The sequence below is a fragment of the Salvelinus alpinus genome, chromosome 9 (assembly GCF_045679555.1).
Source record: "Salvelinus alpinus chromosome 9, SLU_Salpinus.1, whole genome shotgun sequence".
Taxonomy (NCBI): Eukaryota; Metazoa; Chordata; class Actinopteri; order Salmoniformes; family Salmonidae; genus Salvelinus; species Salvelinus alpinus.
The window spans coordinates 42,618,689-42,755,364 of NC_092094.1; the positions used below are offsets into that span (position 1 = coordinate 42,618,689).

The window sequence follows — 136,676 nt, forward strand, 5'->3', positions numbered from 1 at the left end:
TGGGCTAATATAGTCAAAACGCTTGCCTTGGGGTAAGTTGAGCTAATAGCAATGGGGTAGGTTGAGCCTATGGCCACAATACCCCATACAAATGATTATTACATTTTGTCAGTTTTATGCATAATATTTTTACAATGTGTCATGCATATGAACTCAAGATATTGAATTGTTATTGTTACAGAGCCGACACCATCATGCCAGTGTATACAAATGTAAAACAAGCAGGGTTCCAGCCCCCTTGAGGCAGTGGCGTACCCACGGGTAGGCCTGTAATAATAAAAAGTTATTATTATTCAATATACAAATAAAAATGTATTTATTTTATTACATTTTTAAAAGAAATGCATGTGAGATGTATTTTCTATGGGTAATTTTAATATAATGTAATAAAGAAATAGTCCACGACAATCAAGTTGGCTTCCAACTATTGGTTACATTTAAAAAAAAATCATACGGTGGTTTACCTGAACAACCTGGCAACGTCACGTGGATAAACTTTGTAGCGCATAAGCTAGCAAGCTCTACCACGCTAGCTTACTCGAAATGACTCACCAGCTAAGGTAATTTAGTAGTTCTAGCAATGGCAAACCAAATGACGATCTCTAGGTTTTTCAAAAAAAGACGTCTGGAGGAAAAAGAGTGGGTGCCAGAAAATTATTTGGATAAATCTACCGATATCTTCCAGAATGAGACATTTAACAGGTGGCGCCAGGATAGAAACAACCGCAATTGCCATCACAACCACCAATACCATGTTGAGCCAGGCATGCTTGCCTACCCCACCGTCTCCTCTCGTTCTTGATGCTGCGGGCGGGGGTGAACCTGCAGTAGGTCCACCGACAGATTTCTCTGCCATTGATGAGCCAGCCTGTCAACCAAAGCTAGCAAAGTTCCCTTCAAGTATGATAAATGGCAAATCACGCTGCTTCTCTTCAAGGTGGTATGACCAGTTCGTGTGGATTGAGGTCAAGAAAAGCAAAAGATGCAATTCATTGTAAGTTTTGTAGGCCCTTTCTTGGGGCAAATGTCGAATTCAGATTTGTACGAGATGGATTTAAGAACTGGACACTCACAAGAAATGCTTGCTGCAAACACAAGAATAGCAAATTACATGCTAGCTAACTAGAAATCTTCAATCTCAAAGCATGACTCAGAAATACAAAACAGGCTTAATGAGCTACCTCGCAATGGCACGCTTATGAGCCCTGAAATTCAGAACGAGTTGCTGGAGTGTGCAGCGTCATTGTTACTGTGCAGGATAAAAGATGAAGTTCATTCTGCTCCTTCCACTTATTTCTCCATACTAGCAGATGAATATAAAGATCAATCTAAACGAGAAGTTATTGCTGTGTGCATCCGATACATTCATGCTAAAATGATTAAAGAAATAGATGTTGGGTTTATGGAAACTGCTGATTTGTCTGCACAATGAATTTCTGGAGAAATACTTAAAGTGTTGCAACCCCTGGAGTTGGATCCCACTCTGTGTGTGGGTTTTTGTTTCGATGGCGCTTCCGTCATGTCAGGGAACAGAGGGGTACATGTCCTACTAAAGCAAACATTTAAGCAAGCGGTATATGTGCATTGCAACTCCCACCGTTTGAATTTGGTTCTGTGCATCGCGGCAAAAGTATCGGGAGACGTCAGTACTTTTTTTTGACACAGTAAACCAGCTGCACACATTTATGAGTGGATCCCACAGACATGCTGGATTCATAGAAGTACAGAAAGAGTTGCATCCAGATAGACCATGTATCGAGCTAGAAAGATCCACAGATGTACGTTGGAGTTCAAAATCAGGGTCAGTGAGTAAAGGGCTGTTACTGCTAGATGTCATTTTAGAGGTTCTTGCAGATTTTTCAGAGGATTGTGGACAAACCAAATTAGAAGCTGATGCCCTCTTACAACAAATCCAGAACAATACGTTTTTATTCCTGTTAGTCACCTTTAGTAAATTGTTTGACACTAGTGATTTTTCTACGAAGGGATTACAAAGCTCTACATTATCTGTGACGGACTGTATTGGTTTAATTGAAATCCTCAAAAGCAGCTTTTCTACGTTCAGAGAACTCAGGGGGAGACTTTGATAAAGTTCTCAAGCTAACTGAAGAGATGATGCTTAAGCGTGATATTAGTAATTGGGATGTGAGCGCATCACGGCAGCGAAAACTGCCTGTAAAATTGTCAGACGGTGTAGTCACAACTTCATTAGGGAAAACATCCAGCATCAAGAGTGACTGTGACCTGAGGCAACTTTGGAACAATATTCTAGACAGACAGATTACTGAGTTAAACTCAAGATTTCAACAAGACACATATTGGATAATGCAAGTGGCAGCCTCCTTTTTCCAAAGAATTCCAAACCTGTGGCCTTAAAGAGCAGCTGAAGACCACATGCGATCATTATGCAATATCAATTGAGGATGCTGAATTCACTGTTTTTACTCAGCAGTTGAGTCGCAAAATGAACATGGGAAAGAGTGACGTATCCTCCATAATGAGTGTACTTGACAGCTGCCCTGATGATATTTTCCCTAATATAAACTCTGTTAAGGATCACTGTCACACTTCCAATGACATCATGCAGTGTGGAGAGACTTTTCTCAACACCAACTAGGATAAAAATCGTCTTCGCACATCAATGACAAGCGCCCGGCTGAACCACTTCAGTTTGCTGTCTTTTGAGCGTGGACTGACAGATACATTGGATTATGATGAAATCATCACCATATTCAACTCAAAGCCTCGCCGTCTGCGCCTTGTGATGTAGGTCACGCCTTATGACACGTCTACTAAAGGTAAGGTACCTTTTTATAGTACTACTGCCCGCCGTGGTATACAGTTGAAGTCGGAAGTTTACATACACTTAAGTTGGAGTCATTAAAACTTGTTTTTCAACCACTCCACAAAGTTCTTGTTAACTAACTATAGTTTTGGAAAGTCGGTTAGGACATCTACTTTGTGCATGACACAAGTCATTTTTCCAGCAATTGTTTACAGACATATTATTTCACTTATAATTCACTGTATCACAATTCCAGTGGGTCAGAAGTTTACATACACTAAGTTGACTGTGCCTTTAAACAGCTTGGAAAATTCCAGAAAATGATTTCATGGCTTTAGAAGCTTCTGATAGGCTAATTGACATAATTTGAGTCAATTGGAGGTGTACCTGTGGATGTATTTCAAGGCCTACCTTCAAACTCAGTGCCTCTTTGCTTGACATCATGGGAAAATCTAAAGAAATCAGCCAAGACCTCAGGAAAAAGAATTGTAGACCTCCACAAGTCTGGTTCATCCTTGGGAGCAATTTCCAAACACCTGAAGGTACCACGTTCATCTGTTCAAATAATAGTAAGCAAGTATAAACACCATGGGACCACGCAGCCGTCATACCGCTCAGGAAGGAGACGCGTTCTGTCTCCTAGAGATGAACGTACTTTGGTGCGAAAAGTGCAAATCAATCCCAAAACAACAGAAAAGGACCTTGTGAAGATGCTGGAGGAAACAGGTACAAAAGTATCTATATCCACAGTAAAACGAGTCCTATATCAAAATAACCTGAAAGGCCCCTCAGCAAGGAAGAAGCCAACTGCACATGGGGACAAAGATCGTACTTTTTTGGACAAATGTCCTCTGGTCTGATGAAACAAAAATAGAACTGTTTGGCCATAATGACCATCCTTATGTTTGGGGGAAAAAGGGGACGCTTGCAAGCAGAGGAACACCATCCCAACCGTGAAGCACGGGGGTGTCAGCATCATGTTGTGGGGGTGCTTTGCTGCAGGAGGGACTGGTGCACTTCACAAAATAGATGGCATCATGAGGCAGGAAAATGATGTGGATATATTGAAGCAACATCTCAAGACACCAGTCAGGAAGTTAAAGCTTGGTCGCAAACGGGTCTTCCAAATGGACAATGACCCCAAGCATACTTCCAAAGTTGTGGCAAAATGGCCTAAGGACAACAAAGTCAAGGTATTGGGAGTGGCCATCACAAAGCCCTGACCTAGATCATACAGAAAATTTGTAGGCAGAACTGAAAAAGTGTGTGCGAGCAAGGAGTCCTACCAACCTGACTCAGTTACACCAGCTCTGTCAGGAGGAATGGGCCAAAATTCACCCAACTTATTGTGGGACGCTTGGGGAAGGCTACCCGAAACGTTTGACCCAAGTTAAACAATTTAAAGGCAATGCTGCCAAATACTAATTGAGTGTATGCAAACTTCTGACCCACTGGGAATGTGATGAAAGAAATAAAAGCTGAAATAAATATTTCTCTCTACTATTATTCTGACATTTCACATTCTTAAAATAAAGTGGTGATCCTAACTGACCTAACACAGGGAATTTTTACTCTGATTAAATGTCAGGAATTGTGAAACTGAGTTTAAATGTATTTGGCTAAGGTGTATGTAAACTTCCGACTTCAACTGTACATGGTAACATCAAATATAGGCTTATTTGCCCATCGAGATTAAAATGCGCCTGAAGATGAGTGTTATGTTGTTGGCAACTGGTCTAAAGTTACTGTCTTATTTTAATATGCTGGGATATGTAATTATTTGTATATGTAACGAGGTTGCTCCATGTACTATGCACTAGTATAAAACAATTGTATTACGAAATAATATACTGTGCACATCGCAAAATAAATGTAATAAACAAGTAGAAAAAATGTCTATCTGAATTTTTCTAGGCCTATCAAAAAAAAGGATTCTGGCTATGCCCCGCCTTGAGGTTCTTGAAAGAGCAGCCAAGGAAGTGAGAGAAGGGAAGGAAACCATTAGAGCAGCAGCAAGGGAGGAACAAATAGACAATGACACTGAAGAGGTATATTGACAAAAGATGTAATGGAACTGTGCGAAAGAGAGGCTATGGTAGAGTAGCAGAGGCACACACGGTCTTATCTGATGACATGGAGTCTAGCTTGCTAAACATATTAACAATCTTGCACACCAGTTTCATGGGCTTAGTAGTCTCAACTGCAAATAAATACGAATTGGCACGTTGACACAATATCCCTGTCCCAGTCAACTGGTCAAGAAATGGAAGGGTAAGTGATATTGAACAGAGTTGTCTAGATCTGAATGTAGGCATACATTTAAGATGTAAAATATACCACACCCCCATTCCATGAATTAAACTTTGACCTACCAGCACCATCACCCACTTACCCCAAGGTGGCTCAACTTACCCTGTCCCTATGCTCAACTTACCCTAACCCTGGCTAAGTTGTGCCAAGAGACCACTTTTTTAGGACAAGCTATGTTTTCAAAACTGTTATGTTTACATGCATTCTGATCCAGGGATACACAACATCCTGAATGTGGATATCTTTGTTAGAAAGAATACTATATTTCCCTTGATGTAGTGATGCTGAATGTAAAAAAATAACTCAACATACCCCACTCTCCCCTACTCTGTGGTTTGGCTTCAATGGCACCAACAATCTTTTAATATCACAGAAACACCTACCAACCGATACAACATACTATACTGTAACAGGCATGAGCACTTCCTCAAAATACTGTATATTTACATACAGACAGACACAGAGGGCTGTAGTAATTGGATAGAGGACACTCAGTGGGCTGTGTGGTGCAGCGACCCCAGGAGGCCCAGTCAGATCAATAAACGGTCCGTTTGGTCTGTCCAGAGCAGAGCATGGTGGAGCCCCAAGCCCGATGGTCGGCATGCGATGAAGTCATCCTCTCTCTCTCACAGAGCAAGTAAAGCATGAGCCCATTGGACTCTCACATTTTCACCCGGCCTGGCGGACCCTTTGATCTATTGTTCTGCCAGAGCGATTTCCTGCCTGCTCACCACTAGCTGGCTGCTGGGCCTGGTCAGCCTAGTGCTAATGAAAGCACACACAATCAGCCCAGAACCTTCCACTAGTCTAGCGCCAACGGCCGCGTGAGCGCTAAGCTCCCAGTGAACGGGCACATTAAAAGACACTTGTTGACATCCATAATGGAGCAAAAAGGATTTAATTGCGTCAGCTGCGGCTACAACCCATAGGTCCTATAGTGGCCTGTGTCTGTGAATCTTGCGTAATATTCCCAGCCTCCAATTTTGGGGAGGGTGAAGAAGATGCTCTTTTAATTTCACTCCCCTCCCCCACCATGTTCTCCCTCTCTCCCTTTGTAGTTGCCGCCTCAAAGCTAGGCGATGTTGGAGGAGAATTAGGAGAGAGCCTAGTCGTGGTAGGCTGGTGAGTAGAAGGCAGTGGTGGAGAAAATAACAGCCAAATGACAGAGCATGCTGTGAGGGGCAGCATTTACTGGAGCACAGAAGATGATGACCGCACCCCCCAAATGCATGCCTGCCCAACCTAGTCTCAGAGCATTTCGTACTTTTCTATACAAAAATTTGACACTCCATTTAATATTATATGTTACGTTCTCCATTTAATATTATATGTTACGTTTCGTATGGTATGTATCAATTTGAGGATTTACATCATCCATTTCATATGATATGTTTACGAATTAGAATTTGTATGATACAGTGCATTCAGAAAGAATTTAGACCCATTGACTTTTTCCACATTTTGTTACGTTACAGCCTTATTCTAAAATGGATCCTCATCAATCTACACATACAACCCCATAACGACAAAGAGAAAACAGGTTTTTCAAAATCTTTGCACATTTATTACAAATAAAAAACTGATATTCCTTATTTACGTATGTATTCAGACCGTTTGCTATGAGACACAAAATTGAGCTCAGGTACATCCTGTTTCCATTGATCAACCTTGAGATGTTTCTACAACTTGATTCGAGTCCACCTGGGGTAAATTCAATTGATTGGACATGATCTGGATAGGCACACATATATCTACATAAGGTCCCATAGTTGACAGTGCATGTCAGAGCAAAACCCAAGCCATGAGGTCGAAGGAATTCTCTCAATTTGATTTGATTTGATTTAGAGCTCCGAGACAGCAATGTGTCGAGGCACAGACCTGCGGAAGGGTACCAAAAAATTTATGCAGCATTGAAGGTCCCCAAGAACACAGTGGCCTCCATCATTCTTAAATGGAAGGAAGTTTGGAACCATCAAGACTCTTCCTAGAGCTGGCCGCCTGGCCAAACTGAGCAAGGGCCTTGGTCGGGGAGGTGACCAAGTACACAATGGTCACGCTGACAGAGCTCCAGAGTTCCTCTGTGGAGATGGGAGAACATTCCAGAAGGACAACCATCTCTGCAGCACTCCACCAATCAGGCCTTTATGGTAGAGTGGCCAGACGAAAGCCACTCCTCAGTAAAAGGCACATGACAGCCCTGGAGTTTGCCAAAAGGAACCTAAAGACACTGAGACCATGAGAAACAAGATTCTCTGGTCTGATGAAACCAAGATTGAACTCTTTGGCCTGAATGACAAGCGTCACGTCTGGTGGAAACCTGGCACCATCACTACGGTGAAGTATGGTGGTGGCAATATCATGCTGTGGGTATGTTTTTCAGTGGCAGGGACTGGGAGACTAGTCAGGATCGAGGGAAAGAGGAATGGTGCAAAGTACAGACAGATCCTTGATGATAACATGCTCCAGAGCCCTCAGGATCTCAGACTGGGGTGAAGGTTCACCTTCCAACAGGACCCTAAGCACACAGCTAAGACAATGCATGAGTGGCTTCGGGACAAGTCTCTGAATGTCCTTGAGTGGCCCAGCCAGAGCCCGGACATGAACCCGATCGAACATCTCTGGAGAGACCTGAAAATAGCTGTGCAGTGACGCTCCCCATCCAACCTGACAGAGGTTTTGAGGATCTGCAGAGAAGAATGTGAAAAACTCCCCAAATACAGGTGTGCCAAGCTTGTAATGTCATACCCAAGAAGACTCGAAGATTTAATTTCTACCAAAGGTGCTTCAACAAAGTACTTAGTAAAGGGTCTGAATACTTAGCTAAATGTGATATTTCAGTGTTTTTTTTAATGTACATTTGTAAAAAATTCTAAACTGTTTTTGCTTTGTCATTATGGGGTATTGTGTGTAGATTGATGAGGGGGAAAAAACGATTTAATCCATTTTAGAATAAGGCTGTAACTTAACAAAATGTAGAAAAAGTCAAGGGGTCTGAATATTTTCGTAATGCACTATATGAATTTGAAAAACGTACAATATGTTATGAATTTGCAAACATATGATATGTTACGAATTCAAATGTTTTGTTGCAAACGTTAGCTAGGTGGCTAACGTTAGTTAGGCTAGGAGTTAGGGTTAAGTTAGGTTAAATGGTTAGGGGAAGGGTTAGCTAAAAGGGGTAAGGTTAGCGTTAGGGTTACGGGAAGGTTTAGCTAACATGCTAAGTAGTTGAAAAGTTGCTAATTAGCTAAAATACTAAAGTTGTCCGTGATGAGATTCAAACACAACCTTTGGGTTGTTAGACGTTTACGTTATACGCCCACCCACCTTACTTATAACTTATACGCCCACCCACCTTATAACTGATTTTATGTTCCTTTTGATGGCATAGAAGCCCCTTCTTGCCTTGTCTCTCAGATCGTTCACAGCTTCGTGGAAGTTACCTGTGGCGCTGATGTTTAGGCTGAGATATGTATAGTTTTTTGTGTGCTCTACGGAAACGGTGTCTAGATTGAATTTGTATTTGTGGTCCTGGCGACTGGACCTTCTTTTGGAACACCATTATATTATTTTTGTCTTACTGAGATTTACTCTCAGGGCCCATGTCTGACATTTATCTGTGTAGGAGATCTAGGTATATATATTTTATAATAGAGAGTCTTAAAAGTAGCCACCCTTTGCCTTGATGACGGCTTTGCACACTCTTGGCATTCTCTCAACCAGCTTCAAGAGGAATGCTTTTCTTCACTCTGCGGTCCAACTCATCCCAAAACCATCTCAATTGGGTTGAGGTCGGGTGATTGTGGATGCCAGGTCAACTGATGCAGCACTCCATCACTCTCCTTCTTGGTCAAATGGCCCTTACACAGCCTGGAGGTGTGTTGGGCCATTGTCCTGTTGAAAAACAAATGATAGTCCCACTAAGCGTAAACCAGATGGGATGGCGTATCGCTGCAGAATGCTGTGGTAGCCATGCTGGTTAAGTGTGCCTTGAATTGTAAATACATCACAGACAGTGTCACCAGCAAAGCACCCCCACACCATCACACCTCCTCCATGCCACACATGCGGAGATCATCCGTTCACCTACTCCACGTCTCACAAAGACACGGTTGGAACCAAAAATGTCAAATTTGGACTCATCAGACCAAAGGACAGATTTCCACCAGTCTAATGCCCATTGCTCGTGTTTCTTGGCCCAAGCAAGTCTCTTCTTATTATTGGTGTCCTTTAGTAGTGATTTCTCTGCAGCAATTCGACCATGAAGGCCTGATTCACGCAGTCTCCTCTGAACAGTTGATGTTGAAATGTGCCTGTTACTTGAACTCTGTGAAGCATTTATTTGGGCTGCAATCTGAGGTGCAGTTAACTCTAATGAACTTATCTGCAGCAGAGGTAACTCTGGGACTTCCTTTCCTGTGGCGGTCCTCATGAGAGCCAGTTTCATCATAGCGCTTGATGGTTTTTGCTACTGCACTTGAAGAAACTTTGAAAGTTCGTGAAAATTTATGGATTGACTGTCCTTCTTGTCTTGAAGTAATGATGGACTGTTGTTTCTCTTTCGTTATTTGAGCTGTTTTTGCCATAATATGGACTTGGTATTTTACCAAATAGGGCTATCTCTGTATACCTCCCCTACCATGTCACAATTTACCTGATTGGCTCAAACGCATTAAGAAGGAAAGAAATTCCACAAATTAACTTTTAACAAGGCACACCTGTTAATTGAAATGCATTCCAGGTGACTACCTCATGAAGCTGGTTGAGAGAATGCCAAGAGTGCGCAAACCTGTCATCAAGGCAAAGGGTGGCTACTTTGAAGAATCTCAAATATAAAATATATTTTGATTTAACACTTTTTTGCTTACTACATTATTCCATATGTGTTATTTCATAGTTTTGATGTCTTCATTATTATTCTACAATGTAAAACATAGTAAAAATAAAGAAAAACCCTGGAATGAGTATGTGTCCAAACTTTTGACTGGTACTGTATATGTTTTTGCTGTTTGTTCTTTGTTATAGAGCCAGAAAAGATTGGAGAAGTGGTTTATCCATACATCTCCGTTTTGGATAGATAACTTTTCGTGTAGTTTGTTTAGTGTGTTCCAATTCTATGGATTCTTCCATTCCATTGAGCTGATTTCTGACCTGCTGTTCCTTCTTTTTCCGTAGTGTATTGTTTTATTGATTCACCATAGTGAAGGAGTAGACTTAGGTTTTCTGGGTCTCTGCCTCTACTGGGATCAATACAGCCCTAATGCCATAATTTACGAGTAATGTAAAAGGCTCGAAAAAATGGCCTATTCAGCACATCAGGGATAGAGAATCAATTAGCAGAAATGGAGATTGAAAAAGCGGAGGGAGGAATGGTGGGGAAGGGAGAAAAAGAGGGAGAAGGAGAAAAAGAGGGAGAAAAACAAGAAGAGAAGGAGAGAGAGTGCTGCAGAGCGGAAGCAGCCTAGTTCTGAACCTTTAAGAGTCCAGGTGAAATATGATTTGCCAATGATGGGAACCACTGACGGGGTAAATTATGAACCACAGCGCAGCCCCCTCATCATACCCACCCCCAGGGAGAGGAGGTCCTGAGATTGATGGAAATGGCTTCAGTCCCTCTGCCTGCCATTTCCATCAGACAGTGACTGAGTTCAATATTAACCCATAGGCAGGGTGCTGCCTGCGTGGTGCGTGGGGGGGAGGGGAGAGGCAGGGTGCTGCCTGCGTGGTGCGTGGGGGGGAGGGGAGAGGCAGGGTGCTGCCTGCGTGGTGCGTGGGGGGGAGGGGAGAGGCAGGGTGCTGCCTGCGTGGTGCGTGAGGGGGAGGGGAGAGGCAGGGTGCTGCCTGCGTGGTGCGTGGGGGGGAGGGGAGAGGCAGGGTGCTGCCTGCGTGGTGCGTGAGGGGGAGGGGAGAGGCAGGGAGGTAGTGTGAGCCACTGAACTGTGGTGCTTCCAAGGTGAAATATACAGAATGAAAAAAAGAACGTGAGACCTGTGAGCGGCACAGGCTTGTATAAACCCAGGCTGGCCAGTTCTACAGCTTTCATCATAAAACAGACATCAGGCAGCCATCCATCTGAGGACTGCCCGTCTCATCAATGTTGTCATCAGCAGACTCTATACCAGACAGGCTGGCCTCTTACTGTCTACGTATGATATATCTTAATATTTGATAGTCTTTCATTGATGATGCCTCTACATTTTCTAATAGCAGGAGGATATGCTTTATCCGGTATCAAGGTGTTTCCCAAGTCATGTAGGCTATAGGCCTATACTCTACTGAGGCAAATCATAAAACACTGTAGGGGAGAGTGGGGTAAGTTGAGCCACCCTTGTTTCTAGGGAACCATACACAAAATTAATAATTTGACCAAATATTAAGGAACAGTTCATCATTTCATGAGTCCGTGAAGAAAGAAACCACATAGAAAATGATTTTCACAAAGTCAAATTAATTTGTGTTTGAGGTTTCATGATGCTTGTATCTAAACCAATTGTTTTATACATCAGTTGGGTTCTCTAAGTTTCAATATGAGGTTAGCATGAAAGTGCATCCTTGTAGCTGTATGGGCATGGAAAAGTCAAAATGTTTACCTTGGGGTAAGTTGAGCCAATGGTTGAGACAATGGAAAGTTGAGCAAAATGACATGTTTTCTTCCCAGGCGTAATGCAAGGCATTATCACTGGGATATGAGGCAACAACTGTGTTAAAAGTGTAATTAAAAAAGTACTACGTTTTTGTTAGGTGTGAAGCATGTGTTAAAAGATGCTGAAAATGATTAAAAGACAAAAAAGTGATTGTGATTGTGTTGAATTGTGTTTGGGAACTAGACATGGTGTTAAAAAGGTAGTGGTAATATTTCATTCAGTACAGAAATTTGTAGATGGCTCAACTTACCCCATACCTTAAGTTGATAAGTGGATAAGTTGTGCCAAAATACCACTTTTTTTGGACAAGCTACGTTTGTAATGTTGTAAAGGAATGTAATGTTTACATGAATGCTGATTATTTCCAGGGATATACAACATCCTGAAATAGATGTAGATGTCTTTATTAGAAATAATACTATATTTCCCTTGACGGAGTGATGCTGAATGCAAAAAATTATCTCCAGCTCTCCACTATGTTTACTATCACACAGAGCAGCTCATTGAGGTTTGTCCTATAATACTGTATGTAAAAGGAGAATAATGACTCATATCACCAGGCTGCCACTATTGTTCTAGCGAACATACGGACAATATGTATGTTCCCATCGTCACGCAACACAACAAAGGCTCAGGTTTCTTTTGATTGTTTGTCCCTTTCCTTTCTTCCCCCAGATGGAGCAGAATGGCTTGGCTCTTTCACATTACACACCAATCTGCACCAGGAGCTGGAGAAAGGTCACTACTGACTGTGAGCAATGCATGATAATATCATCCTTCACAAGCCAAATCTTTGCTGATCTGCTCTGCTCACATTCTAATGGTGTGACAGGTCGCCCAGTCATTCTTCCACTGCAGTGGAGGGAGAGAGAGAGGGAGGGAGGTAGGGCCAGGGGATTTGGAAACACTTTGAAAAGGTCATACTAGCAAAGATGAATATGTGGTTAGGTGAAGTTATAATGGCAGACATCTTGTAGGCTGGAGCTCGGGGAGCTTTCGGAATTAAATAGATCTGGACCCGTGTGTGACATTTCAGAGAATCTGCCAGAGAATGCTCATTACAGCCAAAGACAGCGGTCTGTAATCCTTATCCAAATACCATTATCAATCTGACTTTAAAAGTCAAATATGGATACTAATTTGGACAACATACAATTCAGTAACACAGAAACTAAGGGTGGTTAATGGGTTAGTTATACCACTGGTATTTTCATGAGTTTAAAAACATATTTGGATGAACTGTTCTTTTTATGACAAACTTGAGAAAAATGAGTGCACATTCTTCTGTCAAGACTTGGGATAAGATGAAGATTGGATCTGATTACAAACCATTTTCTTATCTTCTTCCCCTCCTCTAACCTTAAAGTCCTGTGTTCCTCCTCTGCGCAGTGCGGTATGGTGCAGGCCAACTGGGCAGGGTCACTTGTCACGGACAAAGGCAGAGCTAGTCACGTCCAGAAGTGGGCTCCGCCACATCCTCTCCCACAGAATCCCTGCTGAAGCCACTCTCAGCCCAAAGAGCTAGCAGTGAGCTGGATGAAGAAGCATGCTACAGTGAGAAAAAACAGCATATTTCTATCATGTCAATGGAGTGGAACCCACCAGCTCAAAGACAGACAACGTCCCCTGCAAAGAAGAACGGCAGAGAGAGAGAGTAACAACAGGTGGCTAAATCAAACATACCCTCCGTACAGTTGGCATCAGTCAGTCAATTAAGGCATACATTCACCCAATAACTGTGAAACACAATCCTGTCCTGACTGACTGGCCATTATGTGTGGTCCAGAGGTACACCAAAGCCATTCTATTCTAGTACAAGCTATTAACACACGAAGACAAGGGTAGAAAATAGACACACACACATCTCAGTTGACAAACAATAATAGTTATTTATTAAGGGGAAAATGAATGTACATTTTATGCCTCCAAAACAGGGAGGACACTGATAAATAAAGCCTCATTATAAAAAGCTTAAATTGATCCAAAAATCCACAATCAATACTTTAAAAGTTTAATTTGTACATGACACATATTTACATAATTGTTGCTTTGCCCTTTTTTTTATTTTATTTTTTACATGGAATTCAGCAAGAAAATAAAAATTGTACCTTTTTAGTACAAACAACATATTACCTTAAAAGCACTGGTTTACAGTATCACTGTCAAACACACTCCAACCCCTCACAGATGCTGGTTAATAGTGCATTTCAATTTGAGCATAATATCATTGCATTTGCGTCATGTACACAATGCGTCATGTACAACATTTCAGAGCTACTGTAGCACTGCTCAACTTCTATACCATAGACGGCCATGACAGTTCATGTTGACGGGATAATTAGCATGTATTCCTGGAGGAATATAAAGTGGTAGGGTAGGATCTACTGTCGGTGCGTTCACACCTGTCAAAAGTGGAATCTGTCTATTAATGCAAGTCAGTGTGTGAATGAACCAATCAATCAAAATGCCAATGATCCCTTCCTATGCTTTCACTTTTCTAAAATCACTAAGCAAGGCCATAATACACCATGTTAACGTGGTGATTCACGTTTTATATATATGCCCAGGGGGCATTGTTGTGAGATATCAAGATGACAAATGCCACAGAGTGAATAGTGGTGGGAAAATTGACAAAGCTCTATGTGATGGTCAAAAAAAGGCAAGATTAGCCAAGGCAGAAAAAAGTAAGCAGAACAGTTATGAGTTAGTGATCAGCACCATATTTCAGTTTTACAGTCAGGAGAGGATGGTCTTTCTGTGCTTTCGCTTTCAATTCTGCTCATCGGCAGAAAAGAGAAAGAACATATCTCTGCTGAAATATTAGACTTTATGCAGCTCTGGTTATACGAATCAAAACCCGAAACTGGAACGTGGATGGGGAAAAATCCATGAATAAAATCCAGGGACATTAATTATTCTGGACCATTTGAGAGGCACAAGAGAGTTTATGGCACCACAGTCCATCAATACAAGAGCAGACTGCAGGGGAAATATGGGGTTGTGTCCAGAGTAAAGGTTTGGTTTTAATAAAAGAACAGCCTGTCCTGCAGGCTGATATATCAGTGTAATTCCAATGGGATTAACAAAGGGAATGGTTGGTCAGGTCTAGATTAATATATTCCAATATCAGCATTCAAATATTACTAGGGGAAGAAAATCATTATTTCGGTCCATTCTTGTAAGATAGCTATTCCTTAGTTTCGACTCAGTCTGGGTCATTTGAATGATTGTCACTCAATGTCAGGGAGAAAGTCTCTTCTCTTGTAACAGAGTGAATATAATCTAAAGTGCTCATCACCTTCAAACCGTGTGTGCCAGTATTGCATTGCAGTGATTGACAAATAAAATGGTTCACAAATTCAACTGTGCAGTGGAGGAATACAACAAGTACCGCAAATGTTTCTTCTACCCATTCAGTCTGCTGGAACCGTAACAAACAGTTTTCATCATTACATTCAATTGCAAAGTGGACAATTATCTCCCTTACACAGACTCTCTTCCTCATTTGGCTCTCTATCTCTCTGAGACATGCTCATCTTTCTCTCCTCTCCTCCAAGCTATTCTTTCTCTTTGCTTGTCTTCCATTTCTCCCAGACTCATTCATCCTCCTCTCATAACTCTGAGTCAGTCATGTTTCCTCTGCCCTGACCTTGAGTCGCTTTTCTTTAGAACTTCTAAAATGTTACCTTCTAGTCATTTAGCAGACGCTCTTATCCAGAGCAACTTACAGGAGCAATTAGGGTTAAGTGCCTTGCTCAAGGGCAAAAAGAACAGATTTTCACCTAGGCAGCTCAGGGATTCAAACCAGCAACTTTTCGGTTACTGGCCCAATGCTCTTAACCACTAGGCTACCTGCCACCCATTTGAGTGATTACATTGCATAACTTCTGATGTAGAGTTGATGGGAGAAATTAGCCTCTAATTCCTTACAGGCGGGAATGAAGCATTATGGGGCCCAGTGTTAAGCAATACCTTGACAAGTATGACAAGAAACACCATTGTATAAGCTTGACTCACTCAACTGGAGTTGTTAAATAGTGTGTATGCTCTCTTTTGTCATTTTGGCTATTAGGGTATACTTAAATTTGCAAAATGCAGAACATTCTATAACAGGTCCCACGGCACCAGCAGGTCTTCCCTTCAGATAGAAAATGAATGTTAGCTACTGTATACTTCATGAATGATAAAACTTCCTCTAGCCATGGTATAACTCCTGAAACTGTCCAAATCATATCTGAACACTATCAAAGCCAAGGCAACCAACCCATGCAAGCCAATCCATGCCACATCAGACTTGCAGAATCCTAATTCTGTTCATCCAAAAGTCACACCTCGACACTTCAGAATTGCAACTGGGAAGTGTCTGCATGTTTCCCTATAAAGGTCACAGGAAATGCTCTTGTCGTACTTCCTGTCCACGCCCATCCCCTTCAGGTCATTCGGTAGGGTACAGGATGTCAATGGGGTGCATATCTATCTTCCCACGCTAGTACAGCGTCTGGGCAGTCAGCTGATGCAGTCACTGTGATGCTGTGAGTGTGGGGCATTGTGGGATAGTGGAGGACCAAGAAATCAGCAGAAGAAGATCTCTCCATCGGCCTGAAGCTCTGTGACCCCAGTGTTCTGGGGATCTGTGGAGAAGAAAGATGGAGGTATAATTGAGTTTAAGACTACACTGTAACAACATCCCTCAGTGTCACAGGTAAGTAGACTTTTACCATGGCTCTATTTTCCTTACAAAGATGTGTGCTGCTAGTTGTACCTGGCTGTGATTGCTGTCCCTTCCCCTTCTTCTTCTTCTTCTCCTTCTTGTCCTTGGTCTTGGCCAGCTGCATCAGGCGGTTGGGGATTTGGTTCTGGCCCTCTGTGCTGCTCTGGGCCTTAGAGCTGGCGTTGGAGGAAGAGGAGAAGGGGTTCAGGTTCTTCCCTTTCCTCTTGGAGCCCATCCTGAGGAAGGGGTCTTTGGTGGCGGAGGAGGAGGGCAGCTCTGCCTCCCCTCCTCCAGGCTCTTTATCCAGAGAGGTGGAACTCTGGAACTTCATGGACTCCTCTGAGGTGGAGGAGGGCGTCCGCTGGGTCCTGTGTGCCTGCTCTGCCTACCGATCAAATCAAACACCACGCAACGAGAAAAATAGTTTGCTTTAGGATTAGAAGCTCAGGCTTGAGCCCAGGTGGAGGTTAGGGTAAGCAGTAAAAGGGTTATTCATTCTAAGGGCATCACTAAATAATGTATGTGTAGTCATTTGTGGTAAAACGCTGTTACATAATAGCAGTTACGTCCTTTCTGGGGCGCAGTAGCATAAGGTAGCAGACAGAGAGCAATGAGCAGCACGGTGGGATTGCAGAACCAACTGTTCTAGCTCACCTCAGCCTTTTTCATCTGCTCCACCATCTCAGCCTCCCGCCGCAGCGTCTCCCTGTCTCTGTCCAGCTTCCTCTGGGCGTCCCTCAGCCTCTCCAGATCCTTCTGGTACTCCTCCTTCCTCTTCTGCAGCTCCTGCCTCTCCTCCTCCAGCTGCCCGCGCCTCCTCAACGTCTCCTCGTCCTGCTCTTTCACCTGCGCCTCCCTGTCGCTCAGCCCCGACTCCCTCACCTCCCACTCCCTCTCCCTCCTCCTCCTCTCGTCGGCGTGGGCTGCCTGCTGGCGCTGCAGGTTGGCCACCTCCTGCCTCTGCTTCTCCAGACTGCGCTGCTTCTCCTGCTCGATCAGGGAGTTGGGCCGCGAGGAGGAGGAGGACAGGGAGGAGGTGGAGGAGTGGCGGGAGGCTGGCCGCTCAGCCAGAGCATGACGCTGGTCCTCGATGAAGGTGTCCTGCTGAACCACCACTGCCTGCAGAGCACACACGGATGTAAACAGTTTTATCCCCTATACTAATGGATCGCGTGTGTGTCTGTGTGCTTGGTTAGCAGCTCTTTGTGTTCTAACCAGAGAGGAGATGTGAGGAAGAGTGTCTGTACCTGCAGCGTGTTGAGGAGATCATGGAGATGTGTGACACTATGGAGGACCTGCTATTAGTCAGGAAGAGAGATGATAAAACACTTAACTTCTGCATATGGTTACACAGTAGGTACATATACAATAAAATACTTCCTATGAAATAACCTACTGCATAGCACTGTCCAGCAGAGACTAGAGAGGCGTGGGAGCAAGTAGTGATGCCTCTCTCACACAGCCAGTTAGTCAGTCAGGGATGTACAGTATGCTGGACGCCTAACATAGCGTGGGAGCCAGACCTACCTCACTGTTCCTCTTGAGCAGCAGCAGTAGGTTGTTGTTGCCCCCCTGTGGATGAAGACAAGCACAGCTGCAGTTAGTTACTGAGATATTAACAGCGCTACTGAGGCGAGGGGCCATGTTAATCACCTCCTTGGAGGAAGCGCTTGATCCCACCTGCCTGCCGGAGAGGCCTGGGCCTGAGCAGAGGAGATTATAGGCATTCAAAGCACAGGGCTGCTCCCACACAGCCCAGCCCAGGGGCATCACCTAGCCTAATGGAGCCGTAACGATATGGACTTCCTCAGCTTAGCTCAGACCTCAGTCCAGGGCCCAGGGCTGGGCTAATGTCTGTCTGTTAATGTCAGTGGTGGTGATGGGCAGAAGCAGGTCTACTGAGACACAGCTCAGTTTAAATCCCTCCTGATGTCATGGGTTAGGAGAGTTAAAAATAATGTAAAGTTCATGCACAAAGTGCACTGTGTGTGTGCGTGGTGTGTGTGTATGTGTATGGTGTGGTGTGTGTGCATGTGCATTGTGGTGGGTGTGTGTGTGCGTGCGTGCATCCTTTGCTGTGGCTCACACACACACATCTCTGAGCTTAGTTACTGTAAGTACCTTCTTCAACACACTGTCTGACTCAGTCCTCCGAAGGTCTAATGAGTCCTCCCCCTCTTCTTTCTCTCCGTCTGGAATGAAAAATGGAATGAAAAAGAGGACACCTTTAGCCCACAGCTAGAGTTAATGACAGTCAGCTGCAGTACGACAGCCAGTCAGGGTACATCGGGAGAGAGGGATGTGTTCTTACTCTTGGAGATGTTCATCTGGTGGCTGTCGAAGCCTCCGAAGGTCTCAGCGCGACGAGGCAGACACACCGGCCCCACACTGCCCCCTGATGCATCCTGGGTACTGGACACTTGCTGCCCCACGGCCCCGCCCAGACTGCCATTCACCAGCACATGGAGAGTCTCCACTGAAACGAAACAAACAAACCACACCCGTGAAGATAGGTCCTGCGCTCTGGTGTAGAGGGCTACAGAGATCATTGCGGCGTGGTTTGCATTTTTCATGCTGAGGGCGGGAGAGGGCAGGCGGTCAGACAACTAATTAAAAAAATTGGTGCAGAATATTTGGAAACGATAGTCTTTCTGCCTTGTATGCGTTAGCCTACATATTGTATTAAAATCAAAAATTTCACATTCATACACTCAGAATTCGCTGCTTCAACTTCAGTAGCCTACCTCTCCTCTCCTAGCGTGGCATGTGAGATCAAGTGTGCCTAGTATATGTGTGGTCTCAATGAAATAGAGTAGGCTGCCTATGTGTGGCCGATGTGAAATGGCTAGCTAGTTAGCGGTGGTGCGCGCTAATAGTTTTTCAATCGGTGACATCACTCACTCTGAGACCTAGAAGTAGTTGTTCCCCTTGCTCTGCAAGGGCCGCGGCTTTGGTGGCGCGATGGGTAACGATGCTTCGTGAGTGACTGTGGTTGATGTGTGCAGAGGGTCCCTGGTTCGAGGCGAGGAGAGGGACGGAAGCTATACTGTTACATATGCATGGGCTGAGAATCATGTGGCGGTTATCTTTCCAAGGATATGAACTTAACTATGATTAGGCTATAGTTTACTACAGTGTCTGTAAATAAATATTGATAACGGAAAGAAGTGGACGGCGCTCAACCAAAGTGAGTCGAGCTGCAGTCAGAACATTTGATCATCCAATTCATGTGGTTTGTCTGCAAGTGGGAGAACCATGTTAGGATTTTTGAAAGATGTTCTCAAGACATTTGTTTTACCAGTCGTCAGGACGTCATAAGTAAAGTAATGGTATGGTGGTTTTAAAGTAAGTAGTAGGCTGTTCATCTGAAATATGGGGAAATCCGTTAATCTGACTAATCTCTCATCATTGATTTCATTGACTTATTTCAGCAATTTGAGTTTTTCTTGAGTGTATTTTGGTATTTTATTAGGATCTCCATTAGCTGTTGCGAAAACAGTAGCTACTCCTCCTGGGGTTCACAGAAAACATGAACTAATACAGAACATTAATAGACAAGAACAGCTCAGGAGGAGCTGTGCGCAAAGCATGCATATGGGCTACCATGGTGAATGAGCATTGAGCCTTTTCAATAAATATTGGTTACTCATTTATTTGTCTCTGTCTGCAAATCGGTAGGCTATATCCAAATATGCAAAACGTAGCTCAAGACAAAGCGCAAGTGTCCCGCCCTTATCAGTCTTGCTGCTTCAAGTTCAGTAGCCGTACAGTACACGAGATCTGGTGCGCGTGTGGTCTCAATTAAATAGCCTAGAGTAGGCTATAGCCTATGCATGCGTGGAGAAGCACCGGGCAGTTATCTTTCCAATGACATTAACTTCCTAAATATGATTTGCCTATAGTTTACTACATTGCCTAGACATACATATTAATAACCCATATTTGTTCCCGTCTGGAAATCACTCCGCTCCTAAAAGGTAGGCTATAAGACGTAGCTCAAGAGAAAGTGCAAGTTTCCACTCTCTCTCCAAATCTATGCCTAGCATATTGGCTGATATAGCCCAGTAATACCGATAGCCTAATATAATAGAATACGTGAGAATCTCTGGTAATTTAACCTATTTCTTTGGTTATTTTTCCACTTTTTGTTTTTGCATATTTTGTATATATTTTATATATAAGTGAGCTGCGTCACATACGCCAAAAATAACATTGCGAGACAGCGGTTGGGTTCGCGACAAGTTCTTGCGGGAGCGGATGGGAGTTGGACAGCCAGCAGGAGGGAGCGGGCGGGTGCGGTATGAAAAGCTGTGGGTGCGGGAGGAAGAAATCAGTCCAGCGCAGACCTCTACTCTGGTGCTGTATTCTTGCAGTGCCGTGACATAAAATCATTCACAGTTGTGTGTTGTTTATCATTGCTATTTGCCAGGCATCGTGACCATTGCCTGGTTACATGTAAGCACACACATACACACGCACACACATACACACGCACACACATACACACGCACACACATCGTACTGTACGATTTCAGTAAAGACTACTACACACACTACTCTATCAGCTGAAGCAACCCGGTCAGACCTACATAAACTGGGTTACTAAGGGAGGAGAAAAGGAGGAAAATATCAATATCTGGCCCATTACTCAACCTGCAGCATTAAAGCAATCCATTTGTTTTCTTTCTACACAGCTGAATCAGATTACACTTATGCATTGATTCCATCCCTGTCTACAGAGGAAAAACAAGGATATAAATAACTATGACAAGTAACCATATATCACTCTGACTTAGGTCAAAAACGTGTTTTCAGCAGTATTCTGTAATCTCTCTGCCCTGGTCTTTCAGCTGCTACTGGCATTATATTATATAAAGGGGATTTTCAGGTAATTCCCTGATTACTTCTGATTGGTTCTGTGTGTCTTCAGGGGGAAATCACTGGTTGGGCCATGTGACCAAGTAATTCAATAGGTCACCAGTGATTGGATAAAGGGTCACCTGTGTTGTGTGTGTGGTCTCTGGGCCGCAGACCGTCCACTCTTGACTCACCTTCCCTCAGGGCATCCTTCATGATGGGCTCTCCCTTGGTGACGTAGTCTGGGGTGGCTCTGAACAGCATCTTGGCCCTGATGGACTGGGCTGGGCTGGTCTCCGCCGAGCCGCTGCCTCCCTCACACATGTCCCTGAACACCTTCACCTTCTCCTCCAACAGACACACGATCTGCTCGTCCTTCTTCCTCAGCAGCTCTGAGAGGAACAGACAGAGAGTGTTGTGTGGTTATTACCCATCTTTCACACCACCGACCACCGCTTTGGGACAAATGGTTAGCAGAACAAAAGAGAACAGGTTTTACCTCTCATCTCCCGCGCTTTGGTCTCCAGCAGTCTCTTGTCTTCCTCTGTCTCACTGGGGATTCCCTCATCGTCATCCTTCTCTCTGTTCACATACACAGTTATCAATCAAACCATTTACACTGCATGGGGAAAAAACGATGTAAAAAAACTCATTTTTTGTGAACTAACACTCACGTCTTTACTTTTTTCCCTACTAGCACTGTGACTTTGCTGATAGTTTCTTTATTGAGGAGAAATGTACTTACTATGACTGTGATATGTGGTTCTGCCACCTAGCTATCTTAAGATGAATGCACTAACTGTAATTCACTCTGGATAAGAGCATCTGCTAAATGACTAAAATGTCAACGTAAATGTAATGTCAAGCTAATATGCTCTATACTGTATCTGTGGATATACAATGTGTGTGTCCCCATATACATAGAATGACATATTCAAAAATAATAGAATTGCTGTGGTCTGAGGGGCTTCTCCCATTCAAGTATTTCTATATCTATGTGTGTTCCTGTCTAACTGACTCACATGGAGTGCATGGCGTCCTGTATGAGCTGCATCCAGGTGTTGCGTTCCTCCTTGGTGCTGGCCAATACCTCCACCATCTCTGGCTTCTCTATGCCCGCTGTGATCAGGAAGAGACCCCTCTCCTCGTTAGCCACCTCACGCACAATCAGCTTCTGCAGGGAGATCACCGTCGACCGCTGGTCCTGAGGGATGGGAGAGAGGGGGTGGAGGGGAAAGACAGAGGGAGGAATGGAGGGAGAGGCGGGAAGGAGAGGGAGGAAGGAGGTGAAAGGATGTTTAGACCAGATTTCTATTGAAGGATGTATAGACCAGTGGGAGGTTTCTATGGAAGATACTTTGGGGAAATGCAATGTTTAGCCCAAGGAAAAGGGAACTGAATGAAAACTCCAATCTCCACTGAATGATAAAAAAAAATGCAGGATAGCAAAATTCTGCCAAGAGTGTAACTATGCCAATGTCACTGGTTCATTAAAACGTAATGTTTTAATGAAAATCTACCATACAATAGCCTTACACAATTTAGCTGGAAAAACATAGATATACCTGTATTGTAACAGCAGAGCAAGCTAATCTTGCAGTAAACTAATACTTGATAGCTCTGTATTGTAAAAAAAAACATGTTTTTTTAATGAATTCTTAGAGGTAGGAATACTACAGTGTGGCATCATAGGGAACAATGTGCTGGGAATAACAAAACATACCAGTGAGGCAAAGACATATTTCTGGTCTTTCTCCTGGAGGAACACAAACACGTCAGACAGCAGCATGGCCTGGACATCTGTGGAAAATAACAGAGTCAGGATCAGTGGAGGAGAGAAGGGGGAGATGGAGGGGAAGTAGAGAGAGAAAGAGAGGGAGAGAAGGGCAGGAAAAATATAGAAATAGAGGGGGAGAGAGGAGAGGATGCGAAAGAGAGGAGATGGAGAAAGAGAAACAGATTGAGAGGATAGACAGGAGAGAGCAAGAAAGAGAGTGAGACAGTGATAAATGAGGCTGGTGCCGTACCCTTTAGCCTGCCTGCAGAGTTCTTGAGCTGCAGCGGTCCATCATGCAGCAGCCGCCGGCCTCGCACCAGGTCCTCCCGTGCAAACATCTGGCCGCTCTTCATCCTCTGAATGGACTTGCTGTCCGTACGACTGTACACCTCTTTCAACCGTTTCTTCTTGTCGTGTTCGTTCACCTTGCTGTCCACTGCATTTAGAATCTCCTTCACCAGCCTCAGAGCCTGGGTTATATCGTCATGGTCCTCCTCGTTCTCTGCACATGTCAAAGATCAGCATGTCACTTCAACACATATTGTACAGAGGTCAAGACTTCCCAACAATCTCCATCGCGGTTCTTTCTGCTACCAAGTGCCATTCAAAGCATACAGAATAAGACTATATAACAGTACTCAGTAGAGGTGCAGTTATAAGTCTCACAGGAGGTGTCTCTCACCTTTTGTGTGCTGCAGTATCCTCTGTAGTAACACAGGGTACTTGGTTATTCGCTGTGTCACTAACAAGATGCACTCTGGGATGCCTAGTCTTCGGACGATTGTGCTGCTCATCTTTTTCTGAAAAACAAATAAAATAGAGATACTCATATAGTGCTTCATACAATGTCTTAATGACGACTTTAGCAGATGTCAATGTGTGTTTAAATGCGACAACAACAAAAAAAAATCACACCAGAGTGTTGGCACCCCCTGGTGGAGAGAGGGATTATTTTCCATACTTTATAATGGTGAGACTAGGATGGGTAAACAAACATCATGCTGACACCATACCTTGATAAAGGCTTGGAAGCGTTTGTCTTTGGTGTGAAGCTCCTTATAGAAGTTGACCGCCTCGTTGTGGCGGCTGCAGAATTTCCCGTAGACTTTCTTCATGCGGTCGGCATTGGGACCTGAGAACTGAACACCACACAAGAAAATCCCGTGAGATTACTACCAACAAACCGATTTGCCTAATAATCAACATTTCTACAACATTTCCACAACGTTCTCTAAACCCCGAGTCTCCCCCATGCTGACCTGTGAGACGAGCACGTCTCCTATCTTGCGGATGAGGAAGCTACCGTCGTCCCGGCCCTCGATGGAGGATTCCCGCTTGAGTTCCAGGAGGTGTGCGAAGAAGTGTGTGTGTAGTTCCAGGAGCTCGTCCAGCATGGGGAACACTCGCTCCACCACCTGGGTATCCAGTTGCACCTCCTTCTGCAGGCCCTTACTGTACACCTCAGACATGATCCTCAGCGTTCGCACGTGGTGCATCTCTGTCTGGACCAGCTCTGGAGAGAGGCATGGGGAATGGTTATAGTGTTATAAAAAGGATATATGGTTACAGATGAGGGGTTATAAAGTGAATTCCCATTAAACAGCACCCTACTATTGTGTTTGTACTGAGTAACCGATATCCTAACCCGCAATACTGATGATATGATAACATCTCAAATAAATTGCTCGAACGAAACCAAGTATATCCCAGTGTAATGGCATGAGTGGTAGCGCGACAGTGTCCTCCTACCGTAGATAACGTCCTGTCTCTTGACCACCTCCTTCTTGAGCCCCTTCACATACTTCTTGTCCACAGTGAAGGTCCAGGAGTCCGCCTCCAGATCCTTAGACTCCGCCTCAAACTCCCCCATCAGCTGGCTGTCCATCATTTCAGTCCCTACGGCAACAGACAGGAGCATGAGGGCTTGCTGTACCGTATACACCGTGAGCAGACGAGCACGCTCCTACACATACACTGTTCATTATTGAGCGAGGATCAATACAATACATTAAAACATTGAAATAAAACAGCTGAAAACATCGGAGGCAATCTGAACATGTTGAATGGGTTTTACATTTGCTCACTCATTTGAAGCAAGCCCTACAATGATGGGGGAACATGATTAGACAATACAGGCAATGATGGGGGAACATGATTAGACAATACAGGCAATGATGGGGGAACATGATTAGACAATACAGGCAATGATGGGGGAATATGATTAGACAATACAGGCTCTGTGACTTGAGGTCTCTCAGGGTAACTCACCTTCATCGGTGAGAGACTCAGTGGACTCGTTGACCTTGGAGATCTTGTGTAGTGAGTCTGTGGACTGGGACAGGTACTTCAGGCCCTTCAGAGGCATCTCGTCCATCAATGGCCTGCACGGACAGACAGACAGGGTGAGAGAGAAACAGAGTTAGTGAAGGAGGGGCTATTAGAGTGAAAACATAAGTCCCGTACACACTCCGGCTGCACAATTGCGGTACAATGCATTAGACACGACACTTGTGATACAACAGGTCCAGTAGTGTTGATGAGCGCGTCGGCATGAGAATGTACAAGCTGAGTATGTGAAGGGGGCGATGGTGAGCTGGTTGCTGGTTGAGTGGTGTTGTGTCTCACCCTGCGATGTTGCTGATGGAGATGCTCTTGGACAGGTTGCTGGAGAGGATGCTGGTATTCCTGCGAGGCACCACCGGCGCCACCATGACCATGGCCTGGTCGTCAGGGGGCGAGATGGCAGACCACGGACGCTCCCGAGACGCCGCCGACGTGGCTGATCACAAACACAGAAATTAGTATATAGTATATTTTGTAGAGGTGTTGGTGCACATAAATGCACAGGCAGCCTACTGCACATGGACACAAACGTACTGTACTTACAAATATACATGCAGTAGTTGAGAATACATACATGCAGTACTTGAGAATACATACATGCAGTACTTGAGAATCAGTGGAGGCTGCTGAAGGGAGGACGGCTCGTAATGGACTGAATGGAATGGTATCAAACACATGAAAACCACACGTTTCATACCATTCCATTAACCGCATTCCGGCCATTATTGTGAGCCGTCCTCCCCTCAGCAGCCAGATCACATTTGCATAGATAGAAACAGACAGACACAGGTTTGCTCAGAATGACAGACATGGAATTAGTGGACAGAGAAGAATGTATTACATTTACTTCTCAACATGACTCCGGACACGGACGCAGAATCTACCACGGTCTGCTGCTTCTGCTGCTGAAAAACACAACGGAAATGCAGTATCACGTATTACGCTAAATCAATGCCAATAACAAGCCTGTTACCCATTCATTCACACTTTAGACAGAGACCGATCAAATCAAATCAAATTGTATTGGTCACATGCGCATGTTTAGCAGATGTTATTGCGGGTGTAGCGAAATGCTTGTGTTTCTAGCTCCAACAGGGCAGGCACATTCTGTTCCTGTGTGTGTGAGTGAAGACGCATTGTAGATGTGAGTGAAGATGCATTGTAGACAGCGGACAGACAGAGCAGAACCAAACGTTACCTTCATTTTGACCTGGACACACACAGGAAGACTGTCTCTGCAGCCCTTATGGACCTGTGCATTGCAGTCTGAAACGATCAGAAGAAAAACAACATTAGGACAAAGAGTTGGTCGAACAATCGGTCAAACACTGCAGAAAACGCTTCCACTCCTCTCACAGGACAGAATACTGTGATTCTAATGTAAGTAGAAAAAATACAACCTTATACCTGCATCACGTGACTCATACCAAGTCAACACAGCTTAGTTCACCTGCATCACGTGACTCATACCAAGTCAACACAGCTTCGTTCACCTGCATCACGTGACTCATACCAAGTCAACACAGCTTCGTTTACCTGCATCACGTGACTCATACCAAGTCAACACAGCTTCGTTCACCTGCATCACGTGACTCATACCAAATCAACACAGCTTCGTTCACCTGCATCACGTGACTCATACCAAATCAACACTGCTTCGTTTACCTGCATCACATGACTCATACCAAATCAACACTGCTTCTTTGAACCACCCTAAACTATAGAAACAGGAAACTCTAATCTGAAAACGCGGAGAAAATGCAGGCGCCATCAAAAAACTGCTCATCTAACCACATAAAAGCAACACAATGACTAACAGAAGAATCAGGGATTAATGTGGAGTATGAAAAGGCCATTGAGTTCAAAGAGTTCCTCTGCACCTCCAGTCAAGCCCATCCAACAAACACAACAACACTTCAGGGAGGGAACAGAAGGGAAGGAAGACAACAATGAACAGGCTGTTGCGCTCTCCCAGATGGAGGTTTTAAACAGGGAGAGGGGATTGTGTTGTGCAACAGGGTGTGTGCCCTTCAATTTTTCCGTGGCCAGCTTGTGGGAGTTGTTTTGATTGTGTGTCAAACACAGATCCTGACAGACCGAATCTCTCAAAGTTAAGCTGAGAGAACAGAGAGAGGAGGCAGGTGTCCATTAGAATAAACGCTATTCGTTTATATTTCAGACAAAACTGCCTCACTCTCCACAAAGCCCTATTTGACTTTCTAGCTAGGAGATAGAGATAAGGATCAGTCACTGATCAAGGTACCTCTGAATAACTAGGTCAATTGTCAAAACTAAGGGCTTGTTTCAAATCTAGGTCCGTGCTCGTCAAACCCTATGTGGGCCGCAATGCTGTGAAACACTGCGTGTCTATAACTACGTCACTTCTAAGAAATGTGCCACGGAAACCTAACTTAGGGCTTACAGTACAAGATCCTCCGCTAGTGTGTGTGAGACAGACAGACAGACAGACAGACAGACCGAGAGACAGACAGACAGACAGACAGACAGAGGCAGGATGTTCGTCTCCACACAGCAAAGTGCAGAGAGACAGAACCGAGCTGTAAGAGCAGAGCTGACGTCTCCCAGCTGTGTCAGGGGCAGGGTGATGCAACTCAGTGAAAGACTGAGGGGACTGAGTGGACTGGCTGGGCCGGGGGCCACATCCGTCCCGTCCCTGGTTCCATCTAACCACCCACCCCCTCTTCACTGGGACAGACCCACCCAGTCCATTACGCTTCAGACAGACTGACAACAAACAAAAGAGTTTGAGAACTAGGCTTGGGAGTAGGCTACTCTGCTGTTCTAATGCAAGCTGCTGTCCATACAAAGATGGTGGGAGGAATGTACATACTGCCGTGACAGAGAGGTTCTATACGTCCACTTCTGTTGGCCCCAAAATAAACAACATCCTCTTAAGTTCTCCTCAGACAGACCCTCGCCATGTAGGATTTCCTGTGTTTTGCTTAGTATGGACTTTCTCAACTAGACAAGCTGACTAGGCCGTTTCAGGGAACTGAATATAGTAAGTAGTCACCATTTTGTCACATGGCTTGGAACCAAAGTAAGACGTTCCATCACCAGACATTACACAATGACTGCAAACACAGCTTGGGCCCCTGAAAACCTACAGGTAGAAACCCAAAGTAATTGTCCAGAGCAGCACCAATCATAGGCCTATATAACCACCATGTAAAGAAATAGGGGTTTTGAGGGGTTAATAAAACTAGAGCACTGTCTCCTACCCTGGAACAAAAATGAATAGTTGTGTACTGTGGAATCTGCTCTCTCATAACACCTGACGTGGGCTGGTTGACAGAGGAGGAGGAAGAAGAGGAGGAGGAGGAAGTGGTTTACAGAAGAGGAGGGGGTGTCTTACTGGTACAGAGGAACGCTTCTTTAGTGTTGATGGGTTTGTTGCACTGGTGGCAGGTTGTGGAGGGGGCTGGGTTCACAGAGCTGAAGAGATGGCCGTTTAGGGTCTTCTTCTCCTTGGTGTCTTTCTCCTTACCCTGACCCTTATCTTTGTCTTTCTCCTGCAAGGGGTTAGAGACACAAAGAAAAACCGCCATCAATTATCTGAGTCAAAGCACAGTGATGCTTTCGGTAGTTAAGCAATCAAGGTCTTACAAATAGATCTCACGCTTGGATAATAGTTAGCCAAAGACGAGATGCATGAGTCACTTGCACAAAGATATACTGAGGAAGTATGCCGACATCATTGACCACTAGTCAAAAACCCCTTCCTAATACTTCCGATCTAGAAGTCTCATTCACAAACAGAAACTTAATTCAGACAAAAGGTTACAGTATATCAACGTAACCACAGACAATACACCGGGCTGACAGAAAACACACAATCAGGTGTATTGTACAGAGACACTAATTGTTGATGGGTACAGGAAACAACCAATATCCTACAATTCTGACTCAACCTAAATACGATGCTAAAATTAATTCTCCTGAAAGAGGGAAGAATGTGTGGTGAGAAGAGTATCATGGTGTGTTCCCATCTGAGCGCTGTGCCGTGAACCAGGCACTAGTCAACTCTAAACAACGAAGCTGGAGACACTTCTTCACTTCTCATCAAAACACAAGTCACAGGCTGCCAACGAAGACTCCACACCGTTCGACGTCATAGAAATAAACTAGTAGATATGATAAACAAATACAGTACAAAGTTACATTGGGAAAGTGCGAGGCACACCTTCGACATGCAGTAGTTAGTGACTAAGTACATTATGGTGACTAACAACTCCCAGTTTCTTCCCAGAATTCCCAAATGACCAATATCCCCTACCTCATCCTGTCCTGCCTCAGCCCTCAGCTTCAGGGAGCGACCGTGTGCCAGGAGACGTCTACACAACATTACAGTAACAGTATGTTCGCTGGTCTGGAACAACAGGCGCTACAGCCTCTACAGACAGAACACTGGCGTTCCCATGACGCCAGCCATCAGCTCAACAGGAGGAAGTGAGATACCATGTGTAGGATGAGGGGGGTGGTGGAGGGAGGATCTGTGCCTCTGCACTGCTGTAGTCTGCCGTCTCTGTTACACACCCGCCCCACTGCAGCTTCCGGCCTCTAGCTCGCAATCTCAGCAAATTTTTCTACAGTATGTACACTGTACATACTTCAAGTATGAACATGTCTTAATGAAAATAAAATATATTTTTGGGGATACAATCACAGGGAAATAAATTCACATGAGAACTGTGCTGATGCATGGTCTGGGCGTTACTGTTTTTTACTGTAATGTTATCAGGAAACATGGGAGAACAACTACTGTGATGTTTATTATTTGACCATGCTGGTCATTTATGAACATTTGAACATCTTGGCCATGTTCTGTTATAATCTCCACCCGGCACAGCCAGAAGAGGACTGGCCACCCCTCATAGTCTGGTTCCTCTCTAGGTTTCTTCCTAGGTTTTGGCCTTTCTAGGGAGTTTTTCCTAGCCACCGTGCTTCTACACCTGCATTGATTGCTGTTTGGGGTTTTAGGCTGGGTTTCTGTACGGCACTTTGAGATATCAGCTGATGTACGAAGGGCTATATAAATAAATTTGATTTGGATTTTTTTGTTGTTGAATTAAACCTAAGAGAGTGGTTTGTTTTCGCAGAAGCAGTGATGCCATACAGAAGGCTTTTTGAGAAAGACCACAGCATGCCTCTGTTTCCTGTTTGACTTCCCTACTGCGTGCAGAACAGGCGCCTCGCTCTGCTACTCACAACTCACAGACGGATACACTTACCTAACAGAAAGATACTCTAAATCCCTTCTGAATACATGTACTCTGTATAAATGTATCCATAGAACTGTATGTATTGAGAAGCCTTTGAACACCTAATAATCCATTTGATTTAACGTCAGAAAGACCAAGAGGGAACAATAGCGCTAGGGTCAGAGTGAAAATGTACTACTGGGGCTTCTTCAATTCAATTAACCAATACAACTTGATTTATCCTCTCACATACAATTCTGAGCCAGGCCCTGTGCTCTGCTAGTGCAGGAAGTGGAGGAGAGGAGGAAATGGAGTCGGAGGAGGAGGAAAGGAAGAGAAGCAGGAGGAGGAGAGGAGGAAATGGAGGAAGAAAGGAAGAGAAGCAGGAGGAGGAGAGGAGGAAATGGAGGAAGAAAGGAAGAGAAGCAGGAGGAGGAGGAGAGGAGGAAATGGAGGAGGAAAGGAAGAGAAGCAGGAGGAGGAGAGGTGGAAATGCTGAATGGACAGACTCACCTTGTTCTTCTTAGTACTCATTTTGCTCTTGAGGTAACTGAAAGTGCGGCTGACCTTGGTCCCTTGTCTCCCCTCAGTGTAACTCCGCAGGGGACCCGGGTCCTCCTCAGAGATGCTGAACCAGACAAGGAAAAATGCACTGAACATACGGCCATTTACACTTGTTCTGCTGGAGAAATAGCAATCATAGTACACATTGTAAGAACAGCCCCATTGAAAAGAAAGTCTCTGTCGTACCTGTACTCTAGTGATCCAGAGGTGCTGGAGTAGGATCCCAATCCTACGGTAGAAATAGAGAGAGGGGGTGATGAGCTGGACCAATGGAAGCATGTTAAAATAACATGTTGAAATTACAGACTGGAATTCCTCTGTATAAAATCCTAGACTTACAGTATATAACCATGAAACAGGCTTGTCATATTTTTATCAGAATTGTGGTTCAGTACATGTATAAATGACATATTACATAATCATTACAAGACATTTCCAAGCAAAGGTGATATCACATAACATGTTTGTACAAACATCCAACTGAACCAGTGGGTACTTGGTAGGACGGGTTACATGTGGAATTGCACACTGGGTAATATGGTTAAGGACATAGCCAATTAACATAAAAAATACATACACTAAGGAATGTGAACATAAGACATCATATATTTCCAGTAGTAGTCATGGGCGGACAGTAATAAAGAAAGTTACCAGGGCCCAAACACAGTCCTCCAGCAAAGCTCAATAAGGCACACATCACGTGACAAACACAGAGACACTTTCAAAAACTGCCATGCAACATCTCTTACAGCTCTTAATGTAGCTCTGAAATGCTAGAGCAGCGAAAGCCCTCTGAAACGTCATCCCCCAGTAACGGCCAGGGATTTTCTTCCTATCGTTCGCCCCCAAAATAATATACAAGCCGTTCTTACGAGGCTCAAAGGAGTGTGAAAGCAGCAGTGAAATTTCCTAAAGGAAACTCAATCCTTTTTAGCAGCTGTGAAGCCCAAAAGGAACACTTTGAAATGTGTTTATGTGAATTTCAAAGAATGGAGGCTAGGGGGAATAAATAGAAGTGATGGAAAGAAAAAGGGGAAGAACTATGTGGAAAACTCACAGGAGGGACATAATATGCATGGCAGCCATGTCAAATACAATAGGAAAAGGGCTACTTGGGGACCTGGGGAAATCTGTGCTAGGAGAAAGCTGATTCTTTAGTCTCAGTTCGATACCAATAGTGGGAAATAGATTGTGGGGTCATGGGCGTCTCCTGCAGATATTCAATAAGGGCAGAATCAATGATGATGATGATTCCAGATGGCTGACTGGACTGCAGAGGGCTTTCTACTCTGAAGCTGCAGTTTTTATTCTTATAAAAGATCTCATTGAGTCTGCTGCTGTTGCTAGGTTTTCAGCAATGTACAAATCGTTCATAAATACAACGCTCTTAAAAGGACAAAAGAGTCAATCTTGTCCTTGACTGTTTCATGAACATTTAATAAATATGTGAACATCTTGGCGGATTTTTTAAATTTATTTTGAATTAGACTGAAATGAAAAACATGGACATGGTTTGGCATAATCCTTTCATTCTTCTTCAGTTCTTGTCATGGTAACCAAGATTTTCAGAACTAAGCTGTAGGCATTGCTTTCATAAAATAGATGAAGCAATAGTCAGAAAATAACATAGAGCACAATAACTCAACAGACACAATTAGTGCACTGGTCAGACTCGCCCAATTTACAAGACTAATAGTCTATGTGGAAGCAATTGCCTTATTCTATTCATAAACACTTTGCTTGAATTTTCACTAAATCGACTTTCATTACCAGTGCATATTTGATCACCTGTTCAGTTTTGGTGACTGCAGATGAGAACCTACTTGTTTGAAAACAAAGCTATGTACATGTTGAATTTCTCTCAAACCAAATGACCTGTCTACAACTTCAGAGACATTGACCCTGTTAAGGGGAGGGGACCAAACAGAGATTAGGGTTGGATTTAGAGTTTAGCGGGATGTGACGTCCGTTTAGTGACACGGGCAGAAGAAGAGGCACACTACACAGGAAGCAGCCAGGGGCTAGGTGGGCACTCAGGGCATTCTGGGAGCTGTACAGTACTTACTCACAACCTCCTCCTCATCACTGGAGGAAGAGCCAATAGAAAATAATGTTCTAGATTTGGGGATGCTGAAGGAGAAGGAGATGCGTCTCTTTGGTCGAGTCCGTCCGCTCGCTATCCAGTTCAAGGGTACAAAAGACATCAAATCACGCGTTAAATGAGCACAAGAACCTGGGTGGAACCTCAATGCCATCAAAGTGATCAAGTGAGCCCTACACAGACTTGACCTCATTCCCTTCCAAGTGATTGAATGAGTGACACCCCACACAAAGGGACAGGGAAACCAGAGAAGGGAGAAATCACCACCCCAGTGATAGTGAGGAGAAGCTGTAACAGTAGCCTCGGTTAGCCCCAGAGGAGATTGGGATTGAGAGGGGTGAACTAACCACCTGATTGGATGCTGTTCCTGTCAACTTTCTGGAAAATGCACAGCAGAGGTACAGAGGGAAAATGGACCTGAAGGACGAGGTTGGAAACAGCAGATGACAGGAGACTTGATTGTTGGATAGATAGAGGCCTGGCCTTTTGTGCCACCATGCCACCACAGACAGAGAGAAGGCTGTAGTGCAGGGGGGTCAAACTCATTCCACGGAGGGCAGGGTCTGCAGGTATAAAAATGTTTCCCTTTCCTGCAGTCAAATGACCAAATCGCCCTCTAGTGGCCTCATGGGTGGAACGTTATTCATATTTTTCATAATTGTATAACTAATCAACTTCGTTTTTTTTAACACTGAAAATCCTGTGTTTCTATGTCAAAAGGTTGTCATATTTCAGTCTTCTGTGATGTATATAAAGTGTAATATTGCGATTCAAACTCAAAATTGAATACATTTCAACATCTTATTTTAAGCCCATAACCATGTGTGTGTGGTGTATACTTTTGTTTTTAACTTCTTTGATATAGGGGGCAGCATTTTCACTTTTGGATGAATTGCGTGCCCACAGTGAACTGCTTCCTACTCTGTCCCAGATGCTAATATATGCATATTATTATTACTATTGGATAGAAAACACTCTGAAGTTTCTAAAACTGTTTGAATGATGTCTGTGAGTATAACAGAACTCATATGGCAGGCAAAAACCTGAGAAAAAATCCAAACAGGAAGTGAGAATTCTGAGACTGGTCGATGTTAAAGTCATCGCCTATTCAATTCCCTGTAATATATGGATCTGTTTGCACTTCCTACGCCTTCCACTAGATGTCAACAGTCTGTAGAACGCTGAATGAAGCCTCTAGTGTGATCTGGGGCTGGATGGGAGGTGTTTCAGTCATTGGTCTGGCAGATTGACAGTTCTTGCTCACGCGTTTTCCTCATGATATCGCCTTGCGTTCCATTACTTATACAGACATGAAGGAATTCTCCGGTTGGAACGTTATTGGATATATATTATAACAACATCCTGAAGATTGATTCTCTACTTAGTTTGACCAGTTTATTCGACTTGTAATATAACTTTTTGAAGTATTCGTCCGACGTTTGCCTGCACCTGCGCGAGCGTTTGGACACGTGTACTACACATGCTAGCAAAAGTAGCTAATTGGACATAAGTAATGGAAATTATCGAACAAAACAAACATTTATTGTGGAACTAGGACTCCTGGCAGTGCATTCTGATGAACATAATCAAAGGTAAGGGAATATTTATGATGTAATTTCGTATTTCTGTTGACTCCAACATGGCGGAGAAATGTTGTTAAATCTGAGCGCCATCTCAGATTATTGCATGGTGTGCTTTTTACGTAATAAAAAAAAAAAAATCTGAGGCAGCGGTTGCATTAAGAACAAGTGTATCTATAATTCTGTGTAAAACATGTATCTTTCATCAAAGTTTATGATGAGTATTTCTGTTATTTGACGTGGCTCTCTGCAATTACTCCGGATATTTTAGAGGCATTTCTGAACATGGCGCCAATGTAAACCGAGATTTGTGGATATAAATATGCACATTATCGAACAAAACATAAATGTATTGTGTAACATGATGTCCTATGAGTGTCATCTGATGAAGATCATCAAAGGTTAGTGATTAATTTGATCTCTATTTCTGTTTTTGTGACTACTATCTTTTGCTGGGAAAATGGCTGTGTTTTTCTGTGGCTATGTACTGAGCTAACATAATTGTTTGGTGTGCTTTCCCCGTAAATCCTTTTTGAAATCAGACATGTTGGCTGGATTCACAACATGTGTAGCTTTAATTTGGTGTCTTTCATGTGTGATTTCATGAAAGATTGACTTTTATAGAATAGCGCTACATTTTTTCTGGATTTTGGCCAAGTGGGACGCTACCGTCCCACTTATCCCAGAGAAGTTAAGTAGATTTCTTTAAGACTACCAAGAAACACTGGGCGTGACACTGATGTAGCCCACTGCAGTACAAGGTGAGGGGAGTTCCTTACTAATCAGTGACCTTAAGTACAAGGGTGGAGCGAAAAACTCGCATACACCCGGCCCTCCGTGGAATGAGTTTGACACGTGTGCTGTAGAGGGGAACCCAGAGAAAGTGTTAACGTGTTAGAGTGAGCCTCACCGTCCAGGTCTCTGTGACTGATGGCCAGCATGGACACCGACTTGGTGAGCACTTGGTGAGGTATGAGGGGACGTCTCACAGGCATAACTCTCCCTGATAGCTGAAATAGAGGAGAGAGAGCGTGATCAGTGAGCTGTCTGCAATCAAATAAAACACGAATCACTCAACTACTGTGCATACAGAGAGCCACTCTACACGGGAAGTTACAAAGATTCGGCGATTGCGCAAGTCTTTGCGCAAGCAAGACACAGGACCCATATGGTAAAGATAAGCCTGGACACATACCTGGCTGTCGAGGCTGCTGCAGTAGTCGCCAAGGTCTGACTCCTGCTCCTCTGTCAGGGACAGAAGCGAGCCTCTCTCCTCACTGTCCAGGCGGGTCACACGTCCAGCGCTCCCCACGTTGGCGGAAGCCTTCCCAGCATCCTCCTCTCCAGCCAGGCCCTCCAAACTGTAACTGCAGCCACAACACAACAAAACTGTGTGAGTTACTGAAAGCATTTTGCTTCGGGACAATAGATACTAACGCCCCGAGAGAAGTTTAAACCAGAGGCAGGCAGTGAACTCACACCCAGCAGATCCTCATGCTCCAGGCAGATGATCAATCAGCTGGCTCAAAACTGAAACCAGACACATGTAGCGCACAAGTACATGCACATGTAGACACTGAACTAGATCCCTGCAGGACGGCAGTGAGGAGATGATGGGAGGAAGGAAGGAAAGCATGTATAGCCAAAGAGGAATAAATGAACACCAGCACAAACAGGAAGGAGCACATACATGCAAACCTAAACATAATTTAAAGGGGAAATAACTGAAGTATAATAAATATTCCCCCACCCCCAAAGCTTCAATTTCAGGTTGGCAACCTAAAGTTTAGTTGATTAAAAAGATGTAGAACATTTAAGACAACAGAACAATTCATGTTAAATAACAACTATCAAATAACACACTTGAGATCATGAATGTATAAGAAATCAGCATTCAGTATTGGTGTACAAAATAACTTGCACCTCGTTCCCGGCTGTGTATTGATCGGTCCTCTCACTGAAGCTGCCAAGCGAGGTAACTGAAGTAAAACCATAACTCACATGTATGGCTCACTGATGACAATGCTTATATTGGTTGTTTTAAGCTTTGCCATAGTTAACCAGCAGTGTAGCAGTAAAATATGATTGTTCTAAAGATGCTTGATGCTTCCTCTCTAAATTCTAGCTTCCTTGTCTCAGAGAGAGAGAGAGAGAGAGAGAGAGAGAGGCAGAAGAGAAGTGACTTCATCCCTGAGGTCGACCACGACTGACCAACAAAGTGACAAAGACAAAGAGACCACAGTGAAAGCAGCAGTGACAAAGCGCACACCAAGCCAGATACAGTACATCCCGCACAGAGCACAGAACATGCAGGGGCTCCTCTCTCTTTTTTATTTCTCATCTTGTTAATCCTCCTATACTGTCAGTGCATTCTTTCCATCTTTATTTCTCTCCCTAGGCAGTTAGTTGACACACAGTGATGGCATACCTTCTGCTATCAATCTGTTCCGGGTGAGGAGGGGGGATGTTGGAGGGACACCAGCTCATACTGACAGGGAGATGCCAGGGAGAGGGATGGAGAGGGACAGGAGAGATGGGTGGACAAAGGGAGGAGAAACAGGGTGACGTTATTACAGGGTGAAGGGGGGGTCAAAGGTGAAAGTGGTGGGTTAACGATTAATCCTGCAGTCGGATGTTATTAATATTGTTCATTATTAATAAACATTCTTTTCTTTTTTTTTTTTACACCAAAAATCTGATGTTTCTTCTATGTCAAACGGTTTTGTTATATTTCAGTCTTCTGTGATGTATATAAAGTATAATATTGGGATGCAAACTCAAAATGGAATATATTTCAACTCTATATCTGACATGGTACAGGTGTCTTCTTTTTAAGCCCACAACCATGTGTATGAGGTGTATACTTTTGTTTCAAAGTAGATTTGTTTAAGACTACCAAGAAAAACTCTGTGACCCTGATTAATAATTTTTAAAATTTTATTTAACCTTTATTTAACTAGGCAAGTCAGTTAAGAACAAATTCTTATTTACAATGACAATGATTTAGCCCACTGCAGTAAAATGTAGGCTTTTTCCCCCCCTATTGAAGTGGTTTGATAAAGTATTTTATTGGAGGAAAATACTATTTTGCTTGGTTTCCACTCTCTCCAGACATAATTTGACAGTACTCTCATACTGTTTTAGAAATGACTTTTCCATAGCATACGTGTGATAAAGGTAAAAGTAGGTTTAGCATTTTCTTCCCGTAATTGCAACACACCGGGGAGAGTCAGAATGGAAACATTGAGAAATAACTGTGTGGTACCTTCTCCTATGAAACGTTGGCTTTCGAGGCTTCCCCTCCCCTTGACTTCGCAACGAACTGAGAAGATGAATGGAGAGATGATCAGAAGACATGAAAGGTGGGACGGACAGAGAGTGATGGGAGCACTGACAGTACAATACATGACCAAATGGGTGAAAATGAGTAAGAAGGAATTGGTAGCAATAAAAACAAAGGCTATTCAAGGCAAGCCTCTGGATAGTGTCTCGCAGACTGAAACATTGAGCAGAATGAGTGATGATGTCAGAGGAGTGATGGTACAGTACTTCGCAAACAGCTCGCGCAGCTGTTGAAAGAGGTCAGAGGTCAGTGTTTAACCTTTGACTGGGACCAGGTCTTTCCCACAAAGTCCACTTACACAGAGGAGCCTCCAGGCTGACTATACTGTACACAGGCCCTCTGAGGGACAAGCACAGATCACAAAGACATAAACATCAACACACACACACACACACACACACACACACACACACACACACACACACACACACACACACACACACACACACACACACACACACACACACACACACACACACACACACACACACACACACACACGGCCGTATGAGGACCACTCCTCGGGGAGCCAGTCTCTGTCCTAGTCTCATCCCTGTACACTGTACTTCCCAGGCTACCAGAGTCTCAAGTGACTCCACAATAGATATAATCATACTGAGGACTAGTCAGAATACTGTAGGAATTGGCGGTGTATGGTTCACACAGATGATGACGTTTTACCACCATAGCTATCCTTCCTGGGGAGTACTGTATGTTTATGTGAGTGTGTGTGGGGTACATGTAAGAGGTCAGTGTCTGGGTCTAAGAGGACTCACCTGCGTTGGTTCACATCCGTTTCTCCTTCAGGATTCTTCCCCGGGCCCCAGCTGTGCCGGCGGAACGGAGAGAGCGAACGGATACACGGGCGCATGACGGCAGAGCATACAGGCACCTCTGTCAGCTTGTCTTTCCTCTCCTCCTCCTCTCCTCCCTTCCCTGTCGTCTGCCAGGTGTCTCCAGAGCTCCAGCTGGTCCGAGTTCCCACCGCCCCCGCCACGGCCCAAGGAGGGCCCACGCTGCCCAGGGAGGAGACACTTAGGGGACCTACACTGTCCTGAGAGGCCACGTCGTCTATGGAGGAGAAGGACACTGACACCCCGCTGGTGCTATCCCTTGGCCCATCCACAGCCTGGGGACAGAGAGGACCCAGAGAGACCCTGTTAACCACTGGAGTAAAAGTCAACACAACTCAAAGGCATTATATTTGGGTGCAAAAAAGAGGGAGAGCTTCTTTTGCATCAAGTATGAAGACAAAGAGAGGTGGTCATGGGAGAACGGGGTATGACTTAGTGACACAATTAAGTAGTAGCTGTGTGAAAACATCATACTTCAAAACCATCCAAGGTAACTTTATTTTAGAGGATATTGCAATTCAAAAATAAAACGGACCAACATGTCACGACTCACAGATCTTCAGTGTGCACAATATATTATATATTAAGGTTGGGAAAGTCTGTAGGGGACTTTTTTGCTGGAACAGACTTATTTTAGCTGGAATTGCACATTATAACCTAATCTAACATGTATGGTAAGCATGATGCCAAATGTGTCCCTAAATGTCAAAACAAAAATGTCCTGTCTCATTGTCTCTCAGGCTGTTTCTCACACATGCCAGGCCTGGGAGGTTAGGCCTGATGATGACTGATCAGAGCTGCCATTAGTCTGAGCTTACTGCGGGCTTCAGACTGGCGAGAGGACAGGGCAAGGCAGGGAGAGAGACATGCTGATGGGAGAGAGTTTTTTCCAGCCCAATAAAGGTTACATAACAACTGAAACACACACCCTTTAGGGAGGCAGGCTGCAGATGATCTTCATTGGGAGTGTATCATTAGTTTTCACATTCTCTAGCAGTGCCAGCGCTGGGCGGGTGTTAAGCTAACGGTTGGCCGCAGTGGCTCGGAGCATAATAACCATACAGGCCTCTTTATGAGGAGAAGGCTATGGAAAATTAACTTCCAGAACAAATGACTCAGCCTGCCTGAGATCACGCAGCAGGGAAGCAGTCAGCCAGCTAACACTCTCTACACAAACACACACCTACACTAATCACACGCAGTGACGCAGTCACGCACACACACAAACGCACATTTCGAAAATATGCTCTAGAGAAAATTGGACTTGGAATAGGATCGTTTTAAAAGAGCCTTCGAGGAATGAAAAGACTATTAGAATTGAGTCATGTTATTCAGGTCCTTTTTTGGTCACTGCCTGCCTGTCTCTGTCCAAAGTGCTGAGGTCACCCGAAGTTTCAAAACCTGTTGCGTAATGACAAACCTCAAGAAGGGAGGCGGAGGAGCAGTTAGAGGGGACTTGTGTAGCTTCTCAGGAAGAAAACATTTGTTAACGTTTCTTACATTTGACTCATTAACTTACTCTTTTTCTTTTTTTTTTCTACATACCAACATGAAAACCTAATGAAATAAACCATGTAGCCTACAGACTGAGTTGAAGTTAGAGTGTGCATGTGTGGTTGAGTGCTAAGTAGATGCCCGGAGAGGAAAGGACCTCATGAGGGCAGAGAAACCAAAGCCTGTTGAAACCAAAGAAATGAGGACCAAGGCTGTAGTGGAAAAACAGCTTTGGAGTGCCGTTATGCCTCAACCGCCCTCCACTGAGTGTACACTATGAAAGAAGGGTGGGGGACAGGGCAGGGAAGGAAGGGCGGTAAAGGAGAAAACGAGGGGGATGAGGTCATAATGGGGTTTGCTGGCCCAGGAAGGAGGGCTCATGGGAGCCTACTGATGTCACATGGTAGAGGAAGCTAACCAGTCTGCTGTGGTCTGAATATGCATTAACAAACAGACTAGCTGGGAAATCAATGGAACTACATCACCAAAAACATACAACAGGGAAGACATAGACCGTGTTGCTTGTTTTCTAGAACTGACTTATAATGTACTCATATGCTATCATGTCATAGCCGATGAAGACACCTACTCCTGTTCTTCCATGGTATTGTGACTAAAAGCGAGTGTCTGGGTCCAGTCCAGTGTGCTGTGCTCACCTTTCTGAAGACACTGTCCTCTCCCAGACTGTCCACATCACTGATTGAGTCTCTCAGGGCACCAGTGGTCGACAAAGAGCCTCCAACACTCTCAGAGCTCTCAGAGCACGGGGACACAGGGAATTCTGTGAGAGAAAAGGGGTATCAAGATGAGCGTCGGATATTCACCATGGCCTTGCCTTGTTTGTGTGTCAGTGTGTGTGTGTGTGTGTGTGTGTGTGTGTGTGTGTGTGTGTGTGTGTGTGTGTGTGTGTGTGTGTGTGTGTGTGTGTGTTGGAGTGTCAGTGTGTGTGTTTGTGTGTAGGGCTGTGGCGGTCACTGAAAATTCATCAGCCGGTGATTGTCAAGCAAATAACTGTCTGTCTCACGGGAAATTACCGTTAATTAACAAACACGTTTAGCATCTCCTGGCTTCAACGCACAGCCTACAAGCCACTGATGCAGACCTTTGGAACATCTACATATTAAAAAGTATAATAAATCCATGTAATATAGCCTACACCATCACAATGAATCCATGATTTATTTTAGACAGTTCTAAAGAAACATGATATGAAGAAAATGTAGTCTATTTCAGAAGAACAGAATAGCATACTATGAGTTGTCCTTATGTTAGGCCCTGATCTTGCTATGCCATATGGCTGTGGGCTACACTAGTTCATTAAGCAGACAAGATTTGCTTAGAGTTCCGTGGCATTATTTTATATTATGAAGAATACAACTGAACAAAGCTGAATAAAATAGAAAGGATATTTTCTCCAAATGATTTGAGGGAATGTGGCTATCCTGTGTTGAGCGGTTAATAGAAAATAGGTACTCCTATATACTTAATTTAGAGTTATTAATGTAACTTTAGTTGTTCTACAAATGGTGGGCTTTATGTTTTGATTTTTAATACATTCTAAGGCTGCATGATGAGACTCCAATGATGATTTGAAAAATGTCGCTTGAAAGGCATGAGCTCTGCTTTGTTTTTTCACAGGCTGTACACACTACATCAGTCACTCATTCACAATTTGACAAGCACTTGATGATGCCTACAGTTTCATGCCGGCATCCCCTGTGTGTGGCCATAATGTGCCCTAAAGAAACTCTTTGCCTTTTGCGCCCGTTGTGCCCTCCGAATCACCTCTCACTCACATGGCTCTCCGTCACGTGATCATGTCTTTCTCACAGGCTACAAGTGAAGACAGACACATCGGTTACGCAACTGAGCGCATCCTAATCCAATTCTGAGGCGCATATTGAAGAAATTGGAAGAACTGTCCACATTTACTTTCGTCAGCCAACAAGATGAGTAGGCCTAACGAACAGCAAAAGCACTAGCCTATGTCAATCTACTATCCCCCATAGCACAAAAATCAACCTATTCTGTTCTCTGAGAGAAACAAATATTAAAAACATAGTCTGGGACAGTTATGGGATGCGATAGATCCCAAATTAATACAACCACGAGCATCCCAAACATTTTTTTTACGCAATGTAGCTGACGCAACATATCAGAACGTTTAGCTTAAAATGTTGATAAACTATTAGACTATTTCTTCACATTATAAGCGCAGCAATGCGCATATGGTAGTAGGCTATAAGCGCGAATGTTCCATTAGCAGGAAAACACCATTATCAAAAGTGACCGCAAATGCGATTATTCTTGTAATGCTTTTATTATAAAAGGTGCATTTTAATGGTGAAAATGATCTTCCCCAAACTTAACTCATGCGCTGCTTATAAATGCCAGTTAGGCTCTTTTAGGCTTCATTTTAAGAAGTTATTTGGCCACTTTAGTTACTTTAGATACAAACCTTATCAAAACGTATAGGCCTATGGGCTAGGCTACATGAGGTGTGTGACTATGATTAGAAAAAGTCGCAAAAAAAGGCATTGTTTCTTATGCTGGGCATCATTCATAAGTGATAATATATAATTCACAATTGATAGGCTAATATTGTCACCCATCAAACTATTATTGATTTAATCTTGTCTTTACATATACTAAATAATATATGTGTGACATTTTTTTATGATTTAGAATGGACCATTATCATTCACCTGTATCGAAACAGGAGCAGCGGAAACATAAATGTAATCTATGCACTTAAATAGCGAATGGAGGACGCTTTTCCTGTGGTTAATTTTCATGCCAGCCAGGTAGGCTACACTCCTGTTGTAAAGAGAAGCAATGTGCTTAATATTAGGAAAGTTGAGAAATAAATCTAGCCTATAGAAAGCTGATGGGATTTTCCTATTTTTAGTAGAGGCCATCACTCTGTTTTCTCACGCAATTGCACAGCCGACAGAAACCTTGCGCAACATGAGCTCATGGGCTCTCATGAAGTGTTTGATTAGATTTTCTGATTACATTTGCATTGATATCAGAGTGATTAGAGGGACAATAGAGTGCTGAGTACCAGGCAGTTAGCAAGTTTGGTAGGCTACTAATGCAGCATCAGAGCTTGGAGAAGCCTTATTACCGTGACTAAACGGTCACATGGAGTTTGACTGCATAAAGACAGTGAAAAATAGGGTCAACTCAAATTGTCCGTGTAGCCATTTTGTTAGCTATTAAGTTAGGGATAGAAGCTGTTCAGGGGCCTGTTGGTGTCAGACTTGATGCACCGGTATCGCTTGCTGTGCGGCAGCAGAGAGAACAGTCTATGGCTTGGGTGGCTGGAGTCTAACATTTTTCCCTGTCTTCCTTTCACATGATCAGGAAGAAAAACGTGCTGCAAAGCTGTGTTGCATTGATAGTTGCGATCCTCTTGGGTATGATGTTGATGACGTCAGATGCAGAAAAAATGATAAGCTCTTTTTTTATTTTGACAAGAAGGATTTTATTGTTTATGAGTGGGTTGCTGTTTTGTCATTGTTTGGCCTAGCAACTAGAACGGTGGGACTGGAAGCATCTCAAAGGGAGGGGACAAAGATACAGAGATGCTAAGGACAATGCAGTGATGTGGATACCTTTTTAAGCTATGATGGCAACTGATCTCTGCACAGATGTGAACACTAGTCTAATTCCTATGACATAAGGTATTTTCTTCAAACTGATCTCTGCACAGATGTGAACACTATCTTCTTCAGACATCAAAGGTGGTAGGTTGCACAACATGCTAACCTAGTCTACATGTACGAGATACATTGATTGATACTATGGGGACACATGGTACAGTAGGGATAGAAGTTCAGATGAAAGCAGGTCCATGCCATCCCCATCTTATCTGAATCAATGACCTTACCATTTTAAGCCTTTCACTACTCTTACAGAGCGCTGCTCTCTTCTCTACAGTACATCTCAATCCTCTGAAATTAAGTTACAACCTGGTCTTTCCAACTGAGATCTTCCAGAAATCAAAATATATTCTGACAAGTGCTCTTCCATGATCTAAGCAAGGACCTCCATACCCCTGACAACCCTCCTAATCTTCATTTCTGCTCTTCTCTATCTCATATAACCTGTATGATAACTGACTGCCTGGCAGAAATAAACTCAGCATTGGCCATGCCATGCCTGCCATGCCTGGTTGTCAAGTTGTCTAGGTGTTATAATTATTTCAGCTCTACCCAAACTTGAAAACGGCTTGCTCAACCCGTGAAGGATGCAAAGGGACAACTCAATTCCTTTCCAGTGTTTTATTATGGTTTTGATGCCATTTGTTGAATATGTTGAAACAGTTGATTTGTTGAATAGAGTAGTTGAATGACAGAGGAATAAGGAATAGGGAATAGGAATAGGGATAGCAATAGGTTGATAACCTTAAACAGAGAATAAACATGCATTATTTTACACTAAACAATGCATGACACAGCAACAAAGCATGGCTTTGAATAAAGTAACAGTTTAAACAATTTAATCTAGCACTTCTAGCAATTACTTCTGCAGTCAGAAAATATCCACAACAAAAGTCACCACTACCAGAGTTAAACATGTAAATTGTGCTAAGCACTGGATGCAACATAATAAATCATTCCAAACATTACATACCAGTTGCGTCTTTAGGGTTGAACAATGAGCTGTGTGTATGTTGAGGACCAAACATTTTATACCCATGCTTATCTGCCAGGTGCGCATGTAAAAGTAGTCCCTCCAGAAATCCTGGCTCAATTTTTTAGTTCCACCTGTGTTATCTGCCCTCTTGAGGCCTGGAGTTCTTTAAAGGAAGAGCTGCCATTGTGCTCATGTTTTGAGTGTTCTGTTTTTTGACGCAACACCTCCCACTTGACCTCCTGGTTCTTGAACCCAAGGAGGTCACACGAACCTCGATGTTGGGGCAGGTTCGATTTCAGCTATCAGGCTCTTCCTTCTTCAACAGGAAGTAAAACAATGATGCGTCTGACATCCCTATGAAGAACTGTAGCAGGTATTTTAGTTGAGAGTTTCTTTGACTTCTCTTGAGCAGGCTTCACAGTTGGGACTGGGTTAGCTGGGAAAAGTTCTGACATGCACATCTCTGACGATGCCCTTCTTGTCAATGTTGACACTGATGACTCTGGCCAGTTTGTAGTGACCCCTCCAGGAATTTTGGTCAGCCAGCCAGACAACATCTCCAACAGCCACATTCCTATGTGTTGTGTGCCATTTACTCCTCACGAATAGATTGGGCCCAGCTAACTGACTCCACTTCCTCCAGAACCGGTCAACTTCTGTTTGGATAGCTCTGGATACCATGCAACAGAAGACAATACCCCACACCTTGAGCTTGGTTTTCTTTTTCACCTCGTCCTTGACTTCATACGGTCCAAATAAGTCCACCGTTGTGTACTCAAATGGTCTGGCTGGTGTTATCCGCTCGGAGGGAAGGTCACTCATGATCTGTTGGCACTTTCTGGCCCTGGCCTTTCTGCACACCACACAGTTGTCAACTCTCTTTTTAGCCAGCTTCCGGCCTTTTATCACCCAGGCTTTCTTCCTCATCCGGAGGAGTGTGCCTGCTATTTTTTCATGGTTTGCACCATGGGCCTCTTGAGCTAGGAGAGTGGATATCCATGCCTCATATGGTAGAATTGGTACGGCAGTTTCGTCCTCATCAAATATCTGGAACCTTCCTCCACAAACTAAGAGCCCAGTCTCTTCATCTCTGTAAACAGCGAGTCTGTTGAGAGTGGTGTCTTGAAAGGTTATACCTTCTTGAGCTGCAAGGAACAAGTCTCTTAGTGCATCTTCACACTCCCCGACAGTGAGTACAGCTTGTTTGGCTCTGGACCTCCAGTTTGTTGAAAGAGCGTCCTCCCACTTTGGTTTATCTGAGGCTGAATTCTTGGTCAACATTTCTTTCCATCTCGTTGCGGCTCTCCAAACCCAGGCAATGACTCGGATCAGCCTGGTCAGACTGCTGAATTTCCTGATGTCAATCAGTTTGGTTACCGGAGAGCCGGCTGGTGATCTTCGGATCCGAGTCTTGGGTTCATCTGGGTTATTTCGCTGTGCATCACTCTGGTTTCTCTTGACCTGCGCTCTGGTCAGTGCTGCCGAGAAAGCTTTCCTTCGAAGTTTGTTTATGCCTTCCTTGGCATACGCAGCGATTTCTTTGGCTGACTTATGTGGCCACTCTTTCACAGGTTGCCTCAGGAATGCTGGTCCATCCTGCCACATGGAATCTTCCTGGAGGTCTTCTGGGGCTGCCCCTCTTGTTATGATTTCAGCACTGTTCAGGCCTCCTTCCTGAAACGCCTTTCTGACAAGAATGGCGCCCTTTTGTTTGGCAGGTGTGACGAGGCCTATTGGGTCATACAAGCTAGCTACCTGGCTCAGCAGTTCTCTTCTCGTCAGTGGGTTTGGAGTTTTCCCTCTCACCTCTTCATCAAGGAGATTCTGGCCGACTCATTTTCTTTTTCCTCTTTGAGAAATTGATTGAAGTCATGAGGTACAGTTTATCCTCCTCAACAAGGTATCCAACTCCAAGGGCTTTATTGTCTCCTTCCCTCATTTGGTTTGGGAGAATGAGTGCTGTGCTTGACTGCGCTCCTTGTTCTCTTGGTACGATCTCCTGCCTCCCACTTTGATCTGACCGGACCCAGGGCTTGAAGACGAAGCCGCCTGCCTTCAGGATCTCTTCAACACTTTTGGTGTTCTGGTTTAGCTTTTGCAAGTCATTATGGGAAGTCAGGATGTCATCGACATAGGTATCCTCTTCAAGGATCCTACGTTCCTCCTCCAGGTGAGCAAACATGGGCAGTTTGCTTGTCTCTCTCATAGCCAATTGCGCAATGCACCCTGCTGGTCGATCGCCAATGTTGACTCTGGTGATCGCATACTCTTCAATCTCTTCCTCCTCAGTGTCTCTCCAGAGAAATCTGTGGAGGTGCATCTCCAGGTCTTCCAACCACATAGAATTGTACATTTTCTTAATGTCGCCGAGGGCAGCATGGACGCCTCTCCTGAACCTGAGTAGTACTGCTCGGATGGGATTGAGGACATCAGGCCCTTTCAGTAGAAGGTCATTCATGCTGACCCCTCTAAACTTCTGGCTGCTGTTCCATACCAGTCGCACAGGTGTTGTGAGAGAGTGCGGGTTTGCCGCCAAGTAGCTGACATACCATACTGGCCCCTTCCAGCTGGCAATGAGCTCTTTGGTGAGTTTCTTCGCTGCTCTTCTCTCCACCATTTCATGGACTTGAGCTGTGTATGCTATTCTCCACTCTGGCTCTTTTTTGAGTTGCTTTTCTGTTCTCAAGAAGGTGGCTTCCACCCCACTCCTGTTGTCAGGAAGGGAACTTGGATCTTGAATCCAGGGGTATTTTGTGTCCCAGTGGGGTTCATCACTGTGAGCATCTGCTTTGATGTAGGTGAGGCCTTTCCTTATGAGCTCCAGCTCTCTTTCCTCACTCAGAGTCATTTCTTTGCCTCCTGGTTGACAGTTTCCACACCGGCATCCTCCACACTTTGGGTCGCAAGCTGCTCCAATGCTGTCCCATTTCCACCAATCCAAGAACTCTCTGCGAGCAACTGTGCCTTTGGTTTCAGCTGTGAACAGCTTAGCTATCTCTTGATACTTGACAGCGGTTGCTCTCATGGATCGAGCAAAGTGTGTTTCAGACCTGTGTGCGGCTATATCCACTTCTTCAAACAGATCTGGATGTGCTCCACCAACAGTCTTTCCTAGCGGGCCTTCCCACAAGACAAGGTCTCCAATCACCTTCACTCTTTGCGGAGCAAGTCTTCCTTCGCGGTGGCTTATCAGTAGCTCAATACTCTCCGGTCTACTCAGATCTGCTAGATTGACTTCTGGGAAGAACTTCTTGAGTTGCTCAGGTTTGATGACTCTGTGGATGTTGGCAATTTCATTCAAACCATAGCAGATAAGCTCATGAGCTCTTTCCGTGCCTATGCGCGTTTTGACCCTCACTCTGAGGAGATATCTTCTGGTTCTAACCTTCATGGCCATTCCTCCGACTCCATGAACGACTAAAGTGATCTTTTCACTTCGAAGATTTAATCTTCTGGCAGCTCTGTGAGTGATGTAGTTTGTGTCCGATGCCAAGTCGATCAGGGTTCCAATTTTTTGTCCTGCATTGGCAGTTACCTTGAGCAGCATTAGAATAACTGGCAATTCTTCTACTGCACTTGACTCAGTCACTCCCAGCTGATTCTTTTCGACACAGGTTGTTTTCGCAGTGATGTTGGTGAATGCTTTCTTGAATTTCCCTGCCATCTCTGGGGAGAGCTTAGATACAAATTCCTCCTGCTCCTCTGTAAGCGTATACCTTCTCACATTGGATTGTCTTCTGTCTGAGTCACTCCTCTTGAAATCTCCCTTCAGACAAAGAAAGAAATGATGGTCTTTCTTACAGTCTCTTTTCCTGCACAGGTAAGTGTCTTTGCATTCATCATCTTCTCCATGACAGACCAAGCACCTCTTGCAGGCCCCCAGCTTTTCTACAGCATCCAACCTTTCCACAGGCTTCAGTTCTTTGAAACGCTTGCAAAAGAAGATATTTTCTCTATGCATTTCATCTCCACAGACAACACAGCCGCCTTTCCTTGTGGAACGTGTGGACGCATATTTTCTTTCCACACAAGCATATTTCTTTGCTGGCTTTTCACTCACTCCCAGCTGCTCTAATTTTTCAAGAATTTCCTCCTGTGTTTTCAGGAATTTAAGAAGGTTTTCAAAGTGATTGTCCGGCGTGACATTATTCCTCGGGTTAACCATGAAGACAAGCCAATCTCGCTTGATGTTGTCAGGTAACTTGCTTTCTATGGATTTGATCACTAGAGGGTTGTTGATGGCTCCTGTGCCTCCAAGCTCTGTGAGATCATCCAGTGCCTTCTCTATAGTTTGGATCATGTCAATAACTTTCCTTGGCTGATTTGCTCTTAAAGCAGGAATTTTCTCCAGGTCCTCAATTATCTCCAAGGCAATTGTAGACTTGTTTCCATACCTGTTCTCAAGCACCCTGAACATGTCCTCAGCAGTATTGTAAGTAGACAAACGGAGGTCTCTGGACATTCTCTCATCTACACTGTCAAGGAGTTGGATCTTCTTTACTTCGACTGAGCCTGTTGGTTCCCCCTGCTTCTGTAGACTCTCCCAGTCTCTCCTCCATCGATGGAAATTCCTTTTATACCCACTGAACCTGGGTAAACAGGTTGGTTTTATTCTCAGTGTCGGCTGTGGCGCTGGCACGTTCATCTGCGGCACTCTCCCTCTGTCTTTATCCTCTTCTGCAATTCTTTGCGCTGTGAGAAATCCTGCCCTCCTTGCTTCAAGGTTGTTTCTGAATGCTTTCAGATCCTTTACTCTGGCTTCCAGCCGTTCTTTTTCTGCTACTGGAATCCACATCTCCCACTCTGCTAGGCTTGTGATTGCATCTTGGACTTGTGCCTTCGCACCATCCCACCGTAGCTCGAAGCCATCTCTATTTACAGCAATAACAGGTATTTGAGCAACTCCATCACAGGCGGTCTCAGCTTCTTTGATTGCAGACTTCACCTCGTCCTCCCCGTATCTAGGCCATAGGTTGGACTGGATTATCCCCCTGACCTCATCCAATCGTACTTCGCATTCTTGGAATGTCTTCTCAAGTTCAGTCTGCTGCTGCTTGCTCAGGTCAGCTTCTTCACCCTCATCGGTTTCAGCTTCAATGTCTGCCAGAAGTCCAGCCCTGTATTCATCATTTGTCTCACTGACCTTCCTTGCCTCCGACGTGAGCTTCTTGAACTCCTCTCGCAGTTCGTTCTTAGTCATGTGTTTTGCACCTCTGCTAAGGAAGTTTGCTTGCTTGGTAAAAGCACTCTTAGCCAAAGTTCTTTCTTGCTTCAGCTCCTTCACTGTTTTCCCAAGAGTTTCCTCCGCCATTTTGAGATGTAAGCCAATCCTCCTCTCTGCGACGACAGCTTTCCTGACTTCAGGCCGTTAATCCTTTTGTCTTCACTGCCACGGTGGTTATCAACTGTCAAGTTGTCTAGGTGTTATAATTATTTCAGCTCTACCCAAACTTGAAAACGGCTTGCTCAACCCGTGAAGGATGCAAAGGGACAACTCAATTCCTTTCCAGTGTTTTATTATGGTTTTGATGCCATTTGTTGAATATGTTGAAACAGTTGATTTGTTGAATAGAGTAGTTGAATGACAGAGGAATAAGGAATAGGGAATAGGAATAGCAATAGGTTGATAACCTTAAACAGAGAATAAACATGCATTATTTTACACTAAACAATGCATGACACAGCAACAAAGCATGGCTTTGAATAAAGTAACAGTTTAAACAATTTAATCTAGCACTTCTAGCAATTACTTCTGCAGTCAGAAAATATCCACAACAAAAGTCACCACTACCAGAGTTAAACATGTAAATTGTGCTAAGCACTGGATGCAACATAATAAATCATTCCAAACATTACATACCAGTTGCGTCTTTAGGGTTGAACAATGAGCTGTGTGTATGTTGAGGACCAAACATTTTATACCCATGCTTATCTGCCAGGTGCGCATGTAAAAGTAGTCCCTCCAGAAATCCTGGCTCAATTTTTTAGTTCCACCTGTGTTTTTGGGTTATCTGCCCTCTTGAGGCCTGGAGTTCTTTAAAGGAAGAGCTGCCATTGTGCTCATGTTTTGAGTGTTCTGTTTTTTGACGCAACACTGGTATTGGTCAATGCAAATTATTCTGAATAGTTATTTTACTCTGCTGTCCCCATAGGAGAACCCTTTTTGGTTCCAGATTGAACCCTTTGGGGTTCCATGTAGAATACTCTGTGGAAAGGGTTCAAATGGAACCCAAAAGGGTTCTACCTGGAACCACAAGGGTACAGAACATAAAATGGTTCTTCAAAGGGTGCTCCTATTGAGAAAGCCGAAGAACCCTTTTAGGTTCTAGATAGCACCTTTTTTCATCATCATATTTTGACTTACCTGTGGATTCTGTTATGGTGGTCTTCACCTGTAATGTAGGATCAGTGCAGGGCTGGACAGGGTAGAATGTCTCCTTCTCTCTGTGGATCTAGAAACAAAAACACATTTGGGATCAACAAGACCGAACTTATACAACAGATGTCTTTAGTAAAGTAGCGGTAAGCATATTTTTTGGGTGGAGAAACAAAATTACTACTGAATATACACAGTATTTTTTTATCTTCAAAAACCTAAGAATCCGAGAAGAATTCCTATTATTCTCAACCATGCTGTCTTGGCAGGTTGGTGTTATAGAACAGTCAGACAGATATACAACAGTATTAGTCTCAGGACATTAATATTGATGGCCTTTACTTTGGAAGACCCAAACCTACCACAGAACACAGAAGACCTACCACAGAACAAACATCAGGCCTGATTGACATTCAGCTGACAGCTGCTAGCAGTCTGAGGCTCTAGGCCACACTGGGCACCCAGGGAGCGGTTGTTGTGGGGGCTTAAGTGCCTTGCTCAAGGGTACAACAGCAGGCAATGGCATCTAGGCGGACCCAGGATTCAAACTGGCAACCCTCAGGTTGCTGGCTCGCCTCTCTGACCGCTGTGGTCCCGTGTGGCTCAGTTGGTAGAGCATGGCGCTTGCAACGCCAGGGTTGTGGGTTCATTCCCCACGGGGGGACCAGGATGAATATGTATGAACTTTCCAATTTGTAAGTCGCTCTGGATAAGAGCGTCTGCTAAATGACTTAAATGTAATGTAAATGTAGACCACAGAAGACCTACCACAGAAAACCTACCACAGAAAACCTACCACAGAACACAGAAGACCTACCACAGAACACAGAAGACCTACCATACAAGACCTACCACAGAACACAGCAGACCTACCACAGAACACAGCAGACCTACCACAGAACACAGCAGACCTACCACAGAACACAGAAGACCTACCACAGAACACAGCTTTGCATAGGAGAAGAAAATACATTCCTACAGGTAGAGAGAATCTAATCAAGTGAATGAAAGACCATAAACATTGGGACTGTGCCTCGATCTGACTCAATAGGCCCACATCTGGCCTATCCCCTGGGCCCAGATCTGCTACAGTCAGCCTTCAGTAGGCTCTCTCTCTGTCTGGAACTGGCTGTGTTGAGCTCTAGCTGCTGCTTACCATACGTGCTGCTGCTGGGAATTTGGACCGGGAGTCGGAGAGGAATTCTGCCCACATGTAAACATCAGGCCTGATTGACATTCAACTGACAGCTGCTAGCAGTCTGAGGCTCTAGGCCACACTGGGCACCCAGGGAGCGGTTGTTGTGGGGGCTTAAGTGCCTTGCTCAAGGGTACAACAGCAGGCAATGGCATCTAGGCGGACCCAGGATTCAAACTGGCAACCCTCAGGTTGCTGGCTCGCCTCTCTGACCGCTGGGCTACCTGCCGCCTCATGATCAGTGTTCACTGTTCAGATGGCAGTAAGAACAGAATGGAGGAGGAAGAACACCACCCAACCCTCAGATTAAAACAAAGAGAGTGAACAGAGAAGAACTATTACTTTTTCTAGTAGATGCCCTTATTAAAACCAAAATACATTAGTTGAAGATTTCAAGAGTTAAAATATGGTAACTACAACAACTACACCTCTCTAACTACAACAACTACACCTCTCTAACTACAACAGCTACACCTCTCTAACAACAACAGCCGCACTTCTCTAACAACAACAGCCGCACTTCTCTAACTACAACAACCGCACTTCTCTAACTACAACAACCGCACTTCTCTAACTACAACAACCACACTTCTCTAACTACAACAACGACACTTCTCCAACTACAACAACGACACTTCTCCAACTACAACAACGACACTTCTCCAACTACAACAACGACACTTCTCTAACTACAACAACGACACTTCTCCAACTACACTTCTCCAACTACAACAACGACACTTCTCTAATTACAACAACGACACTTCTCTAACTACAACAACGACACTTCTCCAACTACAACAACGACACTTCTCCAACTACAACAACGACACTTCTCCAACTACAACAACGACACTTCTCCAACTACAACAACTACACTTCTCCAACTACAACAACTACACTTCTCCAACTACAACAACTACACTTCTCCAACAACTACACTTCTCTAAGTACAACAACAACTACACTTCTCTAAGTACAACAACAACTACACTTCTCTAAGTACAACAACAACTACACTTCTCTAAGTACAACAACGACACTTCTCCAACTACAACAACGACACTTCTCCAACTACAACAACGACACTTCTCTAACTACAACAACGACACTTCTCCAACTACAACAACGACACTTCTCCAACTACAACAACGACACTTCTCCAACTACAACAACGACACTTCTCCAACTACAACAACGACACTTCTCCAACTACAACAACTACACTTCTCCAACTACAACAACTACACTTCTCCAACAACTACACTTCTCTAAGTACAACAACAACTACACTTCTCTAAGTACAACAACAACTACACTTCTCTAAGTACAACAACAACTACACTTCTCTAAGTACAACAACGACACTTCTCCAACTACAACAACGACACTTCTCCAACTACAACAACGACACTTCTCTAACTACAACAACGACACTTCTCTAACAACAACAACGTCACTTCTCCAACTACACTTCTCCAACTACAACAACGACACTTCTCTAATTACAACAACGACACTTCTCTAATTACAACAACGACACTTCTCCAACTACAACAATGACACTTCTCTAACTACAACAACGACACTTCTCTAATTACAACAACGACACTTCTCTAATTACAACAACGACACTTCTCCAACTACAACAACGACACTTCTCTAACAACAACGTTTACACTTCTCTAACTACAAGAACGACACTTCTCTAACTACAACAACTACACTTCTCCAACTACAACAACGACACTTCTCTAACAACAACATTTACACTTCTCTAACTACAACAACTACACTTCTCTAATTACAACAACGACACTTCTCCAACTACAACAACGACACTTCTCTAACTACAACAACATTTACACTTCTCTAACAACAACATTTACACTTCTCTAACAACAACATTTACACTTCTCTAACTACAACAACTACACTTCTCTAACTACAACAACGACACTTCTCTAACTACAACAACGACACTTCTCTAACAACAACATTTACACTTCTCCAGGGAGGGGTTTATTGAGAACTTGGCCATGGAGACTTCCATGAGGACAGAGAGTAGATTCATACAGCTCACCGTCTGTTCCTCATCATCCATCATCAGCCCCAGACATCACACCCATTGGCAGACCATTCATCATGTGATCAGGTCGCCAACTACAGAGCCAATCTCCCCATGCCTTGTACATGTGTTCATGTACGTGTGTTTGTAATAAATGTGTGTGTGCCTGCTTGCGTGTGTGTGTGCGAGTGTGTTTACATTAGTGCATATGCGAATGTACTCGTGCATGCAAGTGTGACTGCATGTGTGTGTGTGTGTGTGTGTGTGTGTATGTTGAGGTGTTTGTGTGTGTGTATCCAGGAAATTCTCCCCTCACACACACACGGCTGCTGATACAGGGCCTTATTGTTCCGCCCCTGCTCAGAGGGACAGGGTCTCAGTGTCGTGACACAAGGGTGTGTGGGCGTCGCCCCTCTCTGTGTCCGTCCAATCACACAGCTGCTGCTGCTCAGAACCAGACCAGGGGGACAATAAGGACAAGTGACCTAGAGATACTGTCCTCTCAGACCACACAATGGCTTTATCACAATACACAACCCATGGTCAGATAGACAGACCACCCACGGTCACATCTCAACATGTTTTTATCACTTACAGATGGCCTACAGTCAGATCTTGTATTCTCCTTAACATGTTTTTATCACTTACAGATTACCCACGTCAGGACATAAGTATAGTTTATCACAAAACAGAGGATACTTTAAGGCCTTTACCATTCCTTTATCACCTATAGATGGCCTTAGTGTTGACTAGGCTTGGGGAGGTATACATTTACATTTTACATTTAAGTCATTTAGCAGACGCTCTTATCCAGAGCGACTTACAAATTGGAAAGTTCATACATATTCATCCTGGTCCCCCCGTGGGGAATGAACCCACAACCCTGGCGTTGCAAGCGCCATGCTCTACCAACTGAGCCACACGGGACCACTGTATATACCGTATACCGGGTTATTTGGAAAAATGTAAATAGCGTCAAAACTATTTATTTTAAGTTTTAAAAACATTTGAATATTTGTAGCTACTTTTTAAGTTATTAACAGCAGTCAACTTGTGCAATTTCTTAGGAGATAAAGCAGATTTCGTTCTTCATTTCACCTGTCACAAATATTATGAAGCTTACTGTAGTTCCCCAGTTGAGCCAGTCACGTGTTTGTTTGTAAATAGCACAACGGGAGAAAGCATTAGTATTAGCACAACTGGAGAACACGTTAGCACAACGGGAGAAAGCGTTAGCACAACTGGAGAACACGTTAGCACAACGGGAGAAAGCATTAGCACAACGGGAGAAAGCATTAGCACAACTGGAGAACACGTTAGCACAACGGGAGAAAGCATTAGCACAACGGGAGAAAGCATTAGCACAACGGGAGAAAGCGTTAGCACAACTGGAGAACACGTTAGCACAACGGGAGAAAGCATTAGCACAACGGGAGAAAGCGTTAGCACAACTGGAGAACACGTTAGCACAACGGGAGAAAGCGTTAGCACAACTGGAGAACACGTTAGCACAACGGGAGAAAGCATTAGCACAACGGGAGAAAGCGTTAGCACAACGGGAGAAAGCGTTAGCACAACTGGAGAACACGTTAGCACAACGGGAGAAAGCATTAGCACAACGGGAGAAAGCGTTAGCGTTAGCACAACGGGAGAACGTCCATAGCGTTCTATATCTATTGGCGAGTCTCTTGTGCAGAGCGCAGAAGGTGATGAAGTTACAATTGTGCTGTATGCAATTCACAACTAAATGTTTGCCATCAGATGTCTTATAATGGCTTTCTGCCAGAAGTCAAAGACCTCTGGATCAGTTCTCTCTACAGTTGCCATTTTTTCCCTGTGCTTTCTTCGTGTTTTTTTCCTTCAGAAAAGCATACTTTGCACAATTTCACTTTCGCTTGTAAATGTCCCCACTCACCGAAAATTACATTCGGTAGCTACAAGCTACGCTTATATATAACTTTATGAGATGGATTTGCCTGTCTTTGCAATGTTTGTTTTTAATCTCGTTAGCATTTAGCTAACAGCGTACACGTGATTTTGCAATTAGTTTGTGCTAATTTTCAGAGTGACGGTAATCAAGAGATATCGAATACAGAACACATAAACCTCAGAGGTAGCTCAGTATATCTCCGCTCCGAAGGCTCAAACAGACACCATACAGTACATTCTCAAAAAGGACAGACTTGTAGGTTACGGGGTCAAACATGATGAAGTAGAAAATTCTAGTTCATTGTCTATTTGGTTTCCACCACCAAGAAAGGAAAGCTCAAGAAGGTTGGGATCTTTTTGTTATAGTGGAAATATATCAGTCAGTCAGTTATCTGTCTGGACTAAACGGTTTAGCAGACAGAGTGGCCGGAGAATAAAACAGACAGTACAATGGAACTATTAAGAAACCCTGAACAAAGGATCCATTGGTTACTTTGATTTATGACTTGACGATTAAGTTATGGAGTAATTCCACTGCTTTCTTGAGCAATAAAGACAAGTGCACTGACGTTCATTATTAGTGACAACTGACTTGATGGCAGAACTGATTGAGTCTTGTAAAAGTTCATTATATTTAAAAGCATTAAACTCATTAAAGACCATACGCATTTTTGTTATGTGTGCGTAAGAGAGAGAGAGAGAGAGAGAGAGAGGGAGGAGTGGGAAAGAGAAGGAGTGGGTGAGAGAACAAAGTCTATGTGTACATGTTTCTCCTCTGTAGGGAATGTGAAAACATGTGGATTTCCCCAGGCTTGTGGTTAATTGTCTTTCCCCCACTAGTAGAATGTGGGGGCAGGGGGCTTCTTTACCAGGGTTCTGTACAGTCTTAAAGTGGCTAGTGGACAATGCACAAGGCCTCATTGATGGGCCTGCCTACAGCCCAGTGCAGCACTGAGCCGCCTCTGTGTGCCCTGCAGCGCTGGGCGGAGGGAGAACACTACACTCTTATCCTCCAGAAGCCCAGCAGACACACACACCAGACAAACACATGTAACGTACAATATAGAACACGTGTACATATCGTACACAACATGTTCAGGTATGGACACATTTCCCTTCTTATCCAACAATGGATAATAGTTTGTTTTTGTTCGAATCTATTTTATTCTATTCTACAATTGTCACTGGTACAAACGTAGATGAGCGCATGCATTTATATTGTAGATCAGTCTCCTGCGCTGCCTAGTAGATCAGTCTCCTGTCTCCTGCGCTGCCTAGTAGATCAGTCTCCAGTCTCCTGCGCTGTCTAGTAGATCAGTCTCCTGTCTCCTGCGCTGCCTAGTAGATCAGTCTCCAGTCTCCTGCGCTGTCTAGTAGATCAGTCTCCAGTCTCCTGCGCTGCCTAGTAGATCAGTCTCCTGTCTCCTGCGCTGCCTAGTAGATCTGTCTCCTGCGCTGCCTAGTAGATCAGTCTCCAGTCTCCTGCGCTGCCTAGTAGATCAGTCTCCAGTCTCCTGCGCTGCCTAGTAGATCAGTCTCCAGTCTCCTGCGCTGCCTAGTAGATCAGTCTCCAGTCTCCTGCGCTGCCTAGTAGATCAGTCTCCAGTCTCCTGCGCTGCCTAGTAGATCAGTCTCCTGCGCTGCCTAGTAGATCCGTCTCCTGCGCTGCCTAGTAGATCAGTCTCCAGTCTCCTGCGCTGCCTAGTAGTTCAGTCCCCTGCGCTGCCTAGTAGATCAGTCTCCTGCGCTGCCTAGTAGATCCGTCTCCTGCGCTGCCTAGTAGATCCGTCTCCTGCGCTGCCTAGTAGATCCGTCTCCTGCGCTGTCTAGTAGATCAGTCTCCAGTCTCCTGCGCTGCCTAGTAGATCAGTCTCCTGCGCTGCCTAGTAGATCAGTCTCCTGCGCTGCCTAGTAGATCAGTCTCCTGCGCTGCCTAGTAGATCAGTCTCCTGCGCTGCCTAGTAGATCAGTCTCCTGCGCTGCCAAGTAGATCAGTCTCCTGCGCTGTATAGTAGATCAGTCTCATGCGCTGCCTAGTAGATCAGTCTCCTGCGCTGCCTAGTAGATCAGTCTCCTGCGCTGTATAGTAGATCAGTCTCATGCGCTGCCTAGTAGATCAGTCTCCTGCGCTGCCTAGTAGATCAGTCTCCTGCGCTGCCTAGTAGATCAGTCTCCTGCGCTGCCTAGTAGATCAGTCTCCTGCGCTACCTAGTAGATCAGTCTCCTGCGCTGCCTAGTAGATCAGTCTCCTGCGCTACCTAGTAGATCAGTCTCCTGCGCTGCCTAGTAGATCAGTCTCCTGCGCTACCTAGTAGATCAGTCTCCTGCGCTGCCTAGTAGATCAGTCTCCTGCGCTGCCTAGTAGATCAGTCTCCTGCGCTGCCTAGTAGATCAGTCTCCTGCGCTGCCTAGTAGATCAGTCTCCTGCGCTGCCTAGTAGATCAGTCTCCTGCGCTGCCTAGTAGATCAGTCTCCTGCGCTGCCTAGTAGATCAGTCTCCTGCGCTGCCTAGTAGATCAGTCTCCTGCGCTGCCTAGTAGATCAGTCTCCTGCGCTGCCTAGTAGATCAGTCTCCTGCGCTGCCTAGTAGATCAGTCTCCTGCGCTGCCTAGTAGATCAGTCTCCTGCGCTGCCTAGTAGATCAGTCTCCTGCGCTGCCTAGTAGATCAGTCTCCTGCGCTGCCTGGGAAAAGGAGATGATCAGCTATAAATGGATACATGTGGGTTGAGAAGGAAGTCCCTGGTGAAAATAAACCCAATATAACGAATGGCAGACTTCAGACTTGCACTTTCCACAGTGACAGCCAATGTCTGGCATGACTCAGAGGCACAGCAAGGGAGAGGAATGTCCTTGGAGAGAGCTACATTTAAGTGCTTTGCTACAGTACTTACAGTGCAGACAGAAACAACAACACTGCCAAGCTTAATTTAGGCCCAAACAATCAATACACGCCCTTGGAATAGGTGGAGTTATTCTGAAGCAGAGACATAACTGGAGAAAAACATTTCAGACATGTTTTCTCCCAGGAGTTGGACTCGAAAGACGCTCTACCCTGGTCTATCTGTCACCAAGTTCACTCTGCCCTCCTCGCCCTTCAGGGAACACAACACACAGCCTGAGAGGGAGGACCAAGGCTAAGGAAGGGGAGATTTGATCTGACCACAATTCATCTTCATTTTTGGGATGGAATTGCAATAGGGCCATCTAATATGGACCATCTTGTCTATTCCCTTTGAAATATAACAAACCTGTGCATAATGACATCCTTTAGGAAGAAGTCATCTCTTAAGCAGATCTCTTCCCCTCTGTATTGAAGCCATCCGAATCTAGTCCAGCCTCATGCCTGTCCAAAACTAGTCTGGCCTGGGTTCTGACACCCAGAGATGATGGAGAGCAGAGGGGAGAATTCCCAGGTCCCATGCCCAAAGATAGAGCCTGACGCCTGGCCCCAGAGATGCAGCCTGGCCTCTTATCACAAACCTCAAATCCACAGGCCACTCTACTCTGTCCAAGCGCTCCAACATGCTCTGCTTTGGTCTGGGCTCTCTCAGATAGATACAGTGTCCTTCCTTACCAGTAAATAAATATATATATATATATTCACCAACCCAGAGCCCACATGCCACATTCCACTGGAATTACAGCGCTGTTCCCAGTCCCACCAAGCTAAGGTACAGAGAGATGCTCAAAGTGGTGGTGAAGAGATGCTGAAAATATGACTTAAACCTGAGCGGTTTGGTGGACCACTGATTTGTCACGTCACTGAAACACCTCCCTTGCCTTATGCTGAAAGCACCGCCGTGCCATTGTGTTTCGCAGAACACAAATTCAGGGTTTTCCTGAGTTCGGAGCTTGTAGCTGTGTGTCTCTGTGGAAAAACAGGATCTGATCGAATGAATCTGTTGAGCTAGATGAGGCAGGCTTTGACGTGATACTTGAGGCAAAACCGATCAAAATCAGATATGGTGCCACTAGTAATAGACAACATTTGGAGACAGAACACAGACAGAGGAATTTACACAAAATTTACATAAATTATATACAATCCCGACACGCACAGACAGCAGAATATGCATCACATTCAGAATCCTAGCATTGTATGCCGTGACTCACACTTTGCACACAGACGAAGTGTCATCCAAAGTAAACAGAGAGAGAAAGAAATTGAGAGGAGGAGGGAGCGAGAGGAGACAGAGAAAGAAAGGGAAAGGGAGAGGGAGAAAGAGAGAAATAAAGAGCGAGAGAAAGATAGAGAGAGGGAGAGAGAGAAAGAAAGAAAGAGAAAGAGAGAGAGAAGAGCATGGACCACTTCCTGAGATCTCGCCAGCAGGCCTTCATTCTCCATCCAAAGACAAAGTCCACCCTGAGAGCACACTCCTCTAGCCCGTCAGTGAGCCCACCTAATAACGGCTCACAATAACACTCCACACCTCTTGAGCACACACTGAAGAACGGCTAAAAATTAGACACATCCGGACAAATACTAACACATACAAAGAGAGTAAATTACTCTCCCGTGACACGAAAGGTGACAGTCATCTTCCCAGTGTAGATGTGAAATCTCAGTTGTTACCACGCGGATACAGCAGAGAAGAAAGGCTAGATGAAAACACGTCATGAAATTTGCTAAGAAAACCTACAGCCTGTATTTTTTCTCTCTTCCATGACCACATCCACAGGCGTAGAGCGCTCTCTCACACATGTGGCAAGTAAAAAGATTCTCTGTCCATTCGTACCTTTATCAAAACGACATCCACTGTTCTCTCCCCCTTTCCACGCAGACTATACCTCCGCTTGTGTCGCTCGTACATCTTTCGAGGCAGTGAAAAGTAGTGGTTATTAACAGAAAGGCGCTAGATTCCAACATGAAGCTCAGGCTTGTGGAGTCCTTTGTGAAGTTTGGGGGAAATGAGCAACTCTTCCCACATCTGCTCGCAGAACCAGCCCCTCAGTCTGACCCTCCCTTCTTTTCCTTCTCCCTCTCTCACACACACTCCTCCCTCCTCTCCTCTCTTTCACTGCCGTTTTTTCTCTCTCCTTTCCCCTATTCATCTCTTTTCCATTTTCCAATTCTTAAATTTCAACTCCTCTTATCCTCTCGTCAATCTGCATCTATTTCCTCTCCCCCCCGTTTCTCCGTGTGGCGACGAGTTGAACAGCTGTACCCAGTGGGTGCTGTGATGCTGAGCGGCAGGTAGAGAGTGTCTATGGAAACAGGCTGATAAGGCAGCCAGCCACGAGAGAAGCCACTGTGATGCATGACCTGCATACTGGCTGGCTCCAGAAGAGGGATGCTCTCCTACACACTGTGCAGTGAGGAGGAACAGATAAGATAAACTATAACTAGAGACATAGTCAACTGCTGTAGCTTGTCCCATAGGTTTGATGTAATAACACCGCTAATAAGGACAATATCTTTAGGAATTAAAATCATATGTTTTCTATCTTTATTCAAGTACAAACATGGTCCTCGTGATCAAAAACACCCCAAGCGTATCACTTAGAATTGGAATCTCAATGCGTGTAACATGTTCTCAAACCCTGGGTGCCGAAGCTGAGGAGAAAGCAGAAGTGTCCTCTGTGTGAAACACTTGAGCAGGGGAAAAAAAACTCCACATCTGCAGACAGTCATCAATGGAACGGACAAACAGTTGGAACCATGGCAACCATTACAAACTGTCCACATGACGCGCACACACACACAGAGAGAGAGAGGGGGGGGGGGGGGGAGCGAGAGACAGAGAGAGAGAGAGAGAGAGAGAGGGGGAGCGAGAGACGGAGAGAGAGAGAGAGAGAGAGAGGGGGAGCGAGAGACAGAGAGAGAGAGAGAGAGAGAGAGGGGGAGCGAGAGACAGAGAGAGAGAGAGAGAGAGAGAGAGAGAGAGAGAGAGAGAGAGAGAGAGAGAGAGAGAGAGAGAGAGAGAGAGAGAGAGAGAGAGAGAGAGAGAGAGAGAGAGAGAGAGAGAGAGAGAGAGAGAGAGAGAGAGAGAGAGAGAGAGAGAGAGAGAGAGAGAGAGAGAGAGAGAGAGAGAGAGAGAGAGAGAGAGAGAGAGAGAGAGAGAGAGAGAGAGAGAGAGAGAGAGAGAAAGAGAGGGTTGGGGCTCCTTCGGTCTTAACACGTCTGGGCAGCTGAGTGGAACGAAACACAACCCCTGGAAACAAGAGCAACTTGCCCCAATTCCTACTATTCCCCAGGGCACACGGCTTGTAACATTATGGGAGGAAAACAACAGACCCAGATACGTGACATGCTAATCATGTTTAGGGGACTTTTCTAGAATGGCAATTCTCATTGGTTAAAACCACTACGGAGGAGGGGGGGGGGGGATTTGATCAATACTTCATGATTTCTTCCAGCCTCTCTTTGTGCTAACAAAGGACTGGCTTCTATTCTCATACACAGAGGGTCTGAGACTGGGCACCTATGGAGTTCTGGGCTGGTATCGGACCTGTAGTCAACAGCACCTAGGTAGAGAGAGAGAGAGGAACAAACTGCACGGTTGCGTGTGTCCTCATATCCTGCTGTACAACTACAGAGGGAGGGGAAGAGATACCAGAGAGGAGGATGAATGGGAAAGAATAGGGACGTGGGTAAAGAGACACACAGACAGCCAGACCCACCCTAGTCAGATTCAGTGAGCGATGAACAGACTCACTGAAGAATTCACCGCAACTAGCTACCCCCTGCTTTCCCCCAAACCAAACAATATGGAGGAAAATATCCTTCCTTTTATGCACCGAGCAGCCTCAGGACCTACAGTGCCCAGGCAGCCCATTCCACTGCAGTAGGTAGGAGTGGCAGATTTATAACAGTCTCATCATGCTTGGTTTGGTAACCTGTGAAAACTCAAAAATCATAAACCATCACAATTCCTGACTAGAATGCAGGCTGTTAAGCATGCCTCTGCAAGATTAAGACAGGCAATATATTACTGAACCAAACTTTCTGGCAAAAATATATTTTTTATGTAATCTGTATTTTTCTTGTTAACCGTTTGAAATGCAGTACACATCGGGAGGTAGTTATACCAGAACACAACACTAGAGGGTGCCTGAGGACACACAGAGCTGGCAGGAACATTCATTATGGTTTTGGCAGGCAGCAGCAGCACAGTCTGTCAGGACTTCCTCCTTTCCTGGCTGCTCTCTGCAGTACTCGCAGTTGTTTTACGAAGATTACTCAACTGTACCTCACACAAACTCATTGACACCAAAAGCTGTGTTGCATTCATACAAATCAATTAACCAAACATTCTGCATCACACTTTATAGCAATGTAATGTCGAGGCTAATTCTGAACTGTAGTGCTCTACGTTGTTTTGTATACATTCTCTATTTATCGTTGAAAACTTCGGCCATCAAACACGTTCAAACAGACCTCTGGTGTGGAGTCCGTCGACCAAAATGCGGCTCCAGTTGATGTTAGACTGCCCTCTCCTGGCGACTAACGTTAGCACCAAATTATTATTCCATGCAGCTCCTCCACTCTGTAACAGCTCACAGGTTGTCTCTCTGACAGGTTGTCATAATCAGCGAGGCGGACATCAATGACGTGATTCCATCAACAGAACAATGAGGAACACTGCTGGAGCAAACTGAATTAGACTGAAAGGATCTGAGAAATGGCATCTGCTTTCACTCTCACTGGCTGGCACTGGCAGATATTTGTTTCAGGTGGAAGAGCACTGAGCGGAGCAGGCCCCGGCATGGACCTTCAACAGCTGCTAATAGGAAGACATGAATGAGTCCTGCACTGCACCCAATCTTCAGCTGTCTCATAGTCAATCAATCAATCGCATTTATTTCTAAAGCCCTTTTTCACATCAGCCGATGTCACAAAGTGCTGTACACAAACCCAGCCTAAAACCCCAAACAGCAAGCAATGCAGATGTAGAATCACAGTGGCTAGGACAAACTCCATGAAAGGCCAGAACCTAGGAAGAAACCTAAAGAGGAACCAGGCTCTGAGGGGTGGCCAGTCCTCTTCTGGCTGTGCCAAGTGGAGATTATAACAGAACATGGCCAAGATGTTCAAACGCTCAGATGACCAGCAGGGTCAGATAATAATAATCACAGTGGTTGTCGAGGGTGCAACAGGTCAGCACCTCAGGAGTAAATGTCAGTTGGCTTTTCAGAGCCAATCAGTCAGTTACTGTATACATCATGTCTACAAACTCTGTTTCTATTTTCTAACTGACATTAAAAATCAGATGTACCCTGATCCTCGTACTAAGTGTTGTGGTACCCACAGCCTTGGTTCCATCCAGTGTCTGACTCTGATAGACATTCAAAGAGTACACTACATTGCCTCTTAATTCTCTAACTGAAACTAGACTCAGTACGCTGAAAAAAAAAGAGTTTTGAAACATTCTTCTCCTCTGAGACGTATGTGGTTTACGTGCCACAGACTTCTGGCTGGCTGGCTGGCTGGCAGGCTGGCAGGCTGTCTGGCTGGCTGTTGTGTTTTACCTGGTGAGCTTCTTATAAGACAGTCCTCCAGAGTTACAGTGTAATTCCTCTCAAAGGCTAACAATGAAGTACAGAGGGAGTCTGGCCAAGAGAGAGCGGTGACAGTGGCCCTGTCTACATGCCACTCTCCAGATAAGCAGCACAGCTTAGCCACATTCACAAGAGGGGGGTGAATTGCAGAACTAAATCACCGCTGAACAATACACCTAATCCTTCTTGCATGAAGACAATTATCATACCAGAAGAAAGTTGCCTGCAGATTGCGGCGTGATCGCAACAGAGATATGACATGGCTGAAGCATACAGTATGACATCATCTCAGTCACATAGGCCCTGTGGACTATGCTGACAATTCCGCACCACACAAAACAACCCAAGAAAATGATAGAGAATCACAAAGAAAATCACAGAGGATGCCTGCCCACAACTGCACGGTCAGTCCCTCACCATAACACAAGACCTACTATACAATAGAAGGTCACCTTTCAGAACCAGGAAGTCAGAAACAGAGAATGACAACGGTAGGAAACAATATGGCTTCCCATAGGAAAAGGTGGGCTTCTAGAGCTGCGTGGGAGAGCAGTGCCCTGACCTGCTGGTGTGGATGTCTCCTGCTGCTAATCAGACACTTCCTTCCTTCCTCTCTGTCTTCACACTGCTGCTGCAGCTACTGTCAGTGGGACTGTGTTATCTCTGCCTCCCTCTCTACGGCTTGTTTCTCACCCCTCATATCACTCCTCTCAGGGGAGAGAAGAGACGGTGAGGTCATCTTTTATTTTTCTCTCCTCCTGGTTAAACAAGGTAGGGCGCACGCGCGCGCGCGCACACGCACGCACACGCACGCGCGCACACACACACACACACACACACACACACACACACACACACACACACACACACACACACACACACACACACACACACACACACACACACACACACACACACACACACACGTGGCCACAGCTTTCCCATATCTGCCCACCTGACCTTTAGAAGGCAGAGTTCAGCTTGTCAGGCCGAGAAGTGCGTCATGTTTGTACGGACTTTCCCAAAAGTGAACGCTAACAACATGAGAAAAAAAAAGGGTTTATTTAGTGAGGTCAGGTGGGAATACTTGGCATGGAACAGCGATAAGATAATCGCTTCCCAGAAACAAATGATCTCCCAGTCATGAAAAATGTTACATTAATCAGACTATATGTGACTTCAACTGATTTGTGGGGACAGGAGTCAGAGTTTTACTTCTGTTCCAAATCATTAGAGTACCAAGAGTTTTTCGATCTGTAAATTGATAAAAACATGAACGTGATATAATGATAATAATGATTATTGACTAGGTGTATTACTACCATTACGCTGCTGTTCATTGATTATGGATTGCTTTTACATTTAGTATATATTTATTTATTCTGCTACTGGTCACTACTACTCCTGTTTACATCTACACCACCGTTCAAAAGTTTGGGGTCACTTAGAAATGTCCTTGTTTTTGAAAGAAAAGCACATTTTTTGTCCATTAAAATAACATCAAATTGATCAGAAATACATTGTTAATGTTGTAAATGACTATTTAGGCTGGAAACGGCTGATTTTGAATGGAATATCTACATAGACGTACAGAGGTCCATTATCAGCAACCATCACTCCTGTGTTCCAATGGCACGTTGTGTTAGCTAATCCAAGTTTATCATTTTAAAAGGCTAATTGATCATTAGGAAACCATTTTGCAATTACGTTAGCACAGCTGAAAACTGTAATGCTGATTAAAGAAGCAATAAAACTGGCCTTTTTTAGACCAGTTGAGTATCTGGAGCATCAGCACTTGTGGGTTCGATTACAGGTTCAAAATGGCCAGAAACAAAGAACTTTCTTCTGAAACTCGTCAGTCTGTTCTTGTTCTGAGAAATGAAGGCTATTCCATGTGAGAAATTGCCAAGAAACTGAAGATATCGTACAACGTTGTGTACTACTCCCTTCACAGAACAGCGCAAACTGTCTCTAACCAGAATAGAAAAAGGAGTGGGAGGCCCCGGTGCACAACTGAGCAAGAGGACAAGTACATTAGAGTGTCTAGTTTGAGGAACAGACGCCTCACAAGTCCTCAACTGGCAGCTTCATTAAAAAGTACCCGCAAAACACCAACGTCAACAGTGAAGAGGCGACTCCGGGATACTGGCCTTCTAGGCAGAGTTCCTCTGTCCAGTGTCTGTGTTCTTTTGCCCATCTTAATCTTTTATTTTTATTGGCCAGTCTGAGATATGGCTTTTTCTTTGCAACTCTGCCTAAAAGGCCAGCGTCCCAGAGTCACCTCTTCACTGTTAACCTTTGAGACTGGTGTTTTGAGGGTACTATTTAATGAAGCTGCCAGTTGAGGACTTGTGAGGCGTCTGTTAATTTATGTCTTAATATTTTCTATTTTTTCTATTTTTTCTATTATTGTCTATACTATTATTACTATCACTGCATTGTTGACATGGAGCTCTCAAAGTATCAACTTCCCTGTACTGTTTTCCACGTGTGCACGTGGAGAATAAACTTTGACACTTGAAACGTTAACTCACCAGTGTAGAGTCTTCCGTGTATTCGAGAGATTCCTTCTTTCCCTTCTCTTCTCCTTGGGCTGGACAGACCGTGTCTTTGTCTGGGGAGTGATACAGTATGACACAGGTATGACACAGACAAATACGGAACCTAACCCTTTGACCCTATGAACAAACTGACACAGAATCCTCTCCGTAAATGAAAACTTCATTTCAACTCAAGTTCAAAATATGAACTCAAAATAATGAATCATACCAGTAGTATCTAATGTATAAACAGCATATGCCTTGACAACCGTTAGAAAAGCAACAATAAACAAGCTGTCATGCATGAAGAGAGGACAATGATCTCTATTTATACTACATCAGTGTAGAATCAGAGGATCTATTCTGCTCCATATTCCCATCCAGACAGGAAAAGGCCTGGGTGTAGCCATGTGCTCACAGACTGCCAAGACAGGGAAGGCTCTGAGTGGAAGGATACCTTTATTTTCAGAGCCTACTGTAAGGTCTGGTGAGATCATTGTACTGCTGCTTGGATACGTAAATACACACACACAACCCCATTCACAATCACACAGCTCTCTAGATGACTGACATGGAGCCTTTGACCTTTTCAGACTGACTCAGGGACGAGAGGCCAGAGATAGGCTTGGGTGGTATACCATATATACCGGGGTATTTGGAAATAGCCACAGGATGTTTTTTCAATACCGTTTAAACAATTTCTCTGAAGTTTTTGAATAAATTCTCATATTTAAAGCTACTGTACTTAAAGTAAATCCCTTCAGTCAACTTGTTATATAGGTTAGGAAATAAAGAAGATCGCAATCTTAATGTACATCTACCACATAATCTTTCATTATGAAGTTTACCGGTAATCCCCAGTCATGTGGTGTTTCTTTAATGACACAACGACGAAAGACCGGAGCCTTGTGAGTCTCTCACTGTTGTGCAGCACACGGCAGGTGAACTACTTACGTATGGAATTCACAACTAAATGTTTGCCAGCTAGATATCTTATAACTATTAAGTTAACGGGTTAAAATGTGCTAAATGCTCGGCAGTTGTGCATTTTGTTCGCTAATTTAGTATCTAGTTAGCTATCTAGCTAAGTGGTTGGTTAGCTTCTTCCAAAATCCTAACAGCAGAAAATCCCCTCCTGGATCAAGAGCCTTGCTGTCTAATATTTGTTTTGTGCTTGGAGTAAACTGCGAGTAGCATTTCTGAGCTCACTGTAAAACTTTATGAGTTGGGATGTCTGTCCTGCAATTAGTTTAGGTCAGAGACTATAAAATGTTCACATTGCGCTCGTTAGCATTTAGTTAGCATCCTCTATGTAATTCTACATGTACTTGTTAGCATTGCTAACCTTCGGAATACAGACGCTAAGTGTTGTTTGAAAATAACGCCCCTTTTGTTCAGTGCTGGTATTACGGAATATCCCGGTATGGCACAAGGTCTGTATGAAGGTATGACAATCTGGATACTGCCCAAGCCTAGCCAGAGAGTCTCATATAATGTTTCTCCTGAAAATCAAGCTTCTATAATTTACATGGTGTAGCTGACAAAATGTGTTAAAAGTTACATTTCAATATAATCTACATTCTGTTTTGAGGTAAATATTCTGTGGTTCAACCTCCACAGAATGCCATGACAAATGACAGCCTATCCCCTTTTAGCAACAGTAAAAGCTCAGGCATAGCTGAACTAATGGTCACATGCTCAGAATCATACGACAGTGTGCTCACACAGAAAAGACGGTACAGTTAAGAAAGAAGCCAAACATGCACACCAGGCCTGAATTTAGCAGCTGGGATATAAAGTAGAGGATATATAGTAAAGGGTTTATGTACATGAAAAGTGAGCTTCAGATTTTCCTCATGACCCAAATCTACTTGAATTTGAGCTTGTACTAACTAGTGCAGCTGGACGATATGAACCCAAAAAATGGATAAATTGAAAATTCTTTGGCGATAATGATAAATCAACAACAGTAAACATGTTATCTCCCACGAATGATGCAGCGCCCCCCTTGGGCCAAGCAGTATCATTTTGTAAATGCCGGCTCTCTATGGCACGACACGTCATTCACCTAAATTTTAACAAAATCGGCCCTGTGTTGTCTGAGATGTTGTCTGTGGCTAACGTACAAACATGCTAACGTACTAACGGACGGAAACAGATCCACAATCCCCTAACCAGTTTCCTTGTGGGGGAAAAAAAACTAGAACAACAGTAGCTGCTTTTGAAAACTGTATTTTTCCCGCAATTGTATTTTGAGTAACGGTCATATGCTTGAGCTTCTCCCCTCCTCCGACAGCTGAACTGGGACAGATACTTTCAGAACATGAGTCGACATAATGCATAGGCTATTACCGTTGACCAAATAATGGTTTTAGAACAATCCACAGGAGCATTGTGTAGCGAAATCCCCGACATAAGCGAAATGCTTCGGTAGGAAGAAGGCAGTGTCGATGTCTGCAATTTTCATTTTTTCGTCCCAACTCTACTAACTCATCAAATCAAAGTGTATTTGTCACATGCGCCGAATACAACAGGTCTATAGACCTTACTGTGAAATGCCTACTTATGAATCCTTGAATGAAATGTTTCAAATAAATGGTTTCTTCTTCTTCATCTATATTAAAGAATCTACGGGTGAGCAAAGCAAAAGCATAGCAACATCAAGCTATAAAAGGGCCATGGGCAGTTACCATTGTTTTATCATTGTGTGGCCTTACCTTTCACAGACTTGTCAAGTGGTCTCAAAGCTTCAGAACACTCCACTTTAGTATCCAGCATTCTCTCACTCACTCCATCCAGGCTGGCCAGTGTGTCTGGGGACTGCAGGCCCAAGGACAATCCACCGTCTACTTCCACTGTGAAGCTGTGCTTCTCCTCACCCGGGCCTGTTTTACTGTCTAGCTCCGAGAGGGAAGTCAGCTCTGGACTCTGGGCCGTACCACTGTCAGAGTCACTGGCTGTATGTAAATCTGCAGGTGTGGCCGGTCTCTCTGGAATAGCCTCCTGATGTGTCAGCTCTGAGGATCTCTCTGGGGAGATAGTGGAGGAGGATGTGATGACCTCATCGCTCTGTCTGTCCACAGCCCTTTCATCATGTAACAACATGTCTGTCTGAGGGTGGGAGTCTCCACACTCTCTGCTGGCTTCTACACTCTCTCCCTGGGTCAGACTCAGGCCTGCTAGTCTGGCCTCAACTTCATTCTCATTCCCAGGTCTGGCTTCGGATAGGTCACTGCTCTCCTCTCCTTGTAGAAGATGAGGCTCATCCTCTCCCTTTGAGGGGTTCTTTTCCATCGCATCCCCCTGTAACTCTCCAGGTGAGACAATAGGACCCCCGTCCAAGGTAAGGGTCTCAGTGGCCTCAGACACAGTGACCGCTGACCTTGGTGCAGTGTCTTTGGGTCCAGTCTGATGCTCACTCTGGCTGTCAACAGCCTCCGGTACACGGCTTGCCTCCAGCATTGAGTTGGAGTTGCATTGTTCTATGTTTGCTACAGCAGCTGCTACTGCTATGGCCACCACTGCTACAGCTGCAGCTGCTATCTCCTCCCTACACGGCAGAGAGTCTGCCTCTTCTAACGATGCCCACTGTACAGACACCTTCTTCTTTGCAGGGGTCTCCTCTCCTGTGACTGTCCCCTCTTCAGACAGTTTGTCTGCGGAGCAACTATCCGACTGGACGAGTTCCTCCTCCTCACAAGAGGGTGTGAGGTCTGTGACATCATCAGAGTGTTGTGGCCCCATGGTCCACTTCTCTACGCTCGGCCTCTCTACAACCTCAGCTGTCCTTCTGGCTGAGTCGGTGGACGCCTGTTCCTCCCATTCCTGCACAGCCTCGTGGCCCTGGCTGTGGGCACCGTCCTGGTTATGCTGTGGTGGTGGTACCACTACCTCCACTGTGCCCTCCGCCGTCTGATCCAGGACCTGCTCACTGGGCTCTGGTGCTGTAACGCTACTGGGTCCGTGTGAACGGCTGCTCTCGCTTTCTCCCTCTGTCATACTGGGGCTCTGCTTCATGCTGTTTGTGTCAGTCTCGCCACTTCGGCTGCTGGCTGACTCAGTGCTACAGTTAGTCTGTTGGCCGGGGTTTCCTGCCTCTCTCTTTCTCTCGTGTGTACCGCCACAATCACCACCTCTTTCAGTCTCAGACCCCCGGGTCTGGCTCCTGTTATTGGCCAAATCCTGCTCCTCAGAATAACTCGTCAGCGCTGTGGTGATTTCCTGTCTTTGTTCGGGGTCTTGTGACTGTGCAGCCTGTGCCTGATGGCGGCTCACAGCTCCTGTCATTGTCTGCAGAGTACATTCAGAGGCGGCTTCCGCGTACTCCACCTCCAGCTCGCCGCCATGTCCGCCGTGCTGCCCGTTCTCCACAGGAGCCTCAGCCACTATCTGAGCCCAGGGTGCTCTACAATCCATCTCCTCGATGTTGTCAGGCTCCCCCTGCCTTTCCATAGTCTTTTGAGCCCTCGTGTCCCCACAGCTGCTACTGCTGTTGCCTGTACTCTCCCCAGTCTCCAGGGGCCAATGCTTGGCTTCCGGGTGTTCCGGGTGTTCCTGGGACTGTGCGTGGCCCATGGCTGGCGTAACCGTCGTCGGAAAAGCAGCAGCCTTATCGCCCGTCTCAGTCTCTGCTCTCCTCTTCTCTCTCTCTTCCTTGTTCCTTTTACGGCGCCCTGCCTTGGTGCTCTGCCTGGCAGTGATTACGCCTGTCCTCTCTCTATCAGCTTCCTCCTGCTGGTTTCCACAGGACGGTGTGCTGAAAGCTTGAGTCTCACCCTCCCTCTTCCGCCGCTGTGCTGCAGCTTCACTTCTTTTATCTAACGCCTTCACAGAGTCCTTTACTGCTGCCTGAGCAGGGCCCGCCTCCCCTTCCTCTGGCTGGCCGTTCGGACAAGGCCACGCCCCTCCCGCGAGGTGGGCATGGCTGTGTTGGGGGTGTAAAGCTGTGTGCGCTGACGTGTTGCTGATGTCGCTGGATCCTGCTGTACTGTTTAGCTCGTCTGGTGACTGCTGCTGGAACACATGATCTCCCTACAGTACAAACAGAAATGCAGGGTGAATAATTGTCCCATTAATTAAACGTCAAATACACACATTATACATCACACATTACACACAGAGATCTTCACTTCATGTCAAGATAAGACATGCACAAAATGTTCAGAGCAAACAAAACCCACAGGTAACTTACAATAGGCTAGCTAGCTGGCCAGAAGATTTGATTCTGGGTTCTGAGATTACTTAGTGTATGAGAATACGGCAAGTAAGTCATAGTTCAAAGCAACAAAGTGAGACAGCAGACAGAGTTGAAAGCAGACGGAGTTAAATGCAGAGTTCTATAGCTCACCTTGTTGTCTCTGTGTGAGCGGATGAGTTTCTGTAGCTCCTCCACCTCTCCCTGCAGGCTGGGCGGAGTTTTCCCTGGCACCGTGTCCACCGTCAGGGTGTAGGTGTTCAGTCTAGGGTGGTGCTGCAGCGCTCGGCCTCCTGGGTAACACTGCCTCTCCTCTGCCTTTATCCGGGTGTCCGGCGAGGTCTCAACCCTGCTCAACACAAACAGAACACACCTGGTCAGAGCGGAGGTAGCCAAAGCACTCAGCACTGACTCAGCATTCAGCAGCACTACCTACGCCCATATTATATCAGCTATTGTGACCCACAGGTTCATTCCCAGGGTAGGCACCGGAGACCAACCTTTCACCATTCCACCGCCGACCTCACCACCAAGCTGGTCAGCTTCATTGCTACTTCTATCTCAATCAGAGAACTGGTATTTAATGAATTGTTCTATGATATCGGTGGAATTGAAAAAGTAAACACCACTTCTCCCTTTCTAATCTCCTCCACCAGTGAAACCAGTTCTACTGAGTTACAAAGAGGAACAAAAGACAAAGAGATCAAACATAGCCGTGCTAAAATGACGTTTTCTGCATGAACCTATTCTAAACGCCTCTTGTAATGGCAACATCCTGGGAGGGACTTTAGTAGTGTACTGTCCTGTTGAGCTGGCTCTGGGTGTGAGTCTCTCTCTGCCTGGGTTGAGTCATCTGTTCTACTCTCTCACAATGAGTGGAACTGACTCTAATCGACTCAGGGGTGATGATGTCACCACTGGTAAGCTCCGGTGAGAAGGACACAAAACCAAAACAATCTGATGGAAACAAAGGGCATGAGGGAGTCATTCAGTAAATGGATGGGATGAGTAAGATCGTACCCCTCTAGCCCCATGCAGCCCCTGGGACAGGAGTGCAGACCTGGGTTCAAATACTATTTGAAATAATTTCCAATACTTTATGCCGTGCTTGATTGAGCTTGCCTGGCTTAACGGACCAATAGAATAGTTCCAAAACCCTGCTCCATATCCCACTCCAAGCAGGCTAGAGCAAAAACTCAATGGTTGGAAATAGTATTTGAGCCTTGGTCTGCAGGAGCGATGAGATCAGAGGCTGTTCTCACCTGCCTCTTGGCGCTCGGTGCCAGCACAGGGCTGAATGGGTCTCCATGGCAACCCCCTAACATCATTCACTGGGGAATGAAAGGCAGGACACGGCACGGAGGAAGAACAGAACAGAGCCACGTTGTGGGACCTGAGTAGGGAACCTGAATGCAGCCAGGACCTAGCCTCAATCTCAGGAGCCAGGGGAGAGAGCTTTCAACAACACACAGTTGCCATGAAGATAACTACTATAATTATTATTATTTTTTATTCCTTTATTAATGGTGTCAGGTTTTGGCCAGGACTGTTTAGGTTTTGTTCACTAGATGTCCCCCTTGCACCTTTTTTGTACCTTTTGTTTTTCTTGCTCCAATTATTGTTTGCACCTGTAAGTCATTCCCTTGTTAGTATTTAAACCCTGTGTGTTCCTTAGTTCCTTGCTCAGTGTTTGTAAGTTAGTACCCAGCCCCAGCCCAAGCCTTGTTTTATATAGACTTTTCTCTTGTTGGATTTTCCAGAGGTTCTCTGGTTTTGTTCTTGTTTAGTATTTGAGTAGTCTTTTGAGGTTTGTTTTTCCCTGCTGTTTTTTACCACTTTGTGGATTTTTTGTTGTATTTTGGAGGATATCCATTTTTCATTAAACCACCATCTCTAGTACTGCTGTGTCTGCCTCATCTTCTGGGTTCTGCCAATTATTAAGTGACTGTTTCTCGCACCGGGTCCTGACAAATGGTATATGACCTAACCAGCTTATTTCTACAGCCAGCGGGTGGAATGTACACAACTATGCTGTTGGGATTCAGCCATGACACCTAACTGTTCTCCTGTGCCAAATAAACCGCCGGCTGTCCCTGACCTGAACTAATCCTGTCTCAGAGCATTTAACGTCGGAAGCCAGGTGACTCAATCTCTCCACTCCCAGCTTAACTCATTTCAGGAATCTTTAAATACACTCCCGAAAACTACACCGAACAACACACTCCCCAACTACACCAAGCCACATTAGAGAGATGAACATGGGTTGGTGTCTATGTGACTGGTCTAACTGTTACATTCAGACGAGGAAGAGCAGGAAGAGTGGGTAAGGAGAAATCCCTGGTCTAGTCTAGTGAAAACAGTTGCTTTGTTCTCCTCTGTAACACACACAGTGCCTCTGAGGAGCTCCCGCCAGTGCTGCTCTCTCTCTCTCTCTCTCTGACGGTGATCGAGTGTCAAAGCCTCCACCAAACCAGGCCGAAAGAGACCCGACAGAGCGTTGACCCAGGGGACAGCAAAGCAGTCTGTGTGACGCAGACAGAGAGACACCATGCGGTGTTGGGGCCTGAGAGTGTCCCTATGACCCGGTCACTACTGTTCCACGCATGTCCCTGTCTGGGACTGGGTGACATCTGAACCTCAATGTCATAGAGAGTGATAAGTGACCTCTTGTGAACTCTGTAATGAGGTCAACCGTATGCGCTCAGATGGAGAACAAATCACCACTGTGTCACGGACGACACTGATGGTAAGCAGGTAAGCAAACTCGTTTGGTGAGGTGCTAGTTGAGGCTGTGGCTGGGAGCAAATTATCTCTATTAGATAAACTGGAAATGCAGATTGTATAGTAGTTCCATGAAACCACTGTTTCCCACCATCTTCACTACGACTTTTTCAGTGGTAAATCTGTCATCTGTGTTTGGGGGAAGTAACCTACTGGGGCTGCTGAGTTAACATTGGTCTAGTTTTGAAACCAAAATGTTGGCTGGGCGATTTTTTTTCTTGTGTTATTTTATAGCTCAGATGTGTGAGAGCACTGGTAACCAATCCAATACAGCTGGTACAGCCTGTGAGAACACAGAGTAGCATACGAGCTGTCATCTAACACGTTAACATTCCCTCCTGATTCTAAAACAGTACAAATTTAAAAAACGGACGTCAAATGTATGCCATCGTGAGGCGCCGGCTAGGTACATTTTGTGATTTTTGTCCCAGGAAGACGAGCCATACTGGTCTGGCTTGACGTACTTAACAAAGTGCATACAGCGTTGGACTCTGCTGACAGCAGCAGTTCGGAGCGAAGCTGCAGAGTTCATCCTTGGTCTGTCTGCTTGTCTCTGTGTTCCCCAAACACTCCAAACACATTTCAACATCCCCAGCTCCTAACTAACCAGAGCTGTTCCCATTCCCACGGTTACATAAAGACACCTCTCGCTGGTTTGGATCCCAAATCCTAATGAGCTCGCAGGAAATTCTTGCCTATTCATCTGTAGGAATGCAAGGGTATGTGTTAACGAAAAGGGCGGCGAAGAGCTACCTAACAACGTGACCATGTTGAGAGCAATTAAATGCTGTGGAGAGGGTTGTGCATTTCATTCACAGATAACATTCTGAAAACAGCAGAATATATTATGAAGACACGGTTTCTGCTTTTCTTTCACACGTCCCCGAGGTAGTAGAAATGACTGGCTAGCTAGCTTACTCCTATAGAAGCATAATAATCGTGTATCTGAAGGTTATCACTACTGTAGTAAAGGTTGTTCATATGTAGGCCCTGTGTGAAGTATATAGGATGGGACCCAGGTGAGTACTTACCCAGTGAAGAGCTGCTGTAGCTGGTCGTGGCCCCTCTTCTCTGCCACGCTGACTGGTGTAGAGCCCTGCTTGTTGGGCAGTCTGAGAGCCTCTCTACCTCCTGGCTGCTGGAGCAGGAACAAGGCCACCTTCCGCAGCCCGCGCCGAGCCGCAAAGTGCAGGAGGGTCTCGTGTGGACCGGGCTCAGCTGGACACGACAGGGAGGGAGGGAGGTTCACACTGGGCTCAGCGACGGTCAACAGTTCCAGTCCTCTCACTAGAACACGGCACACATGCAACGATGTGCTGCCAGCAGGCATCCAACAACACTCCAGCTTCTGCTTAATAGCCGACGTGTTTACTCTGCCACTCTGTGATCAGTAACCTGTTTGGCAGTGCAGTATGTTCACGTGTAAATCCCTAAGTGCATTTTCAGGCATGCACGGGCCGAGCGCCTCCCTCTCTCCCCTCTCCCTAACTCCTCCCACCTTTGCTATAAGCCTGAAGTGATAGCCCTGTCAGAGTCCCGCCCTCCTAACCTGTGTGACCCACCGTCCTGTCTGAGTCATGTGTCTAATAACCCCGCCCCCTATTTCCCTCTCACCCCTCCCACTGGTCAGACTGCTGATCCTCTGCTTCAATACACACTGAACCAGCAGGAAGGCCTGACATGGAGGTGTGTCTTTTACTACAAACCATACAGCTACAGTCCCATTTCAGTGTGGGTAATTAAGTCGTATGGAGACTTTCTCCCAACGCAAGACAACTCACAATGGTGTATTAGGAGATTATCTGCAATGTTACAGAAGGCTCTATTCTGAGAGCAGAGAGCCTTGTCGACCGGGCGGTCGCCATTACTATCCCAGCAGTACGAGGACACACAGTGGGAGGATTGTTCTACTTTGGTTAATGAGAGGCTGGGAAAGAGACTGCCCTGGTTTCAACGGCCCACTGGGAATTCAACAAACCAATTTGGAGCCCCCATAAAAAGAGGTGTTGCACAAAAAGGAGTCCTACTAGAAACGTAATCCGGTACTGAGGAGTTGGGGATTAAGTCGTAGCGGAGCTGAGGGTGCTAATTTAACACCGTTTGCACCAGGTCTGACACCAGGAGTCTATGTTTGAAGCAGATCATTTGAATGACTGCTGCACATCAGAGCAGACCAGAGTAGAAGGTTTTCTTGTCTCATTTTCCTGTGAAATGCTGTCAGAGAAAAAGGAACTAAAAGAAGAAACACGTACTCTATTGCATCCCACTGACAGACATACTCAATACAATACAAAACGTGCATACAATGGCAGGTTAGCTGGTTTGTAACATTGATGGGAAACTATCCAATGTGAAAAGGAAAATCAACCCTTGTCCTGACCTCTACTAGACTCAGTTCAGTGCATCTGATTTGTAGAAACACGGAGACAATATGAGCATGGGCCGCCATTTCCTCTGTCAGCCACATTCTATGGTAGGACTCGGCGTATTCACTCCAACAGCCACTTACAGGAGTAGGGAGAGACCCTAACAAATCAGATTTTCCACCAGCGCTGGATTCTCATGGCTGCCTCTCTCCCACAAACCCTCAGTATAACTGCTACGCGAAGCGCTGGAATGCTAGCAGATCCTCTGTTGGCATTTAGAGTGTTGGCAGTCGATGTGACAAGGGATAAAATATGCCTTTAGGAGTTTTACTGCATTTTTTCATGATAATAATGGCCCTCTGTGCTTTATTTCAACCAGAATGAGTTGTTGGCTGGGGCTGGGCACTGGGGCTGGGCACTGGGGCTGGGCACTGGGGCCGGGCACTGGGGCCGGGCAGTGCCAGCAGAGAGAGAGAGCCTCTGGACCTAAGGCCCGCTAGTTCCAGGGCTCACCGCCTGTCGTCCAGGTACCCGGGACCAGCTTCAGGAAATGCCAGGGCTGGAGAAGGCATTACACAGCTGGCCCACTCAACCGTTGGGGGGAGGAATTTAACCTGGCTGCAGGATCATCTATTCTAACAGACCCCCCCCCCCCCCTTTTTTTCAAACATCAGAGAATTTTGGAATCAAATATTATCAGGGGCCTCAGGTAACAGTGGAACCGGAGGAGATGCGAAGCACAGAGGAAATAGGCAGAGTCACATGTCCCACCTCATAAAGGACTGCAGTGCTTTCATCTGAGTGCACGTCAGGCCCAGAACCACTTGAAACATATAAACCAGTCAATCTGACAGGTGTTTCTAGCTCGCCATACATTGTTGGCTAGTTCTGTACATTGTTGCTGGGCAGATATCTCTGCCAAATCACTGAGCTCTTACAAGCTCAATCCCTGAGCAAAAAGGGACAGACGTCATTGAGATACTAAAGATCCCAAAAGGTTTAATAGGATATATCTTTCACTGAGAGGCCAAGATCAAGTAGTCCTTTAAAGAGGCTGATAGGATTTAAACATGTTTTAAAGGCTGGGGGAGGGGCACTCTCAGTCTTTAAGCTCAGCATTTTTTGTGTTCCTCTTATCTATGCCTGACAGAGGCACATGGTAACATCACAACAGGACATCTGCTCGCCATAACAGCCGTCAGTGGCTCAGCATGGCCTCCATCCTCCACATTCTGACAGCATGCACGATGTGTAACTAACATTAAAGCATTAAACACATTCTGTTAGTATGACAATCTGTCATCAGTCAAAGCAAAATACAACGACAGTAGACGCCTAGACGCAGACATGCATAAAAAGCATGTGGGTTCTAGATTTCAGTGAGTTGGAATGAGACCGTATGTTTCAACAACAGACTACTCAAAGGGGACCTGAGGCAAAGATGACTGAACAGTCCTGCATATGGCCTGATTTAGTATTTCTGTAACTATCAAATCAGCCCAGCATTTACATTCTTAATCAACTATAGACGATGGGTTAGAATTGGTAAGCAGTGGTAAACGGAAAGGTCTAGTGAAAACAATGCCTCAAGGAAAACAGAAATGTCCTGTTCAAATCTGTTTCCTTCAATTTGGTGTTCCAAATGACCTGCAGGAGCCTATAGTTTTCATGATGACCTATGGGTCCTGTACTATTAAATGGCTCTATAGGGCCATACATTCCAACCGATCTTTCAAGTGGCTGAATGTGCTGTCTGTCTGTCTGGTCTGCCTCAAGTGGGTTCATGACCTCTACCGTGACTGTATGAAACTTAATTCATACAGTCTTTAATTCCCGGTGCAGAGAGAGAGCGCGAGAGAGAGAGAAAGTGAGAGAGAGAGAGAGAAAGTGTGAGAGAGAGAAAGTAAGAGAGAGAGAGAGGGGGGGGGGGGGGGGAGCACACTAACACTCTACTGACAAGAACAGGCGTACAGGCTCCAAATGTAACAAGCATCAGTCAGCTGTGACCAGAGCCCCCGACATGTATCCCAACAATCCCCTTTGAGCTCCAGAACAAGTCCCAGGCTCTGGTTAATAGACCAAATAAACACTGTTGGTTACTGCCCACTTCTTCATTGGGTGGGAATGTTTGTTTTTAGCATATCTGACATTGCGTTCCTGACTTATGACGACCCAATAGGAGCAGAAAACAGAAACACACAGGAGGAAATAAAGTGGATCTAAACTCAGCCGGAGAGTCCAGCCAAGAACATCAGGAGGGAGGACTGGAGCTATCCCAGGGGACACTGGGGCATGATGGCAACCTCCCTCTCTCAGATAGAGCCCTTCCTCTCCTCACTAGGCAGACCTCTCTGGTCAGACTCTCACACCTCTCACCGGGTTGTCCTGAACAGAATGAGCCTATGGTTGTCTACTGTGAAGAAAACAACCACCTGAATGTACACCACTCCTTTCCATGCGCACCAACAGTACGATCTGTTTCTCTGAATTGCCCTGTGAAGGTCTTGAGTCAGGTGAACTGCTGTGTCCTCAACTTTGGTCTAATCATTTCCCCAAACGTTCAATTGCTATCATGGCTACGCAACCTCCCTCTCTCAGATAGAGCCCTTCCTCTCCTCACTAGTGCAGACCTCTCTGGTCAGACTCTCACTCCTCTCACTGTCAGGATTCCTGTGTGCCAATTAACAGAATCACTGCAGTGGGATTGAAATGTCAGAGCCCCGCCCCCCCAAAAAAAACACAAGGCAACAAAGTGACCTCTGATTGGTCGTTACCACGACCGGCTCTTTCTCCGGAGGCCGTGAGTGGCTGGAGCAGATTTTATGCCCGGGAGGCGGAGCTGGAGTATCGTTAGTGAACCACCCGGTGGGCGCGCTCCACTACTCATTCAGTAGAACGGGAACCCGGCCAAATCATCTCTCAGCTCGGGAGGAAAGGAACAAATGTTTCTCAGTCTACTTAATTACCTCACTGAGGCGTGAACCGAACACAGCAGCACACACTGTATGAAATATACAGGCACATTAAGAGGGAATAAAGCAGACCACACCGTGAGAAGCACTCAAAAATAGGTCCACAGTGACGCACAAAGCGGAGACCCTATCCCTAACTCACCTATGCTGTTGTCCAGGTTGGTACCTGGTGGTGTGCCCATGTTGGTACCCAGGACGCTCCACCCCTGGGGCAGGGTCAGGTGTCTAAGGGCCAGGGAGAGGCTGTCGTCCAGCCGCTCACACTCCTGCAGCGGGATCTGGCACTCGTCCAGCAGCAGCGCCCCCTCCAGACCGTCGGCCTGCCCCGCAGCGCTCACCAGGAACTGGGCCATGTCAAAGGCCAGGTCCTGGACGAACTGGAAGCGCTCCTCAGCCACGGGATCCACCGAGCCGCCGGGCCGCGCCGAGCACAGCGTGACCTGAACCGACTCAGAGCAGTCATGGGCTAGGAAAGAGAAGGAGGAGAAGGGGTTAGTTTACTTTTTACATACAAGCATGGGCTGAGGGACCCGTTTGTTACTGTACATACACATGCTTCAGACATGCCAAAATACTTTACAGGGTGAGTTTACAGGGTGAGTTTACAGCGTGTATCGGCCTATACAGTTCAGTTGAGCCTAGAAAAAAGAACAGAAAAATAGAGGCATAAGCTCCACTGTCCCGCTGCAATGCAGGCGTGAGATTTCTGTGACCTCTCTGGTTGCTAAGATGCTCAAGGTCCAAACATGAAACCCTCTTTGACAATGAATAGTTTTAAAAACCCCAGAGGAATGAAAAGGAAACATTCAGCGTTTAAGTCTCTCGTCAGCTAATACGGGTAGAAGTGACAGAGCAGGCGAAATACCACTTAGCTTGCCCAAATAACTTGGCTGGTGTCAACAGGTTTCAGAGCGGACTAACATTAATCTACCCTCCCTCCCAGTGGACCTTTAAACAGACAATTTTTATTATATTTAAAGGTGTATTATTGAAGAAGCCTGTGAACCAACAGGTAAATATGCTATTCTCACAATCAGAGGAATATCTATTAGCTACAGGTGTTGGAAACAGGGGTAATAACCATCAAAACCTGTTAGCATCTATGAAAAGTGTCTAGCCCTTTACACTCGTACCTGTATACGGCTTGAAAATCCCTCCTGGTAATAGTGCAACTTTTGCAAATGTTTTGTTGTCTGAGTGAGGGAAATGCTGTAAATTAAGAGGACTCGATGTATTCTGAAAGATGAGACGGTGAGGATTATAATAAATACTGCTTTGATGTCATGCGAGCAAGCCAAACACTTCACATTTCCATATCATAAAACTCAGGTCATATACAGTGTCGACGTTTATGATCACTGTTTGATGAACAGTTACAAGATGACATGGCGTCATACCCCGGGTTGTCCTGAACAGAATGAGCCTATGGTTGTCTACTGTGAAGAAAACAACCACCTGAATGCACACCACTCCTTTCCATGCGCACCAACAGTACGATCTGTTTCTCTGAATTGCACTGTGAAGGCCTAACACTGTAATATCGTATTTTAGAACTTAGCTAGTCATGTTGGCAATAGAACATTTATAATGGGCCGTTTTCTGGACTGTGTAAACAACAGTGATTGTGTGATGCAGGGCTGTGTTCCAATCAAAACAGTGGCAAGTGTGCTTGCTCTAGTTCCTCAACGGCACAGCTAGGAGATAAAAAAATAGGCACCTTATACTGTAGTTGAAGACTCTATGTTGAGTCACAAAAGTGCATTGAAATGACTTTGGAACTGTGCACACTTTGGAGAGGTGTGCGCCTGTGTAGCCACGTGGTGACACCAGTTAGTCCTCTCACTCAAACCCTTAGCATTTCTTGGTCTTATGTTTAACTGACCCCACATTTTCCAGGAATAGTCGTATCATGTAACTGTATGTATCCAGAGTATTTTCAGAATGTGGCGAAAAGTACAGTAAATGTAAAATCAACAGTGTAATGTTTGGATTCAGTCTTGAGTCAGGTGAACTGCTGTGTCCTCAACTTTGGTCTAATCATTTTCCCAAACGTTCAATTGCTATCATGGCTATGCTTTTCCTATTTCTTCTGTAGGAAACATTTCCATGTAGCCCCATACGTATAGGCCAATTCCCACGAGTGTAAAGGGTTAAGACATGGCCTAGTGACATGATGTACTGTTCTGTTCCTTTACTATGTCCCTCCCTGTTCTGAAAATGAATGGACTCCACAGCAAAAGGCCACGTGAGAGCCATATTTTATTGACAGCTCATATTAGTCATGACACAGGACTGAGGGGACAGGGGGGACAGCACGCAAACATTCAGGAGGCCCACCCACTCCTATTCATGGCTCTGCTGACGTCCATACACACAACACAAACACAGATACATCCGAGCTGGGGCAGCCATCACGCCATCATCAATATGCCACATGTCAGCCATGTTTTTACACGGACCATGCATGGTGATCAGGATGATAACTGAAGCCGGGGTTAAATATAAAAACAACTTTTCTGTCAGACAAAAATATATTTTGGATTTATCTCTAGGACATCTTCTGGTAAGGCTGCCTAGACATAAACACCCGGTGGATGAAAACATGGTTTACTACCAATGACTGGACTGAGACAGATATAATTATGGAGCAAAGTTCTCACATTGTGACAATGTATTTCCAAGGACTGGGAGAGTGGTGTACATGTAGCAGAGAAGCAGTCATAAACAAAGGCAACATTCCTGTGTCAGCTGCCAAGAGGCTTGTCCCATTTCAGTGGAAGCAAAAAGCAAACATCATTAGCTGAAAATCCATGTACAATGTCTCTATTTGCCCATGAAGAGTGGTGTGTGCGTACGCGTGTATGTGTGTGCGTGCGTTCGTGTAACTATAAAAGACTTGGTTAATCCAAACGGATCTGCCACACAGACAAACGGACAAACACACAACCAGTACCACCGTCCAGCACCAGAATGTTGTTTAAAACCCCATCTCTCGTCTGACTGTCCCGTGGGGTAAAAAAAAAACGTCAATGTTTCATTCCTGTTGATAAAAACGTCCTAGCAACCATCAGTTTCACTAAAACAAGAGCCGGGACCACCGGCGGCGGCAGAGCTCTGTGAGGGAGACAGAAGTGCACCTGAGGAGGATGACAGAGCTTTCTGAAGCTCTTCTTCATTTGAAGGTCTTGATGCACTGGCCAAAATCCTTTAAGTGTTCTTACACTGGAATGATTACACAGGCCGTGCCAAGGAGCTGCTGCTGCACAGTGGCATGTGTTACAGTCAGATTGTCCCAAACAGCACCATACTGCCTATACTGTGGGCCGTGGTCAAAAGTAGTGCACCACTGTAAATAGAGAATAGGGTGCCATTTGGGACGCACATGGAGCCATTCCACTGGAATCTTCCACCCCGCTCTATTCCCCTCCTCCGGCCTCATTAGGACCCTCTCCGTCAACTAGCCGTCCATCTGTCAGAACGCACAGACATTCATTTCACTTTCACGCCGTGTCTTCCCTAATTGTCTGGCACCGCACTGAGCCGTGGAGTTGTGTGTATATCAACAAGTCAACGACACGGTTGCTGTTGCTGTGGCTATTTCCACAGGAACGAAGAAATGTACCGTAGCTACGCTGTGAGGTCATTTTATATTATGTAGATGACATCATAGCCACTAAACCACACAGAGGGAATACTTTAAAAACAGTCTGCAGCACATCCAGTTCCACCTAATTTAGCGCTGCGACAGCAGGGATGAACCGTACTGTAGATAGGCTAGATAAGGTATCCCGACATTGGGGGAAAATGGCTTACTGGATTGGCACGCGGACACACACTGTAAGGCTGACTGATGATAGCAAGGCTTGTGGAGGTATTTATTAGGCTATGGTGTGTTTACTACTTTGGGAAAAGGGATTTTAGAGATTAGGATTGAGTTATTCCATTCTGTTTAATACTAAGGGAAAGGAGTGGAAATACATGTCCTTATACAGGTACCTAGGGTCAATATGCACGCACGCTCGGGGCAAGGCTTTCAGGAGCTGAATATATCTGTGTTTACTTCTCTAAAGCCTTGTCAGCTTTTCCTCCACTTCCGACATCCGTTACATTAAGATGGAATGTCTCCGAACATCAACAGCAATTAGAGGTCTCTAACCATAAGTGCAGTGTGTGTTTGACTGTCTCAGAGTGAATTATTAGTCTAGTTTCAATCTGGAACACTTTGAGAAATGCCGGTCATATTCCCAGGACTCCTGGTGGTATGGTAAGTCATTGGGCTGCGGGTGTGTGGGATTGCGTGAGCTTGAGTAGCCATGTGTGGTGTACAGTGTGGCAACGGATACAATACGACTCTAAGTATTGTGAAGACAGACGGCCTGCAGTGTGGCAGTACTACTGTACTTTCCATTGGCCAGTTCAATGGAATGTTTGGGACCTTTACGCCCTGTGGTGCATTGTGGGACTTACCTGGGCACACGGCCTGCAGGGTGACATGGCTGATCCTCAAGGTGCTGGTCAGGTGCCTCTGGTTGGTGCCAGCAAACAGCAGGTAGAACTCTACATCCTCCTCATCCTCCAAATTATCTTCATCACCAAGCTGCACCGTCAGAAGACACTCACCCTGGAAAAAGACAAACAAATGGAAATACAGTTATACTATACATTTGAGCCACATAGTTTGATTGACATAGGTTGAACTTTTACATTGTCAGAGCTCGCAGCAGAATGGCAAAGAACATGACCTCTCTAAACTAGGGCTGGGAAATGCCAGCCCTCATTTACATTTACATTTACATTTAAGTCATTTAGCAGACGCTCTTATCCAGAGCGACTTACAAATTGGAAAGTTCATACATATTCATCCTGGTCCCCCCGTGGGGAATGAACCCACAACCCTGGCGTTGCAAGCGCCATGCTCTACCAACTGAGCCACACGGGACCACATGACCACATGACACGATATTATCACGATACATAGGTGCTGATACGATATGTATTGCGATTCTATATGTATTGCAATTCAGTACTGCGATTTGATTGTGATTCGATGTTCCAAACATATTGCTCTGTATATGTCTGCGGCAGAAAGACGAGAGCGTGAGGAAATCAGTTTTGGGGATAAAAGTGCTCAAAACATGTTGGCACACTCTTTAAAACATTTAAAAATAAGATGGAGGATAACCTATAGTTATAACTGACTAGCGCTAGCTAACGCTAGCTAAAACAAAGTATGGTTTTTATTTTTGGGATTTCACATATCGATACTTGGGAGTCACAGTATCGATATAAAATCGGCAAAGATTATATTGCGATACTCTACTGCAGTGTTTCCTCTGCGTTCATTTAAGTGTGGCGCTGCACCACGGCAGAATCATTCCTGCTACACCAAAAGAAACATAATATATTTCTACCAAACATAGTTTCAATAAAGTTCTGTAAAGCACATTCTCTTTTCTTAGTAAATAGATAATCCATTCTGGGTTCAACACAGTTCTGAAGGTTATTTAGCTCTGTGAGCTGTTGCAGGCAGCCTGCAACCCAAGAAACACAGCGCGCCTGTGACCAGTGCGCGATACAGACGCTCTGCGGCGCGAAACACAATTCACTTGAATCACCTCAGAGTGCTCCTGCGTGAGAAATTGCAAGAAAGGTACGTTAGCTTGTTTGTTTGACTAATGTTAGCTAGCTAGGGGCTAAGGGCTAAAAAACAATGGTGCATATTTAGTCTGTACTTGTCTACGGCATTGTGTTTATTTCTGAGCTAACTCCACCAGGACCTCGACCCAATGGGTCTGGGCGCATTCAACATCAAGGAGGCGGAGGAGAGAGAGAGAGCTAGAGAGAGAGAGAGGCCAGGTGGAGACGATCAAGACCAGGGAGCAGTTCTGGGCTTGGTTCAGAGAGGAGGTGTGTTTTCAAATGCTGTGATGAAACCAATGTTACATCATGTGTGTTGGATAAACTAATTAGGTCATGGATCCATATCTTGTTGGGCTCCAGGACAGCCTAGACCGGAGGTTTCAACCCCTGGAGATTCGGGGGTGTGTTGGGACCTCGGGCTGCGTTCTCTAGTGAGAGGATAAACACCTGTATTTTAGGGGTTGGACCAGCTGACGGCAATGATAAAGCTGGCCTCGCAGTTTGATGAGTGGGAGCAGTCTACCCCTGACTATATCAGTGTATTCTGTTAATTTTGAGAGGGACTTCTCTGCAATGAAACGAGTAAGAACATTTAAATGTGAAAGTTGATCGATTCTCTTTGTCCTTCTCCCTTCTCTTATTTTTCTTTTTGTTATTGCAGGTCAAAACAGACTTGAGGAACAGACTGCAGGGAGAGCATCCAGCCGGCTCTCCATCAACAACCCCCCCCCCCCCATCAAGGAGCTCAATTACAGGAGGGCGTTGGAAATCTTTTTCCAAAAGCCCAGAAGAATAAAGTGCTCTGACAAAGGCTTTTGTCAGAACTTGAAAAGACATTTCCAACGCTCTCCTTTTGTGATGAACATGAATTAGTGGGCTCTAATTCATGTTCAGTCAAATGTTCCTCTGTTAATTTTGTCAAGATAAACTTTATTATTTCAGAAAGGTCTCTGTTGTGTTTCTTTAGATAGCTGCAACACTCAAACTTAAATTGCAGACTGTATACTATAATAATTTTACTGATACGTTATTGAGCTCATTTCTGGGGGTGGAAATTATATATTTTAGATGGTTTATTTGAGTTTTTCATTTTAAAAAGTCACCAGAACCCTAGCTTTCAGTATTTATACATATTTTGTTTTGGGGGGGGAGGACCCCGCAACCCCTAACTGTCCCCCACAGCTAACACATTTTCCAGTGGAAACACTGCTCTACTGTATTGATTCGCCCCCATTCTTATTGTAAACCAGAGGAGAAACCAACACAGAAATATAGGAGAACAAGAAGACCCACGGGCAGGTATCAACACCTGTCTATCACGGTAGGAAGAGGCTGTGTTTTATTATAGCACTATCAACCCATAATGTAGGGTGGAATACTCTACTGAATACATAAAAACAAACCCTGCTAAAACAATAATTACCCCGCCTTATTTAATTACAGTGTATTGCACAAGTGTGTGTGTGTGTGTGTGTGTGTGTGTGTGTGTGTGTGTGTGTGTGTGTGTGTGTGTGTGTGTGTGTGTGTGTGCCTTCTTGCACCGGTGTGTGTTATAATGAATGATAATTATTTTAGAGACCTCTTTATACTAAGAACTCTTCAAATTGATAGAGCCCCCAGCCTGGGGTTACAACCAGGCTGTTCGCAGTTCTCTGACAGGTCTGTTATATTGAGGGACCCAGTGTAAACACATGTCATTCTGCTTCACCCAGCGCATGGTCCAGTGTGACAGCCAGCTGCACATAGCAAGACCCTCAGCCTGAGAGGAAGAAGGTAAGATTGGAGGACGACTGTGTTTCCTGTTTCCTTAATTCTAGGTTACCCGTGTGCCGGTACAAAGCACTGTACTGCTGGAGCTGTCTGCCTGCCCTCTGTTGTTTTCCTCACAGGTCCACATCATATCCACCTTATCACATGCAGCAGGAATAACAGATAGGGGGACAGAAAGGTACTGACTAGTCCAAATAACCCCTCTCTCTCCTTCAGTGGCAGGATTTTTTCATACAGAAATAAACACTGAAGATAGAAAATGCATGTGGAAAACATCGATGTCATGGGTAAGAAGAATGCATAGCTTACTCAGTCACACGCAAAAAAACTATTCCCAAATACACCCAACGTGTCCGGAGCTACCAATTGTAGCCTTTGGGGCGGCTAGCTAGCTAGCTTAGTATAGTGGGTGTTCAATGACGTACAGTGGGCGTATGTAGACACGACTGTTGACTTTGGACAGACTGTAAAAGCCACATCCTTCAGTGCTGAATGCCAGTCAGCTGGTCTGTCTGTGGCTGATGCCAAGCGGTTAGAGGAGGCTCTCTCACCATATAGGCTAACACTGCAGCACTTACTTTAACATAAAGCTATGCTTAGAATCAACGGGAAAGCTCTTGCACCGTGTATGCTAGCACTGTTTAACATACAGCTGTGCTTAGAACCAACTGCCTGAGGACAGAAACCCCCCCAGCCATCCTATGGTTCATCTTCTATACACCACACGACCAAATGTATGTGGACACCTGTTTGTAGAACATCTCATTCCAAAATCATGGGCATTAATATGGAGTTGGTCCCCCTTTGCTGCTATAACAGCCTCCACTTTTCTGGGACGGCTTTCCACTAGATGTTGGAACATTGCTGCGGGGACTTGCTTCCATTCAGCCACAAGAGCATTAGTGAGGTCGGCACTGATGTTGGGCGATAAGGCCTGGCTCCCAGTCAATGTTTCAATTAATCCCAAAGGTGTTCGATGGGGTTGAGGTCAGGTCTCTGAGCAGGCCAGTCAAGTTCTTCCACACCAATCTCGACAAACTCTTTCTGAATGGATCGCGCTTTGAGCACTGGGGCATTGTCATGCTGAAACAGGAAAGGGCCTTCCCCAAACTGTTGCCACAAAGTTGGAAGCACAGAATAATCTAGAATGTCATTGTATGCTGTAACATGAAGATTTCCCTTCACTGGAACTAAGGGGCCCAAACCATGAAAATAAGCCCCAGACCACTATTCCTCCGCCACCAAACTTTACAGTTAGCACTATGCATTCGGGCAGGTAGCGTTCTCCTGGCATCTGCCAAACCCAGATTCGTCCGTTGGACTGCCAGATGGTGCAGCGTGATTCATCCCTCCAGAGAAGTTTACACTGCTCCTGAGTCCAATGGCAGTGAGCTTTACACTACTCCAGCCAACGCTTAGCATTGTGCGTGGTGATCTTAGGCTTGTGTGCGGCTACTCGGCCATGGAAACCTATTTCATGAAACTCCCGACTAACAGTTCTTGTGCTGAAATTGCTTCCAGAGGCAGTTTGGAACTCGGTAGTGTGTGTTGCAACCAAGGACAGACAATTTTTTACTCGCTACACGCTTTAGCACGGCGGTCCCGTTCTGTGAGCTTGTGTGGCCTACCAATTCCACTTCACAATAACAGCACTTACAGTTGACAGGGGCAGCTCTAGAAGGGCAGACATTTTATGAACAGACTTGTTGGAAAGGTGGCATCCTATGATGGTGCCCTGTTGAAAGTCACTGAGCTTTTCAGTGAGGCCATTCTACTGCCAATGTTTGTCTATGGAGATTGCATGGCTGTGTGCTCGATTTTATACACCTGTCAGCAAAGGGTGTTACTGAAATAGCCGAATCCACTAATTTGAAGGAGTGTCCACATACTCTTGAATATATAGTGTAGGTGCAAAACGTATTTGGCCTGGAGCTCTTTACCTTCATGTATGTATCTTAAAAGTCTGTTTTTGTCTATGTGGTAGAGCAGATCATCTGAAAGAAAGACCCTTGTTTTACAGTAAGAGATTAGTAATGGTATCTTTCTACTGTAACTGCAGCAGCCATTTTCTACATGAGTAGCCGACGGCAACACAAAAAGAGGAGGGGAGCTAGCATGTCTGTCTGCAGCTCCCTCCCTCCCTGCTACTGTCTTGTGTTCGACTCGGCTCTGATTGATGTGGAGGACACACCTCCTTAATGTGTCCTACTCCGTGGTGTTGACATGGCCCTAGGGTGGCAGATGTGGCTTGCTGATTGGGTTACTGGAGCCTGTACGCTGAACAGAGGCTTCTATTTGGAGATGCTAGTTGGGCGTGATGAGGGAGAAAGAAGTAGACTTCATTTTCATTTTTCTCATTTAGAACAGTCAAAAGGTTTTTCCATTATGTAAAAGTGGCTAGGGAGTTAGACAGGTTTTAGACCGAGGTCGAATGACAAAATCCTGTGACACAAAGCTATTAAATCATTTGAGCAGCCAGTATGACTTGTTTGGAAAAGGCTTTAGGACTGTCATCAGCAATATAAAGGCAATCGGAAGGCCTCTGAGGAGAAATATTTTATTTCAAGCAATCAAAAGGTCACAGTCTAAAACAAATCCAAGCAATACAAAGTGAAACCATGAAGTGCTTCTCAACAATGACAAAAGGCTGAAGACAACAAAAAGACTAGTTGGGAAAAAGAATGAATCACAACATGAGAGTAAAATGCAGTGCTGTTCAGGAGCAAGAGCATGCACACTAATGGTAAACTGGGCCTTGGGCCACTTCTACTGTAAAAGCCCAATATAGACAACAGGTGTTGAAGCCGAAAGAAAGCGAGCAAGAGCAAAAAGAGAACTAAACCAAAACATTTGCCAACAGACCACCCTGCAGGGGTTTGTGAAATCTACTTTTTATGTATCAAAAAGAAAGGAGGACCAAGGCACTCTTCATTAAAAGGCCTTTATTTGTATGGAATGGAAACAAAGTTTAAAAACTCTGACGCGTTTCGGTTGCATGGCCTTTGGCAGGGCGTACTCCATGCAGGCGAAACCCGTAGGTGTTTTTAAACTTTGTTAACCAAAGAGCACCTTGTGTCTACCAAAATCTACTATTGTGTACCTTAGCAGAGCTTCCCTTCCTCCTTTTTATATACTTTTGATGTATTTGAAAACGTGATTATGAGTTCCAAATTATGTAAGCTACATGCATACCAGAAGTTTGAAAGATAAGTTCACTGAACAAATGTTCCAACCATTCCATTAAGATTGCAACGGTTCCACTGCTCTTGGGTCTGGAGTGGTTTGCCTCTAGTCTAAAATGTTCTTAGGCATTCTTGGGTTGTTTGTGATGCTGTTCCAGAGATCTACATCAGAGGTAGTTCTAAATGCTGACTGGAAATAACCCCAGAGAGAGAGTCCAAGGAGGAGAACCTGACTGGAAATAACCCCAGAGAGAGACAGTCCAAGGAGGAGAACCTGACTGGAAATAACCCCAGAGAGAGATAGTCCAAGGAGGAGCTCCTGACTGGAAATAACCCCAGAGAGAGACAATCCAGGGAGGAGCTCCTGATTGGAAATAACCCCAGAGAGAGACAGTCCAAGGAGGAGCTCCTGACTGGAAATAACCCCAGAGAGAGAGTCCAAGGAGGAGAACCTGACTGGAAATAACCCCCAGAGAGAGACAGTCCAAGGAGGAGCTCCTGACTGGAAATAACCCGAGAGAGAGACAGTCCGGGGAGGAGCTCCTGACTGGAAATAACCCCAGAGAGAGACAGTCCAAGGAGGAGCTCCTGACTGGAAATAACCCCAGAGAGAGACAGTCCAAGGAGGAGCTCCTGACTGGAAATAACCCCAGAGAGAGACAGTCCAAGGAGGAGCTCCTGACTGGAAATAACCCCAGAGAGACAGTCCAAGGGAGGAGCTCCTGACTGGAAATAACCCCAGAGAGAGACAGTCCAAGGAGGAGCTCCTGACTGGAAATAACCCCAGAGAGAGACAGTCCAAGGAGGAGCTCCTGACTGGAAATAACCCCAGAGAGACAGTCCAAGGAGGAGCTCCTGACTGGAAATAACCCCAGAGAGAGACAGTCCAAGGAGGAGCTCCTGACTGGAAATAACCCCAGAGAGACAGTCCAAGGAGGAGCTCCTGACTGGAAATAACCCCAGAGAGAGACAGTCCAGGGAGGAGTTCCTGACTGGAAATAACCCCAGAGAGACAGTACAAGGAGGAGCTCCTGACTGGAAATAACCCCAGAGAGAGACAGTCCAGGGAGGAGCTCCTGACTGGAAATAACCCCAGGGAGAGACAGTCCAAGGAGGAGCTCATCCTGCCTGGCTGCCTGCTACTGAGGTACTCTAATGACAGACTGACCTTGACACCACTCGCACCAAAAAAGACTGGGTGGCTCTCGGACCCAGTGTGTGTGTGTGTGTGTGTGTATGTGTGTGTGTGTGTGTGTGTGTGTGTGCGTGAGTGAGTGTGTTTCCTCCTCTTCAGAGACAGCTGTATTACTCCAAGGGCATAAAGTATCCCGACAGCACACACCCAGGCTTTCTAGAAGGGCAGGACACAGACTCTGTATTCCAACATTTGTTCTCTTGGCTGGAACAATTACATCAAATCCACGGAGGGCAGGGCATCTGATTGAATTAGCCACACTGTTCCCCTGCTTATTTAGCACTTAACTTATTTAGTACTTAACCAAGGCCATGACCAGAGTTGTCCCTGACGGCTGAAAATCAGAGCCTTCAAATGAAACAAGTTACAACACACTTATCAGGTGAACAAAACAGCTTTTTCTTGAGCTTATATGTGCAGGATCCCTTGCTGAAATGGGTCCCTGTACAGACACAACCCAGCCACACTAGCGCACCTCGCACATGTGAATGAGTCACTGTCACGAGTGGCCGACATGCTGAGGTTTGCCCCAGCCCTGTTACATTCCTGACTCTCTACTCACACCACACCCAGCGCGAGGGGACCATAGGGCCAGGGGGCAAACTCTGAGCTCACCGTCTCATTGTCTAAGGTGAGGAGACAGGAACAGATGGAGAAAGAGAGAGTGAGACCAACAGAGGAAAAGGAATGAACTTCTCCATGTGTGTAGTTAGTCACTCCCTCTCTCGTTCTGCAACCCCCAGGGCCTAACCAGCCATGTGTTTCAAAGCGTATCAACTGCTCTCAAACCACTTAACTATAATGTGTTCTTTTAGAACAAGAGGTTACTTGAGTTCAGTTGCTACTTGTTTTTTTTATGTTCCCTGTTCAATATTTAGAACAGAAAGGTGGCAGGCGTCACGTAATGCACAGGAAACAGCAGACACACAGGCAGGAAGGTAGCAAAAAACGTGATCACAGACCGCAGCACATCTCAGTCACGTTGATCTGCAGCTTTCTAGTTCTGAGGAAGGTAAGACAACACCTGGCTGAGTGTAGGAGAGGTACTCCTAGACAATATGTTAAGAGTTCCCCTCTCCTGACAGAATCCTCTAGTTAGCATGGCCCAACACAACAGGCACAAAAAGGGATAGGTCGCATGCTTCCAGAGAACACTGTTTTAGTCACGAGATACACGTCAGTCTTGAATGACGTCAGTAAATCAGCCAAGTAGAGTTTTAAAGCAAGTGCTGAGCTGCAAAACGAGGTAATACGCAGAGGTGTAAAGTACTAATTACAACTACTCTTGTTAATGTAACTGAGTAGCTTTTCCGAGTACTTTTTTGAGTATTTTTCCAAATTAGTAATTTTACTTCACTTGAGTAAAATGTCATTGAAGTAACAGTACCTCTACTTGATGAGGATATTTCAGTAGGCTTTCCACTCCTGGTGAGTGAGTGAAAGAGGGAGTTTGTGAAATTAGTACTGCACATTAATTTCCTCTCTTCCTTTTCAGTTGAATGTATGGAAAAGATCACGTGTAACAACATTCAGGTAACCTTAGCGAAATTAGCTAATTATCAAGGTCAATGTTTTTATTTTAAAAGTAACTCAATTACTTTTACCCTGAGTACTTTTTAAATGCTACTTTTTACTTTTACTTTAGTAATTTTTTTACTCCAGTAATTTTACTTCTACTTGAATAAAATGTAATTAAAGTAACAATACTTCAGTACTCTTTCCAGCCCTGGTAATACAGCAGGCCATAGATCTGAGGCTAGCTAAGGACTGTATGAATGTATTAGATCAGAGTCGTAATAGCTGATCTTGTGTCTGAGAGCAGAATATCTGTGGTGGAGAGGAGGGCTGGGATCGGATCCTCAGAGTGATCAGGTTCTGCCTTCCTCCCTGTTAATGAGGATGAATCAGCACATATTGTATAAACGGCGTCTCTTTCCTAAACCTCATCTAGAGTGCTGATTTGACACAGACGTCTCCTGCCTCTGCCCAATTAAAACCCCTGGCTGTCAGAGGAAGACTGGAGCCTGCTCCTACTATATGTCTGATGGCCCTGGGTTTCCTGTTTGTGTACTGAGCATGCTCAGAAGGCTCTGCCGGGAGGAGAGGAGAGCCCAGACCTAGCTGTGTGCACTGAGCCCAGCTGATCCCCTTCTTCATGCGGCTGCTCGCTGAAATCAGACGCTGCCGGGCCACACATCACACAGCAACAACCCCCTCCTTCCCCGTCTCTTTAGTCTACCCGCTTCCGCTCCACAGGCCGAGCTGAAAGCTCAGCTCAGGGATCCAATGGCAACTTGAAGCCAGGCCCCATCCAAAGCCACTCCCACACCCCCAGTTACAGGCCTCTAGAGCTAACTCATGCTACACACTAACAATAGGCCACGGAGATGGTTGAGATATATAACTCACGCAGGCCTCCCATTCGCATCACCCAGATTGTCACACAGATAACATTGTCCATTGACTCCACTTATGAGCAGGGTTCTAGACCAACTTTTTCAGTTGATGGCACCAGCAGGATTTGGTGGCACCAATTTTTCCCGGCGCTGCGCAGCAATAATGACCTGACCTGTGTCCCATAACGTACCCGAATTCCATACAGAACCAGGCTAATTTATGACTAGCCGTCTTTTAAATTAGCATGCCCGGGAAATGGATGATGTCCGCAACATTTAAACGTTATCTTTCATTTGCGGAATGAGCAAGTAGCCTACAGCCTATAATAGCCTACCCTCCATATACAAATAATTACATTTGAATTAACTTAACAATATCATATTTACTTTGATTGTTAGGAGGGAGAAAAAAAATGTAACATTTGCGCAATGTCAAAAAATGGGACATTCTAAATCCACAACGACCACATCAGAAGACCACTTTTGAGGTCTGGGAACAATCATCATAAGAAATTGGAGGGTGTAGTTGCCCTTTACACTCAATTGCTCACCTAGTAAAGAGACTGTTGTGTTTGGCTAGCTGTACTGTACAATGTACACCGTAGGTTACATATGATGGCAGAGTTTGCGAAACAAATGCCTCCCGCGATTGGTTCAAATCATCATGATATCATTGTGTTGGGTAGTCCTACTTTTTGGTCAACATTTCATTGGGAAGGTTTTCTGGGAAAGCCTTCAGAAACGTTCTTTCAAACAGAGTATGATGACTAAATTGCGCATCGCAAATATTCAACCAACTTTCTGAATACCTGGTTTGCACACCACACCCATTGTTGCATACCCATTGTTTTTTGAATAAACCTCGATAATAATACACTTTCAAAAAGCTAATTGTGAAGCAAAAACGAACATGACCAGCTAAAAACATTCACTGGCACCCTAAAAATGGTGTCGCACTGCCAAGTCAAAGGGTCACAAAGTGTTTCGTTTACAGTTTTAAGGCCCACTTAGGAATTACTTTCAGTGCCCGACTTGGGCAGGAGCTTACCGGGAACTGAGTACTGGCACCTCAAATGTTCTACTTCTTGAGTTCCTGCACCTCTTATAGAATAATAGCTCAAACGTATTGTGGGGTTCCTGCACCTAAATATAAACAGCACCCAAAATGAGTACCGGCACCTATTTCAGTCCAAGTCAAGCACTGGTTACTTTACAGAGATGGTTCACATGTCACATGTCACTCCCTGCCTGGATGCATCAACATGTTTTGTCATTTTAAAAAAAATAAAAAGAGCAACTTAACAAAGTCAAAGCAAATCTTTAACTTATTTAACCCACACATTCGGTTCTAGGATATGAGCAGCAATACTAAACTATGTTTACAAAGCAGACTTGGTATCACTAAGACGATAGGGCGAGGACCTCGCCACCAGCACAGGCACACATGGCCGTTATATATCCATGTTCAGATAAACCAGATGGTCTAGTTTAACACACAGGGTGAACATGGACAACCAGCTTTACCGGGAGGTACCGCCTGCATGTTTAAACAGTGTCTAACAGGTTTGCCACATAATCTAGTAACAGTGTTATGTCTCCAGCGCAGCCACCCTTGTGACACGTGGGCGCCTCATACCCTGTGTAAATCGAATGAAACATGCTCGAACCCAAACAAAGCACCAACATGCAATTATCCAGCACAGCCCTACAACCCACCCTCACCGTCACAGAGAACAGACAGGCCTCTATCTATCACTCACTCAACCCAATGTTATGTACACATACATCCGATGTACTATCTATCTATATAATGAATGCAATTCTCTCTTTTATTCTTAGGTTCCTTTCATCCAAATATTTCAACAACACTATATAATTTACATGTCACCAAAATATAACTTTTAATTAGCAATGGAAAATAGCCATAATATGTTTTGATGCTTTGAATCCATTTCCTCAGATGCACCAGACAGATTTGGGATTAAAGTGGAGTACTTACATATAGCGGAGCTTGCTGTGGATTTAGTTTCATGACACTGGACACTGTGGAGAGAGAAGAGAGAGCATCAGCGTTAATAAATGCAGTAGTAAACCCAGAAGCAGAGGGCAGCGTGAGGTAAGCAGCCATTATACAGCCTCACACTACCACTTCTCTGTATCAGTCCACACAACAGGCTGAGTCAGACCACGGATAGCGGTTTGGCCTGCAGCAACACCAGGCTTGGGATCAGACGAGGCATTTAACAGACAAAAATCAGGCCTAATAACCATAATTAAGAGCACATTACAGTAACTTAGTTGCCTGGGCCTTTAATGGCCACCCTGTTTCTCCCTTTTCCCTTTTCTCTAAACTAAGGCATCTAGCTGGTGGGTCGTTTCATATGATTTCAATCACTTTCTGACTGCACCCCTTTTGATTCGAAACGAAACCATCCATACATGTTTGACCATGGTAGAAGTGGTCAGAAAGTTACTTTTTGAACCTAACTGCTAAAACATTCAGGAGATTGAGGTGCTCAAAGTTAGGCCATGTTGCATAAAACCCACCCCACCATTAGACATCCATGTCTTCACCACAGAAAAAGATAAACGGTTGAGTCTGATATCAATTTGAAAGCTTACAAACAGGGTTGTCAAACTATTTGATGATTTATTGAAAAATAAATTGTTTTAATGAAAATTGTGTAATTTTTTAAAGCTTTAACGTAAATTATCTAAAAATAAATAAAATGATTCATAATTAGCATGTTGTGGCTAAGACCCTATTTTACATAATCTGAGGTGTTTGTGTTGTGCCTTCCATCGGTTGAGACACAGCATACTCTTGAATACAAGGTGGGTGTCATGTATTGGCTGATAAATGTACTAACATGTGAATAAACGTTTCAACTTTCAAATGGTACCACAAAGATGGTTGGAGGTCCACACATCAGAGAATGTTGACTCAAGTGGGAATATCCATTGTTTCTAAATCAAACCGTCCCTCCTCCACAGGAACCGTATTGAAATCACAGAAATATAGATAATAGAATAGACATTTCCATTCAATTTGGCATTTGATGGTGGATGGACCAGCGGCCATCTTTCCGCTAGTAATTGGAAGTAAAAGTTTCAATTCAATTTATATTTCAATGGTGTACCAGCAAAATTGCAGTGGTCTGAAGGGATAGGGCCATTCTAAGATTTACATTTCTAAGACTGAAATGACACCTTGAATTCAAGAGTATGCTGCGTCTCAACCGCTGACGGTCACAACACAAACACCTCAGACGACGTAACATGGACGTCATATGTGGGGTGGGTTTTTTGCAAAATGGGTCCATTTTGAGGCTCTCCATCTCCTGAATGTTTTGGCATTCAGGTCCAAAAAGTCCATTCCTGACCACTTCTACCACTGAGCAAACGTATGAAAGGTTTAATTCAAATCAAAAGGGGTGCAGTCAGAAAGTAAATGAAATCATATGGAACGACCCTGCTTTCTTTCTCTGTGTAGAACGCTGCAGAATGAGAGAGAGACAACTCCTGAGGTATGGGCTTTTGTTGTTGATTTCTGTGCTGTTTTTATTGCCTGGCTATCCAGACTCTTTGCTCCGGCCAAACACTACACTGCGCCCACGGACGTTAGTTTCTTCTCCGGCAATAAGTCTGGATCTGAGTACCTCCCGACCCTTCACCGAATGTGAACACTTTCTGGGCCATCTGATTGGTCCAGAAAACGATGGGTTGGGCCAGAGCAAAACACACAAGGGTAAAGCAGTGGTTTGAAAATGTGTCAATGGCTTTGATAGGTTAGAGATGATCCAATCGATGATGACTTTGTTTACTACAACGCCCCTCGTCAGCACACACAACTTCAAGGCTGGCACTCTCAGACTAAAGTACACTATATATACAAAAGTATGTGGACACCCCTTCAAATGAGTGGACCACACCCATTGCTGACAGGTGTATAAAATCGAGCACACCGCCATGCAACATTGGCAGTAGATTGGCCTTACAGAAGAGCTGAGTGACTTTCAGTGTTGCACCGTCATAGGATAACAACTTTCCAACAAGTCAGTTTGTTCACATTTCTGCCCTGCTAGAGCTGCCCCAGTCAACTGTAAGTGCTGTTATTGTGAAGTGGAATTGGTTGGCCACACAAGCTCACAGAACGGGACTGCAGAGTGCTGAAGCGCGTAAAAATCGTCTGTCCTCTGTAGCAACACTCACCACTGAGTTCCAAACTGCCTCTGGAAGCAACGTCAGCACAAGAACTGTTCATCGGGAACTTCATGAAATGGGTTTCCATGGCCGAGCAGCCGCACACAAGCCTAAGATCACCATGTGCAATGCCAAGTGTCAGCTGGAGTGGTGTTAAGCTCACCACCATTGGACTCTGGAGTAGTGGAAACGCGGTCTCTGGAGTGATGAATCACGCTTCACCATCTGGCAGTCCGATGTACAAATCTGGGATTGGCAGATGCCAGGAGAACACTACCTGCCTGACTGCATAGTGCCAACTGTAAAGTTTGGTGGAGGAGGAATAATGGTCTGGGGCTGTTTTTCATGGTTTGGGCTAGGCCCCTTAGTTCCAGTGAAGGGACATCTTAATGCTACAGCATACAATGACATTCTAGACAATTTTGTGCTTCCAACTCTGTGAGAAGAGTTTGGGGAAGGCCCTTTGCTGTTTCAGCAAGACAATACCTCCGTGCACAAAGCGAGGTCCATACAGAAATGGTTTCTCGAGATCGTTGTGGAAGAACTTGACTAGCCTGCTCAAAGCCCTGATCTCAACCCCATCAAGCACCTTTGGGATGAATTGGAACGCCGACTGCGAGCCAGGCATTTTTCGCCCAACAGCAGTGCCCGACCTCACTAATACTCTTGTGGCTGAATGGATGCAAGTCGCCGCAGCAACGTTCTAAAATCTTGTGGAAAGCCTTCCCAGAAGAATGGAGGCTGTTATAGCAGTGAAGGGGGGACCAACTCCATATTAATGCCCATGATTTTGGACTGAGATGTTTGACAAGCAGGTGTCCACATATTTTTGGTCATGTAGTGAATGTAGCGAACGACAGAGCAGCGGAAGAATTTAGTGTGAGTCGTCAGGCTACTGTTTTCATGGACTGGAGGTTTAAAAAATGTCTGTGTAGATGTGGTGGAACTTCACTCCTTTGAGCAGCCGATTCCTTTGCCTAAGTTTCTTGTAAAATCTCAGATCCAAAATGATTGGCACCCTTGATAAAGATGACCAAAAAAGACTATTAAATAAATAATACAACTACTGATCTATACTGTATGCTACAAAAATGTGATCAAAAATATATCATATAATATTGCTCAGTATTTGTATTATTTATTTTAATCTTTTTTGCTCATCGTTATCATTGGTGCAAATAATTATGGGCCTGACTGAAGTGTAAAATGAAAACAAAATCATCACCGTTAATCATGTAATACCCTGATCCAAAGTCAGCTGGTCTGTGTGATGTGGCTCTGTTCAAAGCAGCAACAGGAAGTGTCTCCACTGAGAAGTGAACAGAAAGGCCTAACAGTCCTGGCTGGCATGAGCCCTGCCATTCATCCCAAACACGTCACTTTGCATTACAAGTAGAGTCCCATAGATATGAACAGGAAGACAGGCAGAGCAACTGTGCAGGGACACTGAGCACAACAGACAATGTTGCTACAGTGAGCAATGAATATCTTCTAAGGAGACAGTCACATTACTTTTCCAACTGCAATACTTACTTCCTCTTTAACTTTATTTCATCATGTACTGTGAACTCACTTTGAACTTGTTATTATTTTATCTTTGATCAATGCATAAAACCACACAAACACGCTTGAGGCTGCCTGCTTTTGTGCAGAGTGACGCAGAAACACGCCTCACCACAGGTTTATGTTTTGAGAGAACAGAGCAGGTCTGAGACAGTGTCCTATTTGTTTTATTGTCACATACACCAGGTAGGTGCAGTGAAATGTGTTTTACAGGCTAAGCCACAGTAGTATGGTGCCCATGGAGCAAATGAGGGTTACGTGCCTTACTCAATGGCCATTCGACCAATTTTTAACCTTATCGGCTCGGGTATTCAAACCAGCAACCTTTCGTTTACTGGCCCAACGCTCTGGCCCAACGCTCTGGCCCAACGCTCTGGCCCAACGCTCTGGCCCAAAGCTCTGGCCCAACGCTCTGGCCCAACGCTCGCCCTTGCCATGCTGGAGAATCTCCCGAGAGCTGCCGAGCGTGATACCCACCTGTAACAGGGCGTTGGGGTCTAACCAGCTCTACCCGGGCATTAAAACATCTCGGCACCACACACTAGGCCTTACTCAGACTCCAACAACAACAATGAACTAGTCACAACTAACCTCTTTATTGTGTCATTGGGGAAAATGTACACCCTTGTCAATCCATTACAGCGTCCATTTCATCTGTGAAGCAACCGCTCAATGGGAGCCTAGAGCTGAGTAAATAGAAAACCCATCCTACTTATTGTTATCTTGTCCACCTTCTGTCTGCTTAAGATGATAATCCACCCCCACTATTGTTTAGAAATCAGCTTCAAGTCACATTCTGCAGGGGGGAGTTTAAAGAGGCAATCTGATTATTGAGTCTCAAGTCACACGGTGTACCCATGTCCACCAACAAAATGAAAAACGGATTTAAACAGACTTTAAACTGAATTGCAGTCTTGCAGGTGCCGGTCAGTCACATAGAGGGGCTCGCTAATCCTGCACTGTGAAGTCAAAGTTCCAGCTATAATTCCCTTCAACAACCACCAGCACAACTACACAGACCATAACTCTGCCCAACCCCCACTCTATAAGCCACTTCTGCAGCTCAAGCCCCAGCCCCACTCTACCCCTGCTCTCGTCAAAGCTCACATCCCAGTCCTAGCTTAACCCCAACCACCCTGAGTCCCAGGCTCTGCCTCAGCCCCAGTTCCAGCCCCAGCCTCAAGCCCAGCTCTAGCCCCAGCTCTAGCCCCAGCTCTAGCCCCAGCCTCAAGCCCAGCTCTAGCCCCAGCCTCAAGCCCAGCTCTAGCCCCAGCTCTAGCCCCAGCTCTAGCCCCAGCCTCAAGCCCAGCTCTAGCCCCAGCCTCAAGCCCAGCTCTAGCCCCAGCCCCAGCTCTATCCCCAGCTCTAGGCTCCAACTTCATCCCCAGCCTCAGCGCCAGGCCAGCCCTCAGCCCCAGACAGAAACCAGACAGCCTGGCCTGCTGCTGCTGGCCTCACACTAAGCAGGTGCTGGTTTAACATGTAACTTGGTCCAAATACATCATCATCTTCTCCACCTACTGAGCAGTGAAGTGATCACCATTAGCGAGGAGCATCTCAATCTCTACCAGCAGCCAGGACCAGGCAGGGACAGAGGGTGGAAGGAAGGCAGAGTGGTGAACAGTGTACTGCTGAACATGGCTACAGAGGGGAGATTGAGAATGACGAAGGAAAAGAAACAGCAAAAAGGGACAAAAAAAACCTCTAGGATGGGCCAGGAGAGCGACTGTAGCAGCGAACTGCAGAATCAGCATTACGGTTGAGGTTTTCCACACCATATCAATTTCTTAAGGCATTCACAAAAAAGGGGGGGGGATTTGTGTGCCTTGGCTAGCTCTCTGGTACCGCTGAAACTCGACCTGTACATTTGGTCGACTCCAAAACCCCCACAAAAAAACACTATTCTAATTGGGGAGAGGACAGGACAGAACAGGAAGTGGGGGTCCAAATAGGGGGTATGGACAACAGGAAGCTCAGAGTCAGCTCAGCATCATGAATAAATCAGGAGGAGTAAGGGGGAATCCATCATGGGGCAGGTCATGCTCTCTATTCCTGGATCAGTTTCTAGTTATTTCCTCAGTAAATGGGCTACTGTTGGAGTCAGACATACAGACGGGAGAGGGATAATCAACTGCCTCTAATTATACCCACTGATCTCACCCTGACGCTCTAAGTCCTCACAGCCAGACAGAGGGACGGACACACACAGCCCTATATACCGACTGACTGACTCCCACAAAGAGCTTGAACTCTGACCTATAAAGCATCTGGACATCCCCTGGCTGTCAAAAAGCTGTGAGGAAAGGAGATGCTAGCCAAGCGTGTCTTTCAGAATTTCACACTCTACATGCTTAGAAAAAAGGATTCCAAAAGTGTTCTTTGGAACCCTCTGAGAAAAGGGTTCTTCATGGAATGCAAAAGAGTTCTATCTGGAACCAAAAAAGGTTCTTCAAATGGTTCTCCTATGAGAACAGCCGAAGAACCATTTTAGGTTCTAGATGGCACCTTTTTTTTCCTAAGAGTGTACCATGCAGAATCTTTTTGTTCAAAAATCCTGAAGTTAAAACTACGTCAAAATAGCACATACAGTATAGCTAGAACAAGAGTGTGATGATAGCGTACAATAGCAGCACGATTTCCACTGTATCAAGAAACACTGTAACATGTTTCACATTAGTCGTATGTCCCCTGATTAATCCTTAAAAACAGGCCAGGGTACCTATGGTGCATGACGGAGCACTGCCTGGGGATTATTCTACATATGTAGAAAAAGACCCATTATTAAGCAACAACATCCTCTGATCTTCAAAGGGAGAGAGGGGAGAGGGCCTGGCTGGGCAACGGGCTGCAGTTTTTGCGCAATAGACCACAGAACACAGAAGCCTTTAGCCCAAGCAAACCAGTACTGTTTTCAATCAAAATGGCTGTTACAGTTATGCAAGCAATGCTTTTGTCAACACAACAATTATGCTTGTACTTTTGGTTTTGCAGTCTCTCATCCCAAAAATTAGCGACGGCATTAAAAAAGGACCAGTGACTCGTTCTGCGCTCGAAAACATTTTAGCGAAAGGCTAGAGAGTGCTTATTGGTGATAATGACGACAAGGAGCGGGCAGTCTGACAAACCCCGACACAACTAACATATTAACTCTGTGTTTGTGTACATCCTCGGGTTGTTGTCTCAGTCTGTGTGGATGAGAGGCGTGTGTGTGGAGTTGATTTGCTCAGCAACCACAGCCTCAATGGCCTCATAAGAACTTTAGTTTGATGGACTGTGGTGGTGGTGGTGAACTGGATGGGTAATCAGTAAACAGAGGACACATACCTCAGTGTGGTAGAAAGAATAGCTGGTCCGCAACAAGAACTAGGTCAGTGAGTTTAACTTCCTATAGCTATCTGCTGAAATACAAAGCAGCAACACGGATTGTTTGGGCAGGTTGCAAAGTCTGTCAGGTTAGAAACCTAGAAGTAGAGTGTTCCACTAAACAAAAATGGAGAACTATGGTCAATCCCAGAACGTGTGGAGAACTGTGAGTTCAGCAGCTAAGGCCAGAGCCAAACACCCATTTGCTTAGTCTGAGTAAATTCGTCAAAACACACTCTTCAGCTCTACCTCGGCTCTCTGGTCTCTGTTAGGGGGGAATTAACTGCACTTAAACTGTCTCCTCTTAATAAAATCATCAAGCACAACAGTTCTGGCTCACAACTAACATACCGCAAATCAAAGGCGAGGGAGGACCCTAGTAGTAAGTCTAGAGAGAAGAGACAGCATTAATGTAGTGTAGTTCCAGCCTAGGTAAGCCAATTCCCTGTTGCACCACACAATTACCAGGGAAGGATATTATTGTGTGGATGTGATGTGATGTGATGCTAAGACTGCACCATGAATGACATGAAGCCTGAAATAGGATAAGGTGATTACGGATTAGCTGGCTAATGCTAACCCATTCATTACATTACATTTGATTAGCTTTAACCCTCCGTCATCTGCACACGTAGTAATTATATGAAAAGCATGGCAGCTATGAGGTATCCTGGTGTCAGAGCAAGGCTGGAGCCCTGGTGGAGACTCTCATGCTGTTATATGTGCATGCCTCCGTCACGGTGGAGGAATGCGTGAACAATCTGAGCTACAGGGGCTGATGCTCATTCACAAGGGCCTGCAGAAATAGTTTGGATGTCAATGTCCCCTTCCCGGTGGTTTTGAACTCTGTGTGTGTGTGTGTGTGTGTGTGTGTGTGTGTGTGTGTGTGTGTGTGTGTGTGTGTGTGTGTGTGTGTGTGTGTGTGTGTGTGTGTGTGTGTGTGTGTGTGTGTGTGTGTGTGTGTGTGTGTGTGTGTGTGTGTGTGTGTGTGTGTGTGTGTGATGGAGGGCTGGTGCGCGTACACACACACACACCCCCCTTGTGGCACCAACAGGATGTAGCATGTGGGACAGTCTCTAAGGGACTTCCCCCTGGAACATGAGAAAGCCTTTGTACTGGCCAGTCAGGCCCTCTGAGAGGTCAGGGGTCATGTGCAGCTAAGGTCATCCCCTGAAGGCAGATAGATAGCAGCATTACACAACTGGTTACGTAGCTTATACCAATATGCAGGAAAACAGGCATGACAAAGGATATGGGCTATTTGTGTTGTTCTTAATCAAAGCCTGGATGTGTCTCTATGAACAAGCAGTCATGCGGTAGGAACACACCATTAAGTTACGTAATGGTTACATTAAGGAACCATTCACTAGGGAAATACCAGCTTAACTGAACACCTTCATAGCTCTCCAGCTTATCTACTCTACCATGACAAGTTTCCAATTTTGACAAATAATGTTTCATGCATTCAATAACTTTTTTTATCTATTACACTTGTTTACCATAGACTGTGGGAGTCACAGTCTCCTTAATGCTATACTAGCGTCTGTCTGTCACTCAAAGAGATATTGAAGCAGCTAACAGTTCATGTAAACTTTCATGTTCGGAAAGTAGACTCCCTAGCCTTACCTGATACCACTGGCACCACTGTGACCCAGGTAATAGCAAGGTCATCTTTCTAACACGCACACGCACCAAATAACAGACAGACATACAATGTATTCTACAGTGGCACTTGCGTTGCTGCAAGCAGAATGCAAACGGCGCCGGGCTGAAAAATGACGGCAAACTTCTGTGATTCTCTCTTAGCAGCTGATCAGAGAGTTTGGATATCGTAACGAAGCTTAACATCTTCTCTTTTCTACAGTATACAGAGCTTAAATGTGTATTTTGTGGTCCTGTTAATGATAGAGCAAGTTACATATGTTTTACACATTTGTAATAAACCAGTTATTCTCATCTTCATTCACCTGTGACCTGCTAATTGCAAATGTAAATTAAATCCATTCGTCTACTTTTCTGGATGAAGGGGAAATTGTTTGAGGTGCAAATATCAATTTTGTCAGGTTATTTTTATGCTAACTACCCACTGGGCACAGACGTCATTTCAACCTCTAGTTTTGATTTACATTTGGTTCAGCTAACGTGAATTCAACGTGAAATCAACAAAACATTTCACCATGTTATTGGGTTTATGTTCAAAGTCGCGTGAAAAAAAATACCAAATTCCTTTACGTTGATGACTTTTTGCAAATCCAATCCGTTTTCCACGTTGATTCAAAGTCATTTGATCTATTTTTTTGTTGTTGTTGAAATTACGTGGAAACAACGTTGGTGCAACCAGTGTTTGCCCAGTGGGAAGCTAGCTTCGTTAATGTTAGTTGACACTCAGGGGATGCCAGCGTCAAACTATGTAGAGACGCCCATGACCACTGAGAGGAAGAGCCGAGTATCTCTGACGACCAACCTTTTTAAGGCTACACGCATGCGCAAAATATGAAATCGCTCAATTAAATGAATGTAGGAGTCAGGAATGTGCACCAACTATTTTTATGCATTTCAATTAAGGGGAAGGTAGGCACTGCATACGGCAATCGGCAATGTTGCCTGTTGCCCCTCCTGAGGTTTTGATGCAGTTTTAGCAAATATGGGGATTTTGAGCATACCGACCACCAGAATCATTGAGGAAAAAACTATTTAACATTTATATATCATTTTCTTTTTTATTTGGCTTTTCATAACAGCTATTTTGATTAAATTATGACAGGACAGAGACTGCATGTCACCAAAGTTTCCTCAAATCTTTTGGAGCACTGAGCAAATTTCAGCAAATTTGATCTCTTAAAAGTTCCCTTCATGTTTGTTATATTATCTATACAATAAGCCATAATTGATTTTGGCCCAATAGGCCTGGCATTTTCCAACTTTCAAGGAGCTTTCCGTTTTGAATGGGTTATTTTGCCTAAAAACCATAAGGCCTACGTATAGAAGAAATAACAACTCTGCATCCCTGCCCAGCCTGGCAAGAGTGACCAAAAGGGTGTTTAGCATCCCCAGTGGCTCTGCAGGTGCGGAGAGGATATTCTCTGCTGCTGGCCTGCTCTCCAGGCACCATCGCATGAGCCTGAAGCTACAGACTCTGGCAAAACACATATATTTTTTTTAAGTATTCAAAGGCACTGTATACTGAACCTAATAAGGATGTTTTTGTTTAATTTGTATTTAATTGTAATTATAAACTGGGTGGTTCGAGCCCTGAATGCTGATTGGCTGACAGCCATGGTATATCAGACCGTATACCACAGGTATGACAAAACATTTATTTTTACTGCTCTAATTACGTTGGTAACCAGTTTATAGTAGCAATAAGGCACCTTGGGGCTTTGTGGTATATGGCCAACATACCACAGCTAAGGGCTGGGCACTCCGCTTCGCATCGTGCATAAGAATAACCCTTAGACGTGGTATATTGGACATATACTACGCCCCCTCGTGCCTTACTGCTTAAGTAAGTCACAGCCTATGTGCGCAAGTTATAGACTATAATGATTTAATACAACAAAATGTTGTTGAAATGCTGAGCGCTTAATGTCCCTGACTCCCTACCAGCCTAGTGTGTTGCACTCGCCAATGTATTTCACAATGCATTTCTTTGTAGGCTATAGCATTGAAATAATTGAAATAATATAGCCTAAAATATTGTAGTTCCTTCTTAGGCTCCCTGTCTATTTAGATTGTTAATATGCTGTTTAATATAACATGTATCCTATTTGAAATGATGAGCGCTTCTTACATTCACCTTTTCAAGTTTATTCAAATACTTTTTAATCTCAATTTTGAGCGGCAGTTTTTTCCCCTGTGAGCGTGGAGTGGTTTTTAGTGGAGCAGTTGGCCTGAGCATTTGCGCAAACACCGCTTGAGCGGGATTTCTGATCACTCAACTCTGCTCACATACTCCGCTATAAACACAGTCCAGTTCAAAGTGAATGGCATAGATCCATATATGGCAACGGCTATTAGCATAAAGGCCTACTGCAGCTCTAATTGGTTATGGCACACCGGCCTGTGTAGAGTACGGGCCTGAGTCCTGCCTGTCAATGCAAAAGAATCCTACTCCAATGCGCTTTGCCTACAAGAAAATCTCACGCACAGTTAGCTTTGCATACTAAATCTTGAATAATTCATTTTGTTTCGGAATGTTTCATTGAAAGTGGCTAATATTGCGTTAATTCGAGCACAATTCCCACAGTTGAGCGAAACGTTGATGGTGTTAACTAAAGGGGAAAACTCTAGAAAATTGAGTGAAGTTCAATCTCGTGCTTCTCTGCACGGGTTGATATTTCTTCTGTGTGGCAGTCCGCAGCTTAGAGGGAACATTGCACTTCACTTATCATGGAGCTCAACCAATCAGCTGTCTCATTGTTGAAGTCTCCATGCCGACAGACAAACAAAAACAGCTCGGACATTATAACTGACTGTTTGGAGATCCCTGCTGCAAGTCAATCCCCGGGATTTCTAATTGGAGCTCAAGTCATTCCGAGGGTTAGGGAACTGAACTGCTGGCAAATCAGAAGGGAATATCTTATGGCTACAGCTGGGTTGGTATTATGATGTAGAAAGGCCAAGAGTGGTTTCAGATACATTAAATGTCTTCAAAATTACCCAACAACTGGTAATTCATCTCGCTGCGCTGTGAGTGCGTTTTGTAAAACAATAGTGTCTAATCAGTCCTCACATCAATAGCCCCATAAAAACACGAAACAGCCAGTTACCGCGGAGATAAGAGTCGAGCAGAAATAGCCCCACGCTCGCTGCGTTTAAATCTGTCTAAATCTGTCTAAACAAGCCTTCTCAGTTTGGGGTGAGGGACTGTGTGTGACTGTGTGTGTTCTGATGGGGGTGGGGTACAGGCATGTGTTCAGGTCAGGAGGGTGGTATGATCGAGTGGAAGTTTAACCAGAGGCCCGGTTAATGCTCCCCTCAACGGCTCACCTTATCTCTAAAGATTCATGTTTATATGGCGGGCATTCAGTGTAAAAAAATTAAAAAACAATTTTAGTTTATAACGTGCTGTAAAAATAAACTGAGACATCTTTTGAAGTAAACCTTCTTAAAAGGGTTTGGCATTTGAGTGGCTGCTCTGAACCAGTGAAAGGTTCTGGTGGAATGCATACCAAGGATGGAGAACACTCAGAGCAGACGGAGCATTTAAGGGGCCTGATAACAGCTTGGCCCTGAAGATGGCGGTGCCCAAATACAGAGATTGCTAAGAGCCTGTTGAGAGGTTTTCATGCATGTGAGGAGCACTAAAGAAAGCGAGACTCTGGGGAAGCTAGAGGAGGTGGGGGAACTAAGACAAGAATCAGCCCCTGATTTAAACTGCAGTTTAAACAATCCAAAACATAGCTATCCTGCTGTAACACTCAGCGGTTTTCCTCAAGGCAGGACCGAGGAGCAATAGAGGTTTGCTATTGGATGAGAGGATCAGCCTGCCTGTGCCCTGCTTTAATAGATATCAGGATATATACCACAACATTTTACCTGGCCTCCACAGATACAGCTGTGACCGACAAGCAGAGCCAGAACAACTCACAGACCCAGAGGGGGGGTCCAGGTTTCCACAACTTGTTATAATGAGTAGTTATGTGAAGCTGACACAGCCTTTCTCTGCAGTCTGCACAAAACAACCCCCCCATCAGGAGACTCCCTCCACAGCAGGAAATCAAAACATTTGTGGATGAGAAAATTTAGGACACGAGGGAGAGACACATTTTTCCCTGAAACTAAACTTCCAGGCTTTAACTTGAGCCTTGCTCTTAGCAACCATTCTGCTCCGATAAACACAGAGGAAAACCCTGTCCCAAGAGCGATACATTTAGCCAAGCAGGAAGACTGGCCTATTGAAAAGAAGTAGTGAACTAAATCAGAATATGGCCTGTTGTTTGTGAAAAACAAAGCTCTTCATCTGCATATAGCCTAGTTGTAAAATCTCAAATGCCTTGTTAAAAAGTACCTGTCCGGTCAAAGTGCGGTAAACAACGTCATAACTTCATTATCACTTTCTACACAGGAATGACATTTTGCTAGATCATTTCCCAGGAACGGCAGCTCCCCACCAGGATGTGTATAACCACTGGTTCTAGCAGGAGAAAGGGTCCTTCAGCTCCATCCACCACAACTATGACAGTAACACCATCACACTGCAGCACAACAACCAGATATTAGGGAACCAAATCAATGTGCACAGCGGGCCGACCCGGAGTGTGAGTAGTGAGGGTTTAGAGACAGGGCTTAGTGCAGTATTGTCTGTAAACAAACCCAGCCTGATAACACAATGACACTCCTCCCAGTCAGTCCCAGGCAGCTAGGCCGCTCCATAGGCAACACTCGAAAGACAGAGAGCTGCAGCTCATTCACAGACAGACAGAGAAGCACAGACATACAGGCAGGGGACCGGATTGACAATCCCCATCCACCTCTCTACACTGACTGTCATCAGTCTGAGGTCAAAAATAAAACATTGGTATCAGAATTTAAAAGCTTCTAGTAACTGATACAAGTGTCAGCCAGCCATAACATGGTGCCCCAAACTGAGCCCTGGCTGCCTGTCTGTCTGCCTGTCTGTCTGCCTGTCTGTCTGCCTTCTTAATGTGGCTTAATGAGATGTGGGAAAGAGAGGCTAAAGAAAGAAAGATGTTCTATTAGAGGTCAATCTTCTATTACGGGTCCTGACTGAGACCATAATACCTGAAGGCTGGGGTAGAGGGCAGTCTTACATCTTTAACGAGAGGAGAGGATGTTTTATCACCTGCTGCTGGTTCATCTTATCAAACCAGCCTATCAGGCCCTGAAAAGGCCTATTGTACAAACCTGCCACGGTATTTACACTGTATCTTCACTACTAGTTAACCAAGGCTTAAACATCCATTTATAGTCCACATCAGTAGTTAACTCCAATGTTGTTCACAGGATGTACAAAGGTCATTTGGATGAATGATTTGACTTCCCAGAAGGACATGACTAAACACTCCAAACTCCTGATATGAGACTATGATGCACAGTGGACCATGAAATAGTGCTAATTAAAAGTAATTATCAACACATAGCCATTTCCTGTGAGGAGAGTAATCTGAAATCTCTTACTAAGCCCATGCCCACGCCCAAACGCTAAATATGGCCTCTGTTCTAATGGACATACCCAAAAAGACACCAAAATCAATACAAATATTTATACTGTAAAAATATGAAATTGTGTTGCTGCAGATTAAGTAACAAAGTGGGTGTAGTGAATTCATATCATACCAAATCAAAAAGACAACAAAGAAACTGCTCTTTACTGACCTAACCTTTAAGAAAAGTAGAAACATGAGTGTTATTACTGATAACACAACAGTCATGGCCATGTCTACGGGGTTCACTGCACACTGGCTACAAAAGGGACACTGTTAACTAATAGCAACAACCCCTTTCAACACGACTTTATTTTCTCTCAAATATATCATGACCTATGATTACATTAGGACTAAGTAGTTTCATGTTAGCTACAGAGATCCCCCCCCCCCCCCACCGCCGCAGTGCATGACAAAGGCGGATAGAGGCTGAGCAGATGGAGGTGAAGGCTACAGTAATGATGTGGACCTGGATAGGACAGGCCCAGCTAGCACACTGCTGCTCTCTTCACACGCAGGCACATCGTCATTATAAGTGCAGATGTGGGATCAACTCATACAAGGGATGACAAGTCGGAAAGGAGGACGAAGAGCCTTTCCTCTCAGGGGTTACTAAAGGTCACTAAAGTTCATGGCAAGGTTCTGCTTTGACAGTATCTTTGCACTTTAAAACTCTGGCCACTGGCAGGTCTGAGTGAGTGATTTTCATGACTTGTTTTCCATCCATTTACACAAAAACCTAAACGGAAATTACTGTATTTGAAATACACATATCGAACGCAGACTTAACTTCCCCATTAAACAAGCAAACAAAAAAAGGAACCAGGCAGTGAAGCCAGGCAGTGTTTGAAGCAGGCTCTGACTCCAGAGGAACCTATGTGAGTGTTTGGCCGACCAGGCCGCACTATACTCTGTTTACAGAAGGGATAAATATGTCGATGGTGATGAGGGGGAGATAAATGCTGTGATGTCACAGGGGAGAGGGGGAGAGCAGGCCAGCCACAGGCAGGTGTGTCAACAGCACTGGAGTGTCTGGGACATGTGCTGTTGGTTGCCTTCTCTGGAGCAGACTTGGCTTGGTTAACACCTGCTCCCTTCTGAACAGTTGAGGGCACTTCTGTAAACCCAGCTGTAGTTAGAATGCTAGAAATGAAAGATTGATACAGAGGATCTGGACAGAGTTATTCATGTTTATTATGATGATACTGTAGTAATCAAGCAGATCCCGGAAGTGCAGAGTTTAATTCGACGCAGCAAAATGTCCGAGGTAGACCTATCTGTTTGCAATCAATGTCCTCCACTAGAACACATTGTACAGTCCAAGTGAGACACTATGACTCAACACAAAAAAAGCCTAATTTGGTTAGCTAAATCCATACTTGACTCAGTGCTATGAATAGATCTGTTGCCATCATGTTTTCAACATTTTCCAACACAGCTTCCATCTGAAGTACTGTCCTTCTATTGTCCTGCCCTTTGTTGGAAGAAATGTGCGCTGCGATTGAGGGCGCGACAACAGTTCTGTGTGCAACCTTTCACGAGGGGCAGTTAGCACTAAGACAGGCATGCCTCGTATCACACCGAGACAGTTGGGCACTGGAAAACCACTTCTGAAGTCGGAGAGAAGCTTAAAACCGGAAAAGCAGGAATGATTGGAATTGTGACCATGCTTACAAAGCAGCAAAACCACAGGCATATAAGGGGAGTGAAGAGAAAACGAATCACTGGGCAGGGAAGACAGCGTAGGCCACTGAGCTCTGCGCTCAAAAGATCACTTCCCTGTGAAACAGCCCAACAGCCACAGGAACAGATGAAAGTTTATTAAGATTGAAAAACTGAAATATAAAAAACTATCCCCAGAGGTGGTGATGATTCAGAAGCGTGGTATGGTCTCCCTCCTGTGTCACTGGTCCTCTCTCTACCAGGTTACCCAGTTGGTGCGTCATGGGTGTTTAGTCAGAAAGGCCTGTGGGGCCCACTACTATGTTCATAGAGGTCTTTAATGTTGCCTTACCACATTGAAAATGGAGGAAACTCAGGCAGTGAACGCATTCTCCAATCATCCATTACATGCCAAGACCTCCCATGGATTTGATTTGTATGCTGTATGTCCTCTAGACAGCCCGGGGACACCTACTATTCTACTGCTGCTGACAAGATGACAGGACGCCATTTCCTTTAGCAGCTCAGTCCTTAAATTCACACTTCAATGAGAAAAAGGTCATATTTTGATCAGCGAGTGATAAAATCGGCGAGAAAACAAGACATATTGCTAAAACTCAGACAGGATAATTCCCTATACCCCAATGTTACCCCAACGAAATAACTTTCAGGTCAATCTGTGCAGGCCCTGTGGTCTGTGAGGAACCACTCTCATAAGGATTTGAAATTCCAACCCAGGCAGTAAGTGGCAGATGGACCCACTTAAGTTTCATTAAACAGAGTATTCCACTGTAAGGAATGTTAGCCACCACTTTCTCCTGTTTGACAGTTCTATTTCCAGAGCTGCAAAACACATGTAGCCCTGTCCTGCAGTCAAATGACTAGTGGCCTCATGGGTGGAACGTTATTCATATCTTGCATAGTTTCATAATTAATCAACATTTTAAAAAATGTAACAGACAAAAATCTGGTGTTTCTATGGCAAATAGTTTTGTTATATTTCAGTCTTCTGTGATGTATATAAAGTGTAATACTGGGATGCAAACTCAAAAATACATTTAAACTCCATATCTGACATGGTACATGTGTCTTCTTTTTTTAAGCTCATAACCATGTGTGTGAGGTGTATACTTTTGTTTCAAAACCAAGAAACACTCTGTGTGACCCTGATTTAGTTTTTCACAAGAATGGCTGCTTTGCTTTGAGCTTCATACACAAGACACACTATTTACAGAATGCAGGCAGCGATTGGTTTTAGGACTATTATCAAAGGACTGTATCAGTCTTTATGAACCACTATACCTGAGTCCTATATGAATACAGGCATGATAGCTTGCAGACAATTTACCAAACCCTTAGGACAAGACCTTAGCGCAAATGAGTCAGATATAGAGCCTTGAGGGGGAAACACAAAACATGCATGTGTGCCAGACAGCCAGTCCAACTGTGTGTGATCTCTAATGCATGGTGGTGCTACAGTGGGAAACGGAGACCCAACACCCAGCATACGTTGGGAATTCCACTGCTCCTAGTCTTAACAACAACAAACTCAAGGCTGTATGTAATCAGAGGGGGGTTAAAAGTAAAGAAAAATTCAAAACAATAACAAACTCAAGACAGGAAATCCATGAGTCCCCGTTAACATGTACCGGAGGCTGGCTCCCAGGCCTTGGCATGTTTTACCAATCACAAGCCCTTTAGAGAAGTCGCACAGGAGTCGGTAGCGCTGGCCACACCCATTTAGATGCGGCATGCAAAAAGCAATATCTTGGCCTAGGTATGCATGTTAATAACTGCTGCTACAACTGCACATTGGGTATAAACGTATTTTTCTAAACACCCAGATGGCTTATAATGAACAATATGTTGTTCAGAAACATGTGTTATTATCACAACCCTAATGCAATGAACTAATAAATGTTACATTACGTCACAGTTGATTCAATGTGGCTGTTTGTTTCAGACCACAATCAGCGCACCATTAGTCCTAACAATAATAGCTACTGTACTTTGGTAATTTATAGCTATTGAACCAAAGTAATAATAACCACATGAACTAACATCACAATTACATGTAATTACATCAAAGCAACCATGTTATTAATATGGCAGGGGTCTGGGGATGACATTTAGGAGGTCATTCTATTCATTCCGGTCACATTTTTAGTGGCACAACAGTGGTGTGCAATCCCCCATGTTTTTTTGATGGCCGCTAGGATTTAAATCCGATCCGAAGTTAGAGGGGTGACTGGGACAGGGTAGCCCACTACCGAGGTGTGCCGCATTATTTACCACGGAATAAGCTTTGATTCTTTGGATTCTAACCAGCAAGGCCGCCTCCGTGTCACTACAGCATGTGTTACATTGTTACTATCATGAGGGCAGACCCGTAGATGATCATTCAAAACGGCTATAATGTGCCATAGCTAATCTGAAACATGTAATTTTGTATCTTGTACAAAATAGACCAAAGAGAGTTGTTTCAAAACCACACTGTCCTTTTACTCAGCTCGTGCTATTGCCTACAATGTATCTTACCTCGAACTTTGTGGTGTTTAATGCGTGCTTTCCTCTTTCCGAAGCATTCCCCTGTTCGGTCTAACACAAGTTATCGGGACACAAACCGCACCTATCTGTACTAATTGATCTGCAGAGAGAAGTCCAGAGGATCACTTGAGCATCTAATCTTCATATAAAGTCCCCTTCTTCTCAGCGTAATGAATGGCCGCTAGTACTCAATACAGTAGGCCTACTAAATAGTTCGCAGAGCACCCACTTGTTGCTCACGACAACAACTCTATTCTTCCGAATCAGTCCACGAAGCATGCATCAGAGGGCGGGCTATACCGTCACTTGGGAGACGAGGTTTAGTTGGAACTATGTTCCATTGTCTTCTCTCACCGGTCCAACAAGCTGTCACTCAGCCATCCCTACAATATTACGTTCTGTTTGTGTTGACGTTTTTCCCCTGAGATAATGTGGTGGGCGTCGGAATTGTAACGGGTGTCTGTCTATGCAAGCCATATTTTGACATGCAGACATTACAGGTGATGAAACAACTGTATATAAAGTTGTCAACTTGGTCATTTTCACATAAACCCTTTTGGCAGCATCAATGCATAAGACTGTAGTAGAATATGCTTTGCAACCAAAGAGCATTATGTGTTAAGGGAAAACACATTGCATTTTATTAGGCAATAATGTAGGTTACTTCATGTGGGTAAGGTAGACCTCTAGTGGCTATGCGAAGGGACATGGTTTACTAATATCTCTAACCTATTAATACATAGGCTCAGCAGCACTGTGATTGATATGGCAACCATGCATTGCTCTGCATGACCAGTAGATCTAGCAGCAGGTCCTAAAATGAGGTCTTTAGCAGCCCGCGTGCAAGCTACCCAGTAGCACTTTGCCTTTTCCTGGAACCGGAGAGGAGGGCAAACAGAGGCTTAGCTGCTCCCAAGCTAAAACAACACCGTCCACACACACACACACACACACACACACACACACACACACACACACACACACACACACACACACACACACACACACACACACACACACACACACACACACACACACACACATGCACACACACACACACACACATGCACACACTACCATTCACTGATGTCCACTTGTGCACAGTGACACACGTCATTCATCCCGGTGGCGGAGAGATGGTGTGAATGCTTGGTGGTCACTCTGAGAATACACCACAGTTTTATGTCCTCAGGAAGTGTGGCAGTCTGTCAGGAAACATGCGAATGAGGCCCGGTCTCCAGGAACACTGGCCCCCTCTATTTGATCACCTATAAGAGATAACTGTTCATGTGAATCCTCCTTGAGACGGCCGTATAGCCATTTCAAACACGGCCGGGGTGCTACAAGACATAGCCACAATAACCACATTATAATCATCAGTATATGTTTGGGTTTTGTGAGTTAGAAGAATTTCATTCAGCTGAGACCTGTTCATACCATCCAGGACCATCTAACTGGAAGTGGATCACGCCTCCTATATGGTTTAGCAGATAATAAATATTGTTATCTGTGTGGACCTGGCCTGTGCTGTGTGGTCACTGCATGTAGGTGGGAGTGAGGCTCTCAGTATAGGTAGGGTACTGCACATTGTTCATATTTGAGGTTTTCATAATTTAGAGACAGGGTTAGGTTTTATATGGAGTGATGAACTTTGAACACTGGTCTTGCACACTAGGGATGAAGGAGAGAGTGTGAGAGGAGGAACAGGGTTAGATGAATATATTTGGGGCCTCTGAGTTCATATAAAGAGCACTACACTAACATCAGTGTACAGTGTACCTCCTAGCCGTTGTCTATTCATCCAGGGTGTCCGCTTGAAAGCAGGTCTGTCTTTTGAAGACTGCAGCACTATGTTGGATGCTGCTGTTATAGCATACTGTTTAAAAGGTCATGAATTAAAGTCTACGCTCTTAGAAAAAGGTGTTCCAAACGGGTTCTTCGACTGTCCCCGTATGAGAACCCTTTTTGGTTCCAGGTAGAACTCTTTTTGGTTCCATGTAGAACCCGCTGTGTAGGGTTCTTCAAAAGGTCCTCCAATGGGGACAGCCAAAGAACCCTTTAAGGTTCTAGATAGCACCTTTTTGTCTTAGAGTGTAGAGTCTCAGGTTAGTGTGCTGTAGTATGATGCAATATGTCATATTATTTTGGTGAATGGGTCTGCTCTTTCTGCCATTTTCTTCCCTTTCTCCCTCCCCCTTTTCCTGCTCCTCCGCCCTCTTCTCCTCCACCGTTCCCCCCAAAATAAGAGCAGGGTCCCTGGAGTCCATTCTGGTTCCATAGCTACCACGTGTCAGTGGGCTTTGAAGAACTCTAATGTTTTTCTAGGCTGAGAATGCTCTGCTGTCTCTTTTCCTCTCTCGCCTGCTTCTTCAGTGAGAAACCCAGAGGTTAGATAAATATGGAGGCTGGGCGTGAGGAGGTGCAGCTCGGGTTTCTGTCACGCTGGGCTGCTTGAAACACATTTGTCCAGGGCTGCATCCGGCATGATGTTGGGGTTGGAGGAGCGTGGAGGGAATCACAACAGCGGTGCTGTAGGACGCTGCTACTGTAGGCTGGCTGGGAGGATGGATGGATAGAGAGAGACACAGGGGGCCACTGACCCATTAGGACACAAATAAGCGACAAGTAGATTCTGCGTTACTGCACCAGTGATTTTAGGTTAGATTACATCTTGATACGGAGTACATGTGTATAAAATTGCATTGTAGTTTTTTCAATCATACATTTTATAGTATGGTACTTATACAAAGGCAATAATGTGTACTTTCAACAGATAATTAAGAAAAACATCTTACTGAAATCCATTGCATATCACCTTCAAAGACCCACCAGGCAGGAGACCTACAGGGAAGGAACTCCCGTGATATGTGTTACAGAGATTCCTGCCAAGACCAATAGGCAGTAACGACTGAGGTTGACAGACAGAGGTCAGAAAACATCTAAATGTAGTTCCTCTAATCCTGCAGGATCTATAATGTGGGTTCATTTACAATATGCTGACCCTAACAACAATGAGATTCTTTCCCCTGGAATCTTTTAGCATCAGCATTACTTTGACCACACTTGATCGATTGCTAGGACTTTGCATGACCTGGAAGTGGTAATCCTCTCAAGCCCAATGCATATGAGGTATTTCTAAGCAATATAAATACGTCAAGTTTTGGACATTGCAAAGTAGATATATGTAAAATAAAATGAAACTTTGTTTATCCAGATGGTGGGGCCATTACCAGTGAAAGAATATTGCTTCATTTGTCAAGTAGAGGGCACTGTTGGCATAGTAATTAAAACACATTTACAATGGATGTTTTGGCTGAATGAACAAAGGGCAATTTAAAAACGACAATCTACATCTTTTGGCTTGCCACATTGCATTTTATATTGCTTCTATTCAAGTGATCAACCCATGATCAATTAATCTAATATAGTTTGTTGCTGCAATACTATAAAAGGGCCTACACAAGACTGCACACATTTCATCTTTTGTGTAAAAGGCAGCATACACCTTAAGTTAATGAAGTGAATCTGTTCTCAAACAACAGTCTTTCTTTCAGAGACTACACTATGTAACTTATTTTGATAACACTTTACATTACAGAAGAGTGGCTATAACATGGTAATAAACAGGAAACCAGTTGAAATTGGCCCAAGAATCATAATAAAAAATTACAAGATAAGGGGTGTGCCACAGACATTTCCACATATTTACATTATTTAGTATGGTGGTGGTGTGTGGGGTGGAATGTCTGCCCATGCTGCATAAAATATGAAAGGACTGCTGCAAGCTGCGCTCTGCAATAATGCATGACAGTCGCCAGCCTAGACAGGCAGCAGCCAGTGTGTAATGTCACGTCGATATTGGTAGATTATTTAGCTGTGAACTGCATGCAGTCAGAGACAATGGGTTTCTGGAGGTGGTAATACAACAAAACATGGGTTTGTCCGCTAGAACAACAGTTAGATAATATACTGTAGATGTATTTATTTTTCATTTGCACAATACCATTTTCAGATTAGTTGACAATATAAGTGTGCTGATGGAAGTGTGAATGGTTTTGGTTGGATCCTGTCTGTTCCCATACAGCAGGATTTGCTCTGTTGGGGCAGGTTGCCTGGCTACCTAACATACGATACATACAGCCCCTCCAGTCATGAGTTAGAGGCAGGCTGGCGGTGGGTCTATAGTCTGATCCAGCTAGTGGATAGTGCTGATTGTGCTGGTTTCTGGCTGTGAGTGGGTATTGCAGGGAGCCTGACAAGATATATGGAGGGAGTCTGCTCTGCACTCCTCCACTCCTGGGGAAAGGCCTCCACTATCTGATTAGCATTCAGCTAGTACCCAGACTGCATCAAGAAACTCCGCTGCTCCACACACCACACCACACTCCCTCCCTTACACCTCTTTCTCACTCACTCTCTCGCCCGCTCTCTCTCTGTCTTGCTCCCTCTCTCTCTTGTTCTCTCTTGCTCTTCCGCTCTCTTGCGCTCTTTCTCTCTCTCTCTCTCTCTCTCTCTCTCTCTCTCTCTGCATCATTCTGCTGGACTGGGAGGACCCTCCAATACAAAGGGAATGCCGTGCAGGGGTCCTCCGGTCTCCAGGATGAAGGTAAACAAAATTCCATCTTCCTTGCTTTTACAACTTGGCTGAACTCAGAGATTATTGTAGGGGTTTTTAAAAAGCAAATCAATACTTGTTGGTCTCACTGGGTGTACACTAAGTTCTGCATGCTGATTTTACAGAGGATCCTCATGACATAACTGCTGTGGGAATATCAGTGTACTTATATGGAAAACATGCTACAGCATAATACCGTGTCTTTGAAGATTTCCCTCTTGTCCTGTTAGTCTATTAGCATTACTGAATGACTTAACACTGACTCCCCAGAAAGATAATGTGATAAATTGATAGGTGAACAGGTATTTATATACATATGTTAATGTATTGTTAGTTTTTAACGAAAAGGAGACTTTATGATACATAAAGACGGTGCTGTTACAGTTGGTCATGAGATGAGCAATTTCCTACTTAGACCGTCCTACGGTGGGGCTGCACCTGTAGCTTATTGCAACTTTTGATTTGTTACTATTCTCTGTTCGTATTCTAATTCTATTTTTGAATAGTCCTTTTTTTCAGTCTTGCAAAGCTCTCCATCTAGTTGTGGTGTTAGTTGTGCTCTGATGCAGTAGGGTTGGGGTTGCAGTATTTCAGCATTTCACGAATCTTGATCATTTTTTTGTTTGTTGATTTTCACATTATAACATTACCATCTCATGATTGTGGAAATACTTAGACTAAAACAGTGTGAAGTTTCTTTGTCACTTTCTCTAAACATTACAGAGGTGTCTGAAAATAATATTTATTGAAAGAAGTGTTGTAACCTTGAGATTATAATGACGTTTGTGATTAGAGCCTTCATTTCCTCAGCGCGTCCACAATTTCCCATTTATTCAAAGGAAAATGAATGAACCATATCCATTTTTCAGAAGAAAATATTCCATCCACAGCCAACTATTCTGACAAAGGGTGTGGACATGGATTGATGATACCCACTTGGATGTACAAAACTAATACAAATATACAAATATATTTGTACAAATATACAAATAATACAAATATACAATTCATTTGTTCCCAAGTTGTTTTTCTAGAGTTAATTGGGAGAACTGTCTATTGAGTTCCAGCCCGCCCTCCCTCCCTGTTCTCTGCAGACGTTGGCCCAGGTGTAACTATGATGCCATTACCCATGGTCTAGGTCAGTCAGTACAAGGTAATTCATCAGAGTAATGAGGGCTGAAGGCTAAGACGGGGACACAGAAGGCACTGACACTACAGGGGAGCTAACACGACTCACAGATACGCAGCACATCATTATCATAGCTTTCATTACTCACACACGCCCCATAACATCACCAGGGATATGGCCTTGTATAATTATAGGGATTACCAATCAAGAACAGGGCAAGAGCTGCAGGCACTGGTGGTCCATCCTTACATCCCATTAGTGATGAAGGGTTATGCTCTCAGGATGCTTAGCGCAGTGAATACACCAAGTGTACAAAACATGCTCTTTCCATGACATGGACTGACCAGGTGAATCGAGGTAGAAGCTATGATCCCTTATTGATGTCACTTGTTAAATCTACTTCAATCAATGTAGATGAAGGGGAGGAGGCAGGTTAAAGAAGGATTTTTATGCCTTGAGACAATTGAGACATGGATTGTGTATGTCTGCCATTCAGAGGGTGAATGGGCAAGACAAAATATGTAAGTGCCTTTGAACGGGATATTTCGATTTTTTACATTTAACCTTTATTTAACTAGGCAAGTCAGTTAAGAACAAATTCTTATTTACAATGACGGCCTACCGGGGAACAGTGGGTTAACTGCCTTGTTCAGGGGCAGAATGACAGATTTTAACTTGTCAGCTCGGGGAAAGAGGAGGAAGGGAAGCGCTACTAAGGTACGCTATAGTATATTTTGGTAGATAGAAGGTGCTCTTTGGTAAAAGGTGTAAATTGGTCATCAAAAAGAAAGGAGGACCAAGGCACTCTTCATATAATTAATTAAAATGCCTTTATTAGTATGGCATGTTCAATAGAAACAAAGTTGTTTAAAAACCGACGTACTCCCTGACGAAGGCCATGCAGCCGAAACGCGTCGGTTTTTAAACAACTTTGTTTCTATTGAACATGCCATACTAATAAAGGCATTTTAATTAATTATATGAAGAGTGCCTTGGTCCTCCTTTCTTTTTGATTGTCAGCTCGGGGATTCGATTCAGCAACCTTTCGGTGACTGGCCCAACGCTCTAACCACTACGCTCTAACCACTACGCTCTAACCACTACACTCTAACCACTACACTCTAACAACTACACTCTAACCACTAGGCTACCTGGGTATGGTAGCAGGTGTCAAGAACTGCAACGCTGCTGGGTTTTTCACGCTCAACAGTTCCCGTGTGTATCAAGAATGGTCCACCATCCAAAGAACATCCAGCCAACTTGACACAACTGTGGGAGGCATTGGAGTCAACATGGGCCAGCATCCCTGTGGAACGCTTTCGATACCTTGTAGAGTCCATGCCCTGACGAATTGAGGCTGTTCTGAAGGCAAAAGGGCGTAGGGGAGTGCAATTCAATATTAGTAAGGGGTTCAAATCAAATCAAATGTTATTGGTCACGTACACATGGTTAGCAGAAGTTAATGCGAGTGTAGCGAAATGCTTGTGCTTCTAGTTCCGACAGTACAGCAATATCTAACAAGTAATCTAATAATTCCACAACAACTACCTAGTACACACAAATCTAAGTAAAGGAATGGAATAAGAATATATACATATAAATATATGGATGAGCAATGACCGAGCGGCATAGGCAAGATGCAATAGATGGTATAAAATACAGTATATACATATGGGATGAGTAATGCAAGATATGTAAACATTATTAAAGTGGCATTATTAAAGTGACTAGTGATCCATTTGTTAAAGTGGCCAATGATTTCAGGTCTGTATGTAGGCAGCAGGCGCTCTGTGTTAGTGATGGCTGTTGAACAGTCTGATGGCCTTGAGATAGAAGCTGTTTTTCAGTCTCTCGGTCCCAGCTTTGATGCTTTGTTCTAATGTTTGGTATGCTCAATGTATATCAGAGTAACGCTATAACAAGATCCTAGTGACATGGGCACGATTCAAAATAGGTTTTTGAAGTGGTTTTGATATAAGAGTGAAGGGCCTGTGAGAGTGCTCCCTGTTTCTCCTAACATGTTTCAGAAGTACGTTTGGTACTGTACTAGTAGTATTTGACAAGCATGACATAATATGTATTAGGAAGAGCTGCCATTGTACTATATCAAAGATTACTTATACATTACTTAAACATGTAGTGGTTGAAGGTAAATGACTGCGGGTGTCCCTTACTGTGTAGCCATTGCAGTGAATGCAGTGGGTGATGTCATACATTTGCCTGCCACAGTGCCTTTCAACTGTGTAAAGAGCAGGAGAATAGACACTCCACCCCCACACCTCGACACCTGGCTTCCATCATGGTTGCCAGACAGGTAGCTGGGTTGTTCCACCAATTCGGTGCCTTTTGAAATGTGTAACTTGGTGGGAAAAAAACTTTTGGCTTCACCTAATTTTAACATTCCGTCATAAAGAGCACGTTTAACATAATAAAAAACATGCTTTCCCATCTCAAGAGGTTAAATAAACAAACGACTATAGTAAGTGCCTATTAAGTGCCAAATAAAGTAACAGGGTTGACCATAACAACCGTAAAAATATGTTTAAAGGAATATTTTCACCATATTAAAATGAGAGTTCAGTTATCGTAACAGGGTTGACCTTAAGGATATGCCCCTTTTTTTCAATTTTCGCCTAAAATTATATACCCAAATCTAACTGCCTGTAGATCAGGACAAGGATATGCATATTCTTGATACCATTTGAAAGGAAACACTTTGAAGTTTGTGAAAATGTGAAATGAATGTAGGAGAATATAACACATTAGATCTGGTAAAAGATAATACAAAGAAAAAAACATGAATTTTTTTGTACTATCATCTTTGAAATGCAAGAGAAAGTATTATTCCAGCCCGGGCGCAATGTAGACGTTGACCACTAGATGGCAGCAGTGTATGTGCAAAGTTTTAGACTGATCCAATGAACCATTTCATATCTGTTCAAAATATTGTATCAAGACTGCCCAAATATGCCTAATTGTTATATTTTAATCATATATTATGTTAGCCACCGTCCCGTGGGTGGGGGATCGATCCTGTAGAGGTTAGGGACATCGTTTTCTTTTTTACCTTTTTTACCTTTACCTGAATGAGAGACAGTAAATTAATCACTAATCAAATTAAATAAATAATAATCTTCAGAAATTACTTTGTCAAAGCTACAACATAACTAGAGCTTTACAATTACATTTTCCTGGAAGTCACAGTGGGTGCACGGAGGGAAATGTCAAAATGCTGAATTTTGGCTCTTTAGCAAGTCTTTATTCATCTAAAAAATCTGTGTTTATTGAATTCTCTATGTGATCTATATTAAAGGGCACTCAATTGAATATAACAGGGTTGTAAAATGCATATTGGTGCACAATTTCTGTTTAAAATATTAAAGGGACGCAAAGAGGCACTCATTTCGTGGAATGACCCAGCTCTCTGTTATCCTTTGTTCTCCTTTAGGGTTTTTAAGCATCCCCCTCTATTCCCTGGGCTAGATCAAGGGGAGGCAGACACAAGCCCTGATAATTATTTTTGTGGTGTGCAGAGAGGGTTATGAACCAGGAAAATTATTCAAAGTTAGGTAAGGTAATTAATTGTGTTCTAACAGAGAAACACTATTAGCATAGTGTAGGATATGTAATCTAAATTGGCTGTACTGCGTTTAGTGGTCATCGTTTATTCGTGGATATTAATGAACTTGTGTTAATTAATGATAAATACTGTGGTGGGTGTTAATTATCCTGTGTTCAGGGGTTGATGCCAAATGAGCCTGTGTTGTCTGGTAACTGCCATCTGTTTGTAGGTAATTATCATATGTTGGGAAGGAGGTACAGTGCCACTGTGTGAGTGTGTTCTACAGCCCACAGTAGTAAAGCATACATTATCCCTGTTTAGCGACGGTTGATCCAGGAGAGATGACAGGCTATGCAGAAAAATGGAGAGAGACACTCCTCTGGGTCCAGGCTGATTTATGAGAGAGAAAGGGAGGGAAAGAGAGAGCCAGAGGGCCCATCCATCCCATTCTTCCAGGGCCCTCCCTTACAGTGCACAACCAGTCACTGATAGAGGGAGCTGAGAGGTACCATCACTCAAGCAATGCAGCATTTTCTCATCTGCATATAAACGCATGGGAAATTCACTCCCTGTTCTATGGCAGAAAATCCTGAGGTGGTGGGTAGAGCAATCTATATAAGGTTTAAAGATCGGCCGAACTCACCGACTCCACGTGTTTTTCTGCAGCTCATTAAGAAGAACAATATTTGCATCATGGTTCGATGTGGGTGTGTTATGTTCACTATATCTTACACAGGCAGTTATTGTTGTTTGCCCCCCTTGAGCCACGGTAGCAACATCTCGCTCTCAAAATAGTCAGAACGAATCAAGTTAATTAATGAAGATACATCAAGAAATCTGTAATGGAGAGGTCTTAGTTGCGCAATTTTCGATTTAGGTAAGGTGTTTTTCCCCCAGTATTTCTCAAGTAAAGAAATGTGCATGAAAACGGGTAGTTCACTGCAGACAGTATCGTGTCAGCTGCTGCTGCGCAGGACTGATTTCTGAGAACACGTCTACAACTTCATCAGCAAGCTGTCAAAATATGATAAATAAAGCAGAAGCTATACACTGTTTATCAGTAACAAAAAGACCTAGCTTGGTAAGCTCCATCTCTGTGTTTGACAATGTAGCTAGCAGGCACATTGAGCAGGCAGGCCATGTTAGCTAAATCCGTTTTTTAAGTCACTAGCAAAGTGCTAAAGTGCTTCAGTGTTGTTTTTGTTTTTACAACTTTCTCACCATCTTTTACTGGTGTGTGTCTGTCTGGCAGTGTTTCATGTTAATCATGTCACAAAGCAGGTTGTGGTGGGACACAAGATGCTCGCCAATGGGTTTTGAATTTTGGAATATTGACAAGTGGCATTTGGGGTACAAGTGTGCATTTTCAAAAATTGTATTTTGCCCAAAACAGTGGCAGACTGGTGTGATCCCTATCAAACACATCATCAAGTGGCCACTCCATAAAGGGCTGGTCTGTCTCACTGTCTGTAGGTTCTGCCATACAATTGGAATAGAACACAATCAGTGCAGCTGTTTCTCACATACAGTGGGGAGAACAAGTATTTGATACACTGCCGATTTTGAAGGTTTTCCTACTTACAAAGCATGTAGAGGTCTGTAATTTTTATCATAGGTACACTTCAACTGTGAGAGACGGAATCTAAAACAAAAATCCAGAAAATCACATTGTATGATTTTTAAGTAATTAATTTGCATTTTATTGCGTGACATAAGTATTTGATACATCAGAAAAGCAGAACTTAATATTTGGTACAGAAACCTTTGTTTGCAATTACAAAGATCATACGTTTCCTGTAGTTATTGACCAGGTTTGCACACACTGCAGCAGGGATTTTGGCCCACTCCTCCATACATACCTTCTCCAGATCCTTCAGGTTTCGGGGCTGTCGCTGGGCAATACGGACGTTCAGCTCCCTCCAAAGATTTTCTATTGGGTTCAGGTCTGGAGACTGGCTAGGCCACTCCAGGACCTTGAGATGCTTCTTACGGAGCCACTCCTTAGTTTCCCTGGCTGTGTGTTTCGGGTCGTTGTCATGCTGGAAGATCCAGCCACGACCCATCTTCAATGCTCTTACTGAGGGAAGGAGGTTTTTGGCCAAGATCTCGCGATACATGGCCCCATCCATCCTCCCCTCAATACGGTGCAGTCGTCCTGTCCCCTTTGCAGAAAAGCATCCCCAAAGAATTATGTTTCCACCTCCATGCTTCACGGTTGGGAGGGTGTTCTTGGGGTTGTACTCAACCTTCTTCTTCCTCCAAACACGGCGAGTGGAGTTTAGACCAAAAAGCTCTATTTTTGTCTCATCAGACCACATGACCTTCTCCCATTCCTCCTCTGGATCATCCAGATGGTCATTGGCAAACTTCAGACGGGCCTGGACATGCGCTGGCTTGAGCAGGGGGACCTTGCGTGCGCTGCAGGATTTCAATCCATGACGGCGTAGTGTGTTACTAATGGTTTTCTTTGAGACTGTGGTCCCAGCTCTCTTCATGTCATTGACCAGGTCCTGCCGTGTAGTTCTGGGCTGATCCCTCACCTTCCTTATGATCATTGATGCCCCACGAGGTGAGATCTTGCATGGAGCCCCAGACCGAGGGTGATTGACCGTCATCTTGAACATCTTCCATTTTCTAATAATTGCGCCAACAGTTGTTGCCTTCTCACCAAGCTGCTTGCCTATTGTCCTGTAGCCCATCCCAGCCTTGTGCAGGTCTACAATTTTATCCCTGATGTCCTTACACAGCTCTCTGGTCTTGGCCATTGTGGAGAGATTGGAGTCTGTTTGATTGAGTGTGTGTACAGGTGTCCTTTATACAGGTAACAAGTTCAAACAGGTGCAGTTAATACAGGTAATGAGTGGAGAACAGGAGGGCTTCTAAAAGAAAAACTAACAGGTCTGTGAGAGCCGGAATTCTTACTGGTTGGTAGGTGATCAAATACTTATGTCACGCAATAAAATGCAAATTAATTACTTAAAAATCATACAATGTGATTTTCTGGATTTTTGTTTTAGATTCCGTCTCTCACAGTTGAAGTGTACCTATGATAAAAATTACAGACCTCTACATGCTTTGTAAGTAGGAAAACCTTCAAAATCGGCAGTGTATCAAATACTTGTTCTCCCCACTGTAGGTGTTAACATTCCATGTTAGTGGGCATGATCGTAACCAAAACCCAACCCTCAAATGTCCAATAGCTTTCGGAATGTAACAGCTTCCACAAATCCCGCAAGTATCAATTTAGGATGATACTGACTTTATGGCCAAAATGTGTCTATTTACACATTGTAGTCCATTTTTACACTAGAATCAATGTTTCTGACTATCGATGAAACATTTGCCGTTTTCAACCAGAGAATTCGCTGTTTCAGTTCAGCTGCCCTTTAATGAAATGCAGCTGCACTGATATAATCAAAGTGGTTATGCATACAAAGGAGGTTGGATGGCCACTGGAGAAATATAAACTAGCCAGGGCTTATGATTTGAACTCAACAAAATTACATCACAGACAATAATAAAACACAGCTTTATTCCACGAGCCTAGTGGAACCCCTAGCTCTATCTACTTCAGAGAGCCTCCTCCCTGAACCACAAACACACACACTGGGTCAGTTGGAATCAAAGCTTATCGATCCTGTGTTGACGGTTACAACAACTGGATGCTTCAGTTATGCCTACTGATGTCACCAAACCTTCACAGTGCAAGGATTCTAAGGGTGTGTGTAGTTAATTTAAGTCTTAAACAGACAGATATGAATGGGATTGGTGAATGGAGGAGGATAAGTGGTACTATAGTAATGGTCAGTGAAGATGAAGACAGATAGTCTATGACCTATATTTAGTTGATGATGGTTCTTCTGCCTGACTGACTATTTGTGGGAGTAATCCTCTTTTGAGCAGAATTATATGGCATGGGGATTAGGGATCTTTCCCCACTGTTCTGTGTGGGTCATCTACTCTCCAAAATGTTCTAGCAGACAGCAGCAGGACAGACCAACTGGCCCTCTCCAGGGGTGGGCCCTCCTGCCTGGCCACAGGGAGGGGCTTAGGGGGAATCACCCACGTCACAGCTGTGCAGTTAGGGCAGAACTCCATTTTAGGACTATAGCAGAAATCCTACTACACCATTTGAGAAGCATATACATATTTCATCGTAAACAGTTTAGATACATCGTAAACGGTTTAGATACAGTTGAAGTCGGAAGTTTACATACACTTAGGATGAAGTCATTTAAACTCGTTTTTCAACCACTCCACAAATGTCTTGTTAACAAACTATACTTTTGGCAAGTCAGTTAGGACATCTACTTTGTGCATGACACAAGTAATTTTTCCAACAATTGTTTACAGACAAATTATTTCACTATTAATTCACTATATCACAATTCCAGTGGGTCAGAAGTTTATGTTCATGAAGTTGACTGTGCCTTTAAACAGCTTGGAAAATTCCAGAAAATCATGTCATGGCTTTAGAAGCTTCTGATAGGCTAATTGCCATCATTTGAGTCAGGTGGAGGTGTACCTGTGGATGTATTTCAAGGCCTACCTTCAAACTCAGTGCCTCTGCTTGACATCATGGGAAAATCAAAAGAAATCAGCCAAGACCTCAGAAAACAAATTGTAGACATCCACATGTCTGGTTCATCCTAGGGAGAAATTTCTAAATGCCTGAAGGTACCACGTTCATCTGTACAAACAATAGTACGCAAGTATAAACACCATGGGACCAAGCAGCCGTCATACCGCTCAGGAAGGAGACGCGTTCTGTCTCCAAGAGATGAACATACTTTGGTGTGAAAAGTGAAAATCAATCCCAGAACAACAGCAACGGACCTTGTGAAGATGCTGGAGGAAACAGGTACAAAAGTATCTATATCCACAGTAAAACGAGTCCTATATCGACATAACCTGAAAGGCCAGTCAGCAAGGAAGATGCCACTGCTCCAAAACCACCATAAAAAAGCCAGACTACGGTTTGCAACTGCACATGGGGACAAAGATCGGACTTTTTGGATAAATGTCCTCTGGTCTGATGAAACAAAATTAGAACTGTTTGGCCATAATGACCATTGTTATGTTTGGAGGAAAAAGGGGGAGGCTTGCAAGCCGAAGAACACCATCCCAACCGTGGAGCACGGGGGTGCCAGCATCATGTTGTGGGGGTGCTTTGCTGCAGGAGGGACTGGTGCACTTCACAAAATAGATGACATAGAAGGAAAAGTATGTGGATATATTGAAGCAACATCTCAAGACATCAGTCAGGAAGTTAAAGCTTGGTCGCAAATGGGTCTTCCAAATGGACAATGACCCCAAGCATACTCCCAAAGTTGTGGCAAAATGGCTTAAGGACAACAAAGCCCTGACCTCAATCCTATAGAAAATTTGTGGGCAGAACTGAAAATGCATGTGCGAGCAAGGAGGCCTACAAACCTGACTCAGTTACACCAGCTCTGTCAGGAAGAATGGGCCAAAATTCACCCAACTTATTGTGGGAAGCTTGTGGAAGGCTACCTGAAACGTTTGACCCAAGTTAAACAATTTAAAGGCAATGCTACCAAATACTAATTGAGTGTATGTAAACTTCTGACCCACTGGGAATGTGATGAAAGAAATAAAAGCTGAAATAAATCATTCTCTCTACTATTATTCTGACATTTCACATTCTTAAAATAAAGTGGTGATCCCAACTGACCTAAGACAGGGAATTTTTACTAGGATTAAATGTCAGGAATTGTGAAAATCTGAGTTTAAATGTATTTGGCTAAGGTCTATGTAAACTTCTGACTTCCCAGTAAGAAGACAGAAATGACCAGTAGGAGACCGGTGCACAGAACACACATTTATTGCCACATTCAAGACAGACACACACACAATAGTAATGGCTATAGTAGCGTTAGCGGTGCTAGTATGGTAATACTATTGGCTGGTAATAAATATACAGTAATACACAGAGCCTAGGAGGCTAAACTGCTAGAGTAGTAATGCAGGGCAACAAGCCACATAGCACAAATGATAGCATACTGTAGTAAGGGATAGAATAGCATAGGCAGTATAAACCAGGCTGCAATTAGTGACTAGCACAGTATACAATACATACAGGGGGAGCTAGCATGCTAAACTAGCAGGCCAAGAGCTAGTAGGCCAAAGGCTGTAGGTTAGCATCAGGGCAAGTTAGGATCAGTGTTGGCAGCTATAAAGGTTAGGATGCAAACATGCTAACAAGCGGCCATATTTGATGTGGCTATGACCATATCAGGAAGTGACCGGGCCATGATGATGTCACTGGTCGGCCATTTTAGGTGAGGATCTACAATGACATGACTGGCAGCCATCTTGGTTCATAGAAAGCAATGGGCTGAGATTTTCCCTAATGGCTGAAAATAAAGGTACACAGACCTATGCTAAAGGGAAAACTGTGTGAAGTATGTAACATGGGATTACAGAAGGAGGCAATCCTGTCATATACACATCTTAAGGAAGCATACAGTATATAAGTATATAAGCATACTAACAAAACAATAGAAGGAACAATGCCACCATTGTTCCTGTACCCAAGAACGCAAAGGTTGACAATCGCCCCATAGAACTCACTTCTGTCATCATGAAGTGCTTTGAGAGACTAGTCAAGGATCATATCACCTCCACCTTACCTGTCACCCTAGATCTACTTCAATTTGCCACCCCAATAGGTCCACAGACGATGCAATCACCATCACACTGCACACTGCCCTATCCCATCTGGACAAGAGGAATACCTATGTAAGAATGCTGTTCATTGACTACAGCTCAGCATTCAACACCATAGTACCCTTCAAGCTCATCATTAAACTTGAGACCCTGGGTCTCAACCCCGCCCTGTGCAATTGGGTCCTGGACTTCCTGACAGGCCGTCCCCAGGTGGGGAAGGTAGAAAACGACATCTCCACTTCACTGATCCTCAACACTGGGGCCCCACAAGGGTGTGTGCTCAGCCCCCTCCTGTACTCCCTGTTCACCCATGACTGCGTGGCCATGCATGCCTCCAACTCAATCATCAAGTTTGCAGACGACACAACAGTAGTAGGCTTGATTACCAACAACGACGAGACAGCCTACAGGGAAGAGGTGAGGGCTCTCGGAGTGTGGGGTCAGGAAAATAACCTCTCACTTAACGTCAACAAAACAAGGGAGATGATCGTGGACTTCAGGAAACAGCAGAGGGAGCACCCCCTTATTCACATTGACGGGACAGCAGTGGAGAAGGTGGAACGTCTTAAGTTCCTCTGTGTACACATCATGGACAAACTGAAATAGTCCACCCTCACAGACAGTGTGGTGAAGAAGGCACAGCAGAGCCTCTTCAACTTCAGGAGGCTGAAGAAATTTGGCTTGTCACCTAAAACCCTCACAAACTTTTACAGATGCACAATTGAGGGCATCCTGTCGGGCTGTATCACCGCCTGTTACGGCAACTGCATCGCCCACAACCGCAAGGCTCTCCAGAGGATGGTGCGGTCTGCACAACGCATCACCGGGGGCAAACTACCTGCCCTCCAGGAAACCTACAGCACCCGATGTCACAGGAAGTCCAAAAAGATCATCAAGAACAACAACCACCCAGGCCACTGCCTGTTCACCCCGCTACCATCCAGAAGGCGAGGTCAGCACAGGTGCATCGAAGCTGGGACCGAGAGACTGAAAAACAGCTTCTATCTCAAGGCCATCAGAATCTTAGCCTATGCCGCTCTGTCATTGCTCATCCATATATTTATATTTATATATTCTTATTCCATTCCTTTACTTAGATTTGTGTGTATTAGGTATCTGTTGTGCAATTGTTAGATATTACTTGTTCGATATTGCTGCACTGTCGGAACTAGAAGCACAAGCATTTCGCTACACTCGCAATAACATCTGCTAACCATTTGTATATGACCAATAAAATTTGATTTGATAACATGTATACGGATCAAATGCACACTAACCCCTAAAAAAGTCCACTTACATGTTCAGTGACACACTAACACACAGTTGGGGAAGTCCAAGGAAGGCTTGTCTATTCAGGAAAGGTCCAGTAATGAGTTGTAATGAAGGACAGGAGTTTACAGAGACCTTCTCAACCTGCCCTCCTGAAAACAACGAAAGCACAAGTAGGAATGGTGGTCTGTTACCCCCCAGCAGGTAGAGCCTGTGATTGGCTGGCCTTGGTCAGCTGACTGAGTTCCCTAGCAAACTAGTCCCTAACACATAGGTGTGAAGTGCCCTATGCCACTGAACAATAGGGTCTGATGAGGCAGGGGATGGTAGCCAACCTCAGCAGTAAAAGGCACCAAAGTTTGTGTCTTTCCAAATCAAATCAAATCCAATTTTATTGGTCACGTATACATGGTTAGCAGATGTTAACGCGAGTGTAGCGAAATGCTTGTGCTTCTAGTTCCGACAGTGCAGTAATATCTAACAAGTAATCTAACAATACCACAACAACTACCTAGTACACACAAATCTAAAGGGATGGAATAAGAATATGTACATATAAATATATGGGCCCAAGGCCAGAGAGAGGGTTAAGGAGAGAGGGTTTTTAACACTGATGTTTGAATTATTGATGCGCAATCTGAGGATAGTCTGAGGACAGGAAGTACCAGAAGTTTCATCCTAATTCTGCGCTTTTCATGGCTCATCAGAGAGAGAATGTCATTCTATCCATTTGATCATTTTGGCAAATGTTCAGTTGAATGTCACTGGCAATAGGAAACAGATAGTGAGCACTGACATACTGGCCAGTTCATCTCACAGATGAAGGCCACTACAGCCATTTCATCCTAAAACCATTCATATTGAACAAAGTACATCATGTAATCTAAATTTGCTGGAACACTTGGCATTCTGACTGACCATCTTATGAAAAACTACACTGCTCAAAAAAATAAAGGGAACACTTAAACAACACAATGTAACTCCAAGTCAATCACACTTCTGTGAAATCAAACTGTCCACTTAGGAAGCAACACTGATTGACAATAAATGTCACATGCTGTTGTGCAAATGGAATAGACAACAGGTGGAAAGTATAGGCAATTAGCAAGACACCCCCAATAAAGGAGTGGTTCTGCAGGTGGTGACCACAGACCACTTCTCAGTTCCTATGCTTCCTGGCTGATGTTTTGGTCACTTTTGAATGCTGGCGGTGCTTTCACTCTAGTGGTAGCATGAGACGGAGTCTACAACCCACACAAGTGGCTCAGGTAGTGCAGCTCATCCAGGATGGCACATCAATGCGAGCTGTGGCAAGAAGGTTTGCTGTGTCTGTCAGCGTAGTGTCCAGAGCATGGAGGCGCTACCAGGAGACAGGCCAATACATCAGGAGACGTGGAGGAGGCCGTAGGAGGGCAACGACCCAGCAGCAGGACCGCTACCTCCGCCTTTGTGCAAGGAGGAGCACTGCCAGAGCCCTGCAAAATGACCTCCAGCAGACCACAAATGTGCATGTGTCTGCTCAAACGGTCAGAAACAGACTCCATGAGGGTGGTATGAGGGCCCGACGTCCACAGGTGGGGGTTGTGCTTACAGCCCAACACCGTGCAGGACGTTTGGCATTTGCCAGAGAACACCAAGATTGGCAAATTCGCCACTGGCGCCCTGTGCTCTTCACAGATGAAAGCAGGTTCACACTGAGCACATGTGACAGACGTGACAGAGTCTGGAGACGCCGTGGAGAACGTTCTGCTGCCTGCAACATCCTCCAGCATGACCCGTTTGGCGGTGGGTAAGTCATGGTGTGGGGTGGCATTTCTTTGGGGGGCCGCACAGCCCTCCATGTGCTCGCCAGAGGTAGCCTGACTGCCATTAGGTACCGAGATGAGATCCTCAGACCCCTTGTGAGACCATATGCTGGTGCTGTTGACCCTGGGTTCCTCCTAATGCAAGACAATGCTAGACCTCATGTGGCTGAAGTGTCTCAGCAGTTCCTGCAAGAGAAAGGCATTGATGCTATGGACTGGCCCGCCCGTTCCCCAGACCTGAATCCAATTGAGCACATCTGGGACAACATGTCTCGCTCCATCCACCAACGCCACGTTGCACCACAGACTGTCCAGGAGTTGGCGGATGCTTTAGTCCAGGTCTGGGAGGAGATCCCTCAGGAGACCATCCGCCACCTCATCAGGAGCATGCCCAGGCGTTGTAGGGAGGTCATACAGGCACGTGGAGGCCAGACACACTACTGAGCCTCATTTTGACTTGTTTTAAGGACATTACATCAAAGTTGGATCAGCCTGTAGTGTGGTTTTCCACTTTAATTTTGAGTGTGACTCCAAATCCAGACCTCCATGGGTTGATAAATTTGATTTCCATTGATAATTTTTGTGTGATTTTGTTGTCAGCACATTCAACTATGTAAAGAAAAAAGTATTTAATAAGAATATTTCATTCATTCAGATCTAGGATGTGTTATTTTAGTGTTCCCTTTATTTTTTTGAGCAGTGTATATCATTGTCAACTTTTTTAATTTTGGAAGACAACCACCTTTTTCAGTACAGTGCCTCTGGCATAGTAAACAACAGCCACAGCATCTGTCTGTGAAAGTCCAGGGTCCCCCTGTGCCCAGCCTTTTAATGAGCACAGTAGGTGGTGCTCCTTATGGACTGCCCTTGGTGTTTTATCCACACACACACACACACACACACACACACACGCACCAGCACACACACACACACACACACAGTCTTGCGCAGCCAACCTACAATTCAGTCCGATTCAAAATACTATGTTCCTTAACCCCTAACCCTAACTCTTACCTTAACCCTAAACCTAATAATAACCCTAATAGTAATTCTAACCTTAACCCTAAACCCCCTAGAAATAGCATTTGACCTTGTGGGGACCAACAAAATGTCCCCAGTTGGTCAAATGTTTGTTTGTTTACTATTATTGTGGGAACCAGAAGTCCCCAGGGCGACGCACAATTGGCCCAGCGTCGTTAGGGTTTGGCCGGGGTAGGCCGTCATTCAGAATTTGTTCTTAACTGACATGCCTAGTTAAATAAAGTTTAAATAAAATACAAAATAAAACACACACACAACAGACACTGAGGAAGACAGACAGCAGATAATAGAGGGCCGTTGAACCATGTCTTCACTGCTGATTTGGGGAAGGTAAACAGTTCTGGACAGAAATCTTTGGGAGAGCGAGGCTGTTCAATCTAATTCTGACAGCAAACTTTTATCCCATTTATAATAGCAGGTTATTTATCACTCAACAATTCCACCCAAGGAACTCTCATCAATTAAGATGAACGAGGAGTATGACAGGGTTGCTTCAATTACCTGTCATTTTATCATACAAACAGCTAAAAGATTACAGTGTTTTTAGGTGCTATTGTGAAACATTCAAGGTACAGTGGAGTGTGGAAGCCTGCAGTTGTATTTGACAGTACACTGCCTGTTGCATCCTCCTGTGTGTAAAATCACTCCATCTTTGAGAGGAGCTGGAGCAGCATAGACAGTCTGCAGTAACTCACCTGTCCTGTGTGACACTGTGGAGCCCCTGCTCCTGA

The 136,676-nt window shown here is 44.6% G+C and overlaps 1 protein-coding gene across 8 annotated transcripts; it reads right to left on the reverse strand.

Moving 5' to 3' along the window:
• Positions 1-13,604: 13,604 nt before the first annotated feature.
• akap13 (A-kinase anchoring protein 13) lies at positions 13,605-116,176 on the reverse strand. Of its 8 annotated transcripts, none has more exons than XM_071326258.1 (39): positions 115,826-116,176; positions 97,330-97,373; positions 85,615-85,768; positions 81,290-81,613; positions 76,841-77,027; positions 73,182-73,377; positions 70,552-72,865; positions 67,829-67,908; positions 51,591-51,678; positions 41,242-41,366; positions 39,014-39,366; positions 38,160-38,216; positions 37,323-37,382; positions 36,090-36,261; positions 35,805-35,904; positions 33,279-33,389; positions 31,400-31,442; positions 31,163-31,277; positions 28,804-28,960; positions 26,626-26,693; positions 26,269-26,332; positions 25,710-25,863; positions 25,353-25,465; positions 24,834-24,980; positions 24,344-24,597; positions 24,098-24,223; positions 23,767-23,884; positions 23,335-23,586; positions 23,031-23,107; positions 22,330-22,511; positions 21,807-21,889; positions 21,502-21,699; positions 18,762-18,926; positions 18,572-18,642; positions 17,978-18,022; positions 17,698-17,745; positions 17,105-17,569; positions 16,502-16,835; positions 13,605-16,370 (listed from the first exon to the last, which is right to left on the reverse strand). In XM_071326258.1, exons 2-39 carry the CDS (start codon positions 97,360-97,362, stop codon positions 16,312-16,314), a joined length of 7,692 nt encoding a protein of 2,563 aa, XP_071182359.1. In that variant the 5' UTR covers positions 97,363-97,373; positions 115,826-116,176; the 3' UTR covers positions 13,605-16,311. The 8 variants fall into 8 exon arrangements, with proteins under 8 accessions (XP_071182359.1, XP_071182362.1, XP_071182358.1 ...); XM_071326261.1 differs by having other exon boundaries at positions 17,698-17,748; positions 26,275-26,329; positions 115,826-116,175; XM_071326257.1 differs by having other exon boundaries at positions 17,698-17,748; positions 26,269-26,329; positions 115,826-116,175.
• Positions 116,177-136,676: the final 20,500 nt, after the last annotated feature.

Bases quoted from the DNA above. Each gene is read 5' to 3' on its own strand.
- akap13 (XM_071326256.1), bottom strand. From the start codon at position 97,362: ATGAAACTAAATCCACAGCAAGCTCCGCTATAT. The intron at 25,466-25,709 runs GTGAGACACAAC...CTGTCCGTGCAG, and splicing joins TCCATCAGCAACATCGCAGG to GCCATTGATGGACGAGATGC. The intron at 23,885-24,097 runs GTATGGTGTCAG...TTTGTTTTTCAG, and splicing joins GCTTCCAAGCCTTTATCAAG to AAAAAGATGAGCAGCACAAT.